The sequence below is a fragment of the Nyctereutes procyonoides genome, unplaced genomic scaffold, assembly GCF_905146905.1.
Source record: "Nyctereutes procyonoides isolate TBG_1078 unplaced genomic scaffold, NYPRO_anot_genome, whole genome shotgun sequence".
Classification (NCBI taxonomy): Eukaryota; Metazoa; Chordata; class Mammalia; order Carnivora; family Canidae; genus Nyctereutes; species Nyctereutes procyonoides.
This window is the reverse complement of record NW_026575125.1, coordinates 104,337,743-104,459,638: the sequence shown is the minus strand read 5'-3', so window position 1 is coordinate 104,459,638 and position 121,896 is coordinate 104,337,743. Positions and strand designations below refer to the sequence as shown.

The 121,896-nt window shown below is 43.8% G+C and overlaps 2 protein-coding genes across 10 annotated transcripts; one reads left to right on the top strand and one right to left on the bottom strand.

Annotated features, from left to right (window-relative positions):
* Positions 1-383: 383 nt before the first annotated feature.
* Positions 384-31,325, top strand: MAP7D3 (MAP7 domain containing 3). 6 transcript variants are annotated; one of them, XM_055338821.1, is made up of 19 exons: positions 384-457; positions 4,650-4,748; positions 4,844-4,927; positions 7,008-7,171; positions 11,335-11,449; positions 11,787-11,891; positions 15,104-15,196; positions 16,719-16,844; positions 19,804-20,642; positions 21,178-21,305; positions 21,572-21,777; positions 22,363-22,492; positions 24,599-24,734; positions 25,733-25,837; positions 26,679-26,732; positions 27,967-28,069; positions 29,156-29,354; positions 30,255-30,300; positions 31,089-31,325. In XM_055338821.1, exons 1-19 carry the CDS (start codon positions 403-405, stop codon positions 31,236-31,238), a joined length of 2,937 nt encoding a protein of 978 aa, XP_055194796.1. In that variant the 5' UTR covers positions 384-402; the 3' UTR covers positions 31,239-31,325. The 6 variants fall into 6 exon arrangements, with proteins under 6 accessions (XP_055194796.1, XP_055194795.1, XP_055194794.1 ...); XM_055338820.1 differs by having other exon boundaries at positions 11,868-11,891; positions 30,255-30,526; positions 31,089-31,225; XM_055338819.1 differs by having other exon boundaries at positions 21,575-21,777; positions 30,255-30,526; positions 31,089-31,225.
* A 5,138-nt stretch (positions 31,326-36,463) lies between these two features.
* FHL1 (four and a half LIM domains 1) lies at positions 36,464-99,563 on the bottom strand. 4 transcript variants are annotated; one of them, XM_055338546.1, is made up of 7 exons: positions 99,428-99,563; positions 76,406-76,476; positions 41,138-41,319; positions 40,590-40,764; positions 39,806-39,975; positions 39,167-39,353; positions 36,464-38,015 (listed from the first exon to the last, which is right to left on the bottom strand). In XM_055338546.1, exons 3-7 carry the CDS (start codon positions 41,291-41,293, stop codon positions 37,861-37,863), a joined length of 843 nt encoding a protein of 280 aa, XP_055194521.1. In that variant the 5' UTR covers positions 41,294-41,319; positions 76,406-76,476; positions 99,428-99,563; the 3' UTR covers positions 36,464-37,860. The 4 variants fall into 4 exon arrangements, with proteins under 4 accessions (XP_055194521.1, XP_055194520.1, XP_055194522.1 ...); XM_055338548.1 differs by lacking the exons at positions 76,406-76,476; positions 99,428-99,563 and adding exons at positions 38,372-38,571; positions 49,572-49,726 and having other exon boundaries at positions 37,932-38,015; XM_055338545.1 differs by lacking the exons at positions 76,406-76,476; positions 99,428-99,563 and adding an exon at positions 49,572-49,725.
* Positions 99,564-121,896: the final 22,333 nt, after the last annotated feature.

The following is a 121,896-nucleotide window of genomic DNA, read 5'->3' as shown; positions in this document are numbered from 1 at the left end:
TGTTTGAAAGAGTAGTAAACTCCCGATACAAGCGCACCCAGGAGGCGCTCAGTATAATGCTTGGTAAAGCAAGGAAGGAAGGAATCTTAACTGCATTGCTAGGTAGATTGGGATGAAAGGAAAAAAGGAATGTTGGATGGCTCCCCGCACGGGATGCGGGAAAGCACGGAATGCGGGGGAGGGTTTCTTTAGCCCCAGGAGGTCCCTGTCCTGCAGGTCCCGACGTGGTGCCTAGGGAGCAGCGCTGCAGAGTTTGCGGGACCAGGAGGGAGCGGCTTCTCTTCGGGCCCCGCCCCCCCCCCCCCCCCCGGCGCCGCCACCAAGGCTGGCGAGACGGTCACGCCGGAGCCTGCGCACTGGGTCCCCAGCGCCTCCAGAGGTTCTCCACTCGGCGGCTCGAAGATGGCGGAGCGCGCCGGCGGCAGCACATCCCTCAGGGGGCTGCGCGAACGGATGGGTGAGCGGCCCGGAGGCTCCCGGGGGAGCCCGGGCCCGTGCGGGAGGCGGGCTTCTCGCGGCCCCGGGGACTGTTGTGGCGGTGCAGAGGGTGCCAGAAAACTTTACTCCGGGGTGGCCTCGCGCCGTCCGGTCCACCCCTCACGCGACACGGAGTTCCCCTAAACGGGACAGGGAACCGTTGTGGGACAGGCGGGGGGGGGGGACGGCCGGCCAGCATCACCAACGGCAGAAGTCCCGCGGCCAACGGCCCAACGGTCGCCGCTAGCGGCCGGACCTCGGGGGCGGGGCGCGAGGGAACTAACGGGCGCGGGGGGTGGAGGGGCCTGGGACCCGGGACCCCGCAGACGGTCCTGAGCTCCGCCGGCGGTTAGGGGGGCGGTGGACGCCCGCGCGGCCACCGAAAGGACGCGCCCCGGTCCGGGATGTGCGGGCGCCCGCCCAGACCCCGCGCTCTGGGGCAGCCCTTCCAGGCGCAGAGCCGGGAGTTTTCCCTCTGCGCGCGGCGCGAGCGGTCACATCCTCTCCCACAGTCGCACTCGTTCCCTCTCCCAAGGGCTTAATATCCCGCACCTTCCCAGTCAAGGTCCGGTGAGGACGGAGCCTTGGGGGGATGTTGCTTTGAAAGTTGGGAAGAAACTTGCTTCTCAGCTCCTCCTGATTTGCCTGCCGTGGCACATGACTTCGCCAAGATGTCACCTTCCGTGGGACAACTTGCAGACCCTAGGCTGCAATGAACGGAAAGCAGCACTTCAAAGTGCTTTTTTCCTAAACTGGTCCCACCGCCAAAATACCGCCCCCCCCCATCGTTAATTTTATAGAATTTGGCAGCGCATTGCTTGGCCCAGGAAACTGCTCCGCTAGCTTAGTGAAAAGGTATTTCTCGCTTGGTGTGACGTTACGTGCTGTTCTCAAACTAGCTCCCTATTAAGAACTTGAATAAAACGATTTTAATTGATTATATAGAAATTTGCTGTTAAAAAGTTGACTGCGTTTGGGAGGCTTTCTGTTATTTCAAAACTCTGCAACTCCCCAGTGTATCAGAAGCAAGTACACCTTGATCTTTACTTGGGAAGAGAACCCCTTCTGTTTCTAGCTTATTTTCCTTCACCTAGAAAGAATTTACAGTAAATTCGGATTGTTTTACTGCTTGTTAACACGTAAGGCTCCCTGCCACTGGTTTATTTCAGTCATTTAAATTAACCAGCATTCTGGACAATACCCCCCCCCCAAAAAAAAAAGCATTTTTGGGTATTGAATGTTGTGAAGTGTTTTATAATCTTGTATGAGACAGTTGCTTGAATTCACAATATTTCAAGCCAAAACCTTAGTCATGCAAAAAGGGCTTAACCTAGAACCCTAACTGACCTCCTTGCTGCCCATTTCATATTAGGAATTGAAAACATCACATGTTATATGTTAGACTTTTCACACAGTACCAGCTTAACTAGATTTGCCCTCCTGGTCCCAGTGTTTTCCTGAAGTGGGACAAGGAGTCATTGAAATGTTTTGCCAATTTGTGGCAAATTAAATGCCACTGTGACAGTTGCTTCTTTTTATTCTATTAATCTGGTCCATTTTATTTCCTGCTGGGAGTCTGACTCCAAGAGTTAAAACATTGTCCTGAATAAATAACTTCTTTGGGTACATGAATTATGTACATTCATTGAATTGTTTTCTGTGCCTAGGACTGTGCTAAGATTGTAGCACACTGAAGAAATAAACTTCTTTTAACAAAACATGTGTTTTATATTTTAATTGTTTTAAAATAATATGCAAATATTTCAGCCAGATGAGCATAAGAAACTTTGCCACTGGCTTATCACCTTTCTTGTTTTCCAAATTCACAAGTGATTTCTAAGTTTACTATAAATTACTTAGAATCCTTTCAACAAACACAGAAAAAGCTACTAAGATGGAGTCAGATCATGGAATTTTAGAGCTGGAGAAACCTTAAGGTTCTCAAGTCTGGCACCCAGAGTCGCAGCTATAAAATCCTGGGCAGCTTCTACAACTTGAATGTGTATTCCAATAGCTTAATATTTTTCCAAGTAGCCATTCCACTGTAGACATCTCTAAATGATAGGAAACTGTAATTTAAGACATGCTATCTTTGAGGAGTTTTTCTTTTTTTTATGCTAGGCACACAGTGAGAGAGAGAGAGGCAGAGACACAGGCAGAGGGAGAAGCAGGCTCCATGCACCGGGAGCCCGCTGTGGGACTTGATCCCAGGTCTCCAGGATCGCGCCCTGGGCCAAAGGCAGGCGCCAAACCGCTGCGCCACCCAGGGATCCCTTGAGGAGTTTTTTTTGTTTTAAGTTTATTTTTTGATGATCTCTGTATACACGGTGGGGCTCAAACACACCACCTGGACATTAAGAGTCCTGTGACTCCTTTTTTGAGATGGTGGTCCCTGTGGCAGCAATTATGATGTCACTTTCAAGGTTACTCTGTTAAATGACTCCCAGATAGCTTTCCTCAGTAGCAAAGAACATCTTAAAGTCAATGGATGACAAGGACAATGACAGTCACTCTGTTCCTTTGATTATTTTAATTGCCCATCTTCAGCTGTTATATTATTTCCTGATATATAGAAAATAATTGTATGTGGTATCCCAGGGGCATATTTCCTGTGCTTTCACAAGGGTAGAGAATTTTCACTGTTAATCTCCAGAGCCTTCCTGAAGATGCCCAACATTGTGGGGCATTTTAGATACAACCATACATGGAATTCAAGGGCTCAGGAATATATGGTAATTGGTGTATGTATCATCCTGGCATTTGTTTTTCTTACTCTCCCTCTAATTGTGCTCCCCTAATCTTGTATTTTATTTTACCCTCATTGAAGTTTATTTACCACTTGTGGACCTGTTTTACAAGGCATGTGTAAATTTATCTTTGTTTGCCTGATATTTTTCTACCTGGAATAATACTATGTCAATGGAAATTCCTTGGGTGCTTCTCCACCTTCACTGCATTAGAATAGAGCTTTTAGCAACTGGAAATGCCTGGGCCTCCATCCCAGAGACTGGGGGTGGGGAAAGGCAGGCAACTTAGGGTAACCCTAGTGTGCAGCCAGGATAGAAAAGCCCACGTCTACGTAATTTATATATATACTTAAAAATTTTTTAAAGACTTTATTTATTGAGAGAGTGTGAGCAGGAGAGAGCATGAGCGGGGGTGGGGGGAAGGGAGAGGGAGAAGCAGACTCCTTGCTGAGCAGGGAGCCCACCATGGCACTGGATCCCAGACCCCTGAGATCATGACCTGACCTGAAGGCAGACACTTAACCGACTGAGCCACTCAGGTGCCCCATAAATGTACTTTTTTTTAAAAAAAGATTTTATTTATTTATACATGAGACACACAGAGAGATGGGCAGAGACCTAGGTAGAGGGAGAAGCAGGCTCCCTGTGGGAAGCCTGATACAGGACTTGATCCAAGGACCCCAGGATCACGCCCTGGGCTGAAGGCAGATGCTTAACTGCTGAGCCATCCAGGCATCCCTAAATGTACTTTTTAATATCGGGGCTAATCTCTGAGGATCTCACTGTTGACCTGTCAATACTTCTGCTTCCAAATTCAGATCCATAAACACCAAGTCTTTTCTAAATTCTCAGTTTATGGCGAAACAGTTTTTCCAGTTCTATGCCAGCTCAGTTTTTCTAGTACTTGGTGTAATGTCTTGTCCGAGGCATTTTTTTAAAGGATTTTATGTATTCATGAGAGACATAGGGAGAGAGGCAGAGACATAGGCAGAGGAAGAGGCAGGCTCCTCGAGTGCAGTGCCATGTGGGACTCGATCCTGGGACCCCAGGATCATACCCCAAGCCAAAGGCAGAAGCTCAACTACTGAGCCACCCAGGCGTCCCTGTCCGAGGCATTTTTGAAAGCTATTAATCATTAGGTCCTACTCATCCACAAGCTCGTGCTATCACTCCCACCAACAACTCTCTCTGTCCACAGATAGGTTGGCACATCCACAGTAAACAGCTTTAATTCCTTCTTAAAGTGTGGAACATCATAAGTACTCAGTATGTCTTTTTATTGTTGACCCGGATTATGTCATGATTTTCGCCTTATAGATGCAAGATACTATCTTTTATCTTCAAGGAAAATTGCTTGTGCTTTACTTCCTCTTTGTTACCTGTTTGTAGTATCTGATCCCTTCCCTTTACTTCCTTGTATTCTAGTTGCTGCAGCTCATGCCCTTGCCGAAGAAAGACGGAATCAGAGTGGTCTCTGCTCTCTTCCATCACAGTCCTCAAATATAAGATCAACATTTAGACCAGGTGTAATTTCTAGAACACTTTTTGACTGATGTCAAAGTGCTACATCATGAAAATCTGATCTGTTAATGTCTTATTATATTCTTTTTTGTTTTTAGTCATCGATGGATCCGTACTTAAAAATGATGTGAAGCAGAGATTGGCGAAGGAGCGCAGAGAAGAAAAGAAGAGACAACAAGAAGGTATATTTTAGACTTTAAAAAAATCAGGATGAATGAATTTTCTGTCAAGGTTATGTATTTCCAAAGTGGTTTTACTTACTTTTCCTGATTTGTTTATATCATAGATTACATTTTTTTTCTAGGATGCATTATATTGGATTCAGTAACTTTTAAAAAAGATTTTATTTATTTATTTATTTATTTATTTATTTATTTATTTATTCATGAGAGAGAGAGAGAGTGAGAGAGGCAGAGGCACAGGCAGAGGGAGAAGCAGGCTCCAGGCAGGGAGCCTGACATGGGACTGGATCCCCGGTCCCCAGGATCACATCCTGAGCCGCGGGGCTAAACCTCTGAGCCACTGGGGCTGCCCCTGGATTCAGTAATTATACTAAGGCAGATAAAGAAGGCTTGTGAAAAATATTTGATTAAAATGTTTAATTTTTGAAGTAGTAGTTTCTGTTAGTTCTAATTTTCTGAAAACTGAGGTATGAAAACTTCAACATTTGTAGAAACAAGCAGAATGAGGGTTTCAATAAAAATGATTCTAAAAATGAAAATGAAGTTGCTAATAATCATAACAGGCTTCTCCAGTGTAAGTTAGGATCTAAAAGAATAATCTTTTTACACCTCAAGAGAAGGATTTTTTCAACTACTGCATTTTTCTTTGGTCTTTGAAATTCCCTGACAAAACTTGTGCTCAGCTTTATTCAAATGGAGATCATTTGTCTTTGTTTCAGTGAGGAGCTGTTTCTTCTTGGAACTCTTCAGGAGAGTATTTTAGAACTGCATAGATGTTCTCCAGGCTTTAGTGAGGGGAAATTTGAAATAGGAAAACATCATGCTGTACTATAATGTGGTATAAAACTGGCATGTTTAATGTGGTCTGTATAGATGAGACCTTAGAAAGAAGGAAGAAAAGCATTCTGGCCATGTGTTTTATATTTTTTTAAGATTTTATTTATTAGTTCATGAGAGAGAGACACATAGGCAGAGGGAGAAGCAGGCTCCATGCAGGGAGCCCGATGTGGGACTTGATACTGGGACTCCAGGATCGCGCCCTGAGCCAAAGGCAGACACTCAACCACTGAGCCACTCAGGCATCCCTGGGCATGTGTTTTCTTTTAAATTTTTATTTTAATGTATGTAGTGTGTTAATCTGATGGGGTTTAACTTCAGCTCAAATCAGCGGAAATAGCACATGAAAGAAAATATTTTATTTATTTGACACAGAGAGAAAGCCCAAGCAGGGGGAGTGACAGGCAGAGCTGAGGGTGACGCAGGCTCCCCATTGAGCAGAGAGCCCAACTCTGGGCTCTATCTCAGGACCCTGGGATCATGACCAGAGCCAAAGGCAGATGCTTAACCTACTGAGCCACCCAGGCACCCTGGAAATATTTTTTTGTTTTGTTTTTTTGTTTTTTTTTAATGATAGTAAAGGTTTTCTTTTTTATTTATTTATTCATGATAGAGAGAGAGAGAGAGGGGCAGAGACACAGGTAGAGGAGAAGCAGGCTCCATGCCGGGAGCCTGACGTGGGACTCGATCCCGGGACTCCAGGATCGTGCCCTGGACCAAAGGCAGGCGCCAAACCGCTGAGCCACCCAGGGATCCCCAAAATATTTGTTTTTAATATGTAATTTTAGTTTGGACAGGATTATGAGGGTCATCTAGGCCATCTCCATTATCTGGGGTTAAATGAACACCCAGAGCAAATGATTCTTTAGTGGCTTAGTGGCCATTCTCGTTCACTTATATAATTTTTTATAGGTTGGGATGCCTGGGTGGCTCAGCGGTTGAGCATCAGCCTTTTCAGCTCAGGGCATGATCCCGGGGTCCTGGAATCGAGTCTCATATCGGGCTCCTTGCATGGAGCCTGCTTCTCCCTCTGCCTGTGTCTCTGCCTCTCTCTCTCTTTCTCCCTCTCTCTCCCTCTCTCTGTCTCTCATGAATAAATAAAATCTTTAAAAAATACTTTTTTATAGGTTGTGTTATTTTTAAGAAAGAGGAGATATATTAACTTTCTCCTTTGTGAGTACTGTGGAAAACTTAAATATTTTCTTGGCTCTTATACCTTGAAAATGTATTTGAAATATTTCAGCCAACAAAGAAACCCAGATCCTTGAGAAGGAAAGAAAATCCAGGATCCAATATGAGAGGCAAATGGAGGAGAAACAACGAAAGCTGAAAGAACAAAAAGAAAAGGATGAGCAACGGAGAATATCTGCTGAAGAAAAAAGGAAGCAAAAACTACAGGAGGAAAGGGTACGTGTTTTGTAGCCTGTTAATCAGATGCCACGCTGTGTTGCCTGGCACTGGAATACTTCTTTCTTAGTCCTTCACTGCCTTTCTGCCCACCCTCCCGCCTGCTGCTGCCGCCACCAAAGGACCCAGTCCCAGTTCTCTCTCCTTCCCTTCAGTGGTAGAGCCTCTTTGGCCCTGTCCTCTCAGATCTCTGAGTTTTGAACTGCTAGCTGAGATAAAAAGGAGCCTTGCAGACCCAGGAAGAGAGCCCTTCCGCCATCTGGGATGTGGCCCACAGGTGCCTGCAGCCCAGGGTTTGCTCTGAGCTCTATCCCAGCGGCCTTAGTGTTCACAAAGCCACCAATAGGCCCCCATCTTACTTCTCACAGCAGCTCCTCTGACTGCTTGAGTGCATGCTGGTCAGATAACAGCACTTGCTCTCCCATCTGGCTTCCTCTGCCTTTCTCCTGTGTGTGCTCTTCCTCCCTGCTGTGCTGTGGCCCTGTCTCTCTCTTTACCTTCCTGGACTCTTTTGCTGTCTGATGCTGTCGGTATGAGTCACTGCCTTCTGTCCTCCTTCAATCAATTAATTGGTCTTTCGAGTGTCCATACTTGGGCATTTGGCTACCTGTCCTGTTCTGTCTGACTCCAACACCAGATTTTACTCCTGTAGGTCATTCTGCTACTTCACATTGAGGATCCTTGACTCCTTGTGAATCTGCCATGCTCTCTGGGACACCATCCTCTTTCTTTTTTTTTTTTAAGATTTTATCCATCTATTCATGAGAGACAGAGAGAGAGAGAGAGAGGCAGAGACATAGGCAGAGGGAGAAGCAGGCATCATAAAGAGAGCCTGAAGTGGGACTCATCCAGGGTCTCCAGGATCACTCCCTGGGCTGCAGGCGGCGCTAAACTGCTGCGCCACCCGGGGCTGCCCCACCATCCTCTTTCTTGCTGGCATTTTTTCTTTTTCTTTATTTCACTGATTCTCAAGTGTCCCTAACTCAGTCTTTGTCTCAGGTTCTCCATCTGACTGTGACCTTTTTCTGCCAGAAGTGCCTCACTTTTCATTCCTCATTGTCTTAGCTTTTCTCTCCGTCTTTGGGCTTTCTGCCTATTCTCTCCGTATGTGTGTTTTTATCTCTCCTGCTTTTCTACTGTTGCTCTTATTTTTTTAATGTATTTTTTATTTTTAAAGATTTTATTTATTTGACACAGAGAGAGCACAAGTAGGCAGAACAGCAGGGAGAGGGAGAAGCAGACTCTTCACTGATCTGGGAGCCCAACGCAGGACTTGATCTCAAGACCCTGAGATCATGACCTGAGTTGAGGCAGACCTTTAACCAACCAAGCCACCCAGCACCTCTATTGCTCTTATTTTTTTTAAGATTCACTTATTATTTATTTGAGAGAGAAAGCACACGCAAGACAGTGAGTAGCACGAGTTGGGGGAAGGGCAGAGGGAGAATCTCCAAGCAGGCTCCCTGCCAAGTGCAGAGCCCATGACAGGGCTCAATCTCAGGATCCATGAGATTGGGACCTGAGCCAAAACCAAGAATCAGATGCTTAACTTACTGAGCCACCCAGGCGCCCTTAAATATTCTTTTTGGTTCCATTTGTCCTCATGAGGCTTCTCTGGTGCTCTCTCTTCTTCCTTGTGCACACGATTGCTCTCACATGCCTCACCCCCAGCCCCTGCCCTGTGTGTGTATCTTCCTTATTCTAGGACTGTTTGCATGCCATTTCTTCCCCACCCATGGTCCACTACATTTTTTCCCCCTCTCTCTCTACCTTTTTCTGTGGTTGTTTATGCTGTTTTTTTCATATTCCAGTATTTGATGAACTCCCATCCAGGATTTCTATCACCATCTTCCTTTGTGAAAGCTCCTTAATTGACTTCTGTGGTGAAGAGAATGAAGGCCAGACATAGAGTGATCTGAACTAAGAGACTGAAAGAAAGTAATGCAGAACACTGCAGAGTGGGGGAGGGTCCCTGGAGAGGAGAGACTCCCAAGGACTGAGAGAAAAAGACCATTTTAGAGAAAGAAGAACCTCAGAGAGAACCCAGAGAAAACATAACAAAATGGCACTGCAGAGAGGCAGGGAGCCAGGGGTGCAGTGGGAGAAAAGAAGCAGGAGGACAAAGAGAAAAGGGGCAAAAGAGAACCAATCTCACAAAACTAGTGTGATGGGGTAAGGGTGGACCCTGACAGACTAGGAAGGGTCCATGGGACACTGTGAGCAGCCTGCACATAGAAAAACAGAATAATTCATTAGAGTAGGAGGTGGTACTGAAGAGGGCTGAGTGTAGACAGGAGACCTGTAGGAGCCACAGGTGCAAGGGGAGCCTGAGAGGACAGAGGGCCAGTGCATTTGGAAGCAGGGGGATAGAATGCTTAGGAATCACAAATGTTTCAGTAACACAAGATGAATCACTGTTTTCAGTCTTGATTATACTTTCTGGGTTTTTAGTAATTTGAGCACCTTATTATTTTCTGTTGGAAAATATAATTTTAAAATATTGCCATTAGATACATTTTAAGAATTGCAGTTGCTTTTCTCCTGAGAGGATATGGAGGACTCTCCATTTTCCTTGTATGTTTATCTTTTCTCTCAGAGAAATGGTGGGGGCATTGTAAGGATGATGTTGCTATGAAACGGTTGTTGTCAGGGAAGAGTAGAAAGCTTCCTGGCCCTGCAGTTGATTTGCTTACCTGAGTATAGTCCATGGTCTGGTACATCACAAGGACTTGAAATATCAGAAAGGAAAACTATGCCAGCCCCTCATTTCTGGCAGTGGGATTGTTTTGCCACAGTGTGGTGTTTACAATTGAATAGCTATTATCCTGAGCCCTTACAATTAAAGTTGAGGTCCAGGGGTGTTTGGCTCAGTCAGAAGAGCATGCACTCCTGATCTTTTGAGTTGGAACCCCACATTGGGTGCAGAAATGACTTAAAAAAAGAAAACTTAAAGTTGAGGTCAAGACAAACACATCAATTATCTTTTTTTAACTTTATTACTAGAATTAAAGATGTTATAAATGGGTATTATAGATGATTCTGGCATAGATTTCACTTATATAAGTTGATTTTTTTGCCTCATTCTACAAAGAATTTAAGGTGTATTTAATTTTATTTTTTAAAGATTTTATTTACTTATTGGGCGGGAGGGGCAGAGAGAGAGGGAAAGAGATTCCCACACAGACTCTATGTAGAGTGCAGAGACCAGTGTTGGGTTCAGTCCCATGATCCTGAGATCATGACCTGAGCCAAAATCAAGAGTTGGGCGCTTAACTGGCTGCACCACCCAGGCACCACTTAAGGTGTATTAAAAAAAAAACAAACCACGGGCAGCCTGGGTGGCTCAGCGGTTTAGCGTTGCCTTCAGCCCAGGTCGTGATCCTAGAGACCCGGGATCGAGTCCCACATCAGGCTCCCTGAATGGAGCCTGCTTCTCCCTCTGCCTGTGTCTCTGCCTCTTTCTCTCTCTCTCTCTCTCTCTCTCTCTCTCTCTCTCTCTGTCTCTCATGAATGAATAAATAAAAATTAAAAAAAATAAAAATAAAAAGTAAAAAACCGAACCACAGGGTTCCTGGGTGGCTTGATCCATTAAGCATCTGCCTTTAGGTCAGGTCATGATCTCAGGGTCCTAGGATCGAGCCCCACTTTGGGCTCACTGCTCAGCGGGGAGTCTGCTTCTCCCTCTCAAATGAATAAATAAAAAAAATTTAAACCCCACATATCGCATCCAGGAAATAAATGATTGAGGGGATAAATCACGGGAAAATTGATGGTGGAAAATGCTAAAATATAAGTATGCTTAGCATACATTTAAAAAAAAAGCACTACTTGGTTTTTGTTTAGTTGCTAGAAATGAGCTACAAATTTGGTTCTAAATTTCCTAATGATATAAGCAAAGAGGGAAGCACAGTCCATTCCTCATTTCATATTCATAAGATTAAAGCCTGTTATTGAAGAGAAGCATTGACATTGACTGATACCAGAGACATGGTCTTCAATTATTTATTTGTTTGGTCTTCAGTTATTTTTAACTATTACCTGATGCCTCCCCAACATTTTGCATGATACAAAAATTTGATAATGGGGTGGTTTTCTAACCCACAGATTTAAATTATACTGACAAAATTAATATGTAAAAATTTGTTGGCATTTATTTTAAATAGGAGAGGTTCAAAGCTGTTCTCTATCGAACACTGGAACGGAGCAGCCGTGTCGATTGTCATCAAAAAAGATGGTCTTGGGAGGGCTCTACAGCCGTGAACCCTGAGACTAAAACTGGTAATTAATACAATTGTTAAACTTTAGGTTCATTTATGTTCATATTTTGTAATCTCTGTAAAAATGATTAATAATTAAGCTTTATACAGCTTTATCTAATGAATATTTCAAAAATAAATTAAGTCTGCCCGTTTACTGTGGAGGGTACCATAAATTTTCCTGTAGATGAATATAATTCTACCGTTTCATAAAACTTAAATTTATATCATTTGTGAGGAATGACAGGGAACATTGAGCATCTAATTAATGCGTGTACTCTGTCAAACTGCATCATGAACTCATTTTATTTCAGTTAATGATGCTTTAGGAATACAGTAAATTCTGTATCTTTTCTCAGTTAATAAAGATTTCGTATCAACTGAAAAACTTGAGCAGAGGGCTTCTGGTTTACACAAACAAATGTCTTTGTCATCTGCAGGTCTTCAGAACTCTATCGCCAAGAGTAAGTAGTTATTTCATATATTCTACTGAATTTTAAACCAATGACATAATTTCTTTTTATATCTTTTCATAGTACTACTTACCCTTTAGATGGTGGAACATTTAGATTTATTTCAGAAGAGAACCACCTTGTTTTACAGCAGAGATGGTCATTACTATTTTGTATTTTCATCAGTATTAATCCTTTATTCATGATTTGCATATGAATCAGATGGATTTGCTGAGTTCAGGTGGCCCAAACTGAAACATATTTTAACCAAAAGACATTGCCGTTAAATGGCTCAGTAATTTGTTACAAAAGTAATTCATATTTCTACCTAACTGGTAAGTGAAATCCTTTCTCTAGAGAGTAGCTAGATTGGTCATTCGGATTTTATTAAGTTTCATGAATATCACCTCATTTAAGGAAAATGTTAGCATATATACAGCAGTGGACAGGTTGATCTGCTTCAGATAAGTCCTATTTGTTACTTATGACAACCTTGTAAAGGTGACAGGCAAATGTAATTACCTACCTGGCTTTATAGTTAAGACCCCAAGAAATTCAGTGCTTTTCACTCTATCATGCTTATTTATGGCTTTTATTTTGGTCATTTGATAAGCAGGTCATGATGTTGAAATTGTACTTTTCAGTAATAAGCCTATGTTTTCCTTCAAAGAAAATGGTCCCGTGTTCAATGAGCAAAGCATTGCTAACCTCCACTTTAGAATTCTTCATAGTGCTAATGTGGTGTTCTTTCTTTATTTTTTTTAATTTTTATTTATTTATGATAGTCACACAGAGATGAGAGAGAGAGAGAGAGAGAGGCAGAGAGAGAAGCAGGCTCCATGCACTGGGAGCCCTACGTGGGACTCGATCCCGGGTCTCCAGGATCGCGCCCTGGGCCAAAGGCAGGCGCTAAACCGCTGTGCCACCCAGGGATCCCAATGTGGTGTTCTTTAAAAGCAAATGACTACTATGACTACTTTATTTAAAAAAATTTTTTTTAAATTTATTTATTAATGAGAGACACAGAGAGAGAGAGAGAGGGAGGGAGGGAGGCAGGCTCCACGCAGGGAGCCCAACGTGGGACTCGATCCCGGGTCTCCAGGGTCACGCCCTGGGCCGAAGGCAGACACTTAACCACCGAGCCACCGGGGCTGACCCGCTATGACTACTTTAAATACATCTTGCTTCTGGTGTTTGTCCTTTTAATTAGTGTTCACCTACCTGTCAGTGATCATTTCTGACTTGTTGCACATGGTGCTTCTTTCTCACTGATGATTGAAATGGATTAGACAACCATAACCATCAATCCAAAAAAAAATAAATAAATCCTTTCCGGAGGCAAAAATGGAAGTGATTTTGGCGAGAAGACATGGCAAACATATTCCACATCATTACCACTTTTGTGCCTTATAAATTGAAAAAAGAAGGGCATAATTATGGTTTGAATTTAAAGATCTTTTTGTATTAGTAGGTACCTTGACCTATTTTTGAGCAATGCTATAAAATTGCAGTGCAGCAGAAGTTCTGGATCTCATTTAAAGTATAATTAGTTGTAGCAGTAGTTAACTTAGTGGGAAAGATTTTCATTTTTATCTAAATATTACAGTTTTAAAATGTTGAAAGGGATTTTTGTTTTGTTCATACTTACGTTAGTTGTACTTTTAGGAAGGACTCTGAGTTTCCATTGATGAGCTTGAGAGACTTTTTGTCAGTCTTGGGTTATCACTTTTTTTCTTTTAATGGTCTAACAAAAGTTGATCCACTTACCACCCTAACCCTTGATAGGCTTTCCCAGAACATTTATGTGTAGCCTGGGTTTTTTGTAGATTAATGTGGGAAGGTTTTCTCTAGTGCTTTACTTATAATAAAATTAATTTATTCACTGATACAATCTTTTAGAAAAATTAAATAGCATTCATTACAATGTTATATTTATATACTTTGCTTTTATATATATAATTTTTCATTTTGATATATCTTAATTGTTTCACAAGCATTCACTCTGTTTCACTGTCTAATTGCTTTGAGGAGTTAGCAAATATTGCTTCTGCAGACATGTATGACATTTTTAGTATAATGAGAAAATACTAGTATGCTTTCCTTAATAAGCCTCTTGCTGTATTATTAATGAGACTTGTAAAGAGGAGGAACAGGTAATGAATTTCAGGATAATAATTGCACTGAAAGAGCAATTCCAAGTAACTTTTTAAATGATTTTTTTACTAGTTTTTAATACAAGAAAGTATGTATAGAAGATAGAAATAACGTACGTAAAGGTATAGTATATTGCACACTCTGAAACACTGAATGTTTTAATTAATGATGTCAGGGAAAATAAAATCTGTATTGGCAGTGGCTTACCTTTGTAAACTTTCTTCAAATTGAAATGAAACCTGTTTGATCCAGAGAGATGAACATTTCATGCTTAAATGAAGTACATAATCTAATATCCTGTAATATTTTAAGTAGCTCTGTTTTAAAGCTTGGCTGATTCAAATTGCCTGTTTTTCTTCTGCTCATTGCTGACTCATAATAACTGTTCACAATATCCTGTCATTTCTTGCAGTATGAAAATAAAGGATATGTGATTTAATCACATGATTGAATTGATTATACCTCTACATCATGCTGTTCAATTACATTGTCAATTCAGGCATTTTCAGATGATGCTATGTTGTCAATATGTACAGGTCCCCAATTTAATTTATAGGTTCCCAAAAGAGAAGTTATTCTTTAAACAGACACTTCTCAGTATCCTGAGCCAGAGAGTATTTCAAGTGAAATGGGAAAGTGTCTACACAAACCATATATTTCATTAGGTTGCTAAAATTGTGACATCTGTGCCAAATGTTAATGATCATTTTTGTTTAAAAAAGTAACCATTATAACTAAAGTATACATTAGTTTAGTAATAGATGTCATGGATTGTGTCCAAAACTAAAGGTTATATATTCCCAATTTGGGAATATTGATTTGTCAGGTAGTATTTGACATTTTCCTCCTAAGTTTTAACTTTTTTTTTCTTAATTTATTTTCCAAATAACTTAGAATAAACTAGTTTTAAGTTTGGGGATGTAGAATCTCTACGTGAGATTTGAAATTTAAATTTTTATAAGCAAGAGTAGAGAAGGTAAAAAATATTTGAAAAGAGAAGTGACTGACTCCTGAAATAATATATTTAAATAATTTCTAAAAAATGATGTTCTTTTGCTGTCGATCTCCAGAAAAAACAGAAAAGAAGAGAAGCTCGTCTTTGACTAGAAGATCTGGCAAACTGCAGGCACCTGCGGAAACTGACCACGTAGAAGAAAAACCAGGTGGTTAGTTCTTTCTAATCTTAAGTGGTAGTTTAAGAGATCTCTTGGAGCACCTGAGGGTTGGCGGGGCTCAGTTGGTTGAACTTCTGACTTCTGATTTTGGCTCAGGTCATGATCTCAGGGTCGGGAGATCGAGCCCTGCATAGGACTCAGCAAGGAGTCTGCTTGAGATTCTCTTTCCCTGCACTCCCTCCCCTCCTCTGTACCGTGCTGCATTCTCTGTCTCTTTCTCTCAAAAAACAAATCTGTATTAACATTTGGTCACTTGAGAAGTTGTTCCTAAAATTGGGAGCCAGAATATCCCTTCTTTAACTAAAAATGTACTTTGATGCCATACTTATTTGACTGAAGCTAAGAGTGTGTCTTCAAATGAAATATGTAATTCTGCTGTCATCTGAGTAAGACATTTATAATGAAGCTGAGGGACTAGATCACAGAGTGTTAGTGTAGAGATTTTGTGTTGGAGGACTTAATTCTCTTCAAAGATTTCATCAGTTAGTATTTAGAAGTTCTAAGTTATTGGTCATAATTTGAACTTCAGAGCTTTGCTATGTTGCTTCAGGGATTACCCACATCTAACCTTTGTGCATGTATTCACTGCTGATTATTATACACAGAATTTGATACCTACTACTGAGTAGTACTTCTTTATCTAAAGTAGTTTCTTAAAAAAAAAATAAAAAAAAATAAAGTAGTTTCTTTCTGGGGCACCTGAGTGGTGTTGTATTGGTTAAGCGCCTGCCTCCAGCTCAAGTAATGATCCCAAGGTGATCCATTGGGCTCCTTGCTCCTTAGGGAGTCTGCTTTCCCTTCTCCCTCTCCCCTTGCTTGTGCTGTCTCTTGCTATCTCACTCTCTCAAATAAGTAAATAAAATCTTAAAAAATAGTTTCTAACACCTTCCCCCTCACCCCAACTCATGTTTGTCTCAGTCAAACATGATTGTTGCTTTTTGTTTTATACCAAACCATTCACTTACAGAATACTCTCCAGTTCTTTGATTCAGGCTGAATCCTATTATTAACAAATGCCATTGTCATAGAGATCTTTATGAATATAAAAATGTTTGGAGCAAGTTATTTACAAGATGCACTTTTTTAACAAAAGAAATCAGTCAAGTTCCTTGGAACTTTTGGTAATGAACTTGACCAGTATGACTGTCAGTGGCATATATCTGTAGAAATCCATGTCAAAGTTGCTTTGTCACATACAACTTCTTTCTCCATATGTGAGTTCCTCCATAGAGACTATACATTGGATAGGGTTCTGTTAAATATGTTATCTAGATTTCTTTATTGGGGTTATTGTGTATGCTGGGGCCTTTGACCCTTAATTCAGGTGATCTCTTCCATAGCAAGGCAATCTGATCCCGTGGCAGTGTTCACTCCCATTATATATATGTTCTCGTTGCTTCTACTTTCAGGCTGGGAAAGTTCTCATTTGCAGCAGTTCACATTGCTCTTTCTTGCTTCACATTTATTTGTGAGACCTCAACTTGAATCCTTTTTGTTTGTTCTTATTTAGCTCGTCCCCCGTATACCAGTCTTCGGGAAAGTAATTTAATCACTCGCCTCCTCGTTCCTACAAAAGCATCAATAGCCAGGAGCAAAAGTGCTGCTTCTTTATCAGTCCCTGGGAAAGATACTCCAGGTAACAGGCATAGGGCAGAAAGCCTGAAAGTGTTAGTATTTGCACTTAAAAAGCAGGTTAGGGTGCCTGGGTGGCTCCATCGGTTGAGCATCTGCTCTCTGCCTTCGGCTCTGGTCATAATCCTCCAGGAATCCTGGGATCGGGCCCGTGTCAGGCTCTGCACTCAGGGAGCCTTCTTCTCTCTTCCTTTGCCCCTCTCCACTCATGCTTCTCACTGTCAAATAAGTAAATACATAAAATCTTTAAAAATATAAAAATAAATAAAAATTAAAAAAACAGATTATATCATTTAATTTGTTGCAGTAAGACATAAAAATAATTTGCATCAGTATTCCAAATGACTGATTTTACCCATCCTTTTATGTTGTGTATTTATTTTATGCCGTCTGTTGTGCTAGATTAGTTATTTGGGTAATAGTTAATTTTGTTAATTTTTTATATTTATTTATTTATTTATTTATTTATTTTGTTGAATTTTTAAATGATTTTTTTATTTAAAAAAATTTTTTTTAATCTTTCCATGTTATTTATTTTTTAAATGCTTTTTGGACATTTATTTTTTCTTTTTTACATCATTATTCTTTTGTTCTCTCTTAGCTCATCTTTGGTAAGTTTATAGTTATTTTATTTTAAATTATAATTTTATTTTATTTTTTTTGGCATTTTATTTTATTTTATTTTATTTTATTTTTTTAAATAAATTAATTTTTATTGGTGTTCAATTTACCAACATACAGAATAACACCCAGTGCTCATCCCGTCAAGTGTCCCCTCAGTGCCCGTCACCCATTCACCCCCACCCCCCGCCCTCCTCCCCTTCCACCACCCCTAGTTCCTTTCCCAGAGTTAGGAGTCTTTATATTCTGTCTCCCTTTCTGATTTAAATGATTTTTTTAAAGGATTGTATTATTTATTGAGAGAGAAAGCATGAGCAGGGGGAGGGGCAGAGGGAGAAGCAGACTCCCTACTGAGCAGGGAGCCTGACATAGGGCTTGATGCCAGGACCCTGGAATGACTATGACATAGACCCATGACTATGACCTAAGCTGAAGGCAGACACTTAACCAGTTGAGCCACCCAGAGGCCCCTTAAATGATTTTTTAAAAAGATTTTTTAAGGTAATCTCTATACCCAACATATGGGGCTCAAACTCCTGACTGAGAGATCAAGAGTTGCGTGCTCTACTGACTGAGCCAACCAGGCATCCCTAACTTTTTAAAAGTTATTTATTTATTTATTTATTTATTTATTTATTTATTTATTTATTCATTCGTTCATTATGAATGAATGAGAGGAAGAGAGAGCATGCAAGTTGGGGGTTGGGAGAGAGGGATAAGCAGACTCCTCTCTGATCTTGAAGAGCCTGGTACTATGCGGCTCAATCTCATGACTCTGAGATCATGACTTGGGCTGAAATCAAGAGTTGGAGGCTCAACCAACTGAGCCACCCAGGTACCCTGCCTCTAAATTTTTAAAGATCTCTGGGTTTCTTGACCTGTGCTTCTGTACTGTAAAAAGTACTGGATGTTAAAAGTATCAGAAAATTTTTATAATATCAAAGGAGAAAGTTTCCTACTCCACCCTCCTTTTTTCCCTAAAATATGGAAGAATAACATTGAGCTGCTCTTCAACTTCTTATTGTTAGTAAAATAAAACTAATATTCAGGCTTATGTGGATTTTCTCACTTACAGGTCACACAGAGTATTAGACAAACCTGTGGGTAGTAAGAAGTCCTCAGTAGTGGAGTGTGCCTCAAATGCACAATTCTCTTCATTCTTCTTTTTTCCTCTACTTTTTTCTTTCCAAAATTTATCCCACCATCTTTATTTTTTCTTCTGTTAATGTTCACATGATTATTAAAAGAAATTAGTGCTATCAGAGCCTTTTTGGTAGTACAGCCTTCTTTTAGTTTAGATTCCTGACTTTGCTTTTCCCCCATTATATATGTATGTCAGATTATTTTATGCCAGTCTCTCCCCAGTCTACTGTGAGATATTTTTTGTATTAACTTTCATTCCTGTTTAATAATCTATTACTTCCATCAAAAATATAACATTTTATCTTAAATTTCTATAGCTATACTTAATATATTTTTTATAGTGCAAACTGTTAGTGTTAAACAATGTGACTGTTTAGGTACATACAGATGTGTAAATAAAATACTTTTTCCACCAAAAATGGGGGAACTAAAAAATATTCAAATTGTTTATTCATGAGTAGTCAGTCTTTGGTAATTTGTTTTGTTTTGATTATTTGATGAGATCATGTAAAAATTTACTACCCAGATTTAAAGAGGAGATGACAAATTTACCAAGTCTTATGAAAGCTACCACCAAATACTTTTTTAAAAATAATTTTTTGACCTGCTTTTGTTTAAACTCAATATATACCATTTTCTGGGGCACCTGGGTGGCTCAGTTGGATAAGCATCTGACTTCGACTCAGGTCATGATCTCGGGGTCCAGGGAACAAGTCCTGCATTGGGGTCCCCACTCAGCAGGGAGTCTCCTTGTCTCTTTCCCTCTGCCCCACCCCTTGCGTGACTTGTAATGGTAACAATCTCTGGCCCTGGTGAAGTTGTTTTAGATTACTTTTAAAAAGTGTTGGATATCTTGTAATGTTTTATGAAAATCATTCAGAACTATAGTATGATTAAAAGAGAAATGGCTTATTGTAAATATCAACTTTGGAGAAGCATCCTCTCTTCATCTGTAGTGGACTATTGCTTTCACAACACCTCTTTGATGGTGGCGCTTCTGAAGTACCAACTTTGCGATGTTTTTGTCCTGTATCTGTGATCCATTTCACTAAACACTTCAGTATTGTGTGTAATCCCTGCAGTTTACTAATGAACGTAGTCTCTTTTCTCTTCCTGTTCTTATACTGTCACGTGGTGCGATACTGTCTTGTCAGGTTTCTAAGTGTGTGCAGTTTCATTCTGTTCTCATTCACCCACAGGGACCCGCAGTACTTTAGTCCAGAATATAAACGTGCCATTGTGTAGCCAGAGCAGTGACGAATTGAAGAGTAACGTAGTGCTTCACGAGTCATCAGTAGTAGTGCCTTCCGAGGTAGTGCCTCCCCGGGAAAAAGAAGAAGCACTCTGTGAGGTGAGTGCAGAATCATCACCCAAGCCAAAAGTGGAAGCTGCCCCCAAGGCAAAGGCAGAAGTTGCCCCCCAGGCAAAGGCAGAAGTGGCCCCCAATGTGAACGTGGAAGGGGCTGCCACAGTGAGTGTGGAAGCAGCCCCTGAGGTGAATGTGAAAGCAGCTCCCGCTCCCAAGGTGAATATAGAAGCAACCTCCAAGGTGAACATGGAAGGGTCCCCTAAAGGGAGCATGGAAACATCATGTGAAGCAGAAGTGGAAGCACTCCCTGAGAGCATGGAAACATCACCTGAAGTGAGTGTGGACATGTCCCCCGAGGTGAGCGTGGACCCATCACCCACAGTGAGCGCAGACCCGTCCCCTTCGGTGAGCGTGAACGTGTCCCCTGAGGTGAGCGTGGACCCGTCCCCCGAGGTGAGCGTGGATTCATCTCCCGAGGTGAGCATGGATGCATCCCCTGATGTAAGCATGGAAGCATCATCTGAGGCAAGTGTGGAGGCATCACCCAAGACTAGCGTGGGAGTGTCCCCCGAGGCCAGTGTGGAAGCGTCACCTGAGGCCAGTGTGGAAGCGTCACCTGAGGCTAGTGTGAAAGTACTCCCCAGAGAGAGTGCGGAAGCATCCCCCAAGGCATCCCCTGAGGTGAGCCCAGAAACATCTTCGAAGGTGAAAGTGAGAGACTCTGCAAAGGTTTGTTAGATACCTTTTATTGAAAAATTTTCTGTTAAAATCTGCATGTTTACTTGTGTAAGTTATGATAGGTCAGGTTTCACAGCATAAGCAACATGTTCATATTTATAGCATTCTGTAATAAAATTAGTAAAATAGGATAACTTCAACGATTTAAAATTCTGATATTCATTGTACCAGTTTCCCCTCGAAGATAGATTAATTTTTTAGTAGAAGGGAGTAACTTTTACATGAACTGTTTCTAAAATGTGAAGAAAAGCTTTTTGAGAAATAATGCAAAACTTTTAATCAGGATTTAGAAATAGAATTTGAAGTGAAAGATTTTTTAAGATAATTATTTCTGTGATCTTGACTTTTGTAATCTGATATGGTAGCCTAGAAGAACATATCTGTGTACCTAATTCTTATGCTTAAAAGGAAAATTGGGAGTTTAAGGAGCTATAATTGTATTATATTCAGGGTATTTTTGTCTTAAAAAAGTCAGCTGCAGTAAAGTAAATGCTAATTCTTAATATGATCAAATTACTCTGTTCAGAAATCAGAAATGGACAAACATGCCTCAAATCCTACTGCCAAAAAGCGCTCATCATCACACATACCATGTTATAAATGGCCATCTTCTCCTGCAAGTGCATGGCGTCCACCTTCTCCTATCAGTGCAAAGTAAGTAGCTTATTTGCAGCTGTTCCTGATAAGTATTTTACCATGATAAATTCCACGAGTGTTTCCTAAATGAAATAACATCAAACATAAATATAGAAAATGCATCATAACATAAAAAAGCCTTTAAAGATGGAATAACATATCATAAAATATTATCATAATATCAAGACAATATATTTTATGAAATGGCACATTATAAACTAATTAGCACATATATATTACAAAATCATATCCGATTTCCCCCATTAATGGTTACTTTTTCCCAGCAGGCAATTGCAAAAGAATCGCCCCCCATCACCTTCACCCGTCATGTCAAAACTGTCACATTCTTCTCTTTCTTATAAAATAATTCCTGTTCAGCGTAGCCTATTTGCGCAAAATGCATTAGGTACTCTTGGAAAGAAAAGAGAAGGAATGCCTAAACCTTCTAACAGCTCTGAGGCTGTGAGCCACAAGCAGATGGTCTATGAAGGTAAGTTCTTTCACTAAGTTTATTTAGGCAACCCAGAAAATCTTAAGGTACTTTGGGAATAGTTGCCTTTATTTTATTCCCCAATTCTGAGAACTTTAGGGAGTGAGCCTTCTTTTGATAAAGAACCAATCATTGGCACACTATTTACTTTTTCTTGCCAGAGCTTCTTACCCTTACCCCCTTGTTTTGGAACATCCATTTTTGGAACTGATGTTAAAAGTAACTGGTTGGGGGATGCCTGGGTGTTTGTCTTCCTCTATATTTAGTGTGTCTTAATCTTTTTTTCCCATAAGGAAAAATATCACATCTCTCAAAATGGCTAAACCAAGTAGGAGTACATTATTTTATTTTGGAGCAAGTAGTTGTTAAAAAGAGACAAACTGTTTCTTCTGTTACTGGGAGTGGGGTTCGGGGTTTGAACCAAATCTGTAATCACTTACTTATAGATTGCTTGTTATTTATAAATTTTAGACCATGTGCATATTGTTTGGGTTTTTAATGTCATTGGTTGTCTTGTACCTCTTTATTGGACTTAAGGGTGTTAAGTTCCCTAAGCTAACTGTTTTACATGTTAATTTTAACTAGAGTCTGGTAATAAAAGCACACCAGGGACTATGAATGCTGAGGAGGCAACAAAAATTTTGGCAGAAAAACGACGCCTTGCTCGTGAACAAAGAGAGAAGGAAGAAAGGCAACAAAAGGAAATGGAGCAAAGGTTGGCACCAACCCACTCTTTCTATACTCTGTCTTGGCTAGGGCCCAGATTTTGAAAGTCAAAAATGTACCTTCAGGTTAGATGTATTTCAAATACTCAAAGAGTAACTGACTTTTTCTTTAGTGTGAATCAGAAATGACTCATTGCCTTTGAAACAAATGTGGCAAGTATCTCCAGCAGAGAGGACACTGGTCTTCTAGGTAGCTGGTATAGCTGTCTTTGGTATCCATGCATCATGTGTTGTTAAGTTGTGCCATTAAGATGCATAAGGAGACCCCCTCCAAAAAAAAAGGAGACCCCCTCCCCATAAGGGTCCCATATCTCAGCAGGAACACTTGAGTGATCATGGCAGACGATTTCTGTTGACATTCACTAGGGTTAGCCCCTTTCTTCATTTTGTAACTTTGGAATTTGTAAACCTGGAAAGCGTACTTCCTCCTGTTTTGCTAGGGGTGCTTCCAGTGACCTTTGTGACATGTCATTCTCATCAGTCCTTGCTGGAAGGCTTGCCTGTGGGCAGCAAACCTCATGTACACTCATGTTCATTCTAATTCCATCTCAAGGTTTCTTGAAGCTAACCTGATTTAGGGCTCTGGAATATAAACCTCTGTCCACTGCCTGCACAGAATAACTACAGTCCTGAGTTTGTTTTTAAGTAGTAAGTGTTTGAAATGTAATCATATGCTTTCAGTACACTTTATATGGGTTTGGAAGAGAGGAGAAAGGGGATGTTGTGAATAGCAAAAATAACATGTTAGCTTAAACATCAATGATTCATGTAAACAGCTAATTTAATATTTTATTTTCTTAAAGATTTTATGTACTTGAGAGAGAGACCACATCCCAGGATCATGCCCTGAGCCGAAGGCAGACTTAACACTTAACCAATGGAGCCACCCAGACACCCCTAATTTAACATTTTAAAAGCCCTGCATACTGGTTGACATGGCTTTCCTCTGGGCACCACCAGGCCTTCTTTTAAATGATTACGTGTGAGATTGGGTGTGAATGTATGTAAAAATAAGACCTTTTGGAGGGTCCCATGTGTTTAATACAGTTAAGGAGTGCTATTCTTTTCTGTCTCCTTTTAAGATACAGAGTAGCCCACTAACTGATAGAAATCTTTTTTACTCCCAAGAGCTAGTTTCCCCCACTTAAAAAGGGTAAAATTGGGGTACCTAGGTGGCTCAGTTGAGCATCTGACTCCTGGTTTCAGCTCGGGTCATGATCTCAGGCTTATGGGATCTGGCCCTGCATCAAGCCCTGCGTTGAGCCCTGCTTGAGGCTCTGCGCTCAGCAGGAATTTTGCTTCTTTCCCTTTCCCTCTGCCTCCAACTTGCACACATGTGCACACTCAGAATTTCTAAAATAAATAAAAGTGTGAAATTATGTAAATTCTGTGCAATAACATAGAAAATGCAGTGAATCTGATGTAAGTATAAGTTGTGTTCTATACAGAAGCAGTTTCACTATTAAAAAAACATGTACAAGGGTGCTTGGGTGGTGCAGTATTGGTTTCGGCTCAGGTCAGATCTCAGGTCCTGGGATTGAGCCTCGTGTTTTGCTTGGGATTTCCTCTTTCCTTCTGTCCCTCCCCCACCCGGCATATTCTCTCTTTCTCTCTCTCTCTCTCTCTCTGTCTCTGTCTCTCTCCCCCTCTCCTTCCCTCTCTCTCTCTCAAATAAGTACATCTTTTAAATTATTTATTTATTTTTTTAAAAAAGATTCATTCATTCATTCATTCATTTGAGATGCAGAGAGAGGCAGAGACAGGCAGAGGGAGGAGCAGGTTCCATGTAGGGAGACCAATGTGGGACTCAATCCCAGGACTCTGGGATCATGCCCTGAGCCAAAGGCAGACACTCAACTGCTGAGCCACCCAGGTATCCCATAAGTAAATCTTTTTTAAAAAAATGCATGTACAGTGAGTATGTGGCTGGCTCAATCAGAGGAGCATGCAACTCTTGATCTTGGGGTCAGGAGTTCGAGCCCCATGTTGGGTGTAGAGATGACTTAAAAAAATGCATGTACTATATATATATAGCAAGCTGTATATAGTAGAGACTGAGACAAATACTAAGTTGTTTAAATGTGTTGTGTCATTAGCAAATTGAAGGACATGGCAGAGAAAGCAATTGAAGGCCAACAAGAAGAGTTCTTAAAACTGGAAGATGGGCAACAGCAGAAGGAAATAAAGAAAAAAGAATATCCAGATCCAGAAGACCGGAAAGTACTGCTACAGGTTTGTTGGCTCTCTATCAGGGGTTGAGAAGCAGATTCTAAAATTCATTGGAAACCCAAGGCAAAAATCTGTCTCTCCAAGAAAGACGGTGAACAGATATGTAGCCTTCTCTGGCTGTATTTTTCCATTATAGTCTAGCTGCTACCCAAAGCTACTACAAGTCATTCCCAGCCACCCTTGGCAAAATCATAGAATATTTTCCAAGTGAAACAGAAACAGAAAGCTGAGAATTACAGATTAGTAGTTTTTTATTTTGTCTACATAAACCAACATTGCAGCTTGGTTTCAGGAAATCCCATTGCTCACACAGATTAAATGTCCTATGTGAATTTTCCCAATCTTGCACTCTGTGGCAACGCTCACAGCTGCACTCCTTAAACTCCAACAGAGACGATAAAAATTATGAATGCCTCGAAAAGTTTAAAGTCCTCCAGTTCTCCAGTAAGAATGTCTTATCCATGCAAATTCAAATCACCTGGTAAATAAATCTATAAACTGAGCTCAGACTACACTCAGTTTGAATTATTAACACTGCCTAGCCTACTTAATATTCGTTCCAGTTTTAGTATATCACTTAATCACTTATATGTTGTGTAAGTGGTTGTGTGCGTTTGCATTCCTCAGGAAGCTACCTTTAAGGAACCTCCCCGTGCTTTTGAAAGGTGTAAGACTTTTGGCTCCTGTTGCTGTGTTGATGGATAGCTAAATAATCACTTATTTGAAACTGTAGTGTCCCGATAACCAGTATAATGATAACCCTGAGGTCCTGGAGGGGACTGACGTTGCTTCTAAATCCTCAAGATGATAGCCTAGTTTTGTGCATTTTTAGTTAATGCTTTGAAAACTGGTAATTCATGAATGTGGTGTGTATAGGTGCTGTCATTCAGGTTACATTCTTTTATGCTGGATAACATTTAACTATTTAACTTTTTCAACTATTGTTTTTAGTTATCACTCATATATTGAGAATAAATGGTATCTTTATGCAAATTTTCTAGAAAGGGGACGCCAAGATAAAAGCTCAGGAGGAGGCTGACAAACGCAAGAAGGAGCAGGAGAGAATTATGTTACAGAATTTGCAAGAGCGATTAGAAAGGAAGAAGGTACTCTTTCATTCTATTTTGGGGGTTTGGTTCTTTTAGAAAATAACATTGGGCACATGATATGAAAACATGTTCTTGAAAATCACAAGTAAGTGGCATGCTAGCCTCTGGTAGTTTTCCCACTGCAACTCTCTTCTTTATCTAAGGATCTCCCCCCTACTATGGAATGGTCTCCCCTTATTGACCTTATCTATCATGGACCACTGGTGACCACTATAGTGACACCTCAATATCACAAACCTCTGAGAACAAAGCTCCTTTGAAAGAATCCCTCCAGTCACAGGGAGGGGTTGGCAGAAGTTAGTTTCTTCCAAACTGGGCTGGAAATTGCTTAGTGGGAGGGAGCAGCAGGTTCAGGCTTCTCTTGAAGTCCGTGGTGTGGGCTGTTCATCAGATGGGACCTCACTTTGTGCAACTCATTGGGCTCCTCTGGCATCAGAGGAGGCCCCCATCCAGGCTACAAGGCCTCTCTCACACCAGGGAAGGAGGTGTGCATAGGGGAGAAAAATTATTTCCCTCCCATGTGTGTACTCTTTCCAGCAACAGACTTCTGTCAATGTCACATCATTGGGGTGCATTCTTTTCATTAATATTTGCTTCAGTCATGGTCTGTTCAGACTAAAACATTAGCTACTACCACTCAAGATGTTGTCCAGATCACTGATACTGGGGTTGGGAGGATGCATGGCTGCTCACCCAAGGTCTCAAGGTGGTTAAATCTGTGGCTTGGGAGCAGTACTGATGCTGTCTACTTGTGGAAAACAAGTAATCAACTTCTTCAGGATTGTGGGTTTGTTTTTAATCCGTTTTTGCATTTGAATTTTTATTTTTCTTGAAATAGAGAATTGAGGAAATAATGAAGCGGACGAGGAAGACAGATTCAAATACATCAAAGGTACTCTGTGTGTCCCTGCTGGCAGTACATAAGAATTTCTGTAGCTTCACCTTCTTGCCGACTTTTCCATTTTTGCTGATTTGGTGGTAACTTAAGCATCACTCTCCCTTGTCCCTGATTATGAAAAAAATGGAGCACGTTCTCTCATCTTTAATTAGCTATCCTGTTTTTTCTTGTGCGAGATGCTTGTTCGAGTCTGTGCCCAAAGCCTTTGGGTTGATACTTCTCTTTTCTCACTGACTTGTGGTTCTTCACTGTTCTGGATGATACTACTTTTCTTGCTCGTTTGCATAGATCTTCTCCCAGTTGATAGCCTATCCTAACTTGGTGGGCTGCTGGATAGAAGTTCTTAATATGCACACTACTGAACTGTTTAGTAGTTTTTGATGATTAATGAACTTGAGTGCCTTTTCATCTGCTTTTTGGCCATTTGAGATCTACTTTTGTGAAGTGCCTTGTCGAGTTCTTTGTCCATGTTTCTGTTTGGTGGTTGGCCTCCTTAGTGATGTGTAGGAGTTTTTTTTACCTGCTCTGCTTATGAGCCCTACAGATATGTAGGTATTGCTATAGTTTGCCTCATATTCTCATAAGGCCTTTTGTTGAACAGAAGTTCATTTTCATGAACTTCAAATTGAGCAATTTTTTTCTCCTTTATGGTAGCTGCTTTTTGGGGTCTATTTCACAAGTATTTTCTACCCCAGCATCCTGTCTTTTGATGTGTCACATGCCTCTAGAAGGCCTTTTCCCTCCAGATTCTGGACTCTTAACCCTTTGTGTTACCAAACTGGTATTTTGGCTCTTTCCAGTTCTCATGTGTGGTCATTCATATCATGAAAATTTAAAATAGAACTGTCATTTCTGGAAAGTGTGGAGAGACAAAGATCATTTAGCCCACTGGCCTGAGAAGTGGCCTCCCCTCGAGACAGCTGTGAATTTTTTTTAGCTCTCATCAATTGGCCCTACTATGGCTTAGTTTGGACTCTCAGCAACAAAGGCCACATGCCAACCCAAAACCATTGCCATCTGCTCACTCAGAGAAGTTTTTCATTCTTGAGTATCTCCCTAACTGAAAGACAACTAGAGCCACCTGTTAGAGGTTAGATTTTTTTTAACCTTTAATTGAAGTGATGAAAAATAGCCATCAATCAGTCCAGCATGAACCTATTTTCTTTGAAATGACCAAGTCAGGCTGATAGAATATTAGATGCAATCATGACTCCTTTTCTCATCCTAGGCTGCAGAAACATTTGTTGACAACACATACGAGGAGAACGAGGCAGATGATGAGGATGAGTCGGAAAGTGACGATGGTTCTTTTGATGACCCTCATCCATCAGGTTTGCTTGCCTTTTGAGTTCTGTTAGTCACCATATAGGATCTGGACTGTCTGAGTTCATCTAGGGGCTCCTTTGCTTCTGAGCTGTGTGGCTTTGGGCAACTTACTGAACCTCTCTGTACTCAGTTTTCCTACCTGAAAAAGGGGAAGCTAATGTGGTCCTCTTAAGGTAGCATGAGATTGCCATAGGCTGATTCATGTCATGCTAAGAATAGTACCTGACGCATAGACAACTCTCAGTAAAGCCCACTACAGTGGCAAATATTATTCTTGTACAGGTTGTGACGTTAGGCTATAGGTAGTAGCTCTTACCAGAATGTGAGGCTTACTAGCATTTCCTAGCTCCTAGCCTTATGCGGCTTTCATGAATGAATACACACAGGTAGAATACCGCTTCCCACCTCACTGGGAGAAACACAACACCTCTTGTGATATGAGAGCCCTCTGAAATGGAAGGCTGAGTCCCTCATGAGAAGGAACCACTTTCTGGCAGCAGTACCAGGCACTTGAGAAAACACTGTTGTCCACTCTTTATCCCACAAATGGATATGAACACGCAAGTCAGGCTCTCTGTAGGAATAGCAGAGATACAGAAAGGAGGAAACATAGCCTCAAGGGAGGCCTTGGGGAAACTGAGGAGCAAACAGCGATACTGCCACAAGCTGGTTGGCCCAAATGCAGTGAGAACAGAGCAGTAGGAGCAAGGCTAGGTGCAGGGTCTGCTTCAGGCACTGAGGAAAGGTGAAGGTAGGAGATAGCACTGGGATTGAGGCTAAAAGAAGAGGTGGGATTGGACAGGTGGGTAGTCAGGAGGAGGGGTAAGAAGCTTGCTGCCTGTTGCCCGCTGCCCTCTGGCCTACCACTTTTGCCAAAGAGGTCAGGTTCCTTAGAGATGGCCCCTTTGTGCTTTGAGACCAGAGCAGGCATGTGCACCGGGTAGCACATTGCACCCCACAATCCCACTGCATGGCCCTCCCTGCCTTGAGGCGGCTGGCTGTGCCCTGGCCTACCACAATCACAGCCTTCACCTTCTGTTGTCTCCGTTGTCAAAACTCCAGTTTTAATCTTCTTCCTTTTGTTTTCCAAGCCTTTATAAATGGCATGGATTCATCCACAAAACTCAAAACACATTTTAAAAACATGAAGAAGAACACTCCCAAGCTGGTGTTTTTAGATGCCACTTCTGGCCAAGTCCATAGAGAGACAAAAACATTTTTTAATGACGACATGAAAACCTTCAGACAAAAAAGTGCGAAAGACCCTTTGGCTCAGGCGAAGGGTACCAGGTGAGTTGCTCAGCGAGCTTATCAGAATAAACTTGGTGGGAGTCATACACAAGATTATTGACTGAGCTCTTAGTTTGTACCAAGCACTGGGTCAAGTACTTCCAGAAGTAAACCAATCCCCACAGCAGCCTTGCTAGGTAAGGGCTATCAACTTCACTTTTACAGACGAGGAAACTGAGGCACGGAGAGATTAAGGGCCTTATTTGCCCAACATCCCATTGTGAAAGGGCAGAGCCCACATTCAAACCAGGTACATCTGGCTCTAAGCTGTGCTTTTGTGCACAGTGGTTAGCATCTGCTCATAAAACCCAGAAAGGGGGGGACATTGAGTGACTGCTGCATACCAGGTGTTTTATGTTGCCTATTTATTTTAATTCTAATTGCAACTCTGACTTCAATACAGATGTCATTTTATATATAATGAAACTGAGAGTCAGAAGTTAGGTTTGAAGAGTGAGTAGATTCTTAGGAAGGCTCCCTGGGGATTGCCTAAAAAGACACAAACCTACAAGGCCCACTGGAACACAATGGACTAAGAAGCACAGTGATGGGCTGAGCTGAGCACCGGAGCTAGGAAAGCCACATTCGTCCTCAGATGACTGTTCTGGTGGCATCCCATGTCAGCATGAAGTGGGGAACAGGGCTTCTGGAGCCCTGCGTGCTTAGCTGCTCCCAGCCCTGCTTAGTGTTCGCTGAACCCTGGGACTTTGTAGGACACAATTTGGAAACCAGTGTGTTCTGTGATCTCCAGGGTCCCTTCCAGCCTTTCCATACTAGGATTCTGAAGGATAAGTTACTTCCAAGATCTCTCTTAGAAGTTAATTAAAGGATAAAGCTTTATTTGGGACAAAACTTTGGTCTGTGGATAGTCCGGATTCTAACACAAGCCTTTCTTTCCAGATCGTCCACCAAAAGAATGACCAGCCGTGCAGCAAAAACCAGAAAGGCAAGTGAAAACTGTAACACCGTGGGACCTTCCAAGAGTTTATATCCAGAGGCACAGGAGTGGATCTGTGACAAGATTATTGACATCAGAAATGAGGCAGAGCCCCTTATGTCCAGTATCCCTCCTGATAGTCGAAAATACCATCTGAAAGGTTCCATGACATTCCACCAGAGTCCCCAGTTGCCTTTAGACGACAAGAAAAACAAATCTGTTCCTGCTCCACCGGGTAAGGCCTCCTCCTATTTTCACCTTGCTTGAAAGGCAGTTGGCCACGAACCCTCCTGCTTCTGGCTCTTGCAGGGCCTTCTTGGCATCCTGTAACTTTGAGGCAAGTAGGGAGATGGTGGTGGGTCTAAAGGCTACCTTCATATCAAAGAGTCTTCCATTTAAGTTGGTTTTGAGAACAAATGACTTGATTCTAGTTTTGACGCCTTGCATTTCCTACCAGATACACAAAGTCGGTTCTTGTCAGCCCCTCTGATCCATCAGCTGCTTTACAGCAGGCAGATAATTGTTTAGGGCACAGGATTCGTGATCCTTTTGGATTTAGTCTCTCCATCTGACTTTCCGAAGCCAAAAGGCCTTTGCTTTTCTTTCCTTTAGGAAGCTTTCTTCAAAATTGAGAGACAGCTTGGGCCTGTTTGGCAGCTGGGGTTCTGGGGGCACCAGTGTGTTGGGGTTGGGGAGGGGGTTTTCAAAGGTCCCGAACCTACCACGAAGAGAGGCTGGCGCCCCGTGGCAGTGAGACCAGCATCTTCACCATTCTTTTTCTTTTTCCCTCTGGTCAGATATGTAAACTTCGCACAGCCCAGAAGAGAATTCATCGTCTGCTGTGGATCTCCACTTCTCCCATCTCCCCTAGTCTTTCTGCCACTAATTTGAACCTGGCCAAGGAAATGATCATCAAAAAAAGGGAAAACATCAGACAGACACCTTGACATGTATCTCAGAAGATGCACTTACCATCTTGACTCTTGCCCACAGCAAGGATTCTGAGTAAAAAGTCATTTTTGTTTTCCTGTAAATACTTCCACTGTCTCGTTCTTGTTTTCCAGCCAGGGTGTGTGAGTGCACATCAAGGGTGCCTTTATGAAGTGGTAACTCTTGAGCTTGTAAACCAAGGAGTAATTTCCTCTCTTAAAATAATGCTTATTCTGTTTAACAGCTATGTCACTCTAGCAATTCAAAGCTGACATTCAATCTCATAGAGGACACATGGGGTGTGTGAGGGACTCAGGATTGCTCACAAGAGCTTTGCTGGATTGTCTCTAATAAACAAAGGAGAGGCTGCAAAATACTGTTAAGTTACATGTTAACCATTAGGTATGCATGTGTTCAACTGTGCCATCACCTGAGCGCACAGGCCCTGACACCCCCACGTGCTAGGAGTGTTAGATTGTGTGATCTTGGGACAGTTGTAGCACCCTTCGTGCTCATCACCATCACCTTTTAAAGTGCACTTTGGGGTTTGTTTTCAAACATGCATAGTGTTTTGATTGTACCTAAAGCAGTACCTGGCTGTTGTCTGGCGGGGCACGTGCCATTTCCCCAGTTCACAGTGTGCCATCTATTTATCCTTGTGCTTGCCAGCCCTGCCCTGCAGTGCACACTCGGCCTTGGCATGTGGAGCCGATTTGCTTGCCTTTCTCTAGCTGCTGGCTGCAAGTGAACACAGGAATAGTGCCATTCTTTGGGCCCCACGATAGAGAGGTGCGCACACTTGGATGCACATGTACACACGTGCACACGCATTTGCATACACACGTTTGTACGCACATACACACACATGGGATAGGTTTCCTGACGTCCGTCAAATTCTGCTTAATACACGCCCTTGACTAAAACTTGAATGCACAGCAGTTGTCCTACTGCTAATAGTTTTCTGGTGAATCATAAAGGAGTTTGAAGCAAGTCCATGTTCCTTTCTAGCCACCAGCCTTGGATTAGCAAAAGAAGGGCCTTCTTTCTGATTCCTTAGCTCTTTGCCATTCAAAGTACTGTACCATTGTTATAGATTAGAGCTTGGTGCCTTAGATTTGAAAACTATTTTTATACAGGAGCTCTTTCATATAGAAGGCAGAGACAATCATCGTAACAAATGAATTTCTGGTATTTGTCTGCACCAATGTCACGTGTTGGAACACTGTTAAACTTGCATTTATATGTGTGCTCTGTGAAATAAACTTTGCAGATAAAGCAAGTTTTCTTTTTCATTATAATAACAAAAAACAAGAACAAGAAACAGATTGCTGGTGGTATAAAGGAGACCCTAATGGTTAACCAACCTTTGAACAATAGGCAAGTGACAGGTTCAATAGAAGGTAAGCAAATCCTCTGATGCCCCCCTTCAGCTACTTGGTGATGTGGGACATTAAGGTGTGAATTTTCAAATCCTGTGCCCGGTTTAGTGTATCTTACTCTTGCCATTGGTGGCTCTCGACTTTTCCTTGAGGCCAGTGGTTATAAGGTGTCTTTTCTGTTTACTGTGGTGAAATTCACCTAACATATTCCAGTTTTTTGGCATTCGGTCCATTCAGTGTTGTGCAACCACTACCTGTATCTGGCTCCAGAACCTTTTCATCACCCTCAAAACACCTGTACCTTTTTTTTAAACACCTGTACCTTTATGCAGTCATTCCCCAAACCTCTCCGCAGCTCCTTGAGGGGCCTCCCTTGTGCCTACCACAAACACTTGGCTTTCTCGAGCCTGAGTGTGCACACCACACAGGCTGTGATTGTGTTGTTACATGCACACTATCTTTGTGACCTCACCATTCCTGTGCCTGGCTAAAACATGTTCTGATCTGCCTGTAAATATGTAGTCTCCAACCTTGAGGCCTGTTCTGCTAGGTTTTGTTTTGGGTCAGGCGAGGTCCCTGTTGATTCTCTCTTTGGGGTCTGGTGCTTCTGAGAATAGTGACAGCCGTCCTCACTTGGCATTCCATATCATTGGTCTGGCTGTTGCAGCTGTTGACCTGGGATGTTCTGTGGTGTGCACACAATCTACAGCACACTCACAACTCCCTGCCCATAGCTCCGAGGTGGTGGATGCTGGCAGAGCCTCCTCGTCTCCGGAGCCAGTGCCCTTGAACCTGTTAAGGGTATGTGAGGCATGGATTGCCTTCAGTTTTCTTTTTTTTTAATTTTTTTAAATTTATTTATGATAGAGAGAGAGAGAGAGAGAGAGAGAGAGAGAGACAGGCAGAGGGAGAAGCAGGCCCCATGCACCGGGAGCCCAATGTGGGATTCGATCCCGGGTCTCCAGGATCGCGCCCTGGGCCAAAGGCAGGGGCCAAACCGCTGCGCCACCCAGGGATCCCTGCCTTCAGTTTTCCTTCCTGTCTGGGTAGTCCCTTGGTGTCCCTGACCCTAAGGGACAGTTTTCTAGCTTCTGCTGGTGGGTTCTGCATAGGAGCACATTTCCTACACCTGTGTCCTCTTGTGCAGGCACAGAGCCTGTGAACAGCTCCAAACCTTGGCAACCACAGCAGTGAGGTGTGGGATACCATAAAGGATGCCAGACAGGGACTTAACAGTCCCAAGCCTTAGCTGAGGTGGCTGTGAGCTTGCTGTGAGCTTGCTGTGTGACTTCATGTGCGTTTTTAAAAAAATGTTTTATTTATTCATGAGAGATACAGGCAGAGGGAGAAGCAGGCTCCAGGCAGGAAGCCCCATGTGGGACTCAATCCGGGGACTGAGCCAAAGGCAGATGCCCAACTGCTGAGCCACCTAGGTATTCCTCGTGTGCGTTTTTGTGTGACTTTGTGCTACAATTGGAGCCCCTTTTAGTCCTGAGGAATCATTCCTTGTGGTGAGAGCCAGAGGATCAGGAAACAAGACAGAGCAGCAGGAGCTGGTGCCAAGAAGCCAAAGTCCGGAGGCAGGCTAGCTGTCACATTTTGTCAGGGGTCAATTCCCTGTGGCCTGTTGGATGCCCCCGGGCCATGCTGATGTGGTTTGTTGAAGCAGGCAGGGAGAGGCTACCTTGCTGTTGGTCTCCCTTCCCACCAATACAGTTCCAGTGTTTCTGGAGGGATGTGTGCAAGGGTTCCCCAAGTCTCATAATAAGTGTAGTTACATTTACACGTGCCATATGCCAGGGACTTTATTAGGCATTGTTTTAAACCCTGTGAGGGTGGGTATTTGTTTTTACCTAGGAGAACACAGATTTGTGGAGATTGGCAGTTGTTCAACATCATACAATTAGGAAGAGGCAGAGCTGATGCTCAAATTCAAGTCTGATTGTAAAGCCAACACCCCATCCTGCTTTGTGAGTGGTAAGTGTCTCGCAGCTTCCATACTAGGTTAACAGACCATCTTGGTGCTGGAAGTACAAATGAATCGATGTGTTTTTACTGGGTGTCAGTAGTCCTGCTAAGCACTCATGTAATCTGCATGTGATTCTGGGAGGTAGGAATTCTCATTTTATAGGCAAAGAAACAAGCTCAGGTCAGGTAAACTTCCCCATGGTCTCAGTGGCATAGCGAGTGGCAGAGCAGCTGGGATTTGAACCCTGGCAGTCACTCCAGAATGCACTGTTAACTACCAGTATGTTTTGGATAGTCCCATCCCCAATTACAAGGGAGAATGGGGTTATCTGATGAAAAGTTGCTAACTAGGAATCTCCCCTACTTCCTCACTTCAAACTACTAAGCAGAGACCTGATGGGTTCCTCATTGTGATGCATCAGACACTGGCCCTACCCTGCAGAGGCCCACTGTTTCTATGGCAATGTCTAGTCCTAAGGGACAGGCTGGAGGTCAGTCACTCCTTAGTGGTGTGACCTCTGGCAGACCTCTCAACCTCTCTGAACTTGGGTTTTCTAACCTGGAAAACGGGCGATAGTGCAAGCCGTAGAGCCGGACCTGTTTTCCCGTGAGGTACGGAGGAGGCAGCGGCCTGGCCTGTGTGGCGCTGGCAGGGGCAGCAGCAGTGCAGCCTTTTCGAGGCAGACCTTGCCCTGGTGTGCCCTGGAGTTCTGCCGGCCAAGTAGGATAAGGCAGGCCCAAGTGTCACACAGGATTAAGGACAGGCATGGCATGTAGGGCAGATGAGGGATGTTAGGGAGGGAAGGAGCTGGGAGCCAAGCACCAGCTCAGTGAGAATGAGTGGGGCACCCCCGCCAGAAGGAGTTGCTTGGGGACACCCAAAGGCCCAGCGTCTGCTGGGGTGGAGACCAAGTGGAGGTGTGTTGTGGTCTCACCCTGAGGAAGCATCCTGAATGTAGTCCCCTCTCGGTCCCAGGCTGGTCTCCTTTGGGCTCTGGCCCTTGCTGCCGCAATGTCTGAAACCTGGTGGCTCCCTTGGGAAGCAGAGCAGTGCCATCCCAATTCCCTACCCCACCCCTGCAACCTTGGGCCCCAGATGGATCAGACAGACCCTTTTTGTGGTTTTAACTGCTAATCTCTCTAGGAAACAGACAAGGGGAGGTCACCTGTTCATAAAAATGCCCAGGTTTGGGCACACCTGGGTGGCTCAGTGATTGGGTGTCTTCGGCTCAGATCATGATCCCAGGGTCCTGGGATGGAGTCCCATGTGGGGCTCCCTGCTCAGTGGGGAGTCTTCCCTCTCTGCCTCTCGCCTCCCCTGCTTATGCTAATAAATAAAGACCTTAAAAAAATGCCCATGGTTTCTTGCTGACGGGCTTTGATTCCCTGCTAACGTGCTCAGGTCAGTGTTAGCACCAAGGGGGTCCTGCTCTTTGTTTTTACTACTGTGGTCCTGATGCTCATAGGACTGTCGCCCTCTCCTCCAGGCTGGCCAGAAGCATGGAGGGAGCAGCACCTGACAGCAGAGGTCCCACAGACCCGCACTCCACAGGGCACCAGGAAAGCGAGGCCAACAAAAAGGGGACTGTGATGCTCTGACACCCTTTAGCTGCTACTCGTTCCCACCCCTGCTCTCTGGCCAAAGAAAACCAGTGCCCTTAAGTGATGCAAATGTCTGTGAAATGCTTATTTGGAGTCAGTGGGTTTTTGTTGTTTGTAACTAGATCCAAGTGCCATTGCAGATTTTATCTTGCTTAGAATTCCTCTGTGCCATCTGCACCATGGCACCAGACAGAGTCCATGCTCGAAGGAAGGAAAAACAGTCACTGCGGTTCTGGCATCAGTAGGGTCCCCTTATCGCAACCCCACGGGCAGAAGTAAAGAGACCAGGCCAGTTATTTATATGCTGCTTTATTTCTGTAAGGATACACTGAAACGTTAGAGGATAATAGCTAATGACAAAACGTAGAAAGGAGGCATTGGCTTCGCTAACCACTCCTACGAGAATGTTAATATGCACTGTCATTACATGTTTACTTTTGATACTGTCTCATTATACTATGTCCTATAACAATGTCGATGGGAGTACAGCCAGTAGGTGAGCCTGCATCTCAGGTGAGCACTATTTGGAAGGCTGGTTCTGCCTGTGACGGTGGTGGCCGCCCCCCAGAGATTGAGAGGCTCTGAGGGATGTTCCTAAGAATCACAAGAGAAGGGACTCAGCTGGCCTCCAGCACATGGACCAAGAGCAGGCAACTACTACATTACAAGGTATTCCACTCGCCACTGCTTGGAAATGTCCTATCCGTGTCAAGGACCATCCTGGCGCCTGCTCAGCTACCCCTCTAGAGTGTTACGGCTACTTCTGTAGGATGAATTTCAAAACGGCAGGAACGTTTGAAGGGGGCGAAAATATTGACATGCAAGTCTCCAAACCCATAAACTATGTTACTATTCATTAAAATGAAAGATTCAAAAAAGAAAAAAAAAACAACCACCACCACCACCAACAACAACAACAAAAAAAAGCAAAAGGGCAGCTGGGTTAGTTTTGTTAAGCTTCCAGAAATATTCGCTGTGGCGATGTTCCTGTGAAACAGGCTCGTTTTCTTGGGTCTGCCTACACTTTGCAAATCACCTGCATGTTCCATGCTTGAAAGTAGGAACGTTCAGAAAACACGCCACACGGGGAAAATTGAAGGTTAGTACGGGGGTGGGGGGAAGGTCAGTTTAGAATTACAGCTAAGTTCAAATGCTGACTTTCTGGAAATTCGTATTAGTCGTTTGAAAGCACAAAAGAACAGAAGGAGATTTTGATGAGGAAGTTCAACCATGCATTTCGGTAAGTTCGATTTCTGCTCACGGAACAGGTGAGCAGCCGAGTTGGAGCAGCCGCTGCAACTCTTGTGTGTCCTGAGGACACAGTGGGTCCCAGCTGAGCCACGAGACGCATCTCAGTGGGGGCTTCGTGTGTTACGCTTCTTGCTCACGTCACTAAGCAACTAAATTGTTTATTAGCACTTTTCTGCCCTATTGTAAAACATGCAGAAGAGTCAATCTATCTAAGTGTTTGTTTTCTCACTGCAGCTATGGAGAGAAGTGAACTTCGCTGCTAAATCCTAGTAATGATCACTGTGTGCCCTTATGTGAGTAATACTGTAAAATGGGAGCAAAGCCAGAAGAACTTCAGAGGTGAGAGGCCGCTCTGGCCCTAGGGGTGGTGCAGGGCAGAGGGCGAGGACACAGAGAACAAGACTCAATTCCATTTTACAGGACAGGAGCCCCTGTCACTTTACAGCTTTTTGGCACAGTCGGGGCAATACACTTGCTCCTCATGGAAAACAAAGCGCTTGTTGGCCAGATTCATGGAGCATTTTTTGCAGTGGAAGCAGTAGTCGTGCCAGGATTGTCCTTCATAGGCCACCACACTGGAGCCTTTACCAAACCCTGGGGAGACAACAAAAGCAAACAGAGGAGCAAGCTGAGTGGCGCCGCGGGAGAGGCAGGCCGCCGCCTCGCCCGTTCACGGAGCCGACCAGAGCACAGGGGCAGCATTTGCCCAGCCCCTGGCCGCCCTCCACCACGCGCTGGCCCCCGCGCCGCCGCCACCCTGCCACGGCTTCTCCAGGACCTGAGAAGATGCCAGAGCTTGGCCACGGACCCACATTCCCATGCCACTGCTATCGCCCTGTGACGCGCACCGACCTCCCAGCATAACCAGTGTCTTTGATTTAGGTCAGGGCCATGGCATCAAAGTGGCCACCAGGAGGCAAACTTGGGCTGTTCGCGGGGTATGCACTTACCGGGCCTCGAGGAGCTGCTAAGCTTCGATTTTTTCTATAAAGAACCACCACCCACGAGGGACAAGTCCTCTCTCCACCCGGATGCCTGCCCCGGAGGTTGGCGCTGGGAAACAGGGTGAGAGGCAAGCGTTTCCCGTGGCACACTGGGGGCTTCCTAGCTTTAGAGACTGGGTGGCTCACTCTTGACACAGTCCTTTTCCCTGAGGATGGCAAAAGTCTTCTCAAATGTACATTTCAAGGCTCCCCGGGGAAAGGGCCCAGGGCACGTGGATCGCGGCCGCGAGATGAGGAATGAAGTGATCAGCTCTGCTTCTGATCGCAAAAAATGCTGCCCGCAGCTACCTCTGAGCTAGCCTGCCACTAGGGGCCTTCTAATCCCAGCTTGCCGCTCGCCAGCCCTCCTCCCCTCCTCCTCCTCCCCCGCCCCCCCAGTCCTCTCCCTTCCCCCGCCGGACCCCTTGCTCCCCCGCCCTCCCCCGCTGTTCCCCTCCGCGCACGCCACACGCAGTGCCTGCCTGCCCGCCCGTGGCCGTGGCCGTGGGTCTCAGGCTCGTGAAACTCCGGCAGCGTCGTTAGTTAGTCAGCAGTAGTCAGGAGGTGTTCTGTATTGCAAAGGCTAAGCTGGCCTGGGGGAGGATCCAAACTATTGGGAGGGGGCCTTCGGGACCCCAATGGCAGGGGGAGAGGACATTCTTTGGGGCCTTTGTGGATGACACCGACGACTTAGGAAAATGAGAGATGGTTACCATGCGCAAGACCTAGCCTGGCAGACTTAGCAAGGACTCTTTAGCCTACCAGTGATGGGGTTCTTGCATCCAGCACACTTCTTGGCCACAAAGTTCTTGTAGCAATCCACGCAGTAATACTGGTCCTCCACAGCGGTGAAACGCTGCCCAGCCAGCTTCTTAGAGCAGGTAACACACACAAAGCACTCGGCATGCCAGGGCTGATCCTGGTAAGTGATTCCTCCAGATGTGATGGCCTAGACCAGGGAGTGTAGCACCGGATTCAGATTCAACAACCATTTTGTTGAATGCCTACTACGTGCCAGGCACTGTGCTGGGCGCTTTGGTATACAGTATCTCATTTAATCGCCACAACGGCCATGGGAGGCAGGTGCGATGATTATCCCCGAGTTACAGACGAAGACACCAAGGCTCAGAGAAGGCGAGCCCTTGCGGGAGGGTGCACAGCAACCAGGTGAAGGAGGCAGGCCTCCAGGGCCAGGGCCGAGCGTGCCCCTGGACAGCCAGACTTGGCCCTGGCACTGCCTGCTCCTACCCCACTCTCCTCATCTGCAACCCAAGAATAAGAATTCCTACATCGCAGGGCTGTCGTGAGGATGGAATGGGATAGTGTGTGTGCAAATGCTCTGCCAAACTGTCAAACGCTTCTAGAAACAACGGTCAATGCACGACTCCCTTGGCAACGTACCTTGTTGCACTTCACGCAGTGCTTGGCAAATTTGGTCTCATGGCAAGTCACGCAGTAGAAGTCCTCCCCTTTAGGGAAGAAGCTTCCAGTCCCGATGACTTGCTTGCAGTTGCTGCAGGTGAAGCAATCTTTGTGCCACACGGTCTTCTTGTACTCCACATTTTGATCTCCTGCGGGGGGGGGAAGCCGTCCGATAGCCCCACTGGCAGTCCCCTGCAGGGGACTGCATCCACTCACCCCCGCCCAGGCCCCTCCAGAGGGGAAGGAATGCAGGCCCTGCAGTCATTGGCCTCACGCTTCCCATGTGGGGGCCCCTCTCCACCATCCTAGCTGGGGTTGTGCTGACCCAGATTGTGCCAGGGTAGGGGACCCCAGAGGTAGTATTTCAGGACCAGATGCCTGAAGCCCTGCCCCGCCCCCATGGCCCTGACCTGGAGACTCACTGGGAGTGGGTGAGTGAGGGGACTGCCTGGCCCAGAATTCCACCCTGAGGAGGACGCATGCTTTGATCACTCACTCTACCCAAATGAGAAAGCGCTACATACTTTTCACTTCTTTCTCTTGCCACAGACTGCTCTGTCCAGCGTTCTTTAGTTGCCGAGTGTGTGCGTGTGTGCGAGCATATATGTGTACGCAGATATACGTGTATATATATGCGTGCATATATACGCTAAAACCTGAGCACGGCTCGCAGCAGCATGACCCCACCACCGCGAGCCCCCAGCATCATCTCCGCCCTGGGGGGCCTCCTCCCTGGCTGCCCCGGGGGGGAGGGGGGCACTACCTGCCACGATTGGCTTGAAGCACCCCTTGCACTTGGGTGAGTCCTCCCGGGTGGTGCACTTGTTGCACAGGATCTTGTTGTCCTTGGCCACAAAGGTCTCGTTGGCCAAGGGGTGAAGGCACTTGGCACAGCGGAAGCACGTGTCATGCCAGTAGCGGTTCTTATAGTGCACCTCCTGGAGACCAAGCACAAGGGGATGGGTTGCTGTGAGTGGCGCTGGGGGCATGGGGTGGGAGGCAGTGGCCCTCCCATCCAGACTGAGGTTTCTGGGGGCGGACTACACCTGTGGTGATCGTTTCTGTGAGTCACACAAGGAGACGCCAAGGCGAGGAAGGAACATGAGCAAGAAAGGCCCATCCTGCGCAAGTCCTGCATCGGATACCTGGGGAGCCTCACACTGGTGGGGAGGTGCTGGGCATTGGCCCAGGAAGCCAGGGCTTCTGTTCCCTTACTGCCACAGCCCTGTCCCCCCTGCCTTGCGTGGATGTCCCTCACCTGTACGCCCATCCCCCTGCTCCCACTCCTCAACCCGGGGCCAGCGGCCCTACCTTGGAGTCTGCCCCGATGGGCTTCCGGCACTCCACGCAGGTATTGGCGCAGAACTTGTCAAAGCATTTCAGGCAGCAGTGGTGGCCGTCCTTCTGCACATACTTCTTCCCCTGGAGGGAGTCCCTGCAGTAGTGGCAGTCGAACTTTTCAGTCATGGTGCCCACCTTGTAGCTGGAGGGACCTGCGGGGGGCAAGCAGGCAGAGCCAATGAGCCCTGGGAGGCTAGGAGTGTGCTGCCACTGAGGCCCTGGGGGTCGGCGGCATGATGCCACCAGGGCCCAGAGGCCGGGTGCCAGCTGCTGCCCAGCCTGGCTGGCCTCGGGCACCACGACCGACCATAGGCACTTCACTAGGACCCTGGGAAGAAACAGCCCCCCCAACCCCCACCTTCAGGGGGGTGCCAGGGTCTGGTGGGGGGTACAAGCAGGTCAGGGCTTGCGTTGGTCTCACAGGGCTTCTGGCAAGGTAGGGTGGCTTCGAGCAGTGAGGTGAACAGGTGCAGGCAAGAGAAGGGGGGTTTCACACAAAGGGGCACACAGGTTGGGCTCAGTGCCAGCGACAGCTCCTGATGGCAAACTGCTTGGAAGCCTGAGGAGGAGGAGGAGGAGGAGGAGGAGGAAGCATGCCCGGAGCCGCTGCTAGGCTCCCCATCCGCCTTCTAGGCAGTGATTGGGCCCTCCCTGCCAGGCTCTGGCTCTTCCTCCCAAGCTCCACTCCCTCCTTCTGCAGAAGTCAGCGCCTCTGACCCGGCTCCCTGCTGCCCACGTGAGCCATCCTTATGGATCTGTGCAAAATGCCTCCATCTAATCCTTCAAATCTGGCAGAACACTTTTAAATGCCGAACAGATCCCAGAGAGTTCCATCCAACATAGTTCACGGACTGAGGCCTGAGCCATCACCCCGGAGAGGACTTTTTTTTAAAGATTTTATTTATTCGAGAGAGAGAGAAAGAGAGAGAGAGAGAGAGGCAGAGACATGGGCAGAGAGAGAAGCAGGCTCCATGCAGGGAGCCTGATGTGGGACTCATCCCGGGATCACGCCCTGGGCCAAAGGCAGACACTCAACCGCTGAGCCACCCGCTGTGTCCTGCCAGAGAGGACTTCTAACAATGGCATTCTCCGTTGGTACTGGCAAGGTCTACAACTATGCCCACTGGTCACAGTGATGTGCTGTTCTGTGACATGCCAAAATCAAGTTGCCCCGCTGTTCGAGCAAGCAAGGATCCACAGTCAATGACGTATTACTAACTAGGACATTTGCGGTTTTAAAAACTGCAACTCGAATGATGGGTTGGGGGTGGGAGGAAAAAGGCTTTTAAAACGTGTTAAGCTGATCATTCCAAGAACCCCTTCCACTGCCTTCACAGGAAATAACTCCCCTTGTCCCCAAGGCCCCCCCAACCCCAGGCCGCAGACTGCATGTCTGCAATCGCTAGCACTAAGGCACTCTGTTCATCCTGCCACCAAAAAGGTACCAAACGTGAGTTTCTATTAGCTTCCAACTTTTTTAAACATACGCTCATTTTCCATGTTCCCCCTGAAAGAGAAACATACGTGGGTAAATAGATAGCTATTGTTTAATTTGCACAGGAAACACAAGAATGGAGAGAATTTTCTCCAACTGCTCACAAACACGGCTATTGTGCTAACAAACATCCCAGGGTAATCTAGAGACAGAACGAGAGTAGCTGCCCAGTACTCACCGCGGCTCTTCCACTAGCTGAGCAGCCCCAGACTCCCACTTTGGGTCCCATTCCCAGTTTTTTTTATACAAACACATGTCCAAGTTGTTTGGATCCTGTTGCCACAGGCAACCAAATAGCAGAGAGTGAGCTAAGGAAACCACACCCTGCGTCTCCGAGCCCGCCTCGGCCGAGGCTGGTGAACCCTCACTCAGAACTGGGAGCATTTCGGAAGCCAGCCTCCAGACAAAGTGCATCGCACCACAGATGGGCAGAATGTTCTGGGCCAGCTGCAGCCCTGCCTAGGCAGGCCCTCTGACAGACCCCCTCATCTCCAAGCAGTGAACAACTGAAGTGAGTGGGTGCCATTTTCAGTTGCCCAAGACAGTTGTGTCACAGTTTGGAGGTGCCTTGAGACCAGAGAATGGTTCTTAGTGGCACTTTCTCCCCAAAAAGAAAATCGGGATGTTCCCTTACGTAATTGGGTTAGAGAGGAGAAGGAGAGACAGACTGAAACTGAGGTCTAGCTCCTTGAACTGCAGTTTACATAAGGCAGCTTTTAAAGTGCCACCAGCATCGGCGCAGACAGAAAAAGAGTGCCCGCCACAGTGACAGCACACTGAAAATCACTCCCCTCATTCATTCTTGCTGTTCGTTCACATGTCACATAAAGTTCTTGTCTTATTAGCTTTTCCATCCCAAAATTGTGCCCCCAACCAAAATTTACTTTCTTATCAAGAGCAGAATAGAGAAACCAAATCAATCTCCAGCAACAGTAAATGCCAGGAAATTCAATTATTAGTGGCTCCTAAAGGCCATTTGGCAGGAAATCAGAATTTGCAAGATTAGACAGCCTGGCTTCCTGCGTGGCCAGGAATCATGGCTGCCTGAGGCCTTCAGAGCCTATCTTCCTGGACCAGGGTGGAACAACCCCCTCCTCCCTCACCAAAGTGTCTGTTTAGAACAGAACTCAGAGCCACAGTCCTTTTCCTATTGCTTTTTTTTTTTTTGATGTCTTTCGAAGAAAAAAATGGCTTCCAAATATTTCTGTGCGCAAGTACCATATGGAGTTTCACCTCAGGCTCTTTCCAAGTCTTGGCTTTGTTGTAAAAACACAGGCATTGGGGGGTGCCTGGCTGGCTTGGTGGTTGAGCGGGTCTGCCTTTGGCTCAGGCTGTGATCTCGGGGTCCAGGGGTCGAGTCCCACATCGGGCTCCCTGCATGGAGCCCGCTTCCCCCTCTGCCTATGTCTCTGCCTCTCTATGCATCTCATGAACAAATAAATAAGATAATAAAAAACAAAACCAAGAAACACAGGTGTTGGTGTCACACAGACAGCCACCACCAGAAAGCACAGTGAGGTCTGTGTAGGTATTCGGAGCTCTGGGGAGCAGGCAGAGAGATCTCACCTGCCAAGCCTTTCTCACTTTAAAACCACACACTTTCAAAGTGTCACTTTACCAATGCCAAGGTGGGCACTGGTTACTTTTAGAGTTCTAGAACCCGACACGCTCAGGGTGCCTATGCACCCAGCCAATGAAAGAACCCAGGGCTCACCAGCAGATCATGCAAGTCCCAGGGTGTGTTTGAAAGTGGAGTCCCATCAATGCAGCTGCTCCCCATGCTGTGGTCTCTTCTAGCATAGGGTCTTGAACCAAGCCAAGGGAAACTAAGCAGGTCACCCCGAGTTAATGGTACCACTGTTGGAGCGTGCCACTTACTTAGGGTTTTCAAGTCCTAGCTTTTAGGCATTATAAGTTTTCCTTTCTGTAGTATGAAGACCTCAGGGTCATCTTCCATTCCTCCACAGTGTACACTGAAACCCTGAGAGTCTGCACCCAGATGGACAGATTTCAAAGGGCGTATCATGTCCTCCTAAGGCTGATTGCCACAGCTGACTCAAGCCTTTTTGCACGTGTGTGGAAACACTTAGTTGTCAAGATAAAATAGGCCCTTCTAGGAATGCTAGCTTTATTGCCTAATAAGTAAATGGGCTAGAAACACTTAAAGCATGTTAACAACGCTGAGGTCAAATTCGTGAACTTTAGTACTTTGTGTGTGTGTGTGTGTGTGTGCGCGCGCGCAATAATTCCACTGAAGTCGAACTCTGGGCAACCTGAAATGAGCTTACCTCATGTTTTTTTCTAAACTTAGGACTATTTCGTCCCAAACTATATGAAACCTTCACAGCCGTATGCTTGAGCAGGAAGCCAGAGTGGTACCCACTCCTGCTGATGAGATAGTTCCCATGTCAGAATTCTGCACCAAGTATGAAGGCATGTGAGGGCAAGATCATTCTGTTACTCTTCACCTTCAGAGCAGTTATGCTACTCAGGACAGTGCTGAGAGGCATGGAGGCTCCTAAAAAGATAGCCTGTGCTCTGATTCGTGGGCTCAGCATCATGAGCCACGGTGAAAATCTGACTTCACAGGAAGAGAAAAGTCTGGCACCTCTCTTTGTTTCCCCTTTGTTAGAAATAAGAGAATCAAGAAAAATGAAGATCACATTTTACCCCTTCTTTGGGGGCTCTCCTTAATCTTACTGAATTACATATACTTAAGGCATTTATCGTTTAGGGGATACTTTTTCTTTTTCTTACCCCTAACCCATTTCTAAGGACACAAAATGCAAAGCCTTCTAACCTTCCACAACTTCCAGATCTGGTTCCCCTGACCCGCTGCTGTTATCTGGGAAAGGGCGCCCCATCCATCATCGCACAAAGCACTGGATACAAAGGTACTTCCTTTCCTGTCGGTCTCTGCCCTCAGGTGGCAGCTCTTTGACTAATCTTAGCCTCCGAGTCTCGTAGACAGAAATGAGGCTTCTCTAGCACAGAAGAAGTTTGCAAATACACCAGGAGTCCTGGGGACCTGAGCCGGGGCCTCTGTCTCCACTAGTCACACAGTATGTGCCTGTTGATTGGCAGATGGAGGAGATAGGTCACTGCCACGAAGCTCCTAAAACCTCTTTCATTAAAAGCATTTTATGACAAATACTTGTTTTTAAAAACCAGGGCACAGCTCCTGCCACCCTAACATGCTGATGTCCGACCCTTGGTCCTTTACAGATGGAGCGGGTTCAAATGCAGTTGGAAATGTGACTGGTTGATCACATTTTAGATATTTATTCCAAGATGGTAGTCTGATTCTCTTGCTGTGCCTGCTTCAAAAGACACATCATTCTTCACTTAATAAACAAGTTTCCTCTTTCAGAAAATTCCTGAATGACATCCAACATGCTAAAGGGGGGTGCTCTACATCAACTTTAGTATCTCAAAAAAAGTCTTGGCTTTTGATGCCAGCCTGTCGGAGAAACGTGATATTGCAACATTTCTTTTTGAACTGTAAATCTTTCATTAGAGAAGATTCAATTTGTATTCAATAACCCTGCTTGTGTTTTTTTTTTAAGGATCGACTTACCTTTTTAAAAGAATTTTATGTATTTATTCATGAGAGACACACACAGAGAGGCAGAGACACAGGCCGAGGGAGAAGCAGGCTCCATGCAGGGAGCCCCATGTGGGACTCGATCCCAGGTCTCCAGGATCACGCCCTGAGCCAAAGGCAGATAGATGCTCAACCACTGAGCCACTCAGACGTCCTCTGCTTGTGTTTTTATATGGATTTTCTCCAGTATTTCTTGCTAATGTCCATTTCCACCCCCTCATGCCCGAGTGGCTCAAAATAGGAAGATTTAAGGAATCAGTGAATCTTAGGGCAAAGAATCATTCTTCGATGTGCTTCCCTGAGTGGCAGAACGTACAGTATAAACAATGAACATCAACCCAGATGGAAAAAGAAATCTAGGTTATTTCTGGTCTGTTAATTGCTAAGTCCAACATACCAGTTCGTTAGTCACTCCATGAATAAATATTGGCTTCCAAAGAAAGGGCAGATTGCTTTCCTGAGAACATTCAACAAATGGGGCGAAGCCTTAGCCGATGAATAGGACGCTTGTATGGCAGACTTGCTAAGGCACCTGGAGGTGTCGTCAGACATTTGAGAATAAATACCTAACTTGCTGCAATGAGACGGAGCTCATGAGTCATGGCTGAAAAGTAGTCTTTCATAGAATCTCATAGAAAATCGGAGAGTGTTTTTTTCCCTTAAAAACAGAACATGTATGAAGTGATTCAATGTGATTTGCAACTTTGCCTGTACACTCCATTTAAAAAAGCTCATAGATCTTTTTTGGGTCAGTGGTGTACAGGTTTAGATTATGTCTGGTAATGAGAGGGATAGAGGTAATTGAACAAAAACTGATGTGCCACTGAACTTCCACCAGGCCAGATTCCATCCCAGGACTATTCTGTCAGTATACAAAGCTCTTCTTAACATTGCACACAGTAGGTGAGCACCCTCCATCTTTTGCATGGGAAAACAAGTGCTTCCAATCGGGCAGCAACAGACCACATGTTCTTTAGTTTTTCTAGTTGTGGTCAAGTAGTTGGCAGTTGTTTGGTGGTCAGTAGAAGTATAAAACACTCAAGGTTTACCCTTGACCAAGTCTCCTGATTGGTCAGTTATTTTAAGAACCCAACCCAGTTTGATGACTCGCTCACCCCACCATTCAATTTTCTGTCCCTGCACCCCAGAAAGACTGCTGGGTGTGTGAGATCCACTGGGCAGTGGCTGGCAAAGGGAATTAATGGCTACATAACAGGACAAATGGTCTTACTTCCCTCCCCATCCACACCCCCAGCCTCCCATCCACACCCCCACCTGGGCCCTCAACTTGCAAGACTAAGGTTAAAGGAACCCAATCTACATAATCATCTTGCAGACTGAAAGTGTTCAATAACAAAAGTATAAAATCTTGTCCTTGGAATGTCCTCTGGGTATAGGGATGGTCACTAAAAATGGATCCTGATCCAATGATCTGAACCTCTAATTTGTCCATACAAAACTCATTTCAGGGCAACATGCATTTTTTTTTTTGTGAGGCCTCCTCTCCTGTCTACTTTCACAGAGCTATAAACTTCTAATGCAATATAAAAAGCTAGCCCCTCATTTTAAGAATCATCGAAGAGCTGTCAATAACCTAATTTAGTCACAGTTCTTGTTTCCAGATTTATAGAAGCAAGAATCATGTCCGGATTTAGTGCAAAGTAAAGCCAGAGGTTGGGTATATTGTAAATAGGTGACTTTTTAAATGTATTTCCCTATTCTGTCATTTAATCAAAATAAAATGGGGAGTTACTCTACCAGTTCACATGCTTGGTCAAGGTCCATTGGAACAACTGGTGCAGGTGAATAGTTTGCCTGCACCCAGAGAATGTGTATGTTGGCTGATTACCACAATCTCAGGTATGCGGTACCATGTTTGTAAAATGGTTCCTGGGGGTTTTTGGGAAAAACAGAGACAGCTCTTCAACATTTGGGAACAAGACAGACATTGCATATTAATTCATTAAAGCAGGGAATGCCATTGTAGTGCATTTGTTTTAAAACACCTGAGGATGGGGCACCTGGGTGGCTGGTTTAGCATCTGCCTTCGGCTCAGGACGTGATCCCAGGATGCTGGGATCAAGTCCCACATCGGGTTCCTCACAGGGAGCCTGCTTCTCCCTCTGCCTGTCTCTGCCTCTCTCTCTCATGAATAAATATAATCTTTAAAGAAATAAAATAAAACACCTGAGAGAAATTTCCAAAAGTACTTTCATTATTTAAATTTTGATGGGCAAAACGCCTGTGTGGCTCAGTGGTTGAACTGCCTTCAGCTCATGATCTTGGGGGTCCTGGGATAGAACTCCACATTGGGCTCTTTGCTCAGCAAGGAATCAATTTTTCCCTCTCCTGTGCTCTCCCCCCCCCTCAAGTAAATAAATAAAATCTTTTAAAAATATATTTTGATGAGCTGTTACAAAAATTTGAGAACTATTTTTCCCAAAGACTGCCACCCCAAATTACTTTGTCTGAAAGCTGGGAGACAGGCCAAAAGTGCCTGTTTCTGAGAGAGGGGACCGTTATTTAGGCAGAGGGCAAAAGAGCCACGATGACATTCTTGGCTCTGGAGGAGAGACAGGCAGCAGGGTGACTTCAGAGAGCCAGGCCTTCTGGGGAAGGTGGTCTGTTGTTCAGCCCTTCAGCCCCTGTCCTGGGGGTGTCTGGCCACAGCCCAAGGGCTTCCTTCATGCCAGCTTACAAAACAAAGAGACGACTCTCATGGAAATGATGGTCTAATTTGCCCCCTTTTCGGATAAGATTCTGAAAATTTGCCCCTTTTTCGGATAAGAACAATTCCTAGCCCATGTGCCACATTGAGAGGATCATAGTTGCTTCTCTTTAGATGGACTTAACCTATCAGTCAGGGGAGGGAAGACGTGGTGAGTCATTATGGACTTTCTCCCTCAGGCTCCATATTTAGTTGACGTTTCCTAACATACCTTAAATTCAATTTAAAGCAGTCCAGGTGAACGTCCACATCCTATAAATAACAAAGAACTGCTAACACATCCCCCTGCCCCAATAAAAATCTTCCCTCACACAATCTCTTGTCATTTCACAGGATGCCCTGAAAAATGTGAACTATAGTAGTAAGTTTAGATTTTTACAAAACAAGCCACCCAAAACGGCCTCTTGTCTTTGCCACAGCAGCAGAAGGCAGGATGCAACACAGACGAGCCAGGAGTGACTTACTATTTCGACGAGCCCGAAATCATTTCGTCAAAAAGTTATCTTTGAGTTGGCTGGAGGATTCACTGCCCCAACAAAATCGTGCTCGATGCAAGATAAAGAACGTGAAGCTTTACCTGAGTGTCTATGGGAAGCCATGGCTCACAGACCAAGTTCAGGAGCAGCACCTAGATCCGTCTTCCTTTGACCCCAGCTGATACGGCTGTGGCTCATTTGTGAACATACATTTAAGGGGAAGTGGCTAACACAAAAATAACCAGGAGCAGATGGCCCACCCCTCCCCAGAGATCACAACCTTAATCCCACTAGAAAATTCTTAACCATTTTAGGTGATCCAAGGGAGAAGAATAGGACCCAGTAAAAATACCAAACACTACATATAAATACCTGTGGGGCTACTCACCATCCAAATTAGCTCCAGAGCCAGAGAGGCCACATAGAAAGTCATCCCTGTACCGGAATAAAATTTGGACTCGGCTCTGGCATAGCTTAACGCTGAGCCATCCTTATTAATCCACTTTATATGCCGAAATGGCTTGCACCGGGCCCTATGAAGACGTTTTTGTGCTGCTAATGATAGAAGTCACTGTAAGGGACAGATTAGTGGCACCCAGTATAAGGAAAAGGCATTAGACGTGAGGAATACAGAGATATAGGGCTTCATCTACATCCTCCTTGCTATGGACCAGACCCGAACAGGACCCTGAAAGAGCGATTCTAGCCATACATCTTCTTAGTGTCAGATGACAGACGTATGTGTACATACCCGCTATTTACACAGGGAACATACTTTGCCCCACAAGTGAAATCTCCTGCTTTTTGGAGTTGGGCACAACAAAAGTCAAAATATGGATGAAAATGAAGAGGGCAACATAATATGTTGTAACAGCTGGAGGAGGGCCTGTAAGTCCCTCCATGACCCTGCGCCCGCTCCTTCTCTGGCTGCATCCTCATGCCCTTCACTCCAGCCTCACGCCGACCTCTTCGCTGGCTTCTACATCCTGTAGACATGCCCCACCTCGGGCCCCAGCACGTGTTCCCCCAGCACAGCGCCTCTTGCGGGTGCTCCTCTACTTCTTTCTGAGTTTTGCTCCCTGGACCACCCTACTGAAAACTGCAACCATGCTCCCTGTCCCCACTCTGTACCCGCTCCCCCAATTTATTTCCCACCATAACTATCTATTGAAAAATGACTGAAAAGAGGCAAAAAATTATTCATTGGGTCCCATATAAAACCAAAACAGAGTCCCACCTGGAACCCAGAGAGTGTCTTTGGCCACTGAATGTCAAGGAAGGCATCCAAGCTTCACTCAGGGGCAGGCCCCAGGATCAATACCTTATAGACACTGCCTTGTCTTGTGTATGTCACCGGTTTCAGCCCAATTCTGCACCTCCCCTAGCAGGCTGGGGGCCGGGCCAGAAATGCTTCATGGATACATGGATGAATGACTTTTATAATTCTTATGCTCTTCAACTGTCTAATGAAAAAGTTATTCTTGGGGCACCTGGGTGGTGCAGTCGGTTAAGCATCTGACTTGGTTTTGGCTCAGGTCTTGATCTCATAGTTGTGAGATCGAACCCTGTGGCAGGCTCCCTGCAAAGCAAGGAGTCGTCTTCTCTCTTTCCCTCTGCCTCTGCCCCTTCCCCTCACTCACCCTCTCTCTCAAATAGATAAATACATCTTAACAAAAGAGAGTGTACACAACAAGGGGGGAAGGGGTGGGGGAGAGGGAGAGACAGTCTCGAGTAGCCTCCCGGCTGAGCACAGAGCCTGATGAGGGGCTAGATCTCATGACTCTGAGATCACGACCTGAGCCAAAACTAAAAGTTGAACGCTTAACAGACTATGCCACCCAGGCGCCCCTGAAAAAGTCATTCTAAAAGATGGCTGAGGGTGGCTCAGTCGGTGAAGCATCTGACTTTGGCTCAGGTCATGATCCTGGGGTCCTGGGATTGAGCCCCAGATCGGGCTCCCTGCTCAGTGGGGAGCCTGTTTGTGTGCAGGCTCTCTGTCAAATAAATAAAATCTTTAAAAATAAATAAGAAAATTTTGAAAATTTTAAAAGAATTTAAAAAGTAAAAGATGACTGAAATTGTAACCTTTGGTTAGCTGGAAATGACAGAGCAACAAAAGCTGGGATGTCACAGGCAAATTTGTCCCATGCTGCGTCCAGGCCTCAGTCTGGGAAAAGGCGGGTGACACTGTGCCTTCCAACCTGCCGCAGCCCCTTTCTCAGAGCGGCCCGACTAAATGCTACAGAGGGGCTGGCCGGTTGGGATGCCACAGCACCCCTGAAATAAAGCTCCGTGTCTTGCATGGCAGAAATGTGGGGACTGTATGAGATGATTCACCTTGACCAACAGGAAACCAGATTTTAGCGAGGTGCCTTCTGGGGTGGAGCTTTCCCGAGATAAGTCAGTTCTGGCTTCAAGCCCTGCATCAGGGGGTGTATTTTTTCAGCAAGTGCAGGGGCCCTGTTAGTATTCCGAGCAGTCCCTACAGAATACAGACGGACAGCTGGACAGCCTCAGCAAGTTAGCAAACACACAAAAATCTATTTTGTCAAAACACAGGAGAAAACGCATAACCCAGAGAGCTGCTTTGTGGCCCCAAATTAGTCAGTGGCCGAGGACAAGGTGCTGTGAGTAGGAGCCTGGCCCTGCAGCCTGGTCATTCCACCTGTTCCCCACTCCTGCCTCACTCCCCCTTCCTGCCACACCCCACCTTCCTTCTCCAACCTCAGGAATTATGAACCCTGCCTGCTCGGTGTGTGTGTGTGTGGGGGGGTTCCCCAGCGCCTGTGGCCTCCAGTTAGAACTGCAACTCTCACAAAACCAAGAGAAAGGCCCTCTGGCCCTCTGGTAAGGTGACAGACAATTCCTCCTAAGGAGGGCTGGTCACTGCCCTGCTGGGGGATCAGCAGTTCTAGACCCTGGCAGTTATTTAGCTCCAGGCTCCAGAATAGCCGCTGCTTTTGCTAGCATGCAAGCCAACTTCATTACACATGAACAGCACGATGTTTAATAATCTCCTTAATAACCACTGTAGTGTTTACAAAGCACCTTCCTTCATTTACTGTTGGTGGGGCTGGCTGCCGTGTGATGCACAAACCTCTCTGCTGTCTGAAGGCCTTTCCAGGCCTTTATTCTCTCGCACTCCATTGTGCGTCAGGATCATTTCTCAGTGGGTGTGAGGCATCAAAAGCCCCGAGCTTCCGCTCGGATGTGGTACTCTGAGAACCACTCACTTCGGAGCTCATCTCTCTGGATGCTCTTGTCTTCCAACGACTCTGCAGTTAAGTTGTGACCTACTCTGAGGCTCCACCTGCAGATAATCCCATCCCCTCCCTTCATTTACTTTACAACGTAAACACTGAACAGATGTCCTACTATGTGACACAAGATATTATTCTGGTAACCGAGAGTACGATGCGGTCCTTTCTTCCAAGCTCATGGACGTCAATGCGCAAACGAGCATCGGGAGGAGGCAGGGGAGGGCAGCTACCTCCGTAGATGTGAGGGGCATTGGGTCTTATAACAGGCACACATCTGCGTGTGGGCTCAGATAAGACTTGATGGATGTCAAGACATGTGACCTGGTCCCTGAAAGAATGGAAATGAGGGTCGTTGCAAGGAAAGGTGCAGCAAGAGCAAAGGCGGGGTACAGCCTCGTGAGGACAGGGGCACGGTGTCGGGAAGTGGTGGCACAGAAGCCTGGTGGGCAGGAGGCAGCAGGCCCTCAGAGGTCAGGGTTTGGAGCCGTCGGGGCAACCAGGGGGAACCTGGAAGGCAGAGCTGGTGGAAGATGTCACTGGCTCACCCCCTTTAATGGGATGATCCAAGCCACCTGGTGAGAGATGTGGGCCTGATGACTGTGTGGTTCCGGAGAGAGTCACGTTTGTGGGCATTCCTGCACAGGCCCAACCCTGCGCTCTTGACCTCACGAACGCCCAATACCCCAGGGTGGAGGGAGGGGATTGGACTTCCAAAGTTCAAAGTGGTATAATTTACAAGTCCAGCATGGCCAATTTGGGACCTGGGTGGCCCACACTGGCAGGAGGTTCCTCAGAATCTCATCTTGTAACCGGCTTGTGGGCACCCTCCTCCCTTACCTATTTTAGCGAGGTAAAGCTATAGTTTTCCTTTTACCAAAGAAATTTCAAAATGGTTGAAAACTTCTTCAGACAATCAGTGCCACTCGTCACAGCCAGAGGCAAGAGCCTGGCAACCAAGTGGAATGGACTCTGTGTCTACACCAGTGCTTTCATCCTCACCACTTCTCTCATCCCCCTCGTTCTCCCCTTGCCCATCACTAATTAACACACTCTAAAGGGTTTTTCTTCCATATAACTCTGTCCGGTCACTAGGCCCTTGGCCAGCAATTTCACTGAGTGACTCCAACGGTGAGATTCAGGCACCTAGTCATGCACTATGATATGATGTGATTCCATGTTGGGCTCTCTGGAGTATCTCTTGTCCTGTGTGCTCTTGCCAGAAAAGGCCCAGTATGGCTTAAGCCATCTCATGTTCCTGTCAATCTTTAGGGTGGGAAGAGTACTTTTTCTGACAAGTCAAATTTTGCAAAGTCACTGTGCTGAAGTGTCACAGTTCAGGGCATATGCATCAAGGAGTAAAATGAAGGAGCCACCCCCCAAGAACCACATGGGGGGTGACTTCATCCTGCAATATCCAAATGAAAGCAAACTCTCAGAACTGTGCCTCCCCAAAGGCTCTCTGAATTGCAGGGCCAAGGAAAAGGAGGCCTGGGAAAGGGGAAGGACTGCCACCAATGAGGTAAGCTATGGGCAGTGGAAGACCCTGTACTGAGCCAAGAACCTTGAAAAGGCTCATCACACAAGAGAAGACCTGTCCACCTCATGATTAACCAGGGCTTACATAGTTTCCTTGTAATACTCACTTGGAAATGAAGAATTTATTCACTTTTAATTTTTTAAGATTTTATTTATTTGAGAGAGAGAGAGAATGTGTGAGAGAACATAAGCAGGGAGGAGGGACAGAGGAAGAAGCAGACTCCCTGCTGAGTGGGGATCCTGACATGTGGCTGTATCCCAGGACTCTGGGATCATGCCCTGAGCCGAAGGCAGATGCCCAACCGACTGAGCCACCCAGGCACCCCCGAGATGAAGAATTTAAACACGTGCTATGGCCTGCGCCATTTGATTTTTGCAAAGGTCATTCTATGATTAGGGAGTTTTAAATGTCTCCTGCCCCCAGCATCTGCCACCTCCTAGACTCTCACCAAGATGTAGGAAGGGTCCCAACTACAGCCTATAGATATTTTAATGGGCCTCTAACCAGAAAGCACCATCAGGACAACGCTATACAAATGATTTTCAAAGTAAGACACTATGATGACCTCAGATTAAAAAAAATGAAGCAGCACTTAAAAGAGAAAAACATAGAAGCAAAGGAACAGAAATCAGAGAGTTTTAGAAGGAAATATGTAATGTGAATGTAGAATCTCTGATCAGATGAAAATAAATGTTTCATGAAACTGAGAAGCTAGTAGGGATAAATCTTTGTCATATTTTAGGTGTTAAAATTCTCTTCCAGTCTATTTCTACCACCCACTTGTGATATATCTGTTTTATTTCCATGTTGCCATGTGCCGTGACTCAAAACACCCTTTCAATCATGCTAAGTCCTGGCATTCACCAAGCCCACCTGTTATGGACATTTCAAGCCTCTGATAGATGCTCAAGGGCTAAACATTCTGTGACCCTAGTCTATAATTTACCCAGCTGATTAATATCTGTAACAGGAAAGGACAGGACCTTGAATAAGCTGCTAACTGGGATCGACTACCTTGACCAGAGGCGTCATGACAGTACCTCATGAACCCTGCCTCCTTATGTGACAGTTCACCTACTAACATGTAATCTGTTTTCATTTACCAAAAGACTGCAATTACCACACTACCTTATTATGCATTGGTGCGGCCCTGGAATTCAGGGCAAAGGTCAGACACCTTCTGAGTGGCTCTGGGGGGTTTGGTCATGGGGCACAGAGTGGCAGTGGGAGCATAGGAGGAAGGAGATAACACGGGGTTCCAGGGGGTCACTCGGGAAGTCTACATTTCAGTAGTTAACAGGGTTGACAGAGAGGGCAACTCAGATTTCTGGAGGGGTGAAAGGACATGAAAGGTGAAAGCCTCGCTTGGCCCCCACCTGTCGAGTTTCCCAAGGGCCATGATCCTTCTGCCTGAGTGGTGTCGCAATCCGGATTTGAAGCATACATTACAGGCAGACTCGGGAGGGTGGTGGGCCCCAGTGATCCATGTCTGAGAGAGCAAACATGAATGGCTTTCAGTGGAAAGAGCTATTCTGTTTGGAAGGCCAGGCCTTATGCCTTGAAAACATCACAGCAGGACCAGAGTAAAGGCCAGTGTGATCTTGCCGGTGCCCTGGTGTGACCTTACCACCACAAAGGGCAGCTTATTTTCTCTGTCAGTCTGTCCATGGTGAGGACAGAGGCTACAGGCAGGGTCTGTGCGAGATGCCACCTTCACAAAATGCCATAAAGACAGTGTTGGAAACCACCTTACAAACCACCTGGCCCAGCCAACCCCCTTTGACAGACGGCAAAACTAAATCCTTGAGATGGGACATGACCTGCCTCACTGCCTTATCAGTAGCTCCACATCTAGAACCCAAACACCCAGAACTGTGACGCCTCGCCCCTTGCACATCAGGCTGCTTCCAGCAAGGGTTCCTTACTCATGACACTGTAAAACTTGGGACCACAGTTTATGGCCCCTTGACTTCAGAGAGTCATCAGCAGAGGCTGGGTGTCTGGGTGATGGACCTCAAGACTCAGGGACAGATGTGTGATTTGCAGGTGAAACACCCTACAGATCCTCTCATGCGGCAGCAAGAGTCTGGGCACAGACCAGACACTTTGGCTGAGGCGACTGGGAAGGAGCCTCTGATGACGGGCCAGGAGAGGGAAGGTCCAGGTCAATGGAGGGGCCAAGGGTCCACCTACAACAGCTGACGCTCAAGGAGCACAAGTGACCGCTTCCAAAGCTCTTGAAGGCAAGTGATGCGCTCCCATGCCAGGCAGCGGCTATGTGAACAGAATGACGGGAACACAGAGTTCGGCAAGCAGAACACGAGAAGGACTCTGCAGCTAGAATGGCAGAAGCCACCGAAGGTCACACACTTGGAAAGATCACATCCCCCTTGCCCCAAATCCCAACCTTTCTTGTTCCTTTTCAAGCAGTGTGATCATCAAGGCGAACAAACATGTGAATATGTACCAAGTAGATAAGCCCAGCCAGTCTCAGGTGTGGAGGAGGAAACCGGGAGCCAGGGCGAGGACTCCACCGCATTTGATGGAATGCAGATCAAATGGGTGTAGACAGGCCTATAACGATTTCTGAGGGCTTCTGCGCAAGATATTCAAATCTTAATTTTTGTGTGAGACTGCCTGAACAACTAACATCGTTCAAAGATAGACGGCATGGGATTGGCCCTGAGTTTAAGACAGGTGTATCTATCTTCTCAAGTTTCAAGGGAACAGTGTAATGGTTAAGGGGCACAGACTCCTGAGCCAGAACGTCTAGAATGAAATCCTGTCTGGACCACATACTGGTTGTGCACCAAAAAATTCTCTTTAACATCTCTGTGATTCAGTTTGCTCCTCTGCAGAATGGGGATAACAGGGGCACCTATGTTAATAGGGTTGTTGTAAGCACGATATGTTGCTATTTATCCAATTATACTCTACAGGTGAGCATTCCTAGGCAGCAGATTCCTGCAAAAGAAAAATTTCTTTCTGAGTTTACCAGTTCACAGAGGACATGTGGAAAAGAGGTAGAGCCCAACTATAAGAGTTACGGGCATGAGTTGTCTCCACTAGGACAATTCTACATATCCTAGGGATTCAGAGGACTCAGCCTCTAGCAGCATGACAGCCCAGAAGACAGAGCTGCATGTTCTGCATGGACGCAGACAGTTTAGGAACAGATGATGGACTCCTAGGGGGAACAAGTTTGCTCTCTTGATCCTCTAGTGAACATAAAAGACCTCCTAGGGTCTAGGTCACCTGCTCAGTCTTGGAACAGGGATGGATTTTCCCTATATCCCTCCAACCAGTGAACCCAATGGATGATTAGACCTTCCAACACAACAAATAAAGGCTGGCTTTGATGGGACTATTTAATGAGGCAGGCCACCATGGATCGCATCTCTGATTTTAAGTTGACCTGTGGAGATCAACAAGAAGAAGAGGCTACCTATACCATCAGAAACAGTAGCTCTGGCCATAACATAGGTTAGTTCTGTATATATTATGGGAGTTGATTCTGAATGAATGCCAAGGGCATGGATCTCAAAGACCTATCTTTGGGGTGCCTGGGTGGCTTAAGTTGGTTAAGCATTTAACTCTGGGTTTTGGGTGAAGTTGTGATCTCAGGGTCATAGGATTGAGCCCTGTATCAGGCTCCACACTCAGCAGGGAGTCTTTGGATTGTCTCCTTCCCACTCTGCTCTCTCTCTCAAATAAATAAATAAAATATTTTAAAAGCCTTATCTTACTAGGCCACTCAGAGGAAGGGCTCAGCAGCTGACCCAAGGAAAGATGGTGTGTGTGGAGACTTGGCTTGAGTGAGCACAGGAGAAAAAGGGCAGACTGGTCCAAATGATTCTCTGAGGCTCCTTTCAAAGCTGTCACAACTTCTCAATCCCACATACCGAAAGTCCTTTATATCCATCAGGGCTTCCCTCATCTGGGTTTCCAACATTCCCCGATGAAATGAGATCACCAGCGAGTGTCAGTGAAAGTAGCTAAAGAGCAGGAAGTCCTCTGGTGTCATCAGTGACACTATGTGAAATATTTAACAATGCAACTATTTCTTAGGGGGGACATGTTAAGGAAGTCATTTATTGTTTTATTTTTTTAAGATGTTATTTATTCATGAGAGACACAGAGAGAGAGAGGCACAGACAAGGCAGAGGGAGAAGCAGGCTCCATGCAGGGAGCCTGACGTGGGACTCGATTCCGGGCCTCCAGGATCACACCCTGGGCTGCAGGCGGCGCTAAACCACTGAGCCACCTGGGCTGCCCTCGTCCATTGTTTTATATGTTCACATGGCTTCTTGAAGTTTCCATGTTCATGACTCTGCCAAGTTGCTTTCCATTTTATGCATTAAGATACGATTTATACACCATAAAACTGACTCTTGCAGAGTATACACTTTGGTGGTTTGTGGCATCTTCATAAAGTTGTGCAACCATCACCCTCATCTGATTCCAGAACATGTTTATCACCAAGAAAGACACCCTGAGGCCATCAGCAGTCACTCCCTACCCCTCCTTTCCTCTAGGCCCCTGGCATCCACTCTGCTACTTTCTGCTTATTCTAGACACTTCATACAAATGGGACCATATAATGTGTGTGACCTTTTGTGCCTGCCTTCTTTTCGATAAGCCTGCTCTTTTAAAGTTCCAACCATGTTGTAACAGGTATAGTTATTCATTGTATTTTACTGCCGGATCGTATTCCATTGTGTGGATACACCACACCCTGTTTATTCACCCATTCATTGGCCCACAGGAGTGGTTTCTACTTTTTTGCTATTATGAATAATGCTGCCGCTGAACATCCTTTTTTCTGTATGGATTTATTTTACTTTTTAAATATTATAATGCTTTTCTGAAAGGTACAAAAGAGTATATAGTGAAAAGTCTTCCTCTCCTGCCCATCCCCAGGCCCCTACTTCCCTCCCTCCATTAGTAAACAATGGTACCAGTGTCTTCTTATAGTTCCAGAGACACTGGGCCCAGGAAAAGAGGTAACTGTATATGTTTTTCTTTGTCCCTTTTTAAAAACATAATGGTGATGTACTATACACACCCTTCTATACCTTGCCTTTTGGATTTAATACATTTTTGAGAATTTTGCGTGGTAGTGCATAAAGAGCTTCCTACTTTTATATAATGTACACTGGGTTCAAGTGTGTAGATACCCCCAATTCTCAGTCAGTCCCTCGCTGGCAGACACTTTGTTTCCAGGCTGTTATTACAAACAATGAACCAACTAATAAAACTCGTAAATTACTTCCATCAGATTGCCATCCTCTCATACCCAGCAGAGGTCGGATGCATGGAAGACTTGTGATTTTACAAGGGACTAGAGGGAGCAAGAGGGAGAAAGGAAAACCATGAAAGGATCTCAAGTGGATTGGGTGGCACCCATCAAAGCTTACTGAAATGGCAGATTATTTTGGTCCGGGCAGAGAAGATGCTGTCTGGAAATCCCAAGCCAACTATGCTAAGGTTACCCTGAGTTAGTAAGCCACCCAGACAGGAAGTGGCTTGTGACTCCAAGTCTACTGCTCTTTGCACCAAACCATGATGCCTCGCCAGTGAATTACAAAACAAGAAACCGAGTCAAGCACTTATCCGGACAACATACATATATGCTCACACAGTGCCGCGCTGTGCTAGTTGAGTGGCTACTGAGGGTCTGCATCCCAGCACAGAGGAGCTGTTTAGTGTCCATTGAATCTTTAGGCTGAAAAGCCATAAAGTACACATGGCATTTGGTTTTCAAATGTTCATGTTCTCCTCTTTATCTCTTTTTAAAAAGGAAAAGTGGTTGCTCAGCTGGGGGTTATAATGGAGTGACCTGAGCCAGGCGCAAACCTTTGGCGGATGATTAGACTGGGAACATGTCACTGGTGCATACCACTCCCACCGTGCCCAGCTCTGAGTCACAGGTCTGACCTTCACACTGCATGCTGGGAAAACAAAACACCATCCTCGTTTGTTACAGAAATCTGTCAGAGATTTTTCAACTCTGTCTGCAGCAGGGTTTTAAATGAACCCTCTGAGTACTTCTTTGAAGGAGAAGAGCAGCTCAATGTCTGGAGTCTCAAAAAAAGTCAGTCTTTTTAAAATAAAAAAAATTCAGTCTTTTCTGAAACGGGTGCTTGTTTTTCCAAAGTCACATAACTCACGCAGGCCAAGTGATGCGTATTCTACTTGTCACTGACTTAACAACTTAAGACCGCACCTCCCCGCTGCTATGGCCAAATGGGAAAAAGAAATGTCACAGTACCGCACTCCAATCTCACACCACACACTTCCAAAGTGAACTTTTTGGGATTTCAGGAAAAAGGGCTGACATTTATAAATCAGCATAATATATGCAAATAGATGTAAGAAGTACACCTGCCAGCTATTTTTGTTAGATGTTAAAACAGGGATCCTCAGTCACACCACTGTGGCAACTCAGTGAGGCAAACCAGGAACATTATAAAAATTATAAAACCAAACTGATTTTCATTTGCTTCAAACTATCTACTCAATGGCACAAAGCAATGTTGAGGCCCATATAAATGATCATAAATGATCGTATTGGTAAGGAAATGGGTGGAGAAGAGATTAATTCAGGAACTCAGCCAGTGCAAAGCCAATTACAAGTTAACTTTGTAAAAATAGGAACAACAGTATAAAAGTGAAATTAATTTTAAGCTTCCATTTAATGAAAAGACCAGGGAATGTTTTGTTGACTTTACTGTTTTGTAACTCAAGGAACGAACAACAGACGTGGAATCAGAAATCCCAGAGAGAATCCTTGGCATCTTCTTTCCTCATCGATACGATGGGGACATTAATCCTAACCCATTAATCCTGTCTGGCTATTCCGATTGGATTGTGGTAGGAACCAAACTAAATTATCTGTGCCCTGGTACTGTATGAACCAAAAAGTAACATCGAAATGACAGATTTGTCAAAAAGAAAAGAAAAATACGGACTTATATCAGGCTTTGGACCCAAGCAGGTAGCGTCTCCTCCTTTTTCAAGTGGATCTAAGTTCTCATAAGACTCACACCTTACGAGTGTCACGAAAAAACATACACCCATTGACCACGCATCATAAAATCTAGGAGCAGATCATCGAGGAAAGACTGACGGCCTCTGTGACAGGGCTTCTCTTGCTTGTTAGCCCATGCTTCCCAGGATAGAGAATTTAGAAACTAGTCATATGGGTATTTCACTTTTTACTTAGGGTCTAACTCTTTAATCCTCTTGTATTTTGTTACGATTTCATTCTCTGCAAAGACACAGGGAGCTGGGAACAAATGTATGATAGGCAAGCTCCACATAATCTTGGCCCTCTGCTTTGATCTACAAATGAAAGGCATACCCCTCTGCACATGTGTAGACGGACAATTTTGGTTGCTTTAAGTCAGTGACATGGTTTACCCTCCCATCTCCACAAAGAGAGTAATTTGGAAAACACTCAACAAAAGAAAAAATTACCCCAAGGTTAGTTTGAAGACTTCTATCCTGGAAAAAGTAAAGGAAACAAGGAGAACTTTTTATTTCTGTTGTGGAATGGGATGGAGGTTTAGAAACAACTTGAAGAAGTGAGTTAATCTCTTTGTGCCACAGCCAAGACAGGGTTTATTTCCTACTGTTATGATGGTAACTTAGAACACACAGGACAACAATATCAAATATCAATTCCCTCCAGAGCTGTAACTTTCTAAATGTAGTAAGTAGTAATTTGTCAAGATCATCATTCAACATACAAATAATTTCTACATAGTCATTTGAACCTCAATGCCACATTCTGTATCACATCCTCAAATGCCATCGGCTATAAACCAGGTAATGTTTTCGTGAAAGAAGGCTACAGGTGTTATACAGGGATAAACCGAGACATTAAAAAGATTAAGTGTCTTGCCTTAAGTGAGAGGGGCGAGGTCAAACCAAGAATAGAAACTCAAGTCCTATCACCTGTCCTAATCATAAATCTAGACAACTGTCCACCTTCCTGCTAGCAATAAGTACATAGTCTAATCAATTTCGATGTGTTTTTTAAAAAGATTTTATTTGAGAGAGAGGGAGAAAAAAACCCCCAAGCAACAGGGAGGGGCAGAGGGAGAGGAAGAAGCAGACTCCCAGCTGAGCAGGGAGCCCAATGTGGGGCTTGATCCCAGGACTCTGAGATCATGACCTGAGCTGAAGGCAGACGCTTAACTGACTGAGCCACCCAGGCACCCTCAATTTCGATGTGTTTTAAACGTATATTTTGCAGGAAGAAAAATGTATCTTCTCAATGGATCTGTGGAAATATTTAATTAAGATGGTATTACACACGTGAGCCACAGGACATAATGTACTTGTACACAGAGCAACCCTTTTCAAAAATTAAACCTGACTCATGATAGTAGCTAAATGTTAATGAAGTGTTCAAAGGCTAGGGCTGTAACAAAAACTAGATAGGGTTGTAACCTGTTCTGTTACACCACAGACAGTTCATCAGCTACATGATGGGTGTTTATGCCACCAGCAGCAAACAGGCCAGTCACATTCTGAAGTCAAATAGCAAAGTCAGTGGTAGAGAAGAATCTGAACCTCTTTGACTTAATGGTCTCTTCTGAGACCAAAGTACACATGTTGTTCTATGGTGCCAATGAGTTGCCATGGGTTTCGAAGGGTAGTGTGCCCTACCCATAACCCTTCGAGGAGCTTGGTCAAGTTCTCACAACTCCCTATGCATCATTTGGTCCTATTTGTGGTCTACTGACACATTTTCAATGCTTTTAACCACCCAGTTCTCCGCCCACACCTCACACCTACTCCCTGCCCCAAAGATCTTCTATCCTAACTTTTCTTTGTTCTTCTACACTAACTTTTCTTGGAAGGTCAGAGATGAGGAACACAGCAGTTGGAACTGAAGTGGAAGCTACAGGATTAGCCCCTGTGGGGAGTGGGAAAAGCTGCTTGGAAATGCTTTTAAGGATCTGCCAGCTAACGCAAGAGTGCAAGTGAAGACTTCCAGAAGGAAATATACCCAGCCAACCCCCTGGACCAAGGGAGAGTGTTTGGACATGATTCTAGGGATTGAGAATAAAGGGAATGACAACCCAGCTTTGCAAGAATGTAGAGTGCTTTCCGTACAAATAGGGGCAAAAGCCATACAGTCAAATCTTTCATCTCCATCCTGGTCTTACTGCTCCAATTGTAACAAGAATGTTTTTTTTTTTTTAATAATTTGCACTTAACACCTTGACACCAGGGCTTGGGATCAGATCCAGCGTAGACCAATTTGGTCTTTGGTTAACTGCCTCTCTCTGCTTTCCAAATAAAATATATTTTGTTGGAGGGACCAACACTTGCTGTTTATAACATTTTTAAAGATGATCTTGCCTCTTTATAAGAAGTGGAAGTTATCTGGCTCCTGTCTCAACAATGAAAACAAAATTTACAGGGATAACCCCCCTCCTCTTTATTAGGGGTCAGTGATGTCTGAGTCACGAGAAAGTTCAGATTTAAAAATACACCAGTATTCTTTTCCAACACCATGCCAGAATTCCAGAAAATCTGTTACTTTTAAAATAAGTCTTCTAAAATTTTCCCCAGTAAAACTGAGCATTTATTTTACATCTTTCATAGGACTCTATGCCAATTTAATGCACATTTGTGTAGTGTTCAAAAAGCCAGACTCCAAGTGTGTAAATTATATAAAGCTACTTAACTGGTGAAATCTACTGCATTGACTTTGAAATGCATCCAGAAAGAATATGAATTTATGGATAGACAGAGGGATGGGTAGATATGGTGACCAAACAAACACAGTAAAATGTCAATGGTAGATTCTAGATGATGGGTACGTAGGTGTGCACCACAAAAATCACTTCAACTTTGGAAATCTTCATCAAAAGATGTTAGGGGAGAATAAAATATAGAGAAGCAAACATTTTAAAACACAACTGCAACCACACACAGGCAGGTGCTGGCTTCCAAAAGGTACTTTAGACTACAAGCACAGAATGTGCTACAATCCAGAATGAGTGGACTAAAGTTACTACCGTAGCCTCCATCTGAAGGAAATCTGCCAAAGTCATTGTAAAGCTTTTTGGGCATAATTCAAGAAGCCCTGAACGAATGGAAATATTCCACATGTACATCTCCAGACTTGGGTTTAAGCTAGAAGGTTCCCCAATCCACTCGCACGGCCCCAACTAAGGGATGACACAGGAGCCAGCCTTCAGTCACTTAACTACCTTTCCCCTTTTATGGCCATTGCAAGTTGAAAGCATATACTCATCTGTTTCCAGATTCCTAAAGGTACTGGAAAAAAAAATCTAAATATAACAGATGGCTAAGCACTCATGGTAATTGGAAACCAAACTGTAACTTCAGCTTTCTCGGGCCAATGCCTTAACACCATGGCTTTAGTGGAATGGTCTTGCTGAAGACCTTTTGTCTTTATTCCCGTAACAGAAATATTACCTTGGCTTTGATGGATGACAGATAGGTGTTATCCAAAATTTTATTTTAGGTTGACATGAATAACCTTTACTTATTTTTAAGTCAATCATTATGTGTTCTCCAATATGTTAAAATCTACTATAAAGTACCACTGAATATGTCTGTTGCTTTTTTTTTAATAGTTCAATACACCTTGAAAAGTATAATTCCGACATTGGTGAAACCTCTCAACATCTTAATGAATTCTAGGGTTCCATGGAATATAATATGAAAACCATTGGAATAGACAAACACCCATCGGGCACTTGGCTGACTCAATCGCGAAAGCATATGACTCTTGACCTCAAGGTTGTGAGTGAGCTCCACACTGGGCATAGAGACTACTTAAAAATAAAATCTTGGAAAAACATAGAACGGAAAGACCTTGTACTTGTATCATTAGGGTTTATGAAATCCATGGCCTCCTGAGTCATATACATGGCCACTGAGCCTTCCTTAGACTGTGCAAGTGGTAGCGCACTGCTCACTTCCTGGTAATGAACCTCTTTCTCCTTCTCTTGTCAGACCTAGCTCTAACCTTTTGCCCCACTCTCCTCAACCCCAATTCTCCAGTTTTCCCTCATATAAAGGAGACCCACAACTCTATGTCCTCAGCTAGCATTCCACATCTCATAAATACAAATAATGTGACTGTGTAATGTGGGGGAGAGGGGGCAGTGATATGTACATGTTTGTATGCTCACTATAGTTAGAAAACAAACAGAGACACCTAAGTCTGAAAAGGGAGCTTATTTCACCTTCAGCTTACCATCTCTTCTTAGCATTCACCAACACAAATGCCAGAACCTTAAAAATCTGAAAGCAGGGCAGCCCGGGTGGCTCAGTGGTTTAAGCGACGCCTTCAGCCCAGGGCCTGATCCTGGAGACCCAGGATCGAGTCCCACATCAGGCTCCCTGCATGGAGCCTGCTTCTCCCTCTGCCTGGGTCTCTGCCTCTCTCTCTATCTCTCATGAATAAATAAATAAATAAATCTTTAAGAAATCTGAAAGCAGCTCTAAGAAGGTCAAAACTGAAACCACATAATGACGTGCACACTGAAGTGTTCAGGGGTGAAGTATATGGATGGTGGTGGTTTACTCTGAAATGCATCCAAAAATGAAGATAGCCTAAAGCATGGAAGAATATGTCAGCACACACAGTGAAATGTTAAATTGTAGAATCTGGGTAGTAGGCATAAAAACATCTCCTTCAACATTGGCTTCCACTTTTCTGCCTACTTGAAGCACTGCATACCAAAATGTCGGAAACAATGGTGCCATGCTATAATGAGGTAGGAGGGACTGTTCTATTTGAGAATCTGCTCCAGTGACATCAGGAATACTGGTATCAGAGGAACAGGAAGTCAAACAACGATCCTGGGGCAATCCCCAGTGATAACATGGTCATGCTCTCTACCGTTTCTAATTCGTGAAGAGCCTTCATTCAAGTAACTGTTTCTCTAGTGACTGCTTGCAAAGCCTCTAAGCACTGAATCACAGACGACACAGAGGACATCAGAGAAAACATCAGTATTGCCACTGCAAAGAAGCTTCCAGTCTCCTGGGGAAAGCAGAGGACAGCTGTGCCCCCTCACTCCCAGGGGGATCCGCTCCAAGGATCCCCTGTGGATGCCTGAAGCCGCTGACAATACCGATCACGATGCAGTGTTCTTTCCTGGATGGACACACCTTTGATAAAGTTTCATTTGTAAATTAGGCAAAGTAAGAGATGAACAAGAACTAATAGTAAACTACTAATAAAATAGACCGATTATAACAATATACTGTCATAAAGGTTACGTGAATGTGGTCCGTAGTGCACTCTTCCTCTGTGTGCTGCTGATGTGAGGTCAAATGCTTCTGTGTTGAGATGAAGCAGGGCGAAGGGCAGAGACAACACCATGATGGGGCATCAGGCTACTTCTGGCCTTCTGATGCTATGTCAGGAGGAGGACCACCTGCTTCTAGGCCATGGCTGATTGTAGGTAACAGAAACCCCAGAAAGCGAAACCACAGGTAATGGGGAACTACCATACTAGATGGCAGCCCCAGTCAAATCCTTGACCCTCTTTGTGCCTTCAATCGTCCCAGTAACAAAAAGGGAAAACACCCAGGAGGGGATCAAGGGAGTTGGACAAGGTCCCACGTAAAGTCAAATGCCTCTATGGGTACATAAAGAAAGAGCTAAAATGACGAAACACACTGTACTGTCTCTGGGTTCAAACCTGTCATGTGACCCCAATGCCAAGAGTGGAACTCACCATCTTCAATTCATGAGCATTTGAACCACCTCAGTGAAGAGAAGACACTATCAATTATGAATCCCCTACCACATGTCCACTGACAACTGTGTACACAAACCCATCACCAGAATCCACAGAAAAAGCTCCACTGGTTCCGGAAAAGAAACACTGGGTATATCTTAAGTAAATTACTATTTCATAGCCCTGAAGAATGTATAAAAGTGATCCTACCATATACACATATCACATGGTTTAAGAGATGGCCACGGACTTCCTAAGGAGCACTGCTTTACTCCTTAGGGGAAGAAGTGTTACAGGAACGAACTCTTCACCTGCTACCTGGATATCCCTCACCAAGATATGCTATATGAACCATGAAGCTCATCTGGCTCACCAGGTAGGAGAGTGAGGCAGCTATTCTAAATACATTTTTGGAGTTCATCCTTTTTAGCTAAATTGATTTGATGCCTAGCACTGTTTAAACAAAAGTGGAAATATTAACAATGAAAGAAATAATAAAATAAATTATGACTAGTATTAGCATGGTTCTCCATGCTGGGCTTTCATCATGTAAGGTTGATAGGATAAGAATGATGGTGACAGCGATAATGAGGAGGATAAAAGTGCTACTCTTTCTCAACAGCATTATCAAGGGTTTCAGCCTTCAGGGTTTGAGGTCTGCAAAGCTTTAACCTCAGCTGTGCTTATTGTACTAACCATGATAAAATGTACATAATTGAGCTGTGACCTTAATTTAAGAAGTTCCAAACCTAGGATTTAGTGACTATCCAACTTTCATCTCCCAAGTATGGATCTCTTTACAGGCAAGCATCTGTTGTTGGCTTCTCAAGTCTTTGTCCTATTAATAGATGAGTTGATGATGGAGAAAGTCTTAAAACAACTTCCACATCCATGGCGTTTTAGAACGTTAAAAAATCTTAATAAAAACACAAGTGTTCACAAGTTTCTATGTGGCTTGAACTGAATTTGATGACAGATCTGAACCCTAATATTTCGTTGAGGAATAAGGATGCAACACACATCTGATGCCTCCCACCTCAGCCTACATGCAATGCTTGTTAGTCACTGATGGGCTGCTTTGCTTTGGTCTTAAAGAGAATTCACTTACATGAGTTTGTTCCTAGAGAAGATGAAGACTTGCAAACAGGTGAATTCTCCATGAGAAGTCTGTGTAAGGCAGTATACACAAGCCTTAAATAAAGTTAAGCACTCTGACAGGATTACAGATAAATCATTAGGCTTCCTAAAACTAGAGTGTCCTTCTAAATCTCAAAGCATCCTATGGGAAAGGATCAAAAGTTTTAATGGGTCACCTTAACCAACTTTAGTCCAAGATTGTTTGACACCAGCTACCTTGGTGGTCAGACACCCCATGCCTTCATTTCACATCAACTGGATACAAATGGAATCCTAGACTTGAATTTCAGTGTCCAAATCTGGCTTCTTTCATGGGAATCCTTTTTCAAACCCAACCTTTCTTATGGACTTCTGTTAAATATGCTTAAACTCTGAAATATGGTTTAAACATGCATACACGTACTTTTTAAAACATAAAAAATGTGTCACATCCAACTCATATTTCTTCCCATTGGTTTACTATTCTTACACATGGTTCTCTTATAAAACGTTCTTACAGACCACTCGTTCCCATTAACTACATAATACTTTATTTCAATGAAAAGAAAATGATTTCCCGGGGCCATCAGTAATGTTGTGTGTATGTGCGGGTTTCTCCAGAAGACTTCTCAGCTTTCTTTACGAGTGCTAGATGAACTCCGATTAAGATGGCCAAGGAATTCAAGGCTCTGGAGGATTCCACTTTTCAAGAGTCCCGAGAGGACCCTTCCTCTAAGTGAGGCAGTTTCTCTCCTCCAGCGAAAATGAATTCCTTCTATGTCGGAGGCTGGGAAAGCTAGGCCATGTACAAGAGGTCAAAATTAAGTCCATTAAATCCCAGTGCCGGACTTAGTCACCATAGAGACAGGGGAGATAAATAAACCAGTAACCTTAACAAATGGGTTGCACCTTTGCCAGACATATCTCTGACTTACCATTATTTTTACTTAAGTATCTCTCCATCCAAACATAACTAACAAGGAAGACTACAAAACCAAACAGAACTGGGCCTGAAAGAAACAGGAATGCTCATACAGGCAAAGGGCAGGCAGAGAGTCAAGAGCTAACCACCTCCCCCCCCCCGCCCCCAGTAATGTGCTCTCTGTTCCCCTTGAACGATGATTGCAACATGAAGCTCCAGAGGCAATGACATATGGGGAAAATATGTGGTGCTCAGGCCAGAGGAAACCATGTCAGAAAAGAAAAACAGACATGAAGTAACTGACCTAATTAAAGGCGAAAAGTATACTTACAGCAGGGAAACAAGTATATCTGACACAGGAAAAAGAGCTGGAGGGGAGGAGATGCTGTACAAAGGCTCAGGACAAGAGAAGAGATTTTGGTTACCTGGTTAAATGCCTCCAGAAGATGAAATTGGCATTGCCCTTGCATTATGGCTCCACAAGGCACTACCTGAGTGTGCACAGTGCCTTCAGACAGAGAGGTTCATCCCTGGCCACTACTACATGTTAAAGAAAACCTTGGAGACAAAGATTTACACTTTGTCATGTGGGACGCCACAATGCCTTTCTATCAACCACAGAACACCGAAGAAAAATGGGGAAAGAGAAGAAAAAAGGGAGCTCAGGATAATGGAGCCAAGGAGCAAGTAGGAACTAGAACCAAGGAATAAGTAGGAATTCTATCATCTGGTCTAAGCTTCAGGCTGGAGTCCTTGTCACGTCTCATCGTCTCATAGTCATTTACTCAACACCAACCACTGGTGACATGAAGGTGAGGCAGTAAAAGCTGAAGGTCTCAATCCCTGAGTGAGCCACAGACTTCTGGTACAATGTACAATCCACAGGACCATAATATAGTTCAAAACCTCCAAGGAAGTGTTACATCTAGCTCTTGTCCACATGCACACGGCACTTGACAAGGCTGTCATCATAGCACATAAACAATTTTGCATTGTGCATTTTTTGGCAAGGCCATATTATACAATTCTTTCATCTGGTCTGCAAGCATCAAGATGATAATTGTGAGCAGATTCATGGAATTCCACCACATAGATATATCATAATTACATAACCAAGAATCTTTCTAGAGTACACAAAGCACTTTTCTAATGTTGGACACACTTAAATTCTTTCTAACTTATTGTCCATGCAAATTCCACCATGATAAATACCTGTAACATATAGCTTTTATTTTCTTCTCTTAGAACAATTTGTTTCTTAGAAAACATTTCCCAAAATAGGATTACTGGGTCAAGTGGTACCAATCTTTGTGACTTTGGCCATAAATTGCCAAATACTGTTCCAAAAGGCTCATTTCCAACTTACAGTGCTACCAGCAGTGAAGAAGGATTTCTCCATTTCAAAGTAACCAGCCATATTAGTACTAGGCTCCCTTTCCTGTCAACTTAATTAGATGAAAAATATACCTACCTTCTTTATGTCTGAATATGCTTTATCTTTGCATACCAATGGGGCTGAACATTGTTTTTATTTTATTTTTTTAATAAATTAATTTTTATTGGTGTTCAATTTACCAACATACAGAATAACACCCAGTGCTCATCCCGTCAAGTGTCCCCCTCAGTGCCCATCACCCATTCACCCCCACCCCCCGCCCTCCTCCCCCTCCACCACCCCTAGTTAATTTCCCATTTTTCCATGCATTTATTCACTTTGTGATATAACGTGCACATCTTTTACCCTTCTACCTACTGGAGAATACATTCAGCCAACAGCTAGGCGGCATCTACCATACTCCAGGCAAGCACCAGGCTTTACAACCTATATGAGCTCTGTGCATAATATGGAAATTAATTATCTTATCAAATGCATCACAAACTTTTCCTGGTATGTTTTAATTATTTTTGCCCCGATGCTACTGAGGATTAATTAACAAAAATTGTACACACTGAAGGTAAGCAACATAATGATTTGACATGCATATACACTGTGAGCTGAACAGTGGCGGACCTCTCCCTGGACTGAGCACCTTGTCACTGCAGTGCCCACCTCAGGCTGCAGGGGGCGGGACAATCCACAGCAGCCACCACCTTGGGGGGGGCGGGGCCAAGTCCCTCCTGCCTGAGTCACCAGTTGGGGCACCATGCTGACCAGCCACAGAGGAAACCGGGGCGTCCAGGCTGGCTCAGACTGTCATGCTGCGGAAGCACCTCTGAGGGCCACAGCTTAGCCCCAGAGCTCCCCTCATACCACAGACATTCAAAGACACTAGATGGAGGTGGGGGGGTGGGGGGTATTGGGAGGGAAACTGAGGCAGGATGCTGGCCACACTCTACTAGCAACTACCAAATTTCCCTTGACCCCTTGACATTGCTTCCTTAATAAGGCCACTTCTGTTTTTTGAGGCTCCTCATAAATTGAAAATAGTGGAAAATTGGTAGAGAGAAGGTATGGTGGGGTGCCTGGGTGGCTCAGCGGTTGAGTGTGTGCATTGGGATCAGATCATGATCCCGGGGTCCTGGCATTGAGTCCCACATCGGGTTCCTGAAGGGAGCCTGCTTCTCCTTCTACCTATGTATCTGCCTCTCTCTCTGTGTCTCTCATGAATAAATAAAATCTTTAAAAAAAAAGGAGTCTGTGTGTCTCTATGAATAAATAAAAATAATCTTAAAAAACATGTGTAGCTGTTTTACTCTAAGTACTTCATTTAAAGCAAGTTTTATTATTTATTTTTTTAACATTTTATTTATTTATTCATGAGAGACAGAGAGAGGCAGAGACACAGACAGAGGGAGAAGCAGGCTCCATGCAGGGAGCCCAACGCGGGACTCGATCCCAGGTCTCCAGGATCACACACTGGACCGAAGGCGGCGCCAAACTGCTGAACCACCTGGGCTGTCCTAAAGCAAGTTTTAAAATTAAAATTATCTTTTCAATGGCTATGTTGCATTAAAAATAATTAGCTTTTGCAATGCCTGGGTTTCTCAGTCAGTTGAGCATCCAGCTCGATTTCAGCTAGGGTAGTGATCGCAGCACTGGAAGATCAAGCCCCACATCAAGCCCTGTGTCAGGCTCCACACTCAGCAGGGAGTCTACTTGGGATTCTGTCCCTCTCTTCTGCCCCTCATCATAAATAAATAAATAAATAAATAAATAAATAAATAAATAAATAAATAAATAAACAAACCAACCAACCAACCAACCAACCAACCAACCAACCGAGTTTCTAAACTTACCCTACCGATAGACGTGAACTAGATAGAAGTGAACTCAGGTTTACCTATTGACCACAAATAGCCTGCCTAAGATCTGCTTCTCTTTCTTGGGCCAAAGAAAAAGATACGTAGAAACATCAGTGCATGACTGCTTTTTCTTAGAACTGCTTTAGGTTTGAGTCCCCTTGCTACTCAAAGGGACGTGGGTCCTCAGACTAGCAGTGATATAATTCAGCCCTTATTGCAATTGTGCAATCTCAGGCCCAACACCAGACCTCCTGTGTTAGAAGTCACACATGAAAGTTTGAGAAAAGCTGGGGTAAAGACCACAGGAATCCTCCTCTGTTGATGCTCCTTCTCTTAATCAGAAACCATCAGAAGGTAGCTCTTTCCTCAAATGTTTAGCCTCAACCCTTTTTCTGGAAACGATCTCTACACCCAACATGGGGCTCAGACTCATCCAAGATCAAGAGTCCCATGCTCTACTGACTGAACCAGCCAGGCGCTCCAAACTTCAACCCTCTTAATGCACATACTTAAGTTAAAATGAGTATCACCCAACATTATATACCTGAAAATGAAAAGCTAGTACTTTGAGAGAAAGGATAGCTCTAAGACTGTAGCCTCAATTTCTATATACCTGAGGGTGAAAACTCATATGCCTTTAATAGGCAAGCAGGTCTTAAAAATGAGCAAAACATTCAGATAATGGCCACCAACCCCTGTCCTTAGAGAGTGGTGGGGTCTATGACAAAATTCAGAGCTCGTGCTCTGTCTGAAGACACAGCAGCTACTTGGCTCTTCAGCTGAGTGTTGCCCAACAGGAATGCAGGCTCAATGTTGCCAGATCTTCTGATATTTCAAGAGAAGCTGCAAGTCTGGGTTTTTAAAACATGTGAAATCTCTCAATTTTTAAATGCTGGCAATTCACTTAAAATTTTAAAAGAACACCTCTGTGTGCCAGATTCAGCCCACCAGTTTGAGACCTTGGCTCTAGACTGATGATTTCCAAATTCTTTAAGCTTGTGTAACCCATCTGTGCTGATTTTCATGCTTACTTGCTAGTGTACCAAGAAGAGAGGTCACATCAATATAAATGGTACAAACCAAATCACTATGACTACTATATTTTAAATTTTTGTTTTGTGAATATTACAAACTGCCAAATCAATAATGAGAGTGACCATATGTCAGTGATACAAATATTTCCTAGATGTGAAATACATGTTTAATTCATTAACAACATTGTCACTACTACAGAAACAAACACGTAGAATACCCAGCAGATGGGTGTGTTAAGAATTATGTTGGGTTTGGGGCACCTGGCTGGCTCAGTCAGAGGAGTGTGTGACTCTTGATCTCTAGGTTGTGAGTTCAAGCCCCATGCTGGGTGTAGAGATGACTTGAATACATGAGTGAATGAATAAATAAATAAATACTTTTAAAAAAAGAATTATGTTGGGTTTAAGTTTTTGTTCCAAGTTAATTACATAATTAAAAGGTGGCCAAGTGAAATAATTTCAAGTTCTTGAATGATAAAGTTTACCTGTGATAAATGCTGTAATAAACCTAAGTTAGGATTCATTATCATTTAGGAAATAAAATATCCTCCTGTGAAAGCCACTAAGTCCATTTTCCTAAACTGTTCAACTGTTCCAAGCAAACTTAAAAAAAAATAGAGTACGAAATACATAATTTACATTTGCTTTCATTTTGTAGGCATGTGGGTTCCAGGCTCAGCTGTATCCCCGGGACTATGCTCATATACTTCATTATTTGCACATGCCTAGCCAGAGGTTGGCATAAATCACAGGCTCAAAGAGCAGACTGGCAACAGGGACTTTGAACTGTGCCCCTGAACCCATCCGAGCCTACTCAACACTGGGTAATCTAATTAAAAAAGGAAAATCAATTTTTGGCTTCTTCATCTGCAAATAGGAAAAACAACTAGGGATGCCCTTCCTACACTTAAAGAGTATCAGACCAAAATGTATTATTCTTTTTCTTTGGCCCACGCCTACATTTCTGGCCTAATACATAGTAGGGCTGGAGAAATGAAGGACGGTCACAAGATACAGCTGCATCGTGACTGCGGCATGGCTTCATGTCAAGCCTATAGACTCCCACCACAGGGAAACCATATTCAATACATTCCATTGAGTCACCTGAGAAACTCACTGCTCTCAAAGGAAACCTACGGGTGCTAAGTTGAGGTTAAATTAAAGATGTCACTGGGGTGGTTTAATATCACAAAACCACTTGAAGTATGTACTCAAACACCTCCAATGCAAATGGATCATTCTGAGAATACACATCACTTCTACAGAAGCTTCCTACTGATGAAGTGTGTAAGGGTTGTAGACTGCCCACCAAGTTGATGGGATAGGCCCCTCTGTGGACCTCCTTAGGCTATAGGGCTGTTATCTCTGCTCTTTAGACAGAGCACCCTGCTTCCAGCTGCCCTCGGGTTCCTCAGGGGATGGTGAGGGTCACGGCTCTGCTCTGGTGTTCTCTACTGGGGGGAAGGCCTAAGATTTTATTTGAAGACAGGTTCCTTTTTTTTAAAACTTCTTTTTTAACAGATTTTATTTATTTATTCATGAGACACACACACACACACACACACACACACGGAGAGAGAGACAGGCAGAGAGAGAAGTGGGCTCCTTGCAGGGAGCCCGATGTAGGACTCGATCCCAGATTCTGGGATCACGCCCTGCGCTGAAGGCAGACGCTCAACCGCTGAGCCATCCAGGCGTCCCTTTTTTAAACTTTTTTTAAAAAAATATTTTATTTATTTATTCATGAGAGACACAGAGAGAGGCAGAGACACAGGCAGAAGGAGAAGCAGGCTCCCTATGGGGAGCCCAATGTGGGACTTGATCCTGGGACCCAGGGATCACGACTGAGCCAAAGACAGACACTCAACCACTGAGCCACCCAGGTGCCCCTGAAGACAGGTTTCTATCATTCCAAAAAAAAAAAAGTTTGAAAACCACCATTTTAGGTAAAGGCTAGAGGTGACAGGCACAGCAGGGCTGAGACCCTCAGATGGCAGAGTCTAAGCCCTCGGATGGCAGAGTGAAGCACTCCCGGCTGAGACACTGCTGAAGCTTTTGTCTTTGGGTCAGTTGGAAGCTCCAGGCCCTGGGAAGAGCTTCCAGCTTCTATGTAATTGAGGAAACTGACAAAATTCAGATTAAACACTCCGAAAAATCCATCCTACTTTTTTTTTATCCTTTAAGGTATGAATTCATATATTTCAAAACATGTGAAGCATTCTGCATCAAGTAGGTGTGAGAGGAACAACTACAGCCAGCTAGTGAGCCTTGACCCTCATGGAAATCAAGGGCCCACATCAAATGTGAGATGAGCAGGGAGAGGAGTGGAGTAGAGAGGAGGGGAGGGCAGAAAGTCCAGGGACCCTGATGCTAGGCCTGGCTGGGCCTGGATGAACCATCTTTGAGATTCACAACGTTGAATGTCCCACCTCTCTAGGAGAGTGCAGAGGAATCCTAAATCATCACAGTCCTACGCAAGCCCTGTGGCTAAATGAAGAAGACCTGGGACACCCGTCAGACATTTGCTAAGGAAGGGGTTGCTCAATCTGGCTGTTCACATGGAAGCCCTCTCTGGCGCTCCTATCCCAGATCTACCCCAGATCTCGCGGGGGCAGTGCACACCTTGGCTCTTTGCACTCTGGGGCACAAAGATCCTGGATGGCTGACTGGGGACGGCTGACTGGGTCAGCCTGACCCTCTCACGTGGTTGCCTGGGCAGCGATCTCCTTCCTCAATGCCACTTCGGCTCCATGGAGCTTCCCTGCTCCCTACTGTCCACGCTGGGGCATGAGCACTTCTTTATCCTCAGGCAGACCTTCGAACAGTTCTGCTGTGCTTGGCACATTCACTTTTCATGCCCCCAAATTAAAAGCAAATGAGAATTTCCCCCCCTCAAAAAGACATTCCCCAGTGAGCTAATATTTAGGATAAGCAGGGATACTGGTTGGGTTAGTTAAAATGAATCCTCTTCAATCTACTATACAAATATAGTTTTTTAAAAAATACAGCATCGACCCCAACATTGTCAATCGGAAGGCTGAAGATCAGTGTTCGAATTTGTGGCAATCAGTAAAGCTTACCTCACACTGGATGTGTGGAGACTGGGATGCAGTCAGCAAGGGCTCGACACAGTGGACAAGTTCCAATGTGCCTAAGTTAGGAAAAAATGAGAAGCAAGACACAAAGTTACCATTTCAGAAGAAAAGTTAAATTCTAAAAACAAAACACCCCCCCAAAAAAAACCTAGCAAAAAACAAAACAAAATCAACCCAAGTCTAATTCCTTTGAAATGGCTCACAGTAACACATTCTACTTTGTATTTACAACCCTTAAACTGCCAAGATGTTCCGCATATTTCCCCAATGTCTGTTTATCATATAACATTCGCACCAGCGGTGGATCTGGCCCCCTCATCATCGGGCTGTATTAGCTCAAACACTCAGCATTGTTAGCACAGTGAGCTCATGGCCTATTTCAGTTTTAAATTAACATTTGGCAATCATCCGGGTAATCAAAACAAATGATTCAGTCGTTTAGAATAGATTTATTAGTTGAGCCTTCCCCCCCCCCTCTTTTAACATCTTTAGAATATTTTGCCACAGGAGGGCTCAGATCCAGGCAGAATGTAGAGCACAAGTCACCAGAGGAATATTTAGAGGTGTTGCCATGGAGACGAGGTACCATGTGACCACTTAAGTTAACTCCAATCAACAACCACATTAGGATGAGGGCTGGCAGCAGGCTTATGCCCTGCCCAGCGCGGAGGGCCCCCCCACCACATCACTAGGAAACAGGTGTGCCCAGTGCTTTTCCCATCACCCAAGCAAAGGCAGTCCTCTGACATGCTGCCCTGGCTGTACCCTTGAGGCCTCTCGAGAGGCAACTCAATGCCTTATCCCTGCCCCCAATTCAGAAGGGTGGGCTAGGGCTAAGGAGAAAGGCGGTGTGTGAAATCCTGAAACTCAGACCAAGAGCCCTTGTACATCAACTGTGACATGTACATGAGCAAATGAGATGTGAGGAAACAATGGCTCCCTGAGAGGAGGGCCCCCATCTGGTCTGTTCACTCCTCTAGCTCCATGCCTGGAACAGTGCCTGGTCAACACCCAGGAGGCTCTCAAGAACTATCTATGGAGTGATGTCTGGGTGGCACAGTTGGCTAAGCCTCCAACTCTTGGTTTGGGCTTGGGTCGGGATCTCAGGGTCATGAGATCAAGATTTGGGGGGGGGGTCTGACACAGGGCTCTCTCTCCCTCTCTTTCTGCTTCTCCCCCTGAATTCTCTAAAACAAACAAACAAATAAATAAGGTTTTTCTTTTTTAAAAAGAAGTATCTATGAAACAAGGCATGGCAAACATAAACCATGGATTATAACCAGGCTCATAAATGTCCACCTCCCGCCCCCAACCAATCATTTCTGAGCTGATTACCAAACAGGAAGGGGTGAGAGATTTTGGAAAGAGCGTGCTGGAAAATAAGTAGCTAGTCCAGTTAGTTCAATAGGCTGATGGGTTCATCTGTGTAGAGATCTTAATGATAACTGTCAATGTTGAAGACGTTTCGGAACTCAAGCTGGACAAGTATGCTGACTACGGGACAAGTTCCTGTCTGCCAGATCAAAAGCCCAGAGCTAGCTTTCAAGAAAGCACATGTCTGAAAGTGATGAACTTCCAAAAGACACTTTCTAGTCCTCTTCCCACCTCTATTTACCTGGAGCCAGTATTTTTACATTCTGTCCTATGAATATATACGACTTATTTCATGTTGTATCTCACTTGTCCTGCAGAACCTGAAGTGTCTTTGTCTCCGTGGCAGGGACAGAAACCCCACCTTTCTTTCCTGATGGTACTCAGCAGGGCATGTACACATACACACAAAAGGCATCGCCCAGTCTCCTTTCCCACCACCCATAACGCAGTCTCACGGAACTCACTGTTTCTAGAAGGTGCCACACCCTCTCATGCAACCGTAGTGAGAACGCAGCATGGCACAGCTGTTCACACAAGGGGGCCAGAGTCAGACTGCCTGGGCTTCAACACCTGCCCTGCCCCATACCAGCTGTAAAACCTCTCTGAGCCTCAAAATGGTGAGCAAGAGGGCAGCGCGTGTAAAAGCACTCACCAGGGCCTCACACGCATGAGGTACTCACTGAACAGGAGACAGACCATTATCACTACTAGCAGGGCAGGTGCAGAGTTAAAATGTTATCAAACTTGGAGAACGATTTTGTGCACTGTCACAAATGCTTGGGCACCCCAGTTCCGTGTCAACCCAACTTAAACTTCCAACCCGAACCCATCCCCCACACACTAGCCTTAATAGACTATTTCATTTTACTCACCCTTCTGGGATTGATCTTTCCGGGAGGTGGGATTTAATGCATCCTGGGCTCTAAGAAAATAGGTTCTGTGCTTGAGGAACTGGAAGAGCCTCCTCCCTTACACCCCACCCTCCTAGTACCTTCCTGCCTTCTTGGTCTGCTCCCCACCTCTACAAGTTCAGGCTTTGGGAGGCTGGGGGCAGGGGCTAAAGACGTGTCTTCTAGTAACCACAGCAAGACCTTGGCTCTCCTTTTCACAGGGAATCCTTGTATGTCATGTTCCCACATGGCCTCCAGAGGGCAGAAGAGAGAAAGGCCCAAAGGCTGGGCAGGTAGCCCTCTAGCCCTGGGGGCCACCTCAGCCCCCCAACCCCTCCCTACCCCGAGTCTGCAGTGCCTCGGTTCACGCTTTCACCATCAAGAACTAGAACGCCATGCCTCCAAACGGACATAATAATACAAACCGTGTTGACAATTGTACACAAGTCAAAGAATAAACACCGAACAGCAGCCAAACACCCTGGATAAAATGTGATGACAGCAAAGTAAAATCCAAACACTTTAGGGTTAGTCATACTTTAAAATAAATCATGTTAATCTCATCCCACCCTGACAGCATTAATAAGTGAAATTAGACAAACCATTTATATGGTTCCAGAAGAAGCTAGTAGCTATGTTCTAGTGACATTTAACATACATGATCATTTTCCCGCAGGTTTAATGATAGTATCACAGTCAAAGATAGTCGTGACCCTGTCACTAGTGACTGCCAAGCCTAAATGATACCCAAATCACCAATCCACTGGGTGAATTATGCAGAAAAATAAAATCCAGAGCCAGCAGCTATTTGAATGGTGGCTGTTGAATCGATCAAAACGGAGGAGCTCCACGGATTCATTGTCTCTCCTAAATTCTCTGAAATGTGATTGTCATGGTAACCATTCCTTATAATCATGCTCTTCAGACTATCCTCTCTTACCTAAGAAACCAAAGAGCAGTGAACCCCAAACAAGGTACACTTAGCATGGCAATGGGCAGCTCAGACATCTCATTTTTCCTACTTTTATTCAAGTGCTCACACTATTATGGTAGTCAGAAACACTGGCATCTGCACATTCAAAACACATTTTAAATGTTACCATAAATGCAATAAATACAAATGACCTGACTATGGGCTCATTTCCTTTAGCAGAAGAACTGATAAACTGGCTCTCATTCAGCAAAATAATTTATTGGTTAAAAAAAAATCAACACAGAAGAAAGGTGCCTCGTTTGTAGTAATTTCAACATAACCAACATCTGTAACATCATCAAGTCTTTAACAATATATTAATTTAATAAAGACCGAAGGAAGTTACATGACTGATATACAAAAAAATCTAATTTTGTGTCCTTATATTACGATTTAGTATAAAGTACATCACAAAACATACTCTGGAAGATCATTTATTTATTCCACGTGTTTCTTTTTTTAATTTTATTTATTTATTCATGAGAGACACAGAGAGAGAGAGAGGAAGAGAGAGAGAGAGAGACAGAGGGAGAAGCAGGCTCCTTGCAGGCAGCCTGACGTGGGACTCGATCCCAGGTCTCCAGGATCAGGCCCTGGGCTGAAGGTGACACTAAACCGCTGAGCCACCCAGGCTGCCTACCACACAAGTTTCTAATCTTAATTTTATATGATACAATCATAATATTCTTCAGAATTTTTTTGAAAAAATCTGATTCTGAAGATCATTCCATATTGGCATATACAGAGCTCCCTTATTTTTTTTAGCTCCCTCATTTTTAAATGGCTGCTTGATAGTCCATTTTATGGGAGTACTATTGTAACTTTATTTTAAAAAATTTTTTAATTTTTTTAACTAGGTCTCGTTTTTTAGGGGGGGGAGAGAGAGAGAATATGCATGAGTGAGTTGGGGGGGGCAGAGGGAGAGGGAGAGGGAGAGAATCCCAAGCAGGCACCATGCTATGGGGCTCGATCTTACAACACCGAGATCATGACCTGAGCCCAAATCAAGAGTCAGACACTTGGTCAACTGAGACACCCAGGTGCCCTACTTTATTTCGATTTTTATTATTTTTATTTTGAGTATGGTTGACACACAATGTTACATTAGCTTCAGGCATACAACATAGTGATTCAACAAGTCTATATGTTAGGCTGGGCTCACCATTATTCTCCACAATTTGGAAACAGAAAGCTTGGATCCTTATTCAATTCCAGAAAAGAAAGGCTATATTTTTAAAAGATATCTACCAGATATAGTACACATTTAAAGTTGTGATCACTCTAGATTTTTCCTAGATTTTTATAGTTCCTTCAGAAAACTAAACAGTGTACAGCTTTACCAAAGGTAAAATGAAAAGTCATTTTTAAACCTTGCACGTAATATATGTAACACTTTAAAATATTGAATTTGCTTTTATAGGTTCCCAAACTAAGAAAATGTGCCTTTCCTTCCAGATACTGTATAACCTATAAACTAACAAAAGATGGAAAGGTGTGCAGAGCCCCCACCATGCCCCAAATAAACACGAAGAAGCTCTTTCCATGGGCTATTGCTGGATGCAAATTTAAAGAAGTTTTTGGTCATAAAGGAGGGGATATTAAATAAAAATATATTGTCTTATTTTTTAAAAGATTTTAAAATTTTATTTGAGAGAGAGAGACAGAACACAAGCTGGAAAGAGAGGCACAGGCAGAGGGAGAAGCAGACTCCTCACCAAGCAGGGAGCCCAAACACGGGGCTCAATCCCAGGACCTCGGGATCATGACCTGAGCCAAAGGCAGATGCGATGCTTAATCGACTCAGCCACCCAGGTGCCCTTTATTTTTTTACTGGGATAGCAAAACATTAAGAAAACTTCTACAACAAAAACAAAAATAAACAAGGGGACTACATCATACTAAAATCCTTGAGTGCAGCAAAGGAGACCATCAACGAAATGAAAAGGCAGCCTACTGAATGGGAGAAAATATGTACAAATCATATATCTGATGAGATCCAATACAGAAAGTACACTTATGGCTCCAGGGCCAAAACCAAACAATCCAGTAAAAAGACGGGCAGAGGATCTCAAGAGACATTTTTCCAAAGAGGACATCCAAATCCTGGCCAACAGGTACATGGAAAGATGTTCAACACCATTCATCATCAGGGAAATGTGACTCCAAACCACAGTGAGCTTTCACCCACAGCAGGCAGAATGGCCATTAGGAACAAGGCATGCAAAAACAAGTGCTGGTGGGGGTGCGGAGAAAAGGGGGCCCTTGTGCGTTATGGAGAAAAGGGGGCCCTTGTGCGTTATGGATAGGAATGAAAACTGGTACAGCCACTGTGGGATATGTTTGAGGTGCCTCAATACATTAAAAATGGAACTATCATCTAATCCAGCTATTCCATTTCTGGGTATTTATCCAAAGAAAACAAAAACACTACCTTGAAAAGATATCTGCGCCCCCACATTTATTGCAGCATTATCCACAACAGCCAAGACATGGAAACAACATAGGTATCCATTGATGGATGAACAGATAAAGACGATGTGGTGTGGTGCATCATAGAATATTATTATTATTACACAGCCATTCAAAAGAATAGAATCCTGCCACTTGCAATGACAGCATTATGCTGAGAGCACTAAGTCAGAGAAAGACAGTACCACATATAATGTGTGGAATCTTAAAAAAAAAAAGTTCGGGCACCTGGGGGGTGGCTCAGCTGGCTCAGGTCATGATCTCAGAGTCCTTGGATCCAGCCCCGCATCAGGATCCCTGCTTAGTGGGGAGCCTGCTTCTCCCTCTCCCTCTGCTGCTCCCTGTGCTTGCGATCTCTTTCTCTCTCAAATAAATTAATAAAAATCTTTAAAAAAAGAATACTAAAGAATAAACAAGCCATCAATAACAGAGTAGGGGGGCTCTAAACCTATCAGGCATCAGGAAGAAATGGGAACAATGCAAAACAAAACAAGTCAAATGGTGAAATCCAGCAAGAAAAATGGAGTGGCAAATATTTGCTAAAGTCAAAAGGTAAAACCAAATTCTTGTCCTTTGCCCTAATGTTCAATGGTATTTTTGTTTTGTTTTAAAAATATGAAGATTGATGTCCTTTCAGTGACTAGTACAACAGCACCCAAATAAAACAAATGATAAAATAAAAACTCACTTAATTGACTGATAGGCTCGAGTTAGTCACTGCCAAGTTTAAAACTTTCCCACAACTCCAAGCATTCTTTCGTTAAGAAACAGGATTGTTGGGATCCCTGGGTGGCGCAGCGGTTTGGTGCCTGCCTTTGGCCCAGGGCGCGATCCTGGAGACCCAGGATCGAATCCCACATCGGGCTCCTGGTGCATGGAGCCTGCTTCTCCCTCTGCCTATGTCTCTGCGCCTCTCTCTCTCTCTCTCTCTCTCTCTCTGTGACTATCATAAATAAATAAAAATTAAAAAAAATTAAAAAAAAAAAGAAACAGGATTGTTTAAAAAAAAAGAAAAAAAAAGAAACAGGATTGTTTCCTCTGCCATGATGACTGTGGGTAGCTTTCTGGGTAACTACAGTTCTGCATTCTTACATAACTCACTGGGGAATACCAGCTCCCTAAATCAAAGCAATGATGGACTAAAGATGAGCCCAGATCCACAGAATGTGACAATTCTGATAGAAGCAACTAGAGAGAGCTGGCTGTCTCAGAAGTTTGAGAGGAAGTACTGAGCTAAAGGCTTACTAATACCACCCTCACTCCTACAAACCATCACCCAATCATGTCTATTTGTCCTGCAAAAGAGTCTCCAGACCTTTTCCTTATAAGCTCATTTCTGCAACCCCAATTTGGCCCATTTTCACTTCACATCTACACTACTTCATCAGACATGCCCCCTTCTTCATAGAGCTGCCAGAATTATTTTTCAAATGTACCACCTTGAATGCATCACTCCCTTTACCCTACACCTTCCTCCAATTTAATCTAAAGGCCAAATTTCTAGCCTGAAATTCAAGGCCTTCCCATCAGACCCACTTTTCACCTTCCCCCATTCTCAACTCTGGCTTTGGCAGACTCCTAGCCTCTGACATCTGTCTCCACTGGAGAAGTACAGGTCCTTTGGCTCATGCCATCCTCCTCTTAAACCAGAGATTCTAATTCTGGCTGCACCTGCAGAGCCACTAGTGATGTCTGGGTGCCCCCCCCAACTGAATTCCCTCTGATGAATCTAATATGTGCAAGCAAATTTGAATACCCACTACCCCAAATTTCCATAGCCCATAACTGTGCAATAAGTTTAGGGTGCAACCAAGAGTCTCGGGGAGGGGTGGTGAGAGCTGTTAAAATACAAAGTGTTGGGCCCCAACCCCTGTGTTTCTGATGCACTAGGTCTGGGGTGAGCCCATGAATCTGTATTTCTAACAAGCTCCCAAGTGATGCTGATGCTGCCAGTCCAAAAACCCCACCTGGAGGAATCGTGGTCAGTAGTTAAAATTAGTATGATGATATAGTACAGATATGTAGTGTCTACATATCACATGCACACTACATTTGGAAAAGGAGAATGTACCACCTTCTGGAATCTCTTCCATGAATGGCAGACTTGGGCTAAGAGTCAAGACTCCTGACTCTGTCTTCCTCCCTCCCTCACTGGGTTCAATGCTCTCCACCACAGTCTTCCTGTGTCTCCAACAGCTTTTCCAATTAGAATAGAAGTTCTGTGCTTGAGAGATCACTTCTGTTTTTAATAACTCCCAACAGCAACTAGCAGGCTTAGCAAAGTGCCCTGCACATAGAGTAAGCCCTCAGCAAGCATCTGCTGATCTCATTTCATGAAGTTCTTTGGCTCCTACTTTCTTTTTTATTTATTTATTTATTCATGAGAGAGACACAGAGAAAGGCAGAGACACAGGCAGAGGGAGAAGCAGGCTCTGTGCAGGGAGTCCAATGAGGGACTTGATCCCATGATCCCGGAATCATGACCTGAGCCGAAGGCAGATGCTCAACCACTGAGCCACCCAGGCGCCCTGGCTCCTACTTTCTAAGCTGTGTTTGGCCGTTCGGGCACGGTTCCCTCACATGTGGGCAACCGGGCAGCCCTGCTCCAAGCAGCAGGCCACAGAGTCACTCCTTCCCGGCAGCATGCCCTCTGCTGGAACCCACTACAAGCACAAGCGTGAATGCACCAAAGAAAATTACGGGGGCTGTGAAAAGTGGAAGGAATGGTCACTTCATAAGGGAACCCAATTCAACTTTCAAAGTGGAGGTAAAAAAATGTTTATACGATACCCCTGGGCTCCACTGCCCACCTCACAACCCAGGGCGGCAGTGAAGACCCAGCAGTCAGGGAAGTCTCAAGTCCATTGCTCTGGTAGTGTGAACACCTGCGCCAACAGACCCCCAAGGTTTTTGTGCTGAGGTCCTCCTTTTTCCATAACAGAAAATCCACAAGTAACTGAATGACAGGGAGAGAGGAGACGGGGGGGGGGGGGAGAAGATGAGGGGCCAAAGGGCCTTCCAGCTCTTTCCCCACAGCTCAAGTGGGAGGAACAAGGCTATCGGAGGCCTGGGGACTCACCAAGCCTGTCTCTACCTATGACGCAAATACACTGCAACGTGGTTGGATGGTTTTTTTTTTTTTTTTTTTTTACCATGTCTACGATGGACAGGAATTTCTGTACGGTCAGGTCAGCGGCAGAACATGGTATCAATGGTGATGGTGACCACAAGGCATGCGTGGGCTGTGCGTTCATTTGGTCCACCACTGGCAGAGACTAACCTGTGATCGTGCACTGGAATCCCCAAGGCTTGCCGTGGACTGGACTCAGGGGAGAGCTTATTTCTGTGCCCCCCCCACCTTGTCTAAAATCTGCCTCTCCTCACAGAGGCAGGAGCACAGGTATGGTCAATCAGTGAAACCATGTAGTAACATCAAGAAAATATATATATAAGTTTATCTAATAACAGGTGTAATGATGAGTATATGTAACAGATCCATACATAAAAATTACTTTATTATTTATTTTTTTATTGGAGTTCAATTTGCCAACATATAGCATAACACCCAGTGCTCATCCTGCCAAGTGCCCCCCCTCAGTGCCCATCACCCAGTCACCCCAACACCCCCACCTACCTCCCTTTCCACTAATCCTTGCTGGTTTCCCAGAGTTAGGGGTCTCTCATGTTTTGTCTGCCTTTCTGATATTTCCCACTCATTTTCTCTCCTTTCCCTTTATTCCCTTTCATTAATTAATTTATTTTTTATTGGAGTTCAATTTGCCAACATATAGCATAACATCTTGATGTAGTAACATCAAGAAAATATATTTTTAGTTTATCTAATAACAGGTGTAATGATGAGTATATGTAACAGATCCATACATAAAAATTACTTTATTATTTATTTTTTATTGGAGTTCAATTTGCCAACATATAGCATAACACCCAGTGCTCATCCCATCAAGTGCCCCCCTCAGTGCCTGTCACCCAGTCACCCCCACCTCCCACTCACCTACCTTTCTACCACCCCTTGTTCATTTCCCAGAGTTAGGAGTCTCTCATGTTCTGTCTCCCTTTCTGATATTTCCCACTCATTTTTTCTCCTTTCCCCTTTATTCCTTTTCACTATTTTTTATATTCCACAAATGAATGAGACCATATAATGTTTGTCCTTCTCCAATTGACTCATTTCACTCAGCATAATACCCTCCAGTTCCATCTACGTTGAAGCAAATGGTGGGTATTTGTCGTTTCTAATGGCTGAGGAATATTCCATTGTATACATAAACCACATCTTCCTTATCCATTCATCTTTCGATGGACACCGAGGCTCCTTCCACAGTTTGGCTATTGTGGACATTGCTGCTATAAACACTGGGGTGCAGGTGTTCTGGTGTTTCACTCCATCTGTATCTTTGGGGTAAATTCCCAGCAGTGCAATTGCTGGGTCATAGGGCAGATCTATTTTTAAGTCTTTGAGGAACCTCCACACAGTTTTCCAGAGTGGCTGCACCAGTTCACATTCCCACCAACAGTGCAGGAGGGTTCCCCTTTCTCCACATCCTCTCCAACATTTGTTGTTTCCTGCCTTGGTAATGTTCCCCATTCTCACTGGTGTGAGGTGGTATCTCATTGTGGTTTTGATTTGTATTTCCCTGATGACAAGTGATGCGGAGCATTCTCTCATGGGCTTGTTGGCCATGTCTATGTCTTCCTCTGTGAGATTTCTCTTCATGTCTTTTGCCCATTTCATGATTGGATTGTTTGTTTCTTTGGTGTTGAGTTTAATAAGTTCTTTATAGATCTTGGAAACTAGCCCTTTATCTGATACGTCATTTGCAAATGTCTTCTCCCATTCTGTAGGTTGTCTTTTAGTTTTGTTGACTGTATCCTTTGCTGTGCAAAAGCTTCTTATCTTGATGAAGTCCCAATAGTTCATTTTTGCTTTTGTTTCTCTTACCTTCATGGATGTATCTTGCAAGAAGTTGCTATGGCCAAGTTCAAAAAGGGTGTTGCCTTTGTTCTCCTCTAGGATTTTGATGGACTCTTGTCTCACATTTAGATCTTTCATCCATTTTGAGTTTATCTTTGTGTATGGTGTAAGAGAGTGGTCTAGTTTCATTCTTTTGCATGTGGATGTCCAATTTTCCCAGCACCATTTATTGAAGAGACTGTCCTTTTTCCAGCGGATAGTCTTTCCTGCTTTGTCAAATATTAGTTGACCATAAAGTTGAGGGTCCACTTCTGGATTCTCTATTCTGTTCCATGGATCTATGTGTCTGTTTTTGTGCCAGTACCACACTGTCTTGATGACCACAGCTTTGTAGTACAACCTGAAATCTGGCATTGTGATGCCCCCAGCTATGGTTTTCTTAAAAAAAAATTACTTCTGATATATAAAATAAATAGGCTTTAAATAGGTGAGCTCTATAACCAACCATCTCCTTTATTCACATTTTTTTCAAGTAACTCTGGAGCTCTGGAGCTTTTCACTCTGAGTCTAACCATAGACCCAATGGGACACATTCTATGAGCAACCGTATCCCAAATGGGATACATTCTATTGATAATAGATGTGGTTGGTAACCACATCCCTAAGGTATCCATTCCTTGGGTGGTCACCTTCATTTGTGTTCTAATCCTTGATGTCTTATCAGTTGTTTCTCTTCTAATCTACCTCAGTCTCAGACGAGATCGGGCGCGTTCAGGGTGGTATGGCCGTAGACTCTACCTCAGTCTCAATACCCCTTTCATAACCCGTTCCCTGACCTCTGCTTACTACCACCTGCCATAACATGTTCTGTGGGTTTTTGTTTTTCAGTAAACTCTATCCCCAACACAGGGCTCGAACTCATGACCCTGAGAGCAAGAGTCACATGCTCCACCAACTGAGCTGGCTTAGGTACCCTTAGAATGTTCTGTTTTTATAGCCAACTCAAGAATGCAACACATACTTGCAGTTGCTCATAATAAGCACCCAGTTTCAATATACAGAAACCAATTATAAGACTTTAAAAACTGTAACCTTTTCAGCTGGGTTTCCTAGAGAGCTGGCCAAAATGAATAACTGCATGGAGGTTCTGGTGTTAGGTCTATGTTATTACAAGCCATGTGATAGCCTTTGGCCCAAAGCAATCAAACTCTGACCTGGATATTGGCTCAGAGTTGGCATGAGCTCACCAATTGTCACTGTTGCTAGTGACACCATAAATACAATGGTCAAAGAAGGGATCATTGGGTTGTAGGGCAGGGAATTTAAGTCTGGGACCCCACTCCACTGCAAAGATGGCATGATGTCCCAATGGTGGCAAATAAAGCAAGCCCCAACCCAATAACCAGCCAGTGGTTAGTAGAACCTTCCGCTTTTTGGGGGGTGGGGGCAGGATACTAATTACATCATTCCAGGAGAAGCACTTCCCTTATGTTACTAGCGCTGAAAAACAAACACTGTACCTCTACCTGCAAGTTAACAGTAAAAAGTGGCTGATATATTCTTCTTTTATATATTCTTTATATTTCTGAATTCTAAAGGATTTTTAAATAGATTTTTGGGGCAGTGTTAGGTTTGCAGAGAAATTGAGCAGAAAGTAACAGTTTCCATATACCTCCTTAACACCCCCCTCCCGATTTCCTCTGTTAACATTTTGTATTACCATAGTAAGTTTGTTAAAACTGATAAGCCAATATTCACTACTGTTCCTGAAAGTCCATAGTTTCCATTAGTGTGGTGCATTTGACAAGATGTTGACAAATGTTGAACCCTTCACAGTACATGCTGAGAAGTCAGGAAGTACCTACCTACCTTAGCTCAAGACGATTGTAATTGCTTTAGCTTTGTAAAAGGAAGTTTCTTAGGATCATAATACCAATCATTCATTTCTTTTTAATGATTTCATGGTTTCAGAGCCCATCTCTACCATAGCTCATAAACACATCCAAGTCTGGTTATCCGAAAACCCACTGTTCACGACTCTCTAACCTCCAGCCTGGCCCCAAACTTGAAAGGAGGCTGAAGAAATTATTGTACCACAAAGAGAAAAGTAAGAAAAACAGCCTCTGAAATGGTATCTGACATGTTGGAATTAATCAGTCTGTTGAGAAGTCAGTCTGGAGATGTTTATAAAAACAGCTTTGTTATGAGCAGTGTAAGAGCAGTAGCATCAGGAGACGGGAAAGATGCGGAAGAAGAAAATGGGGAAAGAAGATGGGGCAGGGCAGACACAGTGGCAGTCGTGAGTGGCAGATGGACACTAGGTGGACAGAGCGATAGCAATGAAGCAGACTGCCAGCTACATGGAAGAACAGTGACGTGTACTCTTTTCGAGGGGGTAAATGATGAAGGGACACAGTGCATCTCAGTACTCTGGTCCTTATATTGCCTAATTATTCTTTCATCTCAATATGTCAATAGGAAAGTAACATTTAGCATATAAAAAGCTTGTTTTGCACTTGAGCATGGAAGGATGGTGCGCCATCCACTCACAGCAAGTGCCCTCTGAAACCCCATTTCTCAAGGCATTTCTTCCTGTATATTGATTATGTACATACCCAAGTTAGAGGTGTAAGTATATAGAGATGCAAAATACTCTCGTTTGTTCATTTTTGCTTTAAGTGTGAAGCAAAATTCAAACCATTTTTATTTGTCCTGTTCTTGGGGGATGTGACAGCTTACTGTAACTATTTCAGAAGAAACAGAGACCACTTTTCTGTTTTTTATCAGAATTGTTTCTTTCTTGGCAGGGATCTAAGTTTACAAAGTGGCTCTCACACAAGAGCAGATCATCTGGAGATGCAGAACTGTTGACAAGGAACTTAGTGTCCCGTTAGCTTCCAGAAGCTATCTCACTGAGGAATTTATCATTGTAGTTATTTGAAACTACAGTTATTTACAGTCTATTTCTTAGAAGTTGTTGAAAAACATTAAATTGTGTTAATTCAAATGTCTTGAGTCCACCACTCTGGCTTAGTGATACAGAAAGTTTGGACTTTGGTCTCTAAGAAACGTAGGGGGGACACCTGTTACTTCCCTTCACCTGGCCACATAAAAGTGCAGATGATTGATTATAGCTAGGCAGACACTGGCAATCAGCTTCACAAACACGAATGATGTGTAAAACCAGATCTGGCAGCAATTTACTGAAAAACCAAACCTCGATGTCTTCCTAATAAATCACAGCTTTCAAATTTGACAGGAGTCAAGCAGCCTTAGCTACACTCTCAAACTGAAAGTGAACAAGTCTTAATTAATCAAATATAGAAATTTAGTTTTGTACCATCCTCATCAAAATCATCTCAGTAATAAAACTTGTGTATTCCCAGCTATCATTTTCTTAGTACTGAAAATTCAATTTAAACCCTTGCGGGTATCACAAATTCTTGTGATTACAGTGTGTATGGAATGTTTTCTGTCTTGGAATATATACATAAGACTCAGAGAGTTTTTATGTGGGTAAATAAATTATGAATTCGACAAGCACCAAAGTGCTGACAACAAAGACTTATTCTGATTGTTCTTTTTGCTAGGTTTCACCGCATTGAGAAACCAGTACACATGTATCTTTCTGTGCATTTTATATCTACAGCAATTCGAAGATGAAGTGCAAGCAAATCTCAGGGCCTTGAATACAGAGGAAAACCCATTTTCAGAAGAGAAATATGGTGTCCTCCAGGAAGCTGGGAAGAGCTGCTTGCTCAGTGACAATGCACACACTCATTAGCAGGCAATAATGAGGAACAGCCACAAAAAAACTACTTAACACACCCCTAGGCAAGGGTACAATTTTCTCATTTGTTCAAATGGTAAGCCCTTGGCAGTGAGTATCCAATCCATATTCATTATCTCACGTAGCTCTAAGCTTTGCTGGGGCCCTGGCTGTGAAGAAGGGAGGATGTCCTGCTTGCTGGTTTGTGTGTATATGCAGCCCTCGGAACCTCTGCGCATCGCAGGTGGAATTCTAGTTGACCAGTGACTCTGCTCTATCAAGTGACACCAGCTCTCCTTACCCGACACTTACTCTGGGGAGCAGCTTCCCAGCCTGGCCCATGGCAGGCAGAAAAGACCTGGCCCGCCCGGGGTGGGGCAACTTTAATACTGGCAAGTGGGGTCAGGGGAAGACCCAGCAGTGGATGAATGGGACGAGGTGACTATACAGAGGGCCCAGCAAAGGGCAAGGGGGCAGTCAGCTGGACAGCAAAGAGAGTAACCCCAAGAGTGAAAGACATGCAAACAAAGGAGACACACACAGAGAGAGAAAGAGAGAGACTGAGAGCGAGCGAGCTAACAGGAAGAAACGAAGAAGGGCAGGGGAAGAAAGAGAGGAAAGACAGGGAAGCTTGGGGAGGTATTAGCACCGGATTACAAGAGGACTCTGTGTACCTGTTTTAAGGATCCCATACTGCCAGCATTTGCTATAATTTGCTAACTTCCTACTTAAATCTGGAAGCACATGGAATCTTTAAAATGTTTTTCCCATGATTTTAACAGAGACATTCCATTTTATAAAGGAAAAAATACTTGCATGCAACAATTGCTGTGGTCTTCCAAACTACCACGTGGAAAAACTCTTATAAAGTCATTTTTCATTTCTGCAACTATAGGCAGATCTGATGTGCCTTAGTACTTGCTACTTGCCCCATAAGCCAGGGGAAATTAAACTGAGGTCTAGATGCACAGGAGCGGTTCCTGCCACTAACACTCAATTTCAATCAAGCAAACAAGAGGACAAATTCCTGTAATGCTCCCAGCTGTTTTTTTTTTTTTTGGTAAAGTCTTTGCTGTTGTATTTTTTCCAGTTCTCTCTATTACCAGTGTGGGGCTTGAACTCACAACCCCGAGATCAAGAGCCGCAGGCTCTACTGACTGAGCCAGCTAGGCACCCTTGCTCCCAACTGTTTTGACCATTTTCTGGAATTAGGAAATACCTGGCCTTTTTGGTATCCTTTAGTATAGTCAATATACTCCCACCATAAAAGTCCGTTCTTTTGAGGGACAGGCCAACAAAAAGTTTGTGACTGTGAAGAGTTTTTAAATAAAAACTTATCTATGTACAGAGAACTTAAAACATCAAACTGGAACTCCAACGTTAACACGTTATATCACCTAGGAGCAGATGCTCGACCTCTTTGAGCCTCAGTTTTCTTGTCCATAAAATGAGGGGGAGTGGGTCCTGCCAGCCCTTTCTGGCATGGGAATTCTATTACTCAATTTGGAGGGGGAGAAATTTTTTAAATTTATTTTTTATTGGTGTTCAATTTGCCAACATATAGAATAACACCCAGTGCTCATCCCATCAAGTGCCCCCCTCAGTGTCCGTCACCCAGTCACCCCCCCTCCCTGCCCACTTCCCGTTCTACCACCCCTTGTTTGTTTCCCAGAGTTAGGAGTCTCTCATGTTCTGTCTCTCTTTCTGATATTTCTCACTCATTTTTTCTCCTTTCCCCTTTATTCTCTTCCACTATTTTTTATATTCTGGAGGGGGAGAAATTTTAAGGAGCTTATGTGATAGTTCTCCAACTCCCTGGCACTCTTTCCATTTCACTCCTTAGGACCATGACTTCTCTCTACCGATGCAATAGTAACTCAGAAAATTTTTCTGTTAAGTTTTTAAAATAATAGCTTAGGCTACATTTATAAGTTGGAGATCTTGCAGCAAACTCGAACTCACCACTGTATTTAAAAAAGAAATATAAAACACTGTCACTAATTTCTGGATGGTGGGTTATAACTGACTTTTCTATTCTTCTTGAGGCTTTTCTGTATTTCCCTACATTGAAAAAGTACCACTACTGCCATTAAAAAATTGGATTTTTGAAAGGATTAGCGCATTCTTCCAAGTTTTATCAGATCTCTCAAGTCTACTCTAAAATGATGGGGGGGGGGGATCCCTGGGTGGCGCAGCAGTTTAACGCCTGCCTTTGGCCCAGGGCGCAATCCTGGAGACCCGGGATTGAATCCCATGTCGGGCTCCCGGTGCATGGAGCCTGCTTCTCCCTCTGGCTGTGTCTCTGCCTCTCTCTCTCTCTCTCTCTCTCTGTGTGACTATCATAAAAAAAAATTTAAAAATGATGGGGGGGTTTTTACAAAATCCAAATCACAATGCGTGCCCATACCCAGTGGCTGATCATCCCAGTAGTTGCTGGCTATAGTCCAGTCATGACATTATTATTATGATCAGAATCTATGGCTCTCAGACCTATGTGGAAATCAAAACATACATTTTATCTAAATAACATTTCTTTTTTCCCCCCAGCATCCTGGCCCTTGAGAATCATGGTTAAAATTCCTTTACAATTTAAAGTAAATGAAATGAAACATGAAGTCCTCCTCCTACCCACAGGGGGAAAAAAAAAACTGCTTGCCAGACAGAATATGATTGCTATCGGGCTGTTTTTTATTTTTCCTCTTGTTATGCTTGAAATCACAACACATCAAAAGTTAAAATAAATATTTAGCTGTCAAAACAAAACACACACCCCCATATGGAAAACACAAGTATGAATTTGATGACGTTAATTATAAAAACAACTTCCACAGCAAAAACAAATATTTAAATTGTTTAAAAAGATGACAAAACCAAACGCCGTCATTACTAAATTCTATACAATAGTCCTAGGAAAGGTAGAAGGTGAGCTGTAGAAAGAATATAAACAGGGACACCTGGGTGGCTCAGCTGTTGAGCAGCTGTCTTTGGCTCAGGGCATGATCCCAGTCCCGGGATCAAGTCCCACATGGGGCTCCCTGCAAGGAGCCTGCTTCTCCCTCTGCCTATGTCTCTGCCTCTCTGTGTCTGTCATAAATAAAATAAATAAAATATTTAAAAAAGAAAGAATATAAATACAATTAGGTTACTTCCAGTTTCATGGTTTTCAAAACAGCATTTGAAAAATTCAAGTAACGGACACCTGAGTGGCTCAGGGGTTGAGCGTCTGCCTTCGGCTCAGGTTGTGATCCTGGAGTCCCGGGATTGAGTCCCACATCGGGCTCCCCACAGGGAGCCTGCTTCCCCCTCTGCCTGTGTCTCTGCCTCTCTCTTTCTGTGTCTCTCATGAATAAATAAATAAAATATTTTTTAAAAGGAAAAAAAGAAAAAGAAAAATTCAAGTAAGATAGCAAATGAAGGTCTCCAAAAGGACAATTATAGGCTTAGTTCGGGTAGATCCTGAGAACAAATTCCCTGTACTTAAATCTCATCAGTGGAGGAAAGTACAGTGATTCACCTCCCTACTCTCTACCTGAATATAATCAAGCATCTGCGACACACTACCTCTGAAATCTCTTTATCCAGGACCAGTTACTACTCACCTTTCCACAGCATGCACAACTCACCCCCTTCACCAATCCCAAGATAGAGAAAGCTGCAAGGCACAGTGGCTTAGTCATGGGACTTATGTTCAAATCCCAACTCTGCCACTTAACTTGTGCAATCTTAGACAAGTTACTTTGCTAACCTCATCTGTGAAATGTGCATCATTACACTGCAGAGCTGCTGGAGGATTGTATTACACAGCGGGTGTAAGTTCAACTAGTGTATTTTCTAGAACTATAGGCAGGCCTTCAAGTTATGTCAGTTCCCTTTCTCCCCCTACTCCTGGCCACTTACTTCCAAGTTATGATCAAATTTAACATTCATGGTTTTAATTACTCTCAAGCAAATTCAATGGTTATATAGGACATGTAGTAATTTTAACTTTGTCAAGTGACCTTTTGAATGGTGCATGCCACAAGGGAGATGGAACGATGACGTTGTGCTCAAAAAACCATGAACTTCTGAGAGGTAAGATGATCTTAATTTTGATGTCTGCTTGCAACCCTGACCAGCTGTAGGACCTAAAGCAAGTTGCTTTGCCTCTCTGAGCCTGGTTCCTCATTTATAAAGTGAAAAGAATATAGAATGTATAGAAGTGCCAGGCACAGAGCAAGTCCCGTAGATAGCAGCTCTTACTGGTCTTTTAATTATTCAGGTCGATGTACTAGGACCAGTCACTTTTAAGACTGATCGGGTGAGCTCAGCAAACATTCAATGTCACGTCAAGACAGTTACTGCTTTCTACTGTTCCTTTTTTTTAACATTTTTTTTAAATTTTTTATTTATTTATGATAGTCACACACACACACAGAGAGAGAGAGAGAGAGGCAGAGACATAGGCAGATGGAGAAGCAGGCTCCATGCACCGGGAGCCCGACGTGGGATTCGATCCCGGGCCTCCAGGATAGCGCCCCGGGCCAAAGGCAGGCGCTAAACCGCTGCGCCACCCAGGGATCCCTTTTCTACTGTTCCTGAAATGACATTTTACTGCATTGAGTGGAGGGAATTCCATCAACCTCAACACTACTGACATTTTGGGTCAGGTAATTCTATGTTGTGGGGGCTGCCCCGAGTGACCTAGACTGTTGAAACAAAATCCTTGGCCTCTACCTGCTAGACAGCATGCCGCATCCCAATTCATCCCAGCCAAAAATGTCCCCAGACATTGTTCAATGTCCTGTGGCGGGGGGAGGGGGGAACTGCCCCAGTTGAAAACCACTGATCTAGCACTATCCACAAACAGGGCAATGCACAAAAATCTCAGAAGGTAACTCAGCAGGAGGGTGAAGGTTTACTAGAGCCACTATTGAGTATCCTTTACTCTTCTGGGTTCCACCATCCATTATCCGTAATCCAAAGCTGACCACAGAAGAATAATTTAGCTTGGCCTCATTTGCTGTCACAAGATGCTTTTAAGTCACAGGCAGGGACGCTGGCCTGGCTGCTGTCTCACTACCGCACGATGTGATATAAAATGCTGAACTTCAATATCAGGAAGTCTCTTATGTCCTATGTACTTCACACGAAACCTACTCTTTTTTAAAAAGGCCATTAACCTTAAGACCCTTAAGATGACTTATAAATCATGTTTTGACCCAAAACGAAAAAGTAGGTCTTAGTTGGGAAGGTGAGGCACTATTTATACAATGAATATTTCTTTGGCAAGAAATGACTATACTGTGTGCATGGTTGAAGCATGTTTGATGCATATAAAGTGCTATGCTGATGCCCAAAAGACTCTGGACACCTCTTGACTATCCACAACAAATTCACTGTCTGCTTTTTGTTTTAATAACTGTCTCAGAAGGCGGGAACCATTTTTTATCCACTGTGTATCCCTGCACCTAGCACAGAGCCTCCAACACAGCCCGCAACTCGGTAAATGTTTGCTGAATAAGTGAATGGTCATATATTCTGCTTAATTAAGTACTCCATTGACAAAAAAAAAAGAAAGAAAAAGAAAAAAAGAACCTTTCTTCACTCTCGTTCAACAGGAGCTGAAAGAAAAGATCTTTTTAAGAGAAAATAATTATAGTCTACTCCCTTTTACCCCAAATCCAAACAACTGGAAAGTTCAATTAACCAAAAAAATTTTGTAGGCAAAAGTTGGGGAAAGCAGCCAAATAGATAAGGCCTAAAGTTCAAGCAAGCACAAACATTTGTTCAACTCCCAATGTTGCTGGCACTGGAGGGGAAGAAGGGGAGGGGTGTGGGGCAGAAGGGAACCAGGAGGTGGAGAGCAGGAAAACAGGGATCAGCCTCTGAAGGTTGGCTTCCATTCTTTCAACAAACTGTTATTTTTTTTTAATGTCAAAGCTTTAGCGGTGAGGGTCAATTTCTTATGCAAAGGCTCGATTTGCAAATTATTCTTCAAATGGCTATAAGCAAGATCTTTAAGAATACCTAGAAAGATATTTGATAATATTTTTGTGAATTTCTGAGGTTTCTTCATCTTTTCTCCCCCTCTCCAGTCCTGCAGGGCAAACAACGGGTTCTCAAAAAGCTGAGTAAAGACATCCATTTACTCCTTTTGTCTGGAGAAACTGAAGTCTCCACCACCCATCAATAGGTTTCCTTCTGTAAAAGATTTTACCCTTCTTGGTGGCTGGCGTTCTACTCATAAGAGAGAAAACAATCAAACTTAAATTGTATTTTTAAAATGCACTAGTTTTAGACTGTTGCCTGTATATAGAATGTGTTTCACAGTAGTGTTAGAGGTGGTGCATATATAGTGCTTATTTAAACACATTTTTATCAATCTGAGACCAGAATCTCTATTTCCACTTAAAACATTTCCAGTTTTGTATTTCCAGTAAACAAATAATTATTTAACTGGTTCATTCATTTGGTAGATACTAAATTAGCTCCAATGAGCTGGCCATACAAGAGAAATTTTACCAATTTAAATCTTACACACATTTTGTGGAAGTTTCACTCAAAAATATAGACTTGGTTAAACACACACACACACACACACACACACACAAACAACGCTTTCCTTCTCCAAAAATCCAATGGGGAATGGAAGCATAGAATTTCAAAACCCATACATGGTTATAGATCCTATATAGTAGCCTTCCACTACATACTTATTCCGAGGCAGTTTGCACAAATCATGGGCTATCTGACCAATTTCCTGTTGCATAAAGATCATATTTGCTCTTAAAAATGTTAAATAACCATTTTTAAAGACTGAAGGTAAAGGCTAGACTGGAACCTTATGTAACCAAAATGGCAAAGCACATATAGCCTCACCACATTAAAAGCGTATGTCTTTTTAGTATGTATTCTTTTTAAGCAAATATGAGCATGAGTTTCCAAAGGCAAAGCTACCATCCCAGAAGCCCTTGCTTCTTCAGTGTAAAGAACGGGGAGGGTTCTGTTCCTGGAGAAGATAAGCTAGGGAGGGAAAGGCTTTGCAAAATTCCAAGTGACTCCAAGGGACTATTCTGCAAACGTTCACATTTCCAAGGAATAACATCAAATCTACATTAGAACTGTCTTAATCAAGATAACGAAAAAAAATATTCCTACTGCTCTATAAGCTTGCCATTGATTTGATAACCCAGGAAGAATTACAGGCAATTACAAAATGATGGCTCCAATTATGAAAACTGGATCTATTCCAAATTCAAATCAAAGGGGCCTCAGATAATCCCGATGGCATAATTTAAACAAATATAGAGGACTTCCAGCAAAGACATACGTTTATTCTATTTCTACCTCTTCTAGAAGCCAAGCAAAATGCTACCACGACTTATCTCATGCTCTTCAGGAAATTAAAAAAAACAAACCTGGGGTCTCCCTTATAAACCTTGTTCTCTCTTCTTTTCCCAAGGGGTCTCCCTGGCACAGGGTTTTTATTGTAAAGGGCAAACCAAATAAACCTGAGAAACTCGCACGGTCCCCAGTGCAGAAAATAATATAGCACTGAACACGAACCACACACAGTCTTTCCTTGCTCATTTGCAAACCTCTACCTAGTCCTAGACGGCTGAGAAGAGGCCACCAGGAATGGAAGAGAACGAGAAACTTCGAAAGCAGAAACCTCCCTCCCAGAACCTAGAATGGACAGCACCTTGTAGGGATCTCACGCTTTTCGAGACGCAAAGGTCACACCCTGCAGTCTTGAAAATCCACCTTCTAAAGCTCAACCCACGTGACAGAACCTTCCTCTTGCTTCTCTAGCTTCCACGCTGGAGCTGAAATCCCCCACTCTCCCCACCCCCATCCACCAACCCCACCCCCCGAGTCATCCCCTCAGTAGGAAGAAGCGCTGCGGACCCTCCCCGCCCCCCCATAGTCTCTCAACACCCCACCCTCAACTCCTCCAGCCGCCCCCCCAGCATCTCCGTCGAGAAAACCCTAGCGAGCCGCTCACCTCCACAGCCCGTTCGTCCTCACCCCCGTCCTCTGCGTTGTGCCAAGTCCTGAAGGTCCCCCCTCGCTCCCTCCCCAACCCCGCCACCCCGGGGGAGCACGCCCAGGGCCCCCCCCCGCCTCGCCTTCCTCCGAGCCCCCCCCCCCCCCCCCCCCCGGCATCCAGGCTGAGAACATGCCCCACCTTGTCCCGCCCCCCACGGCCCGCCTGCCTCCGTAGGAAAACCACGGGTCGCTTCCCCAACCCACCCCGGGCCCCCGCTCCTCATCGTTCAGCGGAGAAAGCACCGGGAGCCCCCCTGGCACGCCCGCTCCCCCGCCCCCACGCCACTCCCTCCCCAGTCGCTCTCCATCCCCACGCCCGCCACGCCGGTGGCGCCGGCCCAGGGTGGCCGAGGCATGCACCCGAGGGGACCCCGCGGCCCCCCACCCCCGCCGGGAGGCCGAGGCCCGAGGCCGCAGGTACCCGCCGCGGCAGGCGAGGCGGCCGAGGCGGCGGTGGCGGCGGTGGCGGCGGCGGCGGCGGGGCAAGAGGGCGGCCGCTCTCCCGTGCAGCGGGCCGGCGGGCAGGAGGCACACACGCACGCACGCACACGCAGAGAGGAAGCGGGCTTACTGCCTGGCGATGCTCGCCCGCGCAGCTGTCTCAGCGTCGGCCGCTGCCTGCACCGAGGCCGAGGCGCGGCGGCGGCGGCGGCTGCGGACTGAGCCCCCTGGGCCGGGCGCTGGATGTAGGGCGCGGGAGGGGCGCGAGGGGAGGGGCGCACGGGGGAGGCGGGGAGGGGGCGGGCGCGCGCGCGGGGGCGGGGCGCGGCGCGCGCCCGCCCGGGCCCTGCCCGCGGGGGTTGCGGGGCGCGGCGCGCGCGCGGGAGTTTGCCGGGTTCGGGGCGGGGGTGCCACGCACCCCGCGCGGCCACGTGTCCCGCTTCGGGAGCGGCTGGGGTGCAGGCGCGGCGCGGGCGCGCGGGGAAAGGTGGCTGCGGGGAGGCGGAGGCGAGCGCTCCCCTCACCCCGGTGAAGGGCGGCTCAGGCCTGGAGCCCGAAGGGAGGGCGAGCAGGGGGCGCTCGGGGCCCTCCTCCCCCCACCCTCGCGCTGCAGCCCTCGAGGCCCGCGGGGAGTCACGAGTCACTGCAGGCAGCCGGGGCCAGGGCCGGGGAGGTGGGAGCAACAAAGAGTCTAGCGAAGGTGGCCTCACCAAGGGCCTCCGCTAACCCGCGCACTCCCTGCAGAGCGGTCGGGGTCCAGGGTGCGCCCGGTTTGGGCCCCGGACTAGGGAACACCCTGACCGCTGTCGGAGCACCCACCGGCGACCCTTCCGCTTAGTGACTAGCCGGTGGGAGCGAAAGGAGCTCCATCTGTAAGCCTGATGCCACCATCCAGAGGGCTTTACATGACTCAGAAAAGCACTGATGGCAAAGCGGCACGTGGCTGCTCATTTCATTCACCCAACATTTGGTTTACTGAGCCCTCACCACGTGCCAAGCACTGTGCCAGATGCTGAGGCTACAGCGCAGAGTCATGCGGAACACCATCCACCCTGCTCTGGGAGCTGGCAATCTAGTGGGGGAGACGTGATAGAGAAGTGAGAAAATAATCAAATTTGGGATAAGGCCTGTGCAGGAAAAGAAGAGTTTGCAGATTGTGTGGTTAGGAAAAGAGGAGGTGACGTTTAAGGTGAACCGTGACAGGACAGAAGCAACCATAAAAAGATCCAAGGAAAAGCCTTCCTGAAAGAGGGAGCAGGTGTATGAAGGCCAGAAGGAAGATGCAAATCTTGATGCCTTGGGATTAAGAGATGTTGATTGTGATTGGCACTAGCAGAGCCCCAGAGAAGCATAATATAAAGCTGGAAAGGACAGATTGGCAAAGACCAGATCACGTACTGTGTCCTAGGCGATGGGCAGACAGTTTTATTCCAAAAACAATGGGAAGACCTTTAAATGAATGAATGAATGGCTTTATCCCAGAGCATGACATAATTTCATTTATATTTATTTTACGTTTCTTTTTCTTTGGAATAATTATAAATTCACATATATTTCTAAGAACTAATACAGAGAAATGCTATGTACAGCTTACCCCACTGCAGAACTACAGTACGAGATCACAACCACAACATTGACATTAGTACAATCTACTAATCTTACTCAGATTTCCCTGGTTTTACTCTGACTCGTGGCTGTGTGCTTTAATTCTATACAATTTTATCACAGGTGTAAGCTCATGTATTCACCACCACAATCAAAATACGAAATAGTTCCATCATTACAAGGATGGGTCCTGTTGCTCCTTTATAGCCATACCCTCTGCCCTAGTCCTCCCCCCACCCAGGTCCTTCCCTACTGGCAACCATTACTCTGCCCTCCATTTTTATAATTTTGTTATTTCTTGAATGTTATGTAAATGAATCATACAGTATGTAACCTTTGGGGACTGGTTTTTTTCCCCCTCAGCTTAATTCTCTTGAGCTTCATCCACATTGTTGCGTGTATCCATCACTCTTTCTTTTTTACTGCTGAGTAATATTCTGGATATGATTTATGTATATATATTTTATTTATTTATTTATTTAAATTTATTTTTTATTGGTGTTCAATTTGCCAACATATAGAATAACACCCAGTGCTCATCCCATTAAGTGCCCCCCTCAGTGCCCGTCACCCAGTCACCCCCAACCCCCATCCACCTCCCCTTCCACCACCCCTAGTTCGTTTCCCAGAGTTAGGAGTCTCTCACGTTCTGTCTCCCTTTCTGATATTTCCCACTCATTTTTCTCCTTTCCCCTTTATTCCCTTTCACTATTATTTATATTCCCCAAATGAATGAGACCATATAATGTTTGTCCTTCTCCGATTGACTTATTTCACTCAGCATAATACCCTCCAGTTCCATCCACGTTGAAGCAAATGGTGGGTATTTGTCATTTTTAATGGCTGAGTAATATTCCATTGTGATTTATATTTTTAAAAGATCGCCTTGATTTTGGACTCGATGGAATAGATTTGTAGAGGAAATTGGAATTCAAGTAGAGACAGCATGGTGGGGACAATTGTTTTGAGACCTTTCACCGTAAAGGGGAACAGAAGAAGTCGAGTAAAACAGGAGGGACAAGTTGGGAGGAGAGAAGGTTGTCACGTCTCTCTTTTGAATTTGAAGAGGTGAGTGCATGTTTAGGAATAAGCAGGAGGGAGGCACTGCTGATAAGAGAAGTGCTCCCCAAAGTCCCTGCCCAGACAAGATGAAATGAGAGCTGGATACCAGGCAGAGGATGGGCCCTCGGCCTGCTCAACTGCGGTCTCCACTGTAAGACCATGGAGGTATGTGCTGATGGGGGGCTGGGTAGGAGCAGCTGCCTGTACCTATAGATCAAGCAAATCCAGTCTAACGACTTCTGTTTTCTCCCACGGTGCACGAACTGGGTGCTGGCCTCCCTTAGAAGAGACCATAAGCCCTTGCAAAGTTCCCTTCTGTCTTCCTGTCACCAGTGGCTTGGGCCTTCACTTTTCTCATTCCAAGCCCTCTGAAGCACTGAAGTTTGGTCTTTCTGGATGGCAGAAGAGGCTCTAGCTTCACACTTGCTAGGAAAAGAAGAAGCTGATCTGCCCCACTCTGATCCCCAGAAGGCTCTGAATAATCAGGCAGTTCCCAGAATGGAATACTGGCTGGGCATCCAGCCCAAAAGTAGCCAAGAGGTACCCAAAGATGGAGGGCTTTGAATGGAGGGCCCTCTCCCGAGAACCTCCTGGCCAGCCTTTGGCACTCAATTGGTGTTATTTATGGTTCATTTTTCACCAGATCTCTTTGTTCATCCCTTCTTCCCTTTCTCCATCTTTCCTTCTTTCCTTCCCCTTACTTCCTGCCCCCAACCTTCTTTCCCACCTCTCCCCATGTCCTTCCCCCCTTCCTTCCTTCCACAGATACTCATGATGTGCTCCTTGTAGGCACAAGGCACAGATCTCCCACATTGCCCTGGCTGGGTCCTGTCTGCCTCTTAACACTTCATCTCCTTGGATTTGAACTCAGCTTTCGTGGGTCATGGAAACACATTGTTCCACTTAAAATATGAAGGAGACTGTTGCAGAATAAGCAAAATGAATAAAAGGAGAAAGGTTGCCCAAACTGAACTTGTGTGCTACATTCTGGTAATGTTTTGCAGCATTAAGAAGCAAAAATAAATTACACAGACTAAAATCAGATGGTATGATCTCAGATCTGATCTTTTAAATTTTTGTTTTAGTAAAGAAACAGGCCAGACGAGAAGGGTCTTAGATTTCAACAGAATTTAAAACACCTTTGGAAGGAAATATGAAGCATTTATAAGCATACGAAATAATCAAGTCCTTTGCCTTCTCTTCAGAAAGTGCCACTATAACTAATGATTCTAAGTCCTCAAGTGGGTATTACTATACCAGTGTATTATTCTACCAGACAGTTTATTATTCATAAGAGACAGAGAGAGAGAGGGGCAGGGACACAGGCAAAGGGAGAGGCAGGTTCCCCCCAAGGAGCCAGGTGTGGGACTTGATCATGAGCAGACATGCTCAACTGCTGCGCCACCAACAGGTCTCTCTACCAGACAGTTTATATGCGTCCTTTTATTTGGTCCTCATTTTATTTGTTCTTCACATTAGATACTCATCCCCACTCTATACAGATGAGAAGACTGACGCTCAAAGAGGTTCAGCAACTTTGGGGTGAGGACTTCAAACCAAGCAGCATGGCTCCAGACCCCAGAGTCCAAAGCAGTATCCTATATTTCCAAAACCATGAAGCAGGAGAGAGTTCATCGCTTTTACTATGGTCATCCAAAGTGGCTGATTCTTTCTGGTCAGTGATTCTTTTTTCCAAAGTAATGCCAAGTCCTGCATCTCAATGACTTTTCCCTATCAATGAAATCCATGAGATTGAAGTGTCTTGTTCCACCAGGGCCTCAAGCCTACAGATGATCGCTCCATTTCATGATCATCACACATGGTGGTCATGATGGAACCTGGCTCACCTCCCAGTGAGCACATCTGCCTCTCTGGTCAGCCTTACCTCCTATTTCTTCCTCCTCAGACTCAGTGGGTCAGCAGCCTGGGGTCTAGGAGGAACTTGAAATACATCCTGGGCCCTCCTTTCTAGAAAATTTTGTTCCTGCAGTTCCTTTGCTGGCACCGTTTCAGCAACTTCTAGACATCTCCCCCTATCTGCCCACACCCTGGCCTGTTTCTCACATTCCTTGTCTTCACTGATGGTGTGCCACCCACCCAGGTATCCCCACACTGGACTATTTTAAAGCAAATGCAACGCATCATATTCCATCTAGAGATAATTGTCTCTGCCTCTCTCTCTCTCTGTCTCTAATAAATGGATAAAAAAATCTTTAAAAAAATAAAATTTTTATTTTTTTAAGATTTTATTTATTTATTCATAAGAGACACAGAGAGACAGGCAGAGGGAGAAGCAGGCTCCATGCAGAGAGCCCGACGTGGGACTTGATCCCGGGTCTCCAGGATCCTGCCCTGGGTTGAAGGCAGCGCTAAACCACTAAGCCACCGGGGCTGCCCTGAAGATTTTATTTTAAGTATTCTCTGCACCCAAAGTGAGGCTGGAACTTACAATCCTGAGATCAAGAGTTGCATTCTCCGCTGACTGAGCCAGCCAGTCATCCCCAACTTTCTTCTTCTTCTTCTTCTTTTTTTTTTAACAGAAGTGCAATATCATTATCACACCCCAGAGCAATTAACTAAAATTCCTTGATATCAGCAAATACCCAGTCAAGATTCAGAATTCCCCAAATGTCTCCCAAATGTTTTTTACAGTTTATTTATTCCAACCAGGACATTTTTAAAGCCTCATTTATTATATTTGGTTGATGTCTCTAGTCAATGCCTCTTAGATGAATGGATGCATGGACAAATAAATGAATGAATGAATGCTCCCTACTTTCTCTCACTAACACATCTTCACTTGGTCCAAATTCTACCCTTTTTACAAAGACCCATCTAGCTGGTGTCAGAATCTGCTCGAGCTCCCCTCTGATACCCCAGCTAAACACAATCTCTCCCTTGTCTCATAACATTTTTCAAAATAGCTATTACTCTTATTACATTTAGTCTTATATTAAAGATTTTGTGAAGACAGCTTATTTCTCCTGTAATGTTTTTAGCTCCATGAAGTCAGTAATATACCTTCATCATCATTGTTGTATATCTACTGGCACCAAGCACAGCGCCTTGCCCCTATTAAACAACCAAATAAATTATTTCTAACCTGAATGAAGTTTAATTGAGACCAACATTCACAGAATCCTTTGTCTCCTTCAGGTACAGTGAAAGGACCAAACACTTTGGAATCTTGCAGACATGCATTCGAGCTTGGCCACCTGATGGTTGTGTGGCCCAGGGCAAATTACATACTCAGGTGTCTTCAAAGTATTTTGCTGGTGACTATACCAAGAAGGAAAAAAAAAACTTAAAACAAAACAAAAAACAAAACTGCTTTTTCTCTCATGCTCCCTAAGATATCTAAAATTTTTCATCCTTGTAGTTACAAAGGAGGTTATTTTTAGTATATAGTAAATATCGATATTCTAAAATAAAATTGTTACATCACTTTTTTTGAGTCTGTCCAATTGAATCTGAATACAATGTCCATTTCGTACATACCATTAGCTCTTTTAAAAATACATGATTAACATCTTTAACAGTTGGAAATTGTACATCATTCCCCCTTTCCCCTTTCCACTTCTCACACAAAATGTTGTCCTAATGTAATATATTTTATGCTTATAAGTCTATTTTTGATCACTCTGTACTTCTCTGTGACAAAAATATGAACATAAATTAAAATCTCCACCACTACCATCACTCCACCCCTTACTCCTGCCTCTGGCAACCACCAATCAGTTCTCTGTATATATGGGTTTGGGGTGTTTTTTGTTTGTTTAGATTTGGCATATAAGAGAGATCATACAGTGTCTTTCTCTTATTTCACTTAGCATAATGCCCATGGGGTCCATGTATGTTGTCTCAAATGGCAGGATTTCATCCTTTTTTTATGACCGAGTAATATTTCATTTTATTCCATATATTCCGTTTGATACCAGAATTTCTTTATCCATTCCTCTGTTGATGGACACTTAGGTTGTTTCCAAACATTGACTATTGTAAATAATGTCACAATGAACATAAGGGTGCAGATATCTTTTCAAGTTAGTGTTTTCAGTTTAACTCCCAAAAGCGGAATTACTGAATCATATGGTAGTTCTATTTTTAATTTTTTTATTTATTCACTTGAGAGGGAGACTCCCCACTGAGTAGAGAGCCTGACTTGGGGCTCAGAGTAATGACCTGAGATCATGACCCAGGCCAAAGGCAGACTTTTAACCTACTGAGCCACCCAGGCGCCCCTATTTTTAATTTTTTTTGAGGAATCTCCATACTATTTTTATAATGGCTGCACAAATTTTCAAATTTTCATTCCACCAATATATCCAGGACAGTTCAAATTAACTTTTAAAATTTCTTATCATCATAAAGCTCTATGTGTTAAAAAAAAAAGTTTTCTGGGTAGAGTTAGCCTTAGTACACAATTGACAAAAGAACAAATATTTTATAAAGTTTGAAAAATAATCTAAATATACAATGCAAAGAATGTTTTAAAAATGTATCCCTAGAGATAGATGAGATGTCTTTCAATTAGTTTGTGCGTCTGTGGATAAATATGACCTATTACTAGAATGAGACAGAATTCAGTATTGATTTTATTTTGATCCATTTTTTTCACTCTTTAAAAACAGAAATGCTAAGAAGTTTTGTTCACAGAAATAGGTAGAATGTAATGAAATGTTTTTCTCATGGCATAGTCACACAGTTATTTGTATTTCTTCTGAGTTATGTACGAAAAATCCCATTGCGATCTATCATCAAAAATTAATTTTAATGATTTATTAGCTGACAATTCCATTAGCACCTTCAGCAGTTTTGTTGAAAGCAAAGAATTAGAAACCACCTGTGTTGCAAAAGGGTTTGTTAGGCGGTGATTAGGGTCATTCATTCTTCCACACCAACACCCTGATTTTGGCCGTACCCTTTGGTTGGTACTGGGAGGTTTCTGCCCCCCAACCACCCACCCCATAGGCTATGCACCAAAGTCAGATTAGCAACAGGGGTGGGTGGGCGGGATTGTCTTTCTTTTGTAAAATGGGAGAAAGGCTTTGAGCCAGAAGAGGTGAGAAAGAGAATCCACCTGGCAGAGACTCCATGTTCTCAGGAGATCAATTTTAGTCCAGAAATTGATTTCTTTACAACGGAATGTGCCCAGGGACTCCTGGGCAATTCTTCACGTATACCCATTGATATTCGTGACCTAGTTTAACTTAATTTACCTCATCCCAGTTTCCACAGCTGCAATTTGGGACTGGCGTTACCTGACTCACAGGATTAATGTGAGGATGGAATTAAATTACACATTGCGTGTAAAGCACCTAGCACAAGGTCAGACATGGAGTAGATAGATACTCAGCAAATATTAGTTTCCTCCCCCACCTTTCCACCTCGACATGCCCGTTTTTACACAAGCACCCTTGATAATCATTTTTTTTACAGTCTAAAAATCGTGTTTTAAAAATGTCATGTGGCCAAGATGACACATGAAATCAATAAAAGTGGGCTGAAAAATCCAATTCAGGACATTACCCTGTGCATTATTTTTAACTTTCAGACATTTTAATTTATTTATTTATTTTAGTTTTTTTTTAAAAGATTTTATTTATTCATGAGCAACACACACACACACACACACACACACACACAGAGAGGCAGAGACACAGGCAGAGGGAGAAGCAGGCTCCATGCAGGGAGCCCGACGACGTGGGAAAAAAACAAAGAATAAGAACATTCATGCTTCCATTACTCAGAATCAACAGCAGATAACAGTTTATATTTACTTTAAGTCTCTCTTTTGAGAAACAAAGGAATTAAATATTATAGATAAATATTTAATATTGGCCATTGACGTCAGTCCTAGTCCCTTCTCTCTCCTGCGTCAACCACTATTATGAGTTACTTTTGTTTTATGATTTTACGTTTAATGTACATTAGTGGTACCATTAGTGTGTATCTTACTGCGATTTGTATTTGTTTATCTATTTGACTCAATATCATGGCTTTATATAGTCCTCTCCTTCCCGGCCACCATCATGTTTAGAAGTCATACATACTATTTATATCACTTAGTCCCATGTAAGGGGTCTCTCTGTCCTTCTCCCAATGTCTCCCACGCCCACCCCCAACTTGGATGTTTTTGTAGTTTGTGACTTTAGTTCCAGTTTTTTGTTCTGTTTTTGTACCACATGTTGATTTGATACATTTACATATTGCAACATGATTGCCATGGGAGCCTGGCTAACACCTGTTTGTTTTTAAATTGAGATGTACTTCACTTACCATAAAATTCATCCTTGAGTGTTTAACTCATTTTCAGCATATTTACGGAGCTGTGCAACCATCACCACTGTCTAATTTCAGGACATTTATCATCCAAAAAGAAACCCCACTGGTGGTCAGTCTCTCCATTTCCCGCTTCCTTCCCAGCTCCAGCAACCACTAACCTACTTCCTTTCCCCATGCATTCGCCTATTCCGGATGTTTCATAGAAATGAGATTATACAATATTTTCAAGGTTCATCCTTTATATTGCAGAACAACAGGCCATCCTATGGATATCTTGTTTGTCCATTCCATTTTGTTTATCCATTCATCAGTTGGAGGGCATTTGAGTCGTTTCTACTTTTTGACCATTATGCATAATGCTGCTATAGATATTTGTATATAAGCTGTTGTATGGACATGTCTCAGCTCTCTTGGATATGTGGAAATTAATAAGGGAAACCTTCTTTAGAACGGAGTCATTTGTCATTGTCAGGTGTAGGCCCAACAGAAAGAGAGGAACCTTGCATAAGGGTACTACGTTAAAACCTTAGCAGGAGAAAAGGAGGCTTCCTCCTCACCCCGGAAACAGCCCAGCCAATGAGAAGTCACAATACTAGGAATTCCAAGTTTCCTCCAATGGACTTTTTGTTTACAACAGCCCTCCCTCTCTGGGCTTGCCTATGGTTTCCTCATAACTTGCTTCTCTGGGATTGCAACTCTGTGCTATTCCTGAAGAAACCCATGTTTGCTGGTAAAATAACTGGCAGTTTTATTTTTAAGGTTAACAAATACATATCTAGGAGGGGAGTTGCTGGATCAAATGGTAACTGTATCTTTAAGCTTTGGGGAATCTGCCAAACTGTTTTCCAAAGTAGCTGCCCTAAAATTTTACACTCCTGACAGAAATGTATAAGGGTTCGAATTTCTCCATATCCTCATCAACACGTGTCTGTCTTTTTTAGTAGAGCCATGCTGGTGTGTGCGAAGTGGTATTTCATTGTAGATTTTGCATTTTCCCCCTGGTGACTAATGATGTTTGTCAATTTCTGCAAAAAAAAAGCAAGCTGGGATTTTGATAGGGATTGCACTGAGCTTGTAGATCAATTTGGAGAATATTGTCATCTTCACAAATTAAGTCTTCTAACGCATGAACGTAGGATGTCTTTCAATTTCTTTAGGCCTTCTTTAAACAATGTTTTATAGTTTTCAGAGTATAGGTTTTATGCTTTTGTTGTTAAATTTATTTCTGAGTGTTTTTTTTTGATGCTGTTATAAATGGAATTGTTTTCTTAATTTCACCAGTGGATTGTTCACTGTTAGTGTGTAGAATTACATTTGATTTTTACATATTGATCATGTACCCCCAGCTTTGTTGGCCTCATTTATTAGTTCTGGTAAGCTTATTTGTGGGTTCTGTAGGATCTTTCATACACAAAATCAACTGCAAGTAGAGTTAGTTTTCTTTCTTTTCTTTTCTTTTCTTTTCTTTTCTTTTCTTTTCTTTTCTTTTCTTTTTTTCTTTTCTTTCCAGTCTGGATGCCTTTGATTTCTTTTTCTTGCCTGATGCACTGGCTAGAACCTCCAGAACAATGTCGAGTCAGAGTGGTAAGAATAGACATCCTTGTCCTATATCTAAGCTTAGAGGGAAAGATTCCAGGTTTTCACCAGTGTAATGTTAGCTGTAGATTTTTGTTGAGGACTGTCCTCTCTGTTACTAGTTTGTTGAGTGTTTTTATCATGCAGAGATGTTGAATTTTGTCAAATACTTTTTCTGAGTGTATTAAGGTGATCATGTGTCCTTTATTCTTTTGATACAGATACTCTACATCAGTCCCACTGATATGTTGTAGTATATTGTTTTTCTGATGTTAAATTATCCTTGCATTCCTGGAATAAATCCCACTCGGTCAGATGTCTAATATTTCTTATATGTTTATATGTTGCTAGATTCAGTTTGCTAGTATGTTGAGGATTTTTGCATCTACATTCCTAAGAGCCATTGATTATAGGTTTCTTGCAGTGTCTTTGTTTGGCTTTGGTATCAGTTATCAGGGTACTGGCTTGATTGAGTTAGGGAGAATTTCCTCATCTTCTGGTTTTTGGAAGAGTTTGTGAAGAATTTATATTAATTCTTTAAATGTTTGATGAAATCCACCATTGAAGCCATCTGGTCCTGGACTTTTCTTTGTGTGGAATTTAAAAATTACTAATCTCTTATTATAGCTCTATTCAGATATTCTATTTTTTCTTGAGTCAGTTTCAGTAGTTTGTGTCTTTATAGGAATTCACTTATAATCCTTGTAATTTCTACAAAATCAGTAGTGATGTGCCTTCATTCATTTATGATTTTAGTAATCTGAGTCTTCTCTGTTTTTCCCTTGGATAGACTCACAAAAGGCTTGTGAATTGTATGGATATTTTCATTTCAAAGAAACAACTTTTTTTTGGTTGTGTTGTTTTTCTGATCTTTATCCAATTGGATTCTTCTTTTTTTCAATTGATTTCTTATTATATGTTCCTGTCTCATAATCTATTAAAATTTTATGTGCTAATTTTCATTTTTTATCTTTTGAAATTATATCTTTTGTCCTTATTTTTGTTTCCCTCAACTTTTTATTTTGAAATATTTCAAACCTCTAGAAAAATTGCAAGAACACTATCATGAAAACTCATATAACCTTCACCTAGATTCATCTATTGTTATTATTTTTCCACATTTGCTTTACCTGTGTATGGATGTCTATATCTATACCTTCCTATGTATGTATCTATCTGAACTTTTTGATAGTTATAGTTGCAGATGACATAGCACTTCACCCCTAAATTCCTCAAACATGCATTTCCTAAACTCTAGGGCATATGCTCACATAACCATTGTATAAAGATCACGCTTGGGAAATTTAATATTGATATAATAATATCATTTAATTTGCATCCATAATAAAATTTCCCTAGTTGTCCCAATAATGTCCTTTAGAGCTGTTTGTATTTATTTATTTTGTTAAAGACTTTTTATTTTTATCTATTTATATATTTTTAAAGATTTTATTTATTAATGAGAGACACACAGAGAGAGGCAGAGACAGAGGCAGAGGGAGAAGTAGGCTCCATGCAGGGAGCCTGATGTGGGACTTGATTCTGGGACTCCAGGATCACAACCTGAGCTTAAGGTAGATGCTTAGCTGCTGAGCCACCTGGTTGTCCCTGTTAAAGACTTTTTTAAAAAGTATTTTTGTTTAATTATTTGAGAGAGAGTGAGCAAGAGAGAGAACAGAGGGAGAGGGAGAAGCAGACTCCTCGCTGAGCAGGGAGCCTAATGTAGGGCTCGAACCCAGGACCCTGAGATCATGACCTGAGCTGAAGGCAGATGCTTAACTGACTGAGCCATCCAAGTGCCCATGTTAAAGACTTTTTTCAAGATTTTATTCTTAAGTAATTGCTACACTCAACGTGGGGCTTGAACTTATAACCCCGAGATCATGAGTTACATGCTCTACTGAGCAGCGGGGCACCCCTAGAGCTGTTTTTAAATCAGAATCCCATCGAGAATTAATCCTTGCCTGCCGTGTCTCTTTAGTCTGCTGTGATCTAGAATAATTTCACCGCCTTTTTTTTTTTGCTTTCATGATATTGACAGTTTGAAGAGTCCAGATCAGTTATCTTTCTTAGAAAGTCCCTCAATTTGGATTTGTCTGACCGTTTACATATTGGCAAGTATGCAACAGATGTGTCCTTAGGGCATTATATCAGAAGGCACTTGATGTCAGATTGTCCAGTTATTGTAATGTGAGGTTTGATCACTTGGCTTAGGTGGTTTTCAGCAGACTTCTCCATTGTAGGGGTACCCTTCCCCCCTTGTAATTAGTAAGGCATCTGTGAAGCTATATTTTGAGACTGTGTGAACACCTTATTTATTCCTCAACCTGCTTTCACTCGACAGTTTTCACATCCACTGATGAACTTCACCCAAGTCAGTTATTACCGTGGTGGTTATAAAATGATGATTTTTCTATTTCTGTCATCTCTTCCACATTTCTTTTTGTTTTTTTAAAGATTTTATTTATTTATTCATGAGAGACACAGAGAGAAAGAGAGTGGCAGAGACACAAGCAGAGGGAGAAGCAGGCTCCATGCAGGGAGCCTGACGTGGGACTCCATCCCCAGTCTTCAGGATCAGGCTGAAGGTGGCACTAAACCGCTGAGCCACCCGGGGTGCCCCATCTTCCACATTTCTTAGCTGGAATTCTCCTATAGATAAGAGCTTTCCCTTCTCCTCCCACTTTTTTTTTTTGGCTTTTTTTCAGTATCTGTATGAACTCATGGGTTCTTTCTTTATTATTATTCAGTGTGTTACAATCCATTCCTGTCCTTATTCATTTTGATGCTCAAATTATCCCAAATGCGTCTAGTGGAGGCCCCTTCCCTCTGGCTCCTATGTCTTCATTACATAGTCTATCGATTTCTGAGCATTTCCTTGCTTTCTGACATAAGAAGATACTCCAGGCTCCGTTCATTCTTTCCTTGCCCTGGACAGAGAATGAGTCAGTTGTCTAAGGAGATCTAGCCCCTTTTAGTGGGGAAGAGCATGGTAGACATGGACATGTACAGATCATCCTTCAGGAAAGGACTCATTGGGACACCTAGGGGGCTCAGTTGGTTAAGCATCCAACTCTTGATCTCCGCTCAGGTCTTGATCTCATGGTTGTGAGTTTGAGCCCCACGTTGGGCTCTGTGCTGAGCTTGGAGCTTACTTTTAAAACAAAAGGAAAGGAAAGGACTTGCTGCCCAGGAGGAATTGCTGCCCAGCTGTAGGGAATGTGGTCAGTGGGGTGCCTCCAGATGTCAGCTCCTCCAGGGTTCGCCTCAGATGCAGAACCATTTCACCTAACTGCATTCCCTTCCTGGGGCAACCCAGGTCCATTGATCATTGAGACTGTGGTATGAAGACCCGGCTCTTCAACTTAATGTAGGACCTTCTGTGAGGGCAAAATGCAGCTCCAGAGCTACCTGCTGGGTTGATGGAAGCCTGAATCTTGTTTCTCTTCTCAATCCTGATTCCTTCTCCATCTTCATTCATTTGTTGAGCCCTAGTAAATATCTTTCTTTTAAAAATATTTTATTTATTTATTCATGAGAGACACAGAGAGGCAGAGACATAGGCAGAGGAAGAAGCAGGCTCCCTGTGGGGAGCCTGATGTGGGACTCGATCCCAGGACCCCAGGATCATGACCTGAGCCAAAGGAAGATGCTCAACCACAGAGCCACCCAGGTGTCCAGCCTTGTAAATATCCTGTACTTCAAACTCCATGCCAGCATTGTGTCCAGAGAACCCAACTTGAGGCATGTGGTATTTAGTATACAAGATCTAGGTTCTCTGTGCTCATTGCAACTGGGATGCCATTGCTTCCAGGACCTTTTAATAGACATATAACTATTTTCAAATCATGAGTTAATGCTAATAGCTGTGTTTGATCTAACAGCACATGGTTCTTCCTCTCCTTTCCCCATGATATAGTTTGTATTTCCCTTTACCCATGGTGACAACCCTGACACCCAATGTATGTACTTGTTTCCAAATTACTGAATTATTTGCTCCATCTAATTAAACACACAAAACAGCTTCAGAATTGTTACAGCAATATATTACCGGTCATAAACCTAATAAAAATTTTCAAGATTGCTTCACAGCTATTTTTAAAAATCTATATAATATATCCCACTGAAGGCATACAGTGAGAGTACCGTGTCAAAAGTTATTGGACTAAATTTTTTTTCTTCTGCTGAGTAGTTATGTCTTCAATGTGTTGTGAAGTTGGGTTAATTTAATTGCTTATATTGAATTTTAGGGCTTTTTTCCTCATTCATTTAAATCCATTTTTTGAATATATAAAATATAAATGTAATCAACAGATAAGACATACAAAAATATACTCAGAAGAGTCCCATTGCCCTTTCTTGCATTCTCTTTGCATCTACTCCCTTTAGGTGATCAATTTTCTTAATTTCTGGTTTATCCTTCCTGCAACATATATTTTGCAGACATTAGCAGATACATATGTATTCCCCCCCCCCTTTTTTTACACAAAAGGTAGCATACTGCAGATGGTATTTTGCATCTCACAAACACGATATAGTCTGTGAAGATATAATACAAGGTTACTTGAAAGTCGTTTTTCAATTGTTCTGCTGTCTCTATTTTTCAGATATTGGGTCTGTTGACCACTTGTCATGGTGCCCAACTTCCCATAAATGTCACAGATTTGGTTTGGGAGCTGATTTTCTATGGGGGTTTTCTTCTTGCACACCCACCCCTGTGAGAGGGGTTTCTCAGTTGCCTCAGGCCTGACCTCTCAAGTTAGCCCCCAGCTCAGCTCAAGGATTCTTTCTATAAGATTAACAGCTCTAAGACCCATATCCACATGATACAAACTTATACATGGGTGTCATGTAACATAGAGTTTCCTGATTCAGCTGTTGCCGGAAGCAGGTGGGAGATCCTGGCCCCATCCTGGTGGGTAGGCAGAGATCTTTCAGCCATTGATCTCAGGGAGAAAGTGTGGCCTTGGCCTCACACTGGGATCCTGGTTCCAATCCTATATCACATATTGAGCAAGTCTGGCTCCATTGCCCCGTGGACTTGAAGTCCTGGTCCCAACCCCTCATGGCTTAACCACTGTAGTTTGCTTTTCTGTTTGGGTCCACGCATTTGATTGTTATGTACTTTTATTTTTTTAACTATTTATTTATTCATGAGAGATACACAGATAGAGACAGAGACATAGGCAGAGGGAGAAGCAGGCTCCCTGTGGGGAGCTAATGCGGAACTCAATCCCAGGATCCTGGGATCACACTCTGAGCCAAAGGCAAATGCTCAACCGCTGAGCCACCCAGGCGTCCCGATTGTTAGGTACTTTTAAATAAATCTTTAAAGACCTTATGGATCATTCCTCTGTGTTTGGAATAGTGTGGGGGAGAATTTTGTGTGTGTGTTTGCTTCACAATCTTGACATGAACCATACCTTCATTTGTTCAATGAATATTTATTGAGAACTACCATGTGCCAAGCCCTGGTCCAGGGTCTCCGGACACCCAAATAAATAAGAAATTGTCATAGTCAAAGCTCACGTTCCTCTTACTTTATGTTTTGTAATTAAAAATGTGTATTGTGTCCAGCAAAACCTTTCAAATACATTAGGATTGCTAGGATCTTTCGAAGCAGGGCTCACCTCACCCATTTCCTCCTCCCTCACCTCTACCTGAATATACACTCTCAAAATAAAAAAAGCTTTCTTATCAAAAACAAAAACTCACCCTGAGAAGAAAATCTTTTCCTTTATTCCCTGAATCCTCCCACTGGATGCCAAGGGCAAAAACAAAAACAAAAACCAACCCTGCCACCCAGTCCGTATTCTGTATTACTCCCTAAGACCTCTTATGTAGCCAGGAGTCTTGGATTTTTTTTTCATGGTGCATTATCTGCAGGAATTCACTTGTGATGGTCACTCTTGGCTTCCGGGCAGACTGCTTACTTATGTGGTCACCCTCCCCACATTTGTCCCCTGATGGATGTGTCCTTAGGCCGCGCGTGACATTTTTCCTGATTACAGTGTTTGCCGTCTTCTTATCCTCATCTGGAAATGCTAAAATTGGATGCATTTTCAGCCTCTGGTTCAACGCTGAGACAAAAGGCCTCCTCTGCTCTTTGATATTTTGCAGGCTGATGTGCTGACTAATTCCACAGCAGCTTTCTGTATGAGTTCAGTCACTAAATATAGCCGTGGACACTGTGTCTGATAAAGGCAAGTTAATTAAACATGACTCCTCAGCCATTAATATTGCAGTTGTTCCCGGCTGAAGCACCAACAATGTCACTGTAGAGAGAGCAGTTCCCAACAACAACACAGGCATGTTCAGAATATTAAGATGGCGTGGTCAACCATGTTTCGGCTCCTTCAGACCTGAATGCCCCTGAGAGCTGCAAAACATTTTTTTCTCCTCCCAAATGCGGCCTCCCACACTCAGGAGGGAGGCTGAGGTTGCCGGCTTATTTATTTATTTTTAAATATTTTATTTATTTATTTATTTATTTATTTATTTATTTATTTATTTATTTGAGACACAGAGAGAGACAGAGACAGGTAGAGGTAGAAGCAGGCTCCCTGTGGGGAGTCCGATGCAGGACTCGATCCCAGGACCCCGGGATCACAACCTGAGCCTAAAGCACATGCTCAACCACTGAGCCACCCAGGCACCCTGTTTTTTTTTTTTCTTTTTTTTTTTTAAAGCAAGGCAGGAATAAGGAGAAAAGAAGAATAGTTCATGTTTGTTGACTACCCTGTGCCTGGCATTGTTTTAAGAACTTTACATGGATCGTCTCATTGAAACTTTGCAGTAACCCTATGAAGGAGGTAGTATATGATCCTGTCTCATAGATGATGAAACTAAAGGTTCACAGAAGTTAAGCCACTTCCTAAGGGTCATACAGTGACGACTCAATGCCAACCTGCTCAACGCCAAGACCATGAATGAACCTGCCGAGGTGATCAAGACCCCCGTCAAGTCCAAGGAGATTAGGCCCAAGATTTCAAAGGGTGGCAGCTGCAAGCTCAATTGACTTGCCTACATTGCTCACCCCAAGCTAGGGAAATGTGCTGGTGCCCGCATTGCTAAGTGTCTCAGGCTCTGCCGGCCAAAGTCCAAGGCCAAGGCTCAAACTAAGGCTCAGGCCACAGCTGTGACTCCTGCTCTGGTTCCTACTCCAGCTGCAGCGTTGGCTCCCAACGGTGCCCAGGCCCCCCGCAAAGACTCCAGTGTAGACACTTCTGTCTGCCAATGTAAGGATGGAAGGACTGCTGTAACCCCTGGCCTTCTTCTGCATGGGTCTGCTGTCCTCCTGTGCTATTTGTACAAATAAACCTGTAGAAGGTTCTGGGGAAAAAAAGTGGAGGTGGTGAGTATTTAAGCCCAGGCACTCAGACTCCACTATGCTGGCATAGATAGATCTTTTTTTGTTTCCGTGTTCCTCATTGTTGCATATAATATTCTTTCTTAAGATTTTATTTATTTTAAAAAAGATTTGATTTATTTATTAGAGAGAGAGAGAGTAAGTAAAAGCAGGGGGAGTGAGAAGGACAAGTCGATTGCACACTGAGCACACAGCCTGACTGGAGCAGGGGGCTTGATCTCACCCCCTTGAGGTCGTGACCTGAGCCCAAATGAAGAGTCGGATGCTCCACTGAGTCACTCTCATATGAGGTGCCCCTCATACAATGTTTTTAGAGGTGTTGGATCATGATTCACCATTGACTTATGTCATCGTTTGAGGGGGATGTTTGATCATAGATCGGCAGGATTTTCTTGAACCTGTCACTTTTAATAAATCAGTGAATGGGAAGTTTAGAACTCTGAGAGGGCAGCCCGCAGATCTCAGTGGAATCACTTCAGTTTTTTGCTGTTGTTGGTTATTTTTCATTTCAAAATTTACATATTTATTGTCTTTATTATTGAAGTATAGTTGATGTTTCAGATGTACAACATAGTGATGCAACAATTCTACCCATTACTCAATGCTCACCCTAAGTGTAGTCACCATACAATGCTATTATAATATTATTATAACTAATTAGTCGATTATTCACTTGCTACTATTATATGCTTAGCACTGTGCAATCTTCTGCAAAAGACTTAAAAAATTAAAGGCATGACCGATGTAATAGAAAGTCCTCCAATGGCTTCTAAAGCAGGATAAAATCTGAACCCTTTGCCATGACCTACAAGGCATTGCATGTCTGGCCCTTGCCGCCCTTCCCCATCACAGCTCCTACCAGCTTCCCCCCTCCCTGTGGTCCAGCTATACTGGCCTTTCTTTCGCCAAACACAATAAGCTTAGCTTACCTCAGAGATTTTGCACTTGCTTTTCTCTCTGCCCAGAACAATCTTCCTCTACAACCTCATATAGCTGGTCCCTTCCCATCAAGTCTTCTCTAAGCACCCGATCTCAATAGTACCCAGCCTCAGGTCACAGATCTTCCTTTTATATTTTCACAGTGACTGTAACTACTGAAACTAATTTTGTTCATTTGCTTATTGTCTCTTTCTCCCCCGAGAATGTGAGCTGCACAAGGAGTTTTTGTTTCCTTCGTTCTCTGTGCTCTCCCAAATGCCTAGAACAGTCCCTGGCATCTACCAAGTGCTCAAATAAATATTGATTGAATGAATAAATGATTAAGTGCTAACTTACTTGTTACCCTGACATGTAAGTAAATCACAGGGGTTCCAAAGAAAAGGAGAGAAATGAAAGGAAATTTTATTTTATTTTAATATTTTCTTTATTTGACAAAGAAAGGGCACAAGCTGGAGGAGCAGGAGAGGCAGAAGGAGAAGTAGGCTCCCCACTGAGCAGGGAGCCTGATGCAGGGCTCGATCCAAGACCCCAGGATCATGATCTGAGCCAAAGGCAGAGGCTTAACTGATTGAGCCACCCAGGTGCCCCTGAAAAGAAAATTTTAAAGAGGAAGTCAGAGTTCAACTGGGAGGTTGTTTTTTTGAGACTTATTTATTTGAGTGAGAGGGAAAGAGAGAGCGAGCACATGTGTGCAAGCTGGGGGAGGGGTAGAGAGAGAGGGAGAGAGAATCCTTAAGGAGAATCCTCGCTGAGCATGAAGTCTGATGCAGGGCTGGAGCCCAGACGCCCCTGAATCATCATTTTTTAAAACCTATCTCTCAGTTGAGGGGCACCTGGGTGGCTCAGTTGGTCAAGCAACCGACTCTTGGTTTCAACTCAGGTCATGATCTCAGGGTCGTGAGATAGAGCCCTCCCCACATCGGCCTTGGTGCTAGGTGTGGAGCCTGCTTGAGGTTCTCTCTTGCCCTCTCCTTCTGCCCTTCCCTGCTTGTTCTCTCTCTGTCTCTGTCTCCCTAAAAATAAAAAAATAAATCTTTAAAAAATAAAATAAAAAATAAGAATGATGATTCAGAGCTCATTTTCTTGTTTTTAGATATGATTGGTCTTTGTTTAACTGTAGTTCCTCCAGCTCCTCTCTCGGTTAATCATATTTAAAAAGCCTAAGTACATCATGAGAAGGCCATCAAACAAGAAAAGCTTCTGAAATTTTAAAGTAATTAGCTCTGTTTGATAAATAATATTTTTGGCATTTGAGTCAAAACAATTGAGAAATTGATAACTAGTCAGTTGTTGAATTTTGAGCAGTAATGATTTCTTTAGAAAAATCTCACAAAGACTGAATGTGTTCAGGAATCGTAGACTCAAAAGCCTGGTGGTGGTGGGAGCTGGGAGGGTCAGGGGCTCCTGTAGGGAGAGCTTTGACAACCTGGGGTGTGCCTGCCCCCACATGTGCCATGCTGTTGTGCAGGCCTAACATGGCCAGGTTTACCCCTTTATTTTTTATTTTTCCAAGAAAAGCCAGAAATCCAGATTTTTATGTGAAACTGCTTGATTTTTCAATGTTGGCAACTAATCTAAATAGTTTTAAAATACCACAGGGGCCAAATAAAACATGTCTACAGGCTGAACTTGGCTCACAGTCTCCTGCCCTGGCTTTCTAAAGTTCCTTCCAACTTCTCAAATGCCTCCAGTCCATGAAATTTCTTTTTTAAAGCTGACACATAATCTGGGTAAACATTTTATTTTATTTTATTTTTGGGTAAACATTTTAAAACTCTGATTAGCAGAGAAACCTTTTTTTTAAATCGAAATAAGACATTGTTTCAAGTCAAATAAATTAATATTCACCGTGTACTTGAGTTCTGACCAATATACTAGATGTTTTGATAAAGTTGTTCACTATTTAATTAAGCGTAGAGCAAGGGGAGCCAACAATCTAAAGAGAGAAAGCCTATGCTAGTCGGGATGTCTTAAAGCCAAGATGAGGAAGAAATGGAGAGACCAGCCTCTCTAAGTGAAGGATTGGTGTGAATTTATGTTTGGTGCAAGAACCAAAACTCATCCGAAATTTTAACAGTAAAGCTCTCATCTTGGTACTTGAGAAAATTTTAGTTCCATTGGAACAGACTCTTGGTTCATTTTTTATTTATTTTTATTTATTTATTCATGAGAGACACAGAGACAGAGAGAGGCAGAGACACAGGAGAGGGAGAAGTAGGCTCCATGCAGGGAGCCCGATGTGGGACTCGATCCCGGTACCCCAGGATCACGCCCTGGGCTGAAGGCAGGTGCTAAACCTCTGAGCCACCTGGGCTGCCCTTGGTTTATTTTTTTAAAAGATTTTATTTATTTGACACAGAGAGAGTGCAAGCTGGAGGAGGGGCAGAGGGAGAGGGAGAAGCAGACTCCCTGCTGAGCAAGGAGCCTGAAGTAGGGCTCTATCCCAGGACCCTGGGATCATGACCTGACCCAAAGGCAGATGCTCAACCACTGAGCCACCCAGGCTCCCAGACTCTCAGTTCATTAAATAAAGGAGATTTATACCAGCACCCAGGAATTTCCCATGCCCTCCAAAAGAATATCGAAATACCCACTCATCCAGGAAGCATACTGAATACTTCAACTATTACAATTACCACATAATTTTCTAGAATCAAAGTAAGCAGTTTCACATTAACTCTTCTTAGATAGGATGGGATTGGCTTGGAATTTTGATGATAATATTAATTCCATTAGTGAAGTCAACTGTTTCCATATTACCAAACCATGCTAATAGGATTCCTTTTTCAGTTTTATTACTGAGCACAGACCATTGCAAAACATTGGGACCCCTGAAAACAGCAAACTAAAAATGTAATCAACCTTTGATTTTTAAACTTAGAGGTTGACTGTGGTGATTTTTTTTAACCTCTTATTCAAAATGTTAGAGTAACAGAAACAAGTGTTGAGGAGGATGTAGAGAAAAAGGAACCCTCTTGCACTGTTGGTGGGAATGTATAATGGTACAGTCACTGCGGAAGATAGTATGGAGGTTCCTCAAGAAGTTAAAAATAGAACTATTCCAGGATCCAGTAATCACACTAATGGGTATTCAGCTCAAAAATACAAAAACTAACTCAAAGGGATACATGTACCTCCAAGTTTATAGCAGCATTATTTACAATAGCCAAGTATGGAAGCAGCTCAAGTGTCCATCGATCACTGAATAGATAAAGAGGTGGTGTGTATGTGTACCTATTTATCTATCTGATAGAATATTATTCAGCCATGAAAAAGAATTAGATCTTATCATTTGCAGTGACTTGGGTGAAGCTAGAGAGTGTGTTATGTTAAGCAAAATAAGTCAGAGAAAGATGAATACCATATGATTTCATTCATATGTGGGACTTACGAAACAAAAGAAATAAGCAAAGAAAAGTGAAAGAAAGAAAGACAAACCAAAAAACAGACTCTTAACTGTAGAGAACATACTGCTAGTTATCAGAGGGTAGGTGGGTGGGTTGATGGGGGAATAGGTAATAGGGAGGGCACTTGCGGTGATGAGGAGTACCAGATGATGTATGGAAGTGTTGAATCACTATATTGTACACCTGAAACTAATACAACACTGTATGTGAACTAGATTGAAATTAAAATTAAAAAGAAACTTTAAAAAAGTTACAGTAACAATTTGCAAATAAAATTAAGAAAAATTCGGGATCCCTGGGTGGCGCAGCGGTTTGGCGCCTGCCTTTGGCCCAGGGCGCGATCCTGGAGATCCGGGA

Bases quoted from the DNA above. Each gene is read 5' to 3' on its own strand.
- FHL1 (XM_055338548.1), bottom strand. From the start codon at position 49,593: ATGGCTTCCCATAGACACTCAG. The intron at 40,765-41,137 runs GTAGGGCCGCTG...CTTGGTCTCCAG, and splicing joins CCATCGGGGCAGACTCCAAG to GAGGTGCACTATAAGAACCG. The intron at 38,016-38,371 runs GTAAGTGCATAC...TTGTCTCCCCAG, and splicing joins TAGCAGCTCCTCGAGGCCCG to GGTTTGGTAAAGGCTCCAGT.
- MAP7D3 (XM_055338818.1), top strand. From the start codon at position 403: ATGGCGGAGCGCGCCGGCGGCAGCACATCCCTCAGGGGGCTGCGCGAA. The intron at 21,306-21,571 runs GTAAGTAGCTTA...ACTTTTTCCCAG, and splicing joins CCTTCTCCTATCAGTGCAAA to CAGGCAATTGCAAAAGAATC. The intron at 26,733-27,966 runs GTACTCTGTGTG...TTCTCATCCTAG, and splicing joins CAGATTCAAATACATCAAAG to GCTGCAGAAACATTTGTTGA.